Source organism: Vipera ursinii (assembly GCF_947247035.1).
Source record: "Vipera ursinii genome assembly, chromosome: 6".
Taxonomy (NCBI): Eukaryota; Metazoa; Chordata; class Lepidosauria; order Squamata; family Viperidae; genus Vipera; species Vipera ursinii.
Window position 1 is genome coordinate 70,191,940 of NC_139515.1, and position 121,896 is coordinate 70,313,835.

The window sequence follows — 121,896 nt, forward strand, 5'->3', positions numbered from 1 at the left end:
CAGGGGAACCTTTACCTTTACCTTTACATACATACATAAATACATACATACATATATATATATATATATTCACTAATTTCATAGAAAAGTGTACAGTATTATCCAATATGATTTATGTAATGTGTGTTTTGTATGTGAATCTGAAGTTCTGCCCTATGTGGTTACTTTTGCCTGTCTTTCAGTGTGTAGCTGCTAGGAACAGAGCAGAGTTGTAGCACCAGTTTTATGGAAAGCTGATGTTCAACTCAACCATACGATGAGATTAATTACTGGGTGCATAAAATCTACACCTATTCACTGGCTACCAGTTCTTAGCCACATACTTCCCCCGCACATATGACGATAAGAAGCTCTCATTCGGGAGTATAGTAAGTGTTCTGTATACAATTGCACAGCCTCGTGATCAGTGGCGTAGCGTGGGTTGTCAGCACCCGGGGCAAGGCAAGTAATTTGCGCCCCCTAACCCGTGGATTTTAGCACTCGAGTCTGCCGCAGGGAGCCCCGCATCCTGGGCATCCGCCGCACCCCCCACCCACGCCTCCCCCGGGAAAAGGGGGAAGGTCCGGCATCCCCTCCCTCACGTGCAGCAGAAGCGCCGGGACCCGAGGCCGTGCCAGGAGGCGGGCGCCGCAGCGGAGCCTCCGCTTCGGAGCTGGCGGGGGGGCGGCTGGGGGCGCCGCCGTCCCTTTCTTACCTCTGATGCCTGGAAGAGAGCGGGACCCACCAGCGCAGCTGCCCGTCTCGCTCAGGCATGCACCGCGGCTGGCCAGGGCTTCCGCCGGGGGCGCATCCGGGTGCGGGGAGCGAGGGGGCCGGCACAACGCCCCGTGAGCTTGGCAGCCCTTGGCCAGAGCTGCGGCTGAGCCTGGAGCCGCACCAGCCCGCACCTGCTGCCCCAGGAGAGCTCGGCTCGCTCCTCTGACCCCCCTCCTGCCACCGCCGCCCCCTCAGCCACGTGCGCCGGGCCGCCACCGCGGGGGCCGCTCTAGCGCGGAGAGGGGGAGGCCGGTCCCCGTTCGGCCCGCCAGCCCCGGGAGAGCCCCGCGCGAGCGCCTCGCCATCCGCTGAACTCTGGCTTTTGAGCAGGAGCGACCTTGCCCTGCTTGCCCTTGCCGGGCGCCGGGAGCAGCCGCCGCCGACCGCCCCGCTTTTCGCAAGCCCCGCTATGCCGCCGCCACCTGCCGCGGGGTGAGGGAGTCGGGGCCGCACTGGTGGGCGCTTCTCTGGCAGTGGGGCATGCTGGTGCCCTGCACTGCGCTCCATCTGCGGGGGCCGCCCTGGGAAAGGTGGAAGTGCAGCTGTGGTCTGGGATGGCTCCGAGCCCTGTCTGGCCGGCTTTGTGCCTCCGTCCCCCAAGAGTAGCTGGTTGTGAGTTGCTGCTTCCCCGAGTGCGCCTCAGCCCCGGATCCCCCCCGCGGGACTCCAGCCGCGCGAAGGGCGCTTCGGCGCGTCTTCCATCCCTCCCGAGTGCGAGCGCGCCCCCCCAGATGTTGCGCCCGGTGCGGCCGGCCCCCCCTGCACCCCCCACGCTACGCCACTGCTCGTGATTGGCTAATCCAGCCGGCGGGAATTCTTGGACACCGGGCTGGGTGCCTGAGGCAAGGCGGGAGATTCCAGCCAGGAGGTTGGCTAGCGTCCGGCACTTGCTGGACATATAAGCAATACAGGGCCATGCGAGGTCAGTTCGACCACGTGCAGTGAAATAAACAGTCTAAACCCCAATCCGTCTCCGTGTCATCTGTCGCCCGACCGAACACAACAGTAAGATCCTGCTAAACTCCTCTCTACCCATTCATACCTATACCTCTGATCTCTTAAGATGTCGATTAAAGTCAAGAAATCCACCACTCTTCACAGCACTTAAGCTGCTGGCCGAACATCAGAGCACTATACAAAAGTGGATGGAAGCATGGAGTAGCTATACCTCCCAAGATATTTCTGAGCATATTAATCCTAATAGTATACCTCCAGGATTTAATCTACCCCAACACATATGGGTGACATACAATAGAATTAGAACGACTCATGGGGTGTGTGCCGATTCTCTGTATAAATGGGGAAAGACACCTTCAGCACAATGTGATTGCGGGGCTCCCCGACAGACTATCCAACATATAGTGAGGGAATGCACTAATAGAAGATACCCGGGAGATTTTAAGGACTTCCTCTGCGTAACAACGGCAGCTACTGACTGGATCTCCAAACTCGACATTAAACTCTGAAATGTTATTTCTGCTTTCCTCTTAGGTTTTATAATTGCTTCTTTTTTAAAAAAAATTGTTTTAACTGTTCTAACTTGTAAATATGAAGTGCTTTTAATTCTGTGTGTGACCAGCCATATGCTAAATAAATAAATATGGAAAGCTGTTCTTAGGAAGACCCTTTTCACCCCACATCAGAAATCAACTGTTCAGAAAGGTCTTTAGGCCAAGTTTATGTGAGATCTGCTCCCTGTTTTTCTTTATTTATCTGCTTCTGGTTTGGATCTCAGCGTTTCAACTGCCTCTGTTTTTGTGAGATGTGTTTTCTGAGTCACTAAGTTCTAGGCTACTGACAAAGCAAACTTTTTGAACTGTTTACATAAGAAAAGTTGAGCTGAAAAACTGTCTATCTCAGAGAGCAAGAGAGAGCCTTGTTTTTCTATCTAAGAGAAATCATATGCATCTGGCAGGACTGTTACTTAAGCTTAAATTTCCAGACATACTTTCAGGTTGCTTGGTTAACCTGAAAAAACTCTTAATTGTTATAGCTTTATAAATCTCATAATGTACAATTTGATCTCTTCCAATATTGTCCTTATTTCCATATTCCATATTCTCACCATGAACATATGTTGGCTTTACGTTACGGCATCTCTCTCTTCCACCACAGCAGAACTTCAGGTGACAAGAAGTCCTACAATTAAGAATTTTCTCTCATGTTTTTTTTTACTCATTTCAACTATCAGAGCTCACCTTTTGTGGGATTTTAAAGAAACCAAATATTTAAATGTGATATTTATACATCAAAAATCTTATTATACAACATCCATATATCCACATCAAATGGATGACCCCTTTTATAAGAAAAATAGCTCCTTTAACATCAGTTCTGTATTTAGTATATCAGAAATCCCCCCATATCAAAATAACTTACCTTATGTCCGGCCAGAACTTGAAAATAACATTCAACGTAGCACAGTATTTAAACAAAATGATCCGGTTAAGATCTGCATATGTGGGACTGATTGGGGTAGATTGTAAGGGTGACTCCGAAATATAATGTTATCATATTTTATCTATATCTTAAATTTGTATTTTATTACTATTTCAACTTAAATTGTATTTTAATTCCATTTTAAATTGTATTTTATCAAATTCCATTTTGGATTGCTTTTATCAAGTTTTGGTGACGTTTTGTTGCTGGAACTTTGTACTTTGATATGGCCCAAGGGCTAATCAATAAAGTTGTTGTTGTTATATCAGAAATCAGAAAGAAAGAAACATTTATCATTTCAAAAGTGTTGCTTTCCTGTTTCTCCATTGGCCTATATACCAGGCATTTAAAAACATGAAACCTAAGTCTGTTTCTTTTCTACTATTTTAGGGATGGATATTATTGCTTACTTTTCGTAAAGTGAAATATCTCAATAAAGCAAATCGCTTTCGCTTTTAAAGCCGAATTCTTTTATAAAATGGATTAAAATTCAAGAATGTTAATCCTTATGGCTACACTTAATACTGTTCTGTATGTGAATGGTATAAATGCAACATTTATAAAAATCTTTTTTGTTCACACTACTATGGATTTTTGGCTTTTATTCCATCATATTACTGTATATTGTATTTTTACTCAAAGAATCAGGTTTTTAATGGCTGCCCCAGTTCTGTTATGTAAATTGAAATCAATTTAAGCATTTTATAGGCAAAGGGGTACTCATTGCTCCCTCCCCCCTCTCTCTCTCATGTGTGTGAATGTGACAGAAATAGAAAATGAACCAAGTTAAAATATCAGTAAATACATTGACAAAATCTGACCTAAAATATTTGTTCATAGGTGGATATCATAGGTTTAGCTGTTATGTGAAATAAATAGATTTGAAAACAATAATTTGAGCAGAACCCAAAGTTCAAGTGCACACACCAGGGTTTTCTGCTTGAACAAGACCATGTCTTCATCTGATCCTCAATCTGAGGAAACTTTAAATTTAAGTTTAAGCCTTAATCTGAATATGAATGGGTTCCTCTTGTCCAGCAAAGGATATTATCAGTCTTTGATGATAATAAAAGCCATGGTGGTGCAGTGGTTAGAATGCAGTATTGCAGGCTAACTCACTGCTCACTGCTAGGAGTTTGATCCTGACTGGCTCAAGGTTGACTCAGCCTTCCATCCTTCGAAGGTCAGTAAAATGAGGACCCAGAGTGTTGGGGGCAATATTCTGTAAAATCTGTAAACCACTTAGAGAGGGCTGTAAAGCATTATGAAGCGGTATATAAGTCTAAGTGCTATTGCTATTGAGCTGTCAGACTCAAAGGATCAGGACTATAAGTTAAGTTGCCATCCAGAAATATTTATTGTTCAAGCCTACGTGCAAGAATTTAGTCAACTAAAGTTCAAATCTCAATTGGAGCCTGATAGTGGTCAATGGAATTTAAGGGAATCTGGACCACTTATGGCAACACAAAGACTCTAAGCTGATGATACATTTAACTCCACCCCCAGCTCTCCCTGCTCTTCACCTACCGGAACCAGTGACTTGTAGGGATGGGATCCTATTAGCCATCACTCTGGGCTTTGTCCATTGTGTCCCTGGCCAACCTAATATGAGTAGTGGGACAGTCTGAATCTTTTAAATCAGCTGTTCCCACAAAGTCCAGGTCTTCAAGCCAATCCACAACTTAGAGTTATGTACTAGAAAGAGAATTTAGCCCTCTAGTAACTGATAATTGGTTCCAGGGGCTATGTGGTTCAGAAGATCACCCATTTGCCCATGCCTATTCTTTGTTAGTCATTTTAAGCCAATTAAAGACATGGAGAAGAGGTTGCTGATATAGCAAGGGTTCCTGTGCCATGCAACCCACCTTCCTACAGCTGTTAGTTGTTAGCTGGGTTATTTATACATAGACAACAGGTAAAAGTAGGGAAACTCAAAGCTATCAACTCTCCAATCCCACAGATGAAACCTAACTCCTTTCCCAGCCTGGGAATGGAGGCAGGAAAAGGAAATGACCCAACTAGAAGAACAGTGCAGAGGAAGTGATCCTCTCATTTTGGTCTGCAATCCCCCATAAGACCTGTCAGCTGTTAGTGAACTACTTTTTGATCCATATGTGCAAAACCTGGAGTGAGTTTTGATAGATGACCAAGTTGGTTAATCTGCCCATCTGTCAGGGTTCGCTTGTTCTCAAGCTCATTCCCCATCTCATGTTTATTCTTTCCTGCTGGCTGGTGACATTTGGTGGTAGGGGAGAGAAATAGCACCAGGCAATCCACCAATACAGTGACATCCACAGAAGGAGTAAAGAAGTCAGGAAGATGAAAGCAGCATTGCACCTTCCCAATGCAAGCTCTACCATTTTAAAACATGTGTTCTGATGTCATACATTCACCCAAAAGGAGCAAGCTCATGGTGGGAAATTACTTTAATCATTATGATACTTCAAAGATATCAGAGTTGCAACTAGATCTGGATCTAGAAATTTCGCAACAAAGTTGTTTCGATCTCTTCAAAAGTGAAATAACACATTGCCACAAATGTAGTAGATAACAGCAATGGCTCTCTCTCCATCTTAAGTCTCTTCCTGTGCCCCAGAGCTATACAACTTTAGTACCTCTTAGAAAAATTATAACACAGAGATCTGTGACCAGGAATATATGAATCAATCGTCCATGCTGGAGCATTGAAGTTTATGAATATCCACAAGACAGAGAAATAAATTAGAAGCCTATTCATTGAAATAAAGAGTGTGACATTGTCATTTTCTTCCTCTGTATGACAGCTGTTTCTCACATTGATAAGTGATTTTTAAAACAATCAAGTGCAGAATGCCCAGATTTGTAAAAGAAAGCTTCCTTCCTGGTGTACTGAAAAATTACAAGAGCCCAGAATCTTGCTGCCTTAAATTGTCTAAATGTATAACAGAAGCTCGCAACTTGGGCGTCCTCCTGGATTCACGGCTCAGTTTGGAAGATCATTTAGGAGCCGTGACCAGGGGGGCTTTTGCCCAGGTTTGCCTGGTGCACCAGTTGCGGCCCTATTTGGACCGAGATGCCCTATGCATAGTCACCCATGCGTTCGTGACCTCCCAGCTAGACTACTGCAATGCTCTGTACATGGGGCTGCCCTTGAGGACCACACGGAGGCTTCAGCTTCAGCTGGTGCAGAATGCAGCCACGCGAGTTGTGATGGGAGTTTCCCGATACTCCCATGTAACACCTCCGCGAGCTGCATTGGCTTCCAGTTGCCCTCCGGGTGAGATTCAAGGTGCTGGTGATGACCTATAAAGCCCTAAATGGCATGGGCCTGGATTATCTGAGGGAGCACCTGCTGCCAGCGTCAATTTCCCATCGTCCTGTGCACTCCCACAGGAAAGGCCTCCTCAGGGTACCACTGGTCAAGGATTGTCGGCTGGCGATCCCCAGAGGGAGGGCGTTCTCTGTGAGCGCACCTGCCCTATGGAATCAATTGCCAACGGAACTCCGGATTGCCCCTGACCTTCGTTCGTTTCGCCGGGACCTAAAAACCTGGCTCTTTGAGCTATCAGGCCTGGACTGAGGGGTTTTAATGATTTTAAATTGGGATTTTAATTCTTGGGGCCATATTTAATTTAATTTTATTTTAACTTAATTTCATACTGTATTGTTTTAAATTTTGCCCTGTAAACCGCCCTGAGTCCTTCAGGAATAGGGCGGTATACAAATTGAATTAATAAATAAATAAAATAAATATTTCTCACAAGAAAATAAGAGGACAGGTTGGAATTCTTGTCTCACACACTTAACCTTCTTTCTAATAAATAGTATTTATCATTTTCTGAGTTACTTGCTTTTTGGATTAACTTTTTCTATTCCAGGTTTCCACAAGAGAAGCATGACATTTTACTTGTTTATCTTTCTTCTTTACAGTCAGTGAAACTTATGCTCTCCATTTTCCCCAACAAATAAAGAATTGAAGGACACCAAATGTTGTTCAGAGTCTCGCTTGAGGTCTTCCCCTGTTATAAACACAGATATTGAAGTCTGGACTTTCCTCATAGAGATCATAGGCTTCACTTCCAATCTAAGAGTCAATCGTATGAAAGCCTTTACTATATTAACCTGACAAGCACTCATTTTTCATTTAAACTTCACACCATTCCCATAATTTCTTAGTTAGCTACACTATATTTAGCATACATTCATCAACTAACAACAGCTCAGACATAAGAAAAGACACTTACCCAACAATTAAAGGAAACCTATAGAAATGAACTGATGCAGTATTACTTAATCCGCTGAACAATGCTGAAAATGACTTCTCTCATTTAAGTAATCTCTAACAACAAGAATGGGCAAAAACATCAAACTTCAGACTCCCCTAATTTAGCAAAGAGTTAAAAAGAATCTTAACTTCTTTAGAAAAATAAGCAAGGAATGTGAAAGTATTAAGCAGTGTAGATAAGTAGGATCACAGAGCTGTTGAACAATAAGAACTGGTAAACTAAAAGCTAGACACAAGCCCCTTAGCAAAAAAAAACAACCCACAAAAAACAAAACTCCAAAACCACACACTTTTTAAGTGCACGTTGAACTCTGGAACCAGTTGGAATCCTTCAGGAATTTATCACAAGCTTAACATAATTATCAGTTTGAATTATAATTGTTAGAATGACTGTGTGTTCAGCTTTAAAAGATAGTTTTCTTTTTAAAGAGTCATCAAAGGAAAATCCTCTAGTTGAAGTCTATTCTAACTGAACATTACTCTGTCAAAGTTCAGTATAAAGAATCACCAAAAAAGTTAGGATAAAGGTTACTATCAAAAGCTAGCACGTTTTGATCTCAGCTGGCAGACTAAGAAAGGCTTCTGTTTCTATTAAATTTATACTAATGTTTTCTAAGAAATATATCAGTCTGTATAAAGAGTCATAGGGAGATGCTATGGAAATTCCTATATCTTTTTAAGTTCTGCATATCACGTTTTTCCACTGATGGAAAGTGGCCAAACTATCATTAACAGTAGATAAGTGCTTAAAAAAAGTTTTTCAGGAAAGTAACTGGATTTTCTATGAAGAAAAAGTAACAGTACAAATAAAAAAGCTCATTCTTCCATAAATATCCATTAACCTCTGTAAATTCAGAGTACTGTGTTCATAATAAATATAGGCAATAACCTGTTGAGATATTTATGATTTAGTTCAGTGCAACCCTCAAAGCCAAACTTCCCAAACATTGTCTCCTAGATAAATAGTGAATGCAAAGCTGTGCTGGTTCAGAATTCTGGAAACTATATCTGAAATGGACCCCATTGGGGGAGATTTGTTCAAGCTGTTACATTGAATCCTAGAGTCTGTCTATAAAATAGGTGAAACAAAGCCAGTTGCATATAGAAGCTTATAGTCCATTCCTCATCTTGGCTGGCAGAACTTCAACCAAGAGAGCCATCATTCTATAATAGCACAGTTCTCTATCCTAGTGATAAACATATGAAAGAGTCTGCCTTCATCTTGTAGGAAAAATAGTTTTCTAGGAGTAGATGCAATTTCCCAAAGACCTGAATGTAATTTCCATAGCTGCTCCATAATTTTGATTTTTGATGCCAAGAGAAAATAATTGTTCATAAATGCATTGCTATATATTAGTAGTAACGAGGGCTCTTTTGTCATAGAATGCTCAGAACAGAGTTCCGGCACCTTTTTGGATGAAACCTTGTAGGGTAGGCAAGGCGGGTTGTATGACATGTGTGAGTTCCGGCACCTTTTTCTTTTACAAAAAAAGCACTGGTAGTAACTATATAGTAGCTCATGTAACTAGTTGGTCCTAATTTTAATTCAATTAAAATTAATCATAACCTTTTCTCTGTCCCCATCTACTTTTTATGTCTTGGGCCTACCAACTTTTGGGGGTATAATTCATGACATACCATTCAGTGGCATAAATAACCTTACTCCTTACCTTTCCCAAGGCCCCTGAATTGAAGAAAAGAACAAAACACCAAAGGAATTAATAATATCTCTCCCAATATCCAATTATTCTGAGAATAATTGTTTCTACTGTTGAATTATTCATTATTGAGATTTTTTTAAAAAAAATCATGGACACAAAATCTGCCTTCCTGCAAAACAGAAAGTTAGGAATGAAAATGATTACAACTTGAATAATAAAAAGCTGATCTGTCTCTTTCGAAAGAAAACTTTGATGATTCAAAAAAATTTACAACCCCCAAAATTTGCTTGTTTGGTTGATTTCAACATTCAGCCAACCAATCATGTTATTTTGAGGCAGGCAAGAGAAAAAACCCAGCATGCTGATGCCTCTAGGCCAGTTCCTTCTGTGAACAGCAGAATCTGTTCCAGATATTCCCAAAGAGATCTCCCCTTTTCCCATGCGAATCTCATGACTGTCCATTTTGTTGGTAACAAATGAAAAATAAGCAAACCCTTTTCCATGCAAGGACAGGAGAGGTTTCTGTCTCATCCTGCCACTGTTTTTTTAGCTGTGTTGAAGAAAACAAAAATAAAGGCCAGCATTCTGTAGGGGTCCAATATTGTAGCAAACAACTGCTTCCCAGAAATTTTTATTCTGTTAACCATTCCAGCTCCAGTAACCAGCACTATGGCAGTATTTCTCATGTGAACAAGGCACCAAGAGTGATCCTGCAAGCTTCCCTAAGTCGTAGGAACATTTGGCTGAAGCTCTGTTTAAAAGCAAAACACCTGCCTCTTCATTGTCTTAGAATGATTTTCAAAGCTGGTAACACTTTTATTGCAGAGAATGTGTGTATCAATAGCAAACAACAAGAACATTGCAACAGAGCTTCCTTACTCAAAGGCACATTACCAAATGCTAAAAATAGAGTGGAAGAAAAGCAGCTGCTCTATTGCTCTGTTCAGTTTGCTTGAAGAAACCAAGAACTGGTCTCGGATAGTGTGGTGAAGATATTCTTAATTGGTATTTTTCTTAAAAAAAACAACAACAACCCCAGACACTTCAGAGGCTCACAGTAATGAAATACCTAGACAATAAAATGAGACCTCCTAATTAGGCACCTATCCCCCAAACCCCACTCCCAAAATCCGATATATAGTTTGAGCACCACCAAAAAAATAATAATCATCAAATCCTTTGATGCCTAGTGGTTATCTTGTTTTTCACAGCCCGTATTTGCTAGCCCTTTTTTATTTCCTTGCATGTGGGCTTTGTAAAATGACACTGCAAGAGCTCTTACGTTCCTCAAATCTGAAAGGCAAATAAAACAAATATCTACACAGCCAAAAAGAAAAAGGTTATTTTTTTAAAAAAAAATATATCCTTGCAGCTCCCCATATTACTACATCAGCTTTGCAGATGACATTCAAACACAATTCCAATTGCATGGATGTTTATGAAATAGGAGTACGCAGGGTGCTGACAAAATTTCAAACTCTCCCCTCCCCAAAACATATGGACTGTGATTTTCTAGCTAAGGATGCCTGCCTACTGCCCATAAAAGTAGCTTATTTCAGAGCCATTGTATCAGCTTCATCTACAGAATTTCATTGCAGTTTTTCACCACACCAGGACATGCATTATCAAATGGCAATTAAAGGAACATTTCTTAAAAAAAAAAAGACAGCAGTCCTCTCCCTGGTCTTTCTCTAGCCTTCTGACAATTTCTGCTTCTGTGCTACCTGTTCAAGGGGCTTCTGTAGCCTTCCCAGTCTATAATCTCTTAATTAAAACCCCCATCTTCCCCAACCAACATGACGAGCTGAACATTCCTGGAATTGTAATCCAACACATCTGGAGAGCTAATCTGACATTTTTTGTATCTAAAAGTTATTTCTTTCAGAATGTCTAAGTTACTCACTTTTCTTTGCAGATGTCCAGGCACTAGCTTGGCAGAGCACCTTAATTCTCCTCCAGGACCAAAAACAGAGCTCTACTGGATGCTTTCTCTGCTGTTTGGCTTTTAGCTCAGCTGTTATCTATTTATTAAAAAAAATAAACCAAAAGGACAAGTTGCAGTTGAGTAAACATATTTTCTTTTTAACTCTGAAGCTGCTATCATCATCATCCTCTTTTCTAGATTATTAATCCATTAAGGTTCAACTATAAGGGTGGTATATAAATCGAATAAAATAAATAAATAAATAAATATATGTGTGTATAGTAGTTGTTTATTCCCTATATGCCAGAAAATTTAAAACAAATGAGTATATTTCTCCTTATGATTAGATAATTTAGACTGGAATAATCTTTGCTTATCTCTGCTAATCCACCAAAATACTGTTGGGCTTCCTTATTATTTATTCATAATTATCCTATTCTTTCATCATTAATGAAAGATATCCATATAGGATAAGGTCTATTTCTGGGCATAATGTTGTATATTATTCATTTAAGCTACTATTCAAAGACAATACAAATTGTTCCCTGTTATTACTTTTTAAAATTTAAAAAGAAAATCTCCCAGAATAACTATAAAAAGAAAGTAAGACTTTCCTGCCAGACAAAGTGGCAACAGTTAGTAGTTAAAACAAATCAAAACTAAATAAATAGAAACACTGATCAAAGAGGGCTTGATGCCTGTGAATAAATCCCATGTCTATCTCCATCTAACTTTGGCACATTTGGGGAACAGGCATCAAGTCAGACTTGTCTTTCTTGTGTTTGACTTATGATCCTCCCAAAGCTAAAGTGATCAACACTTTTAGAAACAAAATTGTGCTGTCAGGAACATAGAAATAAGCATTACTCTGTATTATATCATAAGTCCATCTAGCTGTGTATTGTTTACACTGACTCATTGCCACATATCAAGGTTTCAGGTATGATTTTTCTGCTGTATCTGGAAAGCCCAGTCATTCCACCTGGGATCTCCTTTGTACAAGGAGAAGAATAGAATAGAATAGAATAGAATAGAATAGAATAGAATAGAATAGAATAGAATAGAATAGAATAGAATAGAATAGAATAGAATAGAATAGAATAGAATAGAATAGAATAGAATAGAATAGAATAGAATAGTTGGAAGAGACCTTGTAGGTCATCTAGTCCAACCCCCTGCCCAAACAGGAGTCGCTACACCATTTCTGACAGATGGCAGTCCAGTCTCTTCTTGAAAGCCTCCAGTGATGAACCACTGATGAAGTACATATGAGCTATAGACTCCTCAAAGAATCTTGTGGTTTCTTGATTGAAGTCATTAGTATAGGCTGTTATTAAGAACCAACTTTCTGCATCACAGTCAGAGCTGAAGAAGCTTCTTGGATGAGAAGTGAAATGTCTTCAAAGATGAACAAGAAAATCCAGTTGCCTTGTGAAAAAGCATCTTTGGTATCTTAACAAAAACAGTAAGAGGAGGCTGTTATTCATTTACTTTTTTCCCATTTTCCCATTTTCATTATAAATATCTTTTTCAAACATAACCTCCTTATGTTTTCAGAACATTTTATGAATATCCATGAATAACATTTTGCAATCAATGAGAATTGATCAGTAATGGTTTGATAGGTGATGGAACTAGGACAAAGAGCCATAAAACACAGCAAGGTATCCTGATTAGCACCAAAGACATGGGAAAGATGAGTGTTTCTCAACATTGGCAACTTGAAGTTGTGTGGACTTCAACTCCCAGAATTCCCCCACCAGTGCTGGCAGGTAAATTCTGGGAGTTGAAGTACACACACATCTTCAAATTGCCTAGATTGAGAAACACTGAGATAGAATATTTCTTTTCTCTGTCTTACAGTGCCTTGATTTTGTTCCTTTGCTTCTCTGTGAAAGAAGCACAGAATGGAGATAAGACTTATCTCCATTTGTTATGTTCATTAATCACCAACCTGGAAAAAGTGTATGAACTAGGGTTCATGGGAGTTGAAATTCAACATTTTGACAAGGCATCTCGACAACAAGAACATACATTAATTAGCCAGTTAAAGTTCAGATGTGAATCTCCTATTGCTCCCAGACAGCTTGCCAGCTTCTAAAGGTGAATGCCCAGACTACAGACACTGTCTAGAGTGGACACAGTAGGTGAGAGTTCATTTCAGCCTCAGGCATCTATTTTCCCTGGCAGACTAGAATAAGCCAATGCTTGGAGTTAATCACAATGCTCAAACTAAAAGCAACAGAAATTAGAGAACCTTCAAGCAAATGAAGTGTCCCTTAGGCAGAGTCCTCCTACTGCAGGGGTCTTCAAACTTGGCCCTTTTATGACTTGTGGACTTCAACTCCCAGAATTTCTCAGCCAGCATGCCTGGTTGAGGAATTCTGGGACTTGAAGTCCACAAGTTATAAAAGGGCCAAGTTTGAAGACCCTGTTCTACTGGCACTCAAGTAATTAGAAGAAACCAGTCACTTACTGCCTTCCATGCAATTGCTACCACACTCACACACACTAAGTAGTCTTGCAATTCATTTGTCACCGAAGTTGCCTGGTGTGTTACATTTCATTACTGTGGCATATGCTAGCGGAGTGCAACATTAATAATATTGTAATGATTATATTGGTAAGAATTGCATTTGGGAGTTGTTGTTTTTTAATCAACTTTATTCCCAGAATGGTAGGTTTTGCACATTCCCAGTAAGGGAGCATTTAGTAAGACAAAGTAGTACAATCTTAGGTTCCAGATTTTCATGTGGGCCCCAATAGCCTTGGGTTCAAGTTACAGAAGCTTCCAAAAGCTGTTACCAAATTGTGATTTTTAATGGAGGGAAAGGGGAAAGTATTACATATGTGGTTAGGAAGCCATAATATTGGTTATATTTAATGTTATTTGTTTTCTTGTTCCACTCATTGCATTTGGTACTTTTTTGAATGTGAATCCTGGCTTATCGCTTAAAGTCCAAGTGCAATTTTCAGCTTGGGGGGGGGGAAATGCACTCCACTATTATAAGGAATGCAATGATTGAATGATTCAGGGGTTCAATTATTCAAACCATGTAATTGCTCAACTGAGAGAGCCTGGAGAAGGAACATATAATTTGTCCATAATCCATCAGTCTTTTAAATAAGCCTATAAATGTTTGTAGCCTGTAATTTAATTTAAATTTATTTATTTATTTACCAGCCTGCTGAGGGCAAAAAGAAGACAATTAGACAGTTCTGAATCTTCTGGCTACTAATGTACTTCCACATTAGTGCAAAAGATACTTCTATTCTTTGACAATATGCTTAGTGTTTATGCTAAATGCAGATGTACCACAGATCAATCACTTCTTCATCAAATTCTGTGATATAAATGAGACATCTGCGTAACTAAAATACTATATTCAGAAGGGCATATTCATATAAACAACAAGGATCCTGTTAGCACCTTTTCCTACAAACCAATTTTATTAAAAGCCATAATCTTTTGTGAACTACAGATTTGGTTTTTGGCTTCTGGGCATTTTTTGCATTTCAAATACAAACCTGTATTTAATGATTTATTTATTTTATTTATTTTATTAAATTTATATACCGCCCTATTCCCGGAGGACTCAGGGCGGTGTACAGGGAGGATTAAAACAAACATACAAAAATTAAAATCAGATTAAGACAATTAATTAAATGAAGTCCCTGAAATTTAAAACTAAAACCCAATAAAAATTAAAACCCCTCAGCCTGGGCCAGACAGCTCAAAGAGCCAAGTTTTCAGGTCCCTGCGGAATGAGCAAAGGTCGGGGGCAGTCCTAAGTTCCATGGGGAGTTGGTTCCATAGGGCCGGCGCGCCCACAGAGAACGCTCTTCCCCTGGGAATAACCCGCCACCATTCCTTAGCCGGCGGTATCCTGAGAAGGCCCTCCCTGTGGGAGCACACGGGACGAAGGGAGCTTGATGCTGGCAGCAGATGTTCCCTCAGATAACCCGGACCCAAGCCATTTAGGGCTTTATAGGTCATCACCAGCACCTTGAATCTCACCCGAAGGGCAACCGGAAGCCAATGCAGCTCGCGGAGTAGAGGTGTTACATGGGAGTATCGGAAAGCCCCCATCACAACTCGCGCGGCCGCATTCTGCACCAGTTGAAGCCTCCGAGTGGTCCTCAAGGGCAGCCCCATGTAGAGAGCGTTGCAGTAGTCTAAACGGGAGGTCACGAGCACATGAGTGACTGTGCGTAGGGCATCTCGGTCCAGATAGGGTCGCAACTGGTGCACCAGGCGAACCTGGGCAAAAGCCCCCCTGGTCACGGCTCCTATGTGGTCTTCAAAATTGAGCCGTGAATCCAGGAGGATGCCCAAGTTGCAAGCCCTATCAATGGGGGGGTAACACCTCACCCCCCATCGTTAAAGATGGAATAGTCTGGGTGACCCGAGATGCCGGTATGCACAGCCACTCAGTCTTGGCAGGATTGAGATGAAGCCTGTTTCTCTCCATCCAGACCCGGACCGCCTCCAGGCAACGGGACATCACATCGAGGGCATCACTGGGGTGGTTCGGGGTGGAGAAAAAAAGTTGGGTATCATCAGCATACTGATGATACCCCACCCCGAAACCATGAATGATCTCGCCCAGCGGCTTCATATAGATGTTGAACAGGAGGGGAGAGAGGACCGACCCCTGAGGGACTCCACAAACGAGAGATCTTGGGGCGGACCTCTGCCCTCCCGTCAACACCGACTGCGAGCGGCCCAGGAGATAGGAGGAGAACCACTGCAAAACAGTGCCTCCCACTCCCAACCCCCTGAGACACTGCAGTAGGATACCATGGTCGATGGTATCAAAAGCTGCTGAGAGTTCTAATAGGACTAGGACAGAGGAACAACCCCTGTCCCGAGCCTGCCAGAGATCATTCACCAGCGCAACCAATGCCGTCTCCGTGCTGTGCCCAGGCCTGAAACCCGATTGGTACTGGTCCAGATAATCAGCTTCATCCAGGAACAGAGGAAGCTGATGCGCCACCACATTCTCAACAACCTTCGCCAAAAAGCGAAGGTTGGAGACCGGACGATAGTTATTTAAAACAGCCCGGTCCAGGGCAGGCTTCTTGAGGAGGGGTCTCACCACCGCCTCCTTCAGGGCAGCGGGGAAGATACCCTCCTTCAAGGAAGCAGTTATTACTGCCTGGAACCAGCCTCGTGTCTCCTCCCGATGTGAGCTGCCACTCTATGCCTTTTATTTAAATTTATTAGTAAGAAAAGGAGTTACTAGCCTCTGATTTTTTTAGCTCTGATTTTGTTAAATCAAATCGCAGGATTTGGGTTGCAAATATCCTGCTAGCCATTGGATCGCAGAAGAGACTTAAGATTTCTTTGCTGGTATCTAGCCAATGACTGGAGTGTTGCGGTCCTGCTTTGGTAGTCCTAGTAGCATTCTTGCATCCCTGCATTCTTGTCACTTTTTTTTATGCACATGTAATTAACATTTCCGAGAATCTAATTTTGCAACCGTTGGAGATTCTTTTCCTTGTTGACTATTGTTATTAGCACATTTGGAGGCTACATTGAAATGTTATTTGGATGATTTATATTAATTTAATATGCTAATTTTAGAGTTCCTTTTCTCTTCATTATTCATCTTTTCTTTCTACGAAAACAGTCAAAGAGCATTCCACCCCTTTGTATACGTAATTATGTAACATGTAGTTTGTTTCTGTATTGTTACCATATTATTATTATGAACAGGAAAAACTGAAATTTTCAAATTAAAAACCTGAAAGGAGTTAAAATTCTTTGCTGTAAAATAAATAACACTTCAGCCATTCAGGTCAGGGTCTAGGGATGAAGGAAAGGAAATCAACACACAACAGATTCAGTATTTCTGGGTCAAAATCAGTGGTGGGATTCAGCCGGTTTGCACCAGTTCGGCAGAACCCAGGCCCAGAATGGACTTCCAGAAGTGGCATCCACACAGAGAACCGGTTGTTCACATATTTGAATCCCACCACTGGTCGAAATGTAAAGGTCTTTTCAGTTAAACTTTGCCTAAGTAATGAAATATGTTGGAAAACATTTCCCTGTAAAACACTTCCTCGTAAAACTTGATGACAGTCAAAAGGTCATCTTCTTAACTTTTCCATTAGATTTCAGATCTGCTCAATCTCAGTTTTCTACCATAGATGGACTCTTTTATTTTAATGACACTGAGTAAAGTGCTCCTGCTTTCCTGAACTTCAGAAATAAGGATAAATTCAAGTCTTTTCAATATGTTCTTCTTGAAGCATTTTTAAATGTCTTTTGTAAAAAGAAAGCAAAAGATCCAGCTTACACAGATATTGAGCTGTATGCCCACTGCAGAAGAGAACTAGCTTAAAGCCCCAGCTCCATGTGAGTGAACAATGTTAGACTAAATGCCACATGTTCTCTATGATTTGTTCCAGTTTTGTGGTCTCTCCAATACATATATATATACAATCCTCTCAGGGTTGGTGATTGAGTTCCCCAAACTTATGGTTTTGGGTGACTTCAATCTACCATCCCTGGGGGGGATCATCTGAGTTAGCTCGGGAGTTCATGGCTTCCATGACGGCCATGGACCTGATGCAGGTTATTCAGGGTCCGACTCATGGGGGGGTCACACGCTCGATTTGGTTTTTCTATCTGGACGGTGGTTAGATGATCTGGGTGGGGGTTCTCCAATTGTTATACCCCTGTCATGGACCGATCATCATCTCCTGCGGCTGGTCTTCTGTTTTGCCACCCCCCGTCATGGGGCTGTTGAACCAACGAGATGGTTCCGCCCTAGGCGCTTAATGGACCCTGAGCGGTTCCAGGCAGTGCTTGGGTTCCCACCTGCCTCCTTTGCCCACAGCTCGGCCGATGCCCTAGTGGAAACCTGGGAAAAGGCAGCCACAGTGGCACTTGACCGAGTTGTACCCATGCGGCCCTTGACCCGGTGCAGATCCCAATGGGCTCCATGGTTCTCTATGGAGCTCCAGGAGATGAAGCGTCAGAGACGGGGCCTAAAGAGCTGTTGGAGGTACAGCCGATCTGAATCCGACCGGTCGCGACTAAGGTCGTTCACAAGATCTTATCTCGCAGCGATGAGGGTGGCAAGGTCTGACCACTTTGCTACCTTCATCGTGTCCGCAGATAATCGCCCGGCCGCCCTGTTTAGGGTAACTCACTTCCTCCTTAATCAGGAGGTGAGGGAGGAGCCCTTGCAGGGTCATGCCGAGGAGTTTAGCCGATATCTGTCGGACAAAATCGCTCGGATTCGGACCGGTTTGGACTCTGACTGGGCAGAGTCTGACGATGAGGACACGGACAGTATTGTCGATGTTATCTGGGAGGAGTTTGACCCTGTGACTCCTGAAGATGTGGACAGGATCATGGGGAAGCTGAGCTCCACCATGTGTTTATTGGACCCGTGACCCTCCTGGCTGGTTTATGCGGCCCAGGATGGGACATGAGGCTGGCTCCAGGCAGTGATAACTGCTTCTTTGAGTGAGGGTAGTTTTCCCGCCGCCTTGAAGGAGGCGGTGGTGAGACCCCTCCTCAAGAAGCCTGCCTTGGAACCAGCAGTATTAAACAACTTTCGTCCGGTCTCCAACCTTCACTTTCTTGCGAAGGTTGTTGAGAGCGTGGTGGCGCATCAGCTCCCTTTGTTCTTGGAGGAAGCTGATTATCTGGACCCATACCAATTGGCTTTCAGGCCCGGGTACAGCATGGAGACGGCATTGGTCGCACTGGTGAATGATCTCTGGTGGGCTCGGGACAGGGGTTGTTCCTCTGTCCTAGTCCTGTTAGACCTCTCAGCGGCTTTCGATACCATTGACCATGGTATCCTGCTGTGGCGTCTCAGAGGGTTGGGAGTGGGAGGCACAGTTTTTCAGTGGTTCTCCTCCTACCTTCTGGGACGTTCGCAGTCGGTGTTGGCAGGGGGGCAGAGGTCAACCTTGAGGCCTCTCATTTGTGGAGTTCCCCAGGGATCAGTCCTCTTGCCTCTCCTGTTCAACATCTATATGAAGCCTCTGGGTGAGATCATTCGTGGTTTTGGAGTTGGTATCATCAGTATGCTGATGATACCCAGCTTTTCATTTCAACCCCAAACCACCCCAGTGATGCCCTCGACGTGATGTCCCATTGCCTGGAGGCGGTCCGGGTCTGGATGGGGAGGAACAGGCTTCGGCTCAACCCTGACAAGACTGAGTGGCTGTTCATGCCGGCATCCCGGGAAATTCAGATTACTCCATCTCTTGCTTTGGGGGGTGAGTTATTGACCCCCGTAGATAGGGCGCGCAACTTGGGGGTCCTCCTAGATTCACAGCTCTCTTTAGAAGATCATATAGGAGCTGTGACTAGGGGGGCCTTTGCCCAGGTTCGCCTGGTGCGCCAGTTGCGGCCCTATCTGAACCGGGATGCCTTGCGTACAGTCACTCATGTGCTCGTGACCTCTCATTTGGACTACTGTAATGCTCTCTACATGGGGCTGCCCTTGAAGACGACTCGGAGGCTTCAACTGGTGCAGAATGCAGCCGCGCAAGTTGTGTTGGGAGTCTCCCGATACTCCCATGTTACACCTTTGCTCCGCGAGCTGCATTGGCTGCCGGTTTCCCTCCGGGTGAGATTCAAGGTGTTAGTAATGACCTACAAAGCCCTACATGGCATGGGTCCGGATTACCTATGGCAGCACCTGCGGCCGGCATCAACTTCCCTCCGTCCAGTGCGCTCCCACAGAGAGGGCCTCTTCAGGGTGCCTCCAATCAGAGAATGTCGAGTGGTGGCCCCCAGGGGGAGGGCGTTCTCTGTGGGCATGCCAGACCTTTGGAACCGCTTGCCAGTTGAGCTCCGGATTGCCCCCGACCTTCGCACCTTCTGGCGGGATCTAAAAACCTATTTATTTGATATATATTCATTGTCCCCTAGTTGTTGACTTTATGGAAGGCCTTGAAGATCCTTTGAAGGTGGCATTTGATATTTAAGTCTGATGGTGACTGCATAGCCTTTGTGGATTAGGTTGAATGTGTTTTTATGCTGGGAGGAATTGATAGGCTGCTTTGGGAAGGAAAAGTTGTTTTAACTTAGTGTTTGATTGGAGGCATTTTAGTTTTACACTGCTCATTTTGAGAGGAAAGTACAGAAATTTCATAAAATAAGTGAGAATATGAAAACAGATTCATTCTACTTACATCAACATTCAGTTGTGGGGGCAGAGAATACACTGAATCTGTGTCAGATAATATAGTGTGTAAATGTCTACGAATGTAATAGTGTTTTCTTTTATATATTTGTGCCTTCAAGTCAATCAGCGAGGGAGGGTTATTGAATTGAATGGTAGCATACATCCTCTTCTAGGGTTTTTTTTTTTTTGCTTTGTTTTGTTGTTTTGTTTTATCCATCTGAGGTCAATTTTCAACTGTCAGGAAAACTGTTCTTAGATAGTGGCAGGAAAACAAAATGAAAAAATAATTAGATTTTCATCTCTGACATCACAATTCTCTCTCTAATCTTAGAGCTAGATAGCCAACTTATCCAACCTAAATGAAGGCAACAACACAAACAAAAAATTTGATGACTGACATTCCCTGCCTTCTTAATTCCCATAATTGAAAAAAAAAATCAATGCAAATGAACAAATAGTAGGCCATCTAGATACTTCTGGTAAAGCTGTGTTCCTCTGTTTTTGGAACAAGTCCTGTACTTTAAACACAAAACAAACTGCACGTGTTTAGAAGAAAATCTAATTTGGAAGATTAAGCTTTTTTCTGAAAAAGCCATGCCATGACCTATTTCTCTAGGCCACTACATTTGAATTCCTAGTAATTTTATCTGTCTCTTTGACTTCTATATTTATTCTGAAACTTCTTTTTCCCCCTCTGGACTTTGAGACTTCTCCAGACTGTTGTTTGTGAACATACTGATATCATTAACGGAAGATACTCAGAGAATAAATAAAACAGAATGTGATGTAAATAGTAGAGCCTGGCAGATAGGCATGAAGCTTGCATGATCCACAGGTGAAAGTATTGATTGCCACAGGAGACCACTAGTTGTGGTTGGGTTTAATAAATATTACACTATTTTCATTACTTTGTTAAGATACAAGCTGTTGCATTTTATGGAAATAATACTATGTTCTCCATACCACCAACAAAGAAATCTGTTCTTCTTTCTTTTGTTACCTGAAATAACAGGATAGGTCAGCTTTGCAAAATCCCAGGAATTTAAGACAAATATTTTTTCTGATATGCTTTTTTATTCCCATGTCCAGTTATGTCTGGAATAATCTTGAACAGGTAAGGATACTTTGCAAACATTTTTATTGTGTCAAAAAAAACTAATCAAGAATTTAATAAACAAATTCATATTATTGGACACTTGCACAGGCTTAATTGTGTTGTTTTATTTTGTGAGTACAAGGCTGACAAATAATTGTGGCATTATTTACTAATTACCCACCTTGTGATGCATGAAAGAATTTCCTAAATAAGTATTTGCATGAGCAGACACTTATTTAGATAGAAAGAATTGCATTTTTTACATTTGCACACAACAGTCCAAACATTCAAGAAAGAGTAGTGTTATTTCTGAAACTAAATTTCAGTGAACATGAGATTTTCTGTATAAACAATTCAGTTTAGTGTGTTGTTTTTATTTTTAAGAATTATTTTGAGATGGAAAATATGTGTATTGATTACATAACAAGTAACATTATATTTTTTCCCCAAAATTGGATTCCAGTTGTATATACAAAAAAGGCAACCACAGGACAAGTTTGGGGAAATGTGTGTATTTGTGTGTGTTTGTTACAAATGATAAAAGCAGCATTGCAGTGATGCAATGAAAGCTCTGCCCAGTTAGTCATGCATCATGTCACTACACCAAGCCTTGAATAGATGAAGTTTGCATCACAACAGTACAACGCCACTTTTGTTCACGGTGACAAAAATAGCTGGATCTGGTGGTGGGTGTCTCTGGCACTATGCTATACAGAATCTGTCACCTTGCAGCTCTTTCTGGAATCTTTGTAATTGATTTCAGAATGCAACAGGTTCTAACTTTACTCCAAGATCTGTTTTGTTCCAATTCATAACCTGGTTTTTGAACTATGTTATAGTTGAAGTATAATCCATCCAGGGTATTATCAGCATCCCCATGTCTAACAGTTGATTGACACTCATATTTTCTCCAATTATTTCTCCAGCTTAATTTAATTAATAATTATGGAAGTACAGATCCTCCTTATGCCTTACACCATCAGCGTAATATTTAAAATATTTGGGAAATACAGTATGTATTTCTCTAAGTAATTCTCATTTAAATACAGGTAGTCCCCGACCTATGATCCCAAATGATCCCAAAATTTCTGTTGCTAACTGAAACATTTGCTAAGTGAGTTTTGCCTCATTTTACGACTTTTTTTGCCACGTTAACTGGATCACTGCAGTTATTAAGATAGTAACACGGTTGCTAAGTGAATATGCCTTCCCCACTGACTTTGCTTGTTAGAAGGTCACAAAAAGTGCTCACATGACCCCAGGACACAGAGGCTGTCATAAATACGAGTCAGTTGGCTAAGCATCTGAATTTTGATCACATGACCATGGGGATGCTGCAATGGTTGTAAGAGTGAAAAACATCATAAGTCACTTTTTTCAGTGCCATTGTAATTCTGAACAGTCACTAAATGAACTGTTGTAAGCCGAGGACTATCTGTATGAGTAAACATTTTTTCCCCTATTCCTAATGTTTATATGGCTTATCTTCAAAATGGTTCACCTTGTTAAAGATCAACCTCTGTGACCATTTTTAAACCTGCCTACCATCCTGTTTAAATTAAGGTATGGAATTATTTTGTAATCTGATTGAAGTTTCTTTGAAATATGCCCATTATCAATAAATTTTGGGTCAATACCCTGTCTGGGAGTTTGGCCTTGCACATACTGTAAACGAAGCCAAGAAGAGTCCATACTACCAAATTCTTTGGGTGCAAAGTTGAGAAGAGGACACGCATGCCCCATTTTATCAGTGACTGAAGCGGAAGTACCAGCATACATTATTCTTTAGGATTTTGGCCCCTACTTGCTATTCCACATGATATTTTTCTTTAAATATTTGTTTACACATGCTCCCATTATTCCACAGGATTCCTGGCCAAACTGTGCTGTTAGCTAAGTAAAGAGAAAAGAAGAGGAAGAGGAATTGGCAGCACAGAACAGAACTGCCACACAATCAGTAACTCAAGCGGTGCCTGACATCGAGACTCCTGTGATTCGGAGGAAACAGAGAGGCGAAAATATGGGACCTTGCAGGAAGAGAAAAGCTTCCGTGGAGCAGAAGGACGCTGTTTTTCTGAGGAGAAAGATCACCCTTACTCGGGCCATTGCATTGGCTGTAGGCACCATGGTGGGCAGTGGGATCTTCATTTCTCCTAAAGGGGTATTGCAAAACTCAGGCAATGTAGGGGTCTCATTACTTGTATGGCTCGCTTGTGGGATTCTGTCTCTGTTTGGTGAGTTGTGCAGTTTTCATTTTAAAAAAATACCTTGTTGATTTTTACATGCTGAGAAACTCAAACTATTAGAAGATAGATAGATGATAGATAGATAGATGATAGATAGATAGATAGATATAGATAGATAGATAGATAGATAGATAGATAGATAGATATAGATGATAATGATAGATAGATAGATGATAGATGTAGTTGATAGATAGATATAGTTGATAGATAATGAGATAGATAGATAGATAGATAGATAGATAGATAGATAGATAGATAGATAGATAGATAGATAGGGATGATAATGATAGATAGATAGATGATAGATGTAGTTGATAGATAGATATAGTTGATAGATAATGATATAGATGATAGATAGATAGATAGATAGATAGATAGATAGATAGATAGATAGATAGATAGATAGATAGATAATCCTTATAGTATATCTGATGATAGCAATATCCAAGCAAGGACTTGGCAGAGTGAATTCCTAAAAAAAAGGGAGGGGCTCTAATGGGAAGAGGAAGAATCTAATATTTGAACTAATGTGGAATCTGTGGCTTTTGCTGGCTTATAATGATCACTTTGTGCCAGTGAAACAGCAGGGAGCCATTATGGACCACAGGGCAGTAAGAAACTACTGCTAGTAGAATGTGGAAATAAAATGCATGCATGTCTACCACAGAAATCTGGGCCTGCTTGTTCCCCTTGGTAATAGCCTTCTGTCGCCCTACGGAATAGCTTCTTTTCTTCTCAATCCATCAATTTCATCTTAAGCATGGGGGTTAAAGAAAAAAGAAAAAACTGAGAAAGGACAGTGTATATGCCAGACATTTCCCCTCTATCCCATGCTAATTCTTCCAAATGAACATTTCCGTCCCTACCACTCACCCTTCTGAGTTTGCCTATCCTGTGTTGGAGACTTAATGTGTTTTGGATGGCACAGATTAAGATGCTCACTCCCTTCAGATGGGTACTGTATGCCTTGTTCCCTGAAGTTCCATTTGCATATGAGGTTTCTCTTTTCTTTGGCTCAAAACAACTCCCTCTTTTTCGCATCTATATGCCTCAGGGGTCTACGCTGTTTATCATTGCCAAAGAAAATGGATGAAAGTGGGCAGCAATTTTTTAAATGTTTGCATTTACTGGTTTATATGTCTGATGTAAATTTAGCAACCTTTTCATCTTTAAATAGAGGTAAAATGCACTTTACTACAGGGAGGAAGAGGCTATGTGTGTTCAGATGCTAGGGTTTGATGAGCCAGGCCCCTGATCCCCTTTTATGTGGTTCTTCATTTTTAAAAATCACACATTGCTAGGTATCCCTTCAAATAAAAGGACATGCTCCAATAGAAGCTTATCCTGTGAAAAGTAAAGCAGATGATCATCCTACACCTGTTGGTAAGTCAGACTGGCAGTCTGGTGTAGCCCTCTAAAATTGCCCATAGTACACCTGGCATAGCATTGCTTCGCAGTACTATAGAACATTTTCACAAGGAGCTCAAAGGAATACAGCAGAGGTCCCCAACCTTTTGGGCACCAGGGACCGGTTTTGTGGAGAAAGGTTTTTCTGTGGACTGGAGAGTGCATGGTTTTGTGTGCTACCTGAATCCCATGGATGGGCTTTGCTTGTTTGTGCAGACCGGTTGCTGGCATGCCGCGGCCCAGTACTGGTCCATGGACTAGTGGATGGGGACCTCTGGAATACAGGTAGTCCTCGACTTACAACCACAGTTGAGCCCAAAATTTCTGTTTCTATGCAAGACAATTGTTAAGTGAGTTTTCCCCCATTTTATGACCTTTCTCAACACAATTATTAAGTGAATCACTGCAGTTATTAAATTAGCAAGACAGCGGTTAAGGGAATCTGGCTTCCCATTGACTTTGCTTGTCAGAAGGGCTCCAAAGGGATCACATGACCCCGGGACACTGCAACTGTCATAAGTATGAGTCATTTGCATCTGAATTTTAACCATGTGACCTTGGGGATGCCGCAACAGTCATAAGTATGGCAAACAGTCATCTTTTTTCAGTGCCATTATAACTTTGACTGGTCACTAAACAAATGGTTGTAAGTCAAGGACTGCCTGCAAAGCATGTGGACTACACCATGCCCTGCTCAAATCTTGTAATTGTGGCAGCTACGAAAATATACTCTGGGATCTACTCACAGCTTTCAAGTGAGGTATTTTCTGCCTTAAAAGGATGCAGAAACATTGATGGAAGAATAGGAGATGGCCTTTTATATTATAACTCATTTATTGAGGTTTGTTTGAATCCTGGTTGCATTTTTAATACCTGTTTTGCCATCATGTTACATATTCTTTTTTATGATGGTTTAAGCTTTTGGGTGGCTAGGGAACAATAGTAAAAGGGACTAAAACACTATTATAAATAAAATGACTGAGCTGGAGAAATCCAGGTAAAAATCCCCCTCTTTCCCCACCAATCTTGTGTCACTCGTTGTGTTTTAATTCCAACTACTTTACAGCTGTGATGCACAGATAAATGTTTGCACCATTTGAAGCGCAGCCAAGTTCTTGGGGAAAAAATATTCTCAGTGATAATAATTACTGCATCTTACTAGAAATGAATTTCATGTCATGGTGTTCAGTTAGCTATGACTTGGGTGAAAATTACTGTCCAACCTTTTCTGGTCCAAGGGTCACTCTTGCTCTTTTAATAGTTTACCGGTGAATCATTTCCAAAACTGGGATGCTGAAATATTCAAACAACCAAATAAATAAAATAAAAACCAAGGGACTATCTCAGAGCCAAAATACCCCCCTGAATTTGATTTCATTTACTTTTAAACATAACAAATTATTAATGATAACACCTCAGTTGTTTTATATCACTCTGTGTTACGTTAAACAGTACATCTAATAATAGTTTTAATACAAAGGTGTCCCTAGTTTAAAATGTGGCAGTGGTGAACAAGATGAGATGTTAGGACCAAATATGCCTCAATATGGCCCCAAATGTCCACATTACATGTGCAGAAAGATCCATTGAGTTTAATGGAGCTTAGTCCCAGGAGAATGGATATGACTTACAACTCAGGTTTTTTATTGATTTCCAGGTGCTCTGTCCTATGCAGATATCGGAACATGTATTGCAAAGTCAGGCGGGCATTATATTTATCTTTTAGAGACACTTGGACCATTGCCGGCTTTCCTCCGATTGTGGGCTGAATTTATTATGATACGGTAAGGGTGGCTTTTCTTTGCCTTCCTTGTCTGAAAAGGAAGGAATGGCAGATGATGGGAAGATTTATTGGGAGCTTTGTCTCTTTAAATCTCTCAATGGGGCATGTTCCAGCTGTGTTTTTAAAGGCAGACAGCTGGTGAATGGAGCACCACTGAGATCTAACAAATGTTTGGAAGAAGGGAGGGGGGAAAGCATCTGAGAATGACAGGGAACAGTGGGGAAGAACGAAGAATGGAAGCAATAATAGAGAAAGCTCTAGGAAGACTCCAGGTCAAAAACAATCCCAAACCAAAGACGTCTTCCTTTCAGTCATAAGATAAATGGTTTTCTTCATTTCTTACGGTGCAGATACCACTGCCTGGCTTGCAATAAGCTAAAGGCCTGCCTCTCTGACTCCATAAAAATCAATTTGGGATTGATTGGATGACATTGTCCTCTTCCACCAAACCAAATCATTCCTCAGTCAACTGAACTGTCTTCCAGGGAACATCTAAGAGCTACAGAGATCCCTGCAACTGATGGATGGCAAATCTTGCATCAATAGAGTAGATCCATTCCTATTGCAGGCCAACACAATGATTCTGAAGGAATCCTACCTCACCGTGGTCAGAAGATCCAGATTTATTTCCTTTCAGCAGAGTCCACAGAGTATGGTAAAAAAAAAACACACACCAAGATGGCAGTTGTGATGTGGCATCAAAACTTTAGCTTCTTTTATATGTGATGTATACGTAGCTATAATCACAAAGTCATCTTGATTCTTTTGACCACATCCTATTGACAATCCTGCTCCTTTTCTTTTTATTATTATATTATCATGAAGGTCATAAGCCAGAAGAATGAGAAGAGGATAGCACAAAATAATAGTTTTGTAAAAAAAAACTATTATTAATACGTTATGCTTTGTAACATTGTACTGATGATTTAGGACTTCGACTTTGTATTTAGTTAGTTATGTGATTTATTTACTGACTGAAACCTGCTAGGCTCTAGGTAGCTTATAGAATTCACGATATTTAAACATTAAATGATATAGTATATTTAATTTATATATTAAGAACAATAAAAATAATTAAAATCAGAAGTGGCTTATTCCACAAACTATAACTGAACTAAACCATGACTTTTTTTTTTAATCCCATTTATATCCCGCCCTTCTCCGAAGACTCAGGGCGGCTTACAATTTAAAGCACAAATCAATGTGCTTAGCAGTAGCCTTCATTCTATGTATATGCCTGCTTATTAGGGCTTTCACACACACCCCAAGCGGCATTATTACAAAGTCAGCTTATTGCCCCCAACAATCTGGGTCCTCATTTTACCAACCTCGGAAGGATGGAAGGCTGAGTCAACCTTGAGCTTGGTGGGATGCGAACCTGCACTAATTGCAGGCAGCTGGTGTTACTTAAGGAGGCATTAGCCCACTGCTCCACCAAGGCTCTATGCAAGGTGTGGACTAAATCCACCATTTTGATTAAATGATAAACTTGGGTCTGCCAAACATTAAAAGTAGACATTTCTCAGACTTGAGTTCTCCTCATGTTCTATCCAATCTTCCAGATGAATATTTCTGAAAGCAATCACTATTTTCACTTTTAATTTCATTTCGCTTGTGGATTTTTTTCACAATGGAAAACCCACAAGCCTTCAACAAAAGCAAAGATGAGAGAAAGCAACAAAAAAGTGAAAGATTTGTATCTGATATTCTGGCTTTTATATTCCAGCCCTGCAAATATAGCTGTGGTGTCTTTGGCATTTGGTCGATACCTCATTGAGCCTTTCTTTGATTCTTGTGACGTCCCTTCTCTGGCTGTGAAACTGATCACTATGACAGGAATTAGTGAGTATCAGTGAATGCATGATCAAAGTATTTATAGTTTATTATCAATAAACAGGTATTTACTACAGTCTTTAGTATCAATTTTTTTTAAGTATCTTTGCTCTGAAGTAAGATAAACGACTGGAAGATTTAATAGTCACTTATTGCACAACGAATCTGATAAAATCTATGAAGCTACCTGTACAGGTAGGGATAGTTGATGAACACAGAATCCAAAACTTGCTAAGCTGATGTCTCACTTTCTGCTTCTAACATTTAATCAGGCCAGAGCAGAGTCAAAATCCTGTGGCAATGATTAGTACATTCTTAGCTCATTTATTTTGACTGTGGGTTAACACACATGATAAACAATGATGTGGTTTGTTTGGTTTTAGTTTAGTATATAGTGTGAACAAAGGCTTTGGCGATTTGTAAACCAGGTCTTCTATTTGTTTTATCTGTATTCAGCCAATAGTGGTTTGTTCAACCAACTATTGTTTAGCATGATTTGTGAACTCAGGATTTTTCTCAGTTCTCAGTGTGGAAGGGAGAATTGTGTTTTTTCCAGATATACATAATCTTTTTATTATTATTATTATTTTCTTCTCTTTTAAAGTACAAGCTGCCTATTATCACTTTGGAATCAGGAGGCCTCTAAATATAATAAATAAAAAGAAATATAAATCCCTTTGTTAACAGAAATATCTATTATCTTCCCAGATATCAATAAGCTCATGCAGATGCTTTAAACTGTGCAGTCTGTCAAATACCCAAAATTGTCTTATGATTTTCTTTTTTTATTAGTTTATAGTATAAAATACAAAAAGAAATAGGAAAAAGGGAATGGAAAAGTTCAGAAAAGGGGGGGGAGAAAAGGTGTTGACTTCCATTTCCCTTTGGTGCAGTAAACTAAGATAGTAACATCAAACCACAACTTTTTATATAGTGGTACAAACTAGTCATTTCTATATCAACAAATCTATCTCAAAAATCAAAGTTTCATTTTTTTCCACCTCAAGCACAAAGTCCAGATGTGGTTTCCAAGTAGTAAAAAATGTACTTATTTTTTATTTTATTTTATCAAAACAGTCAATTTAGCCATCTCTGCTAACTCCAGCAACTTTTGCAGCCATTGTGGGAATCAAAGTGTCCTTTCATTTTTTTGCATAAAGTAATCTGGTTGCCGTCAACATATATAACATCAAAGTTCCAATTTTTTCCCCAAGTCTTTTTTCCATTAAACCCAAAAGAAAAGTTTCTGGTTTTATCTTAATATTCACTTTAAGAATCTTCTGTATTAGAATATGAATCCTACTCCAATATTTCTTTGCAATTGTCTTATGATTTTCTTAAACTTGTTCCATCTGCACGCATAGCTGGGTACATTTAAATCACACACTACAACCAAATTCACCCAGCTATTACATTTGTTTAGCCCCAGTGTTGGAACCCTATTTAAATTATAAGCATTTTTATGATTATATGAGCCCTGGTGGTGCAGTTGTTGGAATGCAGTATTGCAGGCTAACTGGGCCCACAGCTTGGAGTTCAATCCTAACAGGGCTTGAGATTGACTCAACCTTCCAACCTTCCGAGGTCGGTAACATGAGACCCCAGATTGTTGGGGGTAATATGCTGACTTTGCAAACTGCCCAGAGAGTGCTGTAAAGCACTATGGGGTGGTAAATAAATCTAAATGCTATTGCTATTATTACTTGTGAAATCTTCAACATCATTTTTACTATCTTTTTTTTCTTGCTTCCCCAAAGCCCTTTCCAAACTCTCCCTCAGTTCCTTTCTCCATTTATCCCCCACTTCTCACCCTCCCAACCCAATTAGATCCATATGAACAGAAGCTCACAGAGAGTTAATTAAATCCTCTAATTGTTCTAGGGCAGGGGTCTTCAAACTTGGCACTTTTATGACGTGTGGACTTCAAGTCCCAGAATTCCTCAGCCAGCATGGCTGAGGAATTCTGGGAGTTGAAGTCCACACGTCATAAAAGGGCCAACTTTGAAGACTCCTGTTCTAGGGTACAGGAGAGCTATTCTGAGCTCTAATTTCTCCTGCTTCCTATTAACTTCTATATAATTCTTTTCCATTCTTTGTATTTTATCTTATTTATTTCCTTCCTATTTCCAGTCTTATGAAACAATACTGAACATTTTATAACTACCAGCCATCCTGTAAGTCCCTAATGCCAGAAATTCCTTTTATCCTATTTTCTTCTTTAAAAGATATATCAGTTCTTTAAGCATCAGCTCTGTTAATTCTTCACACATTCTTTATAAAATAGTCTTGTTAAAATTCTATTCATCTCTGGAAGCATAGAAACAGTCACTCTTTCTTGTGGTTGAAGTAAAACTATCTTGAAAGGAACCTCCATTTACACCTTATTCCATTTTTTTATAATTCTTCTGTTAAAGATTTGAAGGCTTTTCTTCTTTGTAACATGGCCAGATTATAATATTTGGAGATAAAATATTCAGTTAATCAGTCTTTTCTGCATGTTCTCTAATTTCAAAATCATTTCTTTTGATCCTGGGTATCAGTTTAATGTCTGTAATTATCTTTTTGAACTCTTTCAATATCAAACACACTTTTTTTAAAAGGCAACAGAAGTCTGGGCAACTTCTGAAACTTGAAAAGAAAATTATTTTCACTGAATTCATTAGTAACATATTTACTGACATCTGTTGGATCATATTAGCTGACTTCCCACATTCCACCTTAATATTTGTTGAATTGCTTAATTAGTTTTCCTATCAAATCAGTTCAAAGTTTCATCCTGAACAGTGATTAATTTTTGTGCACTCCATCAGAACGTCCTTCCCCATGAAATCTTCATTACTAGAGTGGAGTGCCAGTACAGCTACATTTGAATCATTCGTGTAAGCTTCTGCCTTTTGCAAATTGTTTTTGTTAGTTATCTTTGTTATTACTAATATTGCCAGGAATTCTAATAGTTGCATTTAAGCTGCAAAAACATGTAAAAACTCTTGGGCTATAAATACCCTATATTATAAGGTGGTATCTTTGCCCATAAGAGGTACACTGTTGGGAAAGTCCCCTCAAATTGGTATAGAATTTGTGGAACAGACAGCATATGTATAAGCACCTTGATGGATCAGTATATTCAGTGAGTGGGTGATGTGAAGAAAGTCATGTTAACTCTCTGGAATGTAGCTGCTTATTCAAAGCAGATTAAAGCCACCTCTTTGCATAAATCTATCAAAAAACATTGGAAGCAGCAGCATATTTTTGTTATATATAGCTAGCTATTATTTTCATTAGTGTTTTTTTCCCCAAAACTAAATAAAAAAGTGTTTCAAGCAATCTGATTAATGTTTAGTTATTTCTTTAATTATGTAGGCCATTCTCTGTTATTTTGCATTTCTTATTCTATCATGTTAACTCAGTGTGCATTTTTCCTATTAATTAGCTTAATATAATAGTTTAAAAGATTTTACCTGCATAATTTTTAAGATAAATTACTTGCAGCGAGGGAATCTGTCTTGCTTTCAGGATTACGGAGTGTTCCTATCCAAACTGATTGTTATCACTTTATTTAGTTTTGCAATAGGAAAGCCCTAACTGAAAGCATAATTAAATCAGCTTATGCAGCTCTCTCTCTCTCTCTCTCTCTCTCTCTCTCTCTCTCTCTCTCTCTCTCTCTCTCTCTCTCTCTCCCAATTCAGCCTTAGCCATAGTCCTGAACTGTTGGAGTGTGAGTTGGGCTGCCAAAGTACAGACAGTGCTCACTGTCCTGAAGATGATCACTGTGGGTCTAATTATTGTTCCTGGGATGTTGGCACTTGGAAATGGTAAGACATGGAGCACCAGAAGAAGTGGAGGATGCCAAAATTAACAAAAGAAAAAGCAAGGGGATATTGGCACTGGAAAGATAAAGAGAGGTAGAAGACACCCACTCTCAGACACACTTGAATGTTTGCTCTTTGGTTCTTTATTTGAAGGGTTATCTTATCCAAGTCAGACTTAATTTGTTAGTCTAAAGCAGTGGCCCCCAACCTTTTGGGCGCCAGGGACAGATTCCATGAAGAGAGGTTTTTTTCCATGGACCGTAGGGGGAAGTGGTTTTGTGTGCTGCCTGCATGCCGCAGATGGAGATTTACTTGTTTGCGTGGACTGGTTTCTGGCATCTGTGGACTGGTACCAATCTAGGGACCGGGGTTGGGGACCTCTGGTCTAAGTTGACAGGAGCCTTTCTGTTATTCTTAAAGATTCATGCATACATTGAAATTATGTAGTTTCAGCTAGCTCAGCATTCCCCACCTGTTCTTTTCCAGAGATATACCTCTATAGCCCCCAGAATTCCACAAAACTATATTATTAGATTCCAGATTTTAGTCTCTACTAACATGGTCACTGTTAAGAGAAGTGGAATTGTGCAACAACTCAACTAAATTGGCTACATTTAGTCTCAATGAAGCTGTCAAAGCAGAACCCATGGGCCAAGGATCCTTCACACGTACTTCTGAAATTCCACCAGCAATTCTTTCTCCCTTTTCCTGTTTCCTATTCTGGGCATTTTCCACTCAGAGTCATCTGAAACTGCAAGATGAGCAGCAAATAAATGTGATGATAGTTGTAATAATAACAGAAAGTTTTCATATTAACTTCCTTGCCAGACACTGATGTTGGTACTTCTTCTCTCTCTCTCTCTCTCTCTCTCTCACAACACAAGGCTGCAAACCTTCAGTGCAACACAATAATAATAATAAATGTGTAGGATTTTGCATCATCACAGCTGCCATCTGTTTGTTTTTTTTAATTACATCTTGTGGATACCCCGATATCTTCAGAAGGCCTATGGGATAAGGAGAAGGCAAACACTAGTACAGAATAAGAATATTTCTTTGGTTTTTTTTAAAAGAGTGCTATTGATTTATGTAGCCCTTAAACTCCAGGAATCTTAGATCTTAGATTTTTACCTGGTTTTCTTGTTCAGGTGATACAAAAGCCTACATTAGAAAGATGCTAATTATGAGGTAGTCCTCAACCTGCCTTATAATTTAATGACCATCCAAAGTTACAACTCTGAAAAAAACGACTTATGACCATTTTTCTCACTTATGACCATTGCAGCATCCCCATGGTGACATGATCAAAATTCAGATGCTTGGCAACTGACTCATACTTATGACAGTTGTAGCGTCCCAGGGTCATGTGATCCCTGTGTGCAACCATCTGACAAGCAAACCCAATGGGGAAGCCAGATTCACTTAACAACAGTGTTACTAATTTAACAACTGCAGCGATTCACCTAATAACTATGGGAAGAAATGTCATTAAATGGGGCAAAGTTCACTTAACAAATGTCTCACTTAGCAACAGAAATGCTAGCCTCAGTTGTGGGCATAGGTCAAGGACTATCTTTATTGTTTGTTACAAGAAAGAGGAAAAGTATGTCTTTTTTTTACTAGGTCATAATGAAAATTTCCAGGATAGTTTTGACACAAGTTCCTTAACACTTGAAAAGCTGCCTCTTGCTTTTTATTCCGGGATGTTTGCTTATGGAGGATGGTAAGTTTCTAAATTATGAGCTTTTTAACTTTTTTCCTTTTCTAAATGGTAGAAGGGACACTGATGCACCCTCAAAGTTGTAACTAATTTTTTTAAAAAAAATATCTATTTGGAAATCATTACATTTATTCAACTTTCAATCAAATTTATAGCAGTGTAAATATATTAAGCCGTATGATTGGTTTGCTTTTATTTATTTTTAAATTATGTATGTTGATATTCCAAAGAGAATTTTTCTGGGATTTGAGTTTAACATATTGTATGAGCAAACATGCAACTTATCAGCTCAAGCAATAGTTGGCAATGGATTAGTAACCTTAATGCTCTCAATTGCAGTATGTCTGCTAATTTTCCCTAAATGTATTAGGTAAAGGTAAAGGTTTCCCCGCACATGCGTGCTAGTCGTTTCCAACTCTAGGGGCCGGTGCTCATCTCCATTTCAAAGCCGAAGAGTCAGCGCTTGTCCGAGGACGTCTCCGTGGTCATGTGGCTGGCATGACTAGATGCCAAAGGCGCACAGAACGCTGTTACCTTCCCACCGTAGTGGTCCCTATTTTTCTACTTGCATTTTTACGTGCTTTCGAACTGCTAAGTTGGCAGAAGCTGGGACGAGTAACAGGCGCTCACTCTGCTATGTGGCACTCGGGATTTGACCCGCCAAACTGCCGATCTTCTGATCGACAAGCTCAGCGTCCTAACCCACTGACATTTAACCCACTGAAATTTTTTAAACATTTAAAAAACCCTGATAAGATGCCTTTTTAAGGTTGATAAAGCCTGTCTGAATGAACTGTGAATTCCATTTCTGAAGACAGAAACCTTACTTTAAATTATAAAGGAGTTTTGTAATTGGCTTGCTGCTATTTATGTGGTTAGGCGTTAGACAAAAATTATGGCTCTCCTTTAAGATGAAATGCAAACTCTCGACTAGAATAACCTATATGGCATGAAGTGGATCAGAGCATATTTTGACTCTTTTATTTGTTTGCTTATTTCAGGTTCTATATCAACTTTGTAACTGAAGAAATTGTAGATCCTAAAAAGTAAGTGTGCAGGAATAATCACCCATTTTGCATTTATTGTTGTTATAATATGTGACGTCTAGAGGGTGTTCTTGCCAAAGAAATTCAGAAGCTATGGATGATAAAAACTACAGTCTCAACCAAGGAGACAACTAAACAATTAAAGAGGGGAGAGGAAGACTAGACGACTCAGAAGTTTGCCGGACAACTGAGAAATCCGAGGAGGAAGTTGAAATGTTGTAGATGAGTAAAACTGAATAATTAGTACTTGTTCGAGTCCAGGAATATGTTATATCTTTATATAATATATTGGATTTATATATATAATATGGAGTGGATTTATATGTCATGCTAATCCAAAAATGCTTGTATTACACATTCGTGATGCGGGGCTTGCTACAATTCCAATCCCAAGGCTTTTTCGAAAAACTTTGCTATTCTGAGGTCAGGAAGAAGAGTGCTGCAGACAGGACAAACTCCCAGGACAAAATTTGAACTCAAAACAGGGAGCTGGATGGCAAAGAACTGTCAAGTCAGTTCAACTCTGGCATGTCCATCTGGTTTTCTTGTCCTTTTTACCAAAGGACTAGGATGAACCCAAAGGAGTTGTTATTAAGGCTTAATTGAAATAGTCCTGACAAAGCCCATGCCTAATAGCTCCTAAGTCTTGATTGGGCTCAGTTCAAATCTGCAACCAATCTATCAAGTTTACCTGCTAACTTTGTTCAGTCCTACAACCAAGATCCAGTGCTATCTAGAACTATCTTAAAGTGTCATCCATTAACTTCTTCCATCAAAGATCTCCTCCTTCTTGCCAGAGGTCTCATTGTGAAGACTCCATTATTCTTTATCACTTCAGCAGCTCCTCTGAGTAAATGCCTATTTTCAGGTTTTATTTATCACCTCACTATAACAAAATTATTATTTGGATCCTGGATTGTCTTTATGTCAGATTCACAGAGAGATGTGGCCTCCTATAATTGAACTTGACCCTTGTTTAATCTGATGTAATTTTTCTTTTTTTTAACTTAACAGCCTTTCCTGTCTGCTTAGCACAATGAGTTCATTGGATTAGAAAGGAAATCTACTGGCATCACCAAAATTGCCATAATTAAAGGGCTGTTTCAGTGGAGGCAGTCAGAAAAATAAAAGCACTTATTTGGGGGGCATGAGGAAGAAAAGGCAAAAATAATAGATTATGTTAACTGGTTTGCTTGCCTTTTACTTCTGTACAGCTAAGGCTGTAGTTTAGTGTAGCCTACAGTTTATGCTGTTACAGTAAACGTAATACGCATGAAACTATGCTGCCAAAAAAGTTGAACATTTTTGATGATTCCAAATCTCCTGTTTACATAACATGCTTCACAGTTTATCATCCACGTGAGGCCACTGGGTAAGGTCATCTGTTGGAATCCAGAATAACAATAACAGAGTCGGAAGGGACCTTGGAGGTCTTCTAGTCCAACCCCCTGCTCAACTGGGAAACCCTACAGTATACCATTCCAGACAAATGGTTCTTAATCTATTAAAATCTCTTCTTAAAAACCTCCAGTGTTGGAGCACCCACAACTTCTGGCTCCAAGTCTTTCCACTGATTCTGTCAGGAAATTTCTCCTTAGTTCTAGGTTGGTTCTCTCCTTGATTAGTTTCCATCCATTGCTTCTTATCTTGCCTTCAGGTGCTTTGGAGAATAGCTTGACTCCCTCTTCTTTCTGACAGCCCCTTGAATATTGGAACACTGCTATAACGTCACCCCTCATCCTTCTTTTCATTCAACTAGATATACCCAATTCTTGCAACCATTCTTCATATGTTTTAGCCTCCAGTCCCCTAATCATCTTTGTTGCTCTTCTCTGTACTCTTTCCAGAATGACATCATAAATATCCAGTATCAATAGCATACCCAACTATAAATCTAACCCCAGTGCCAGCCAGGAAATTCTATCAAGGTTTTACCCCAATGCATGGAGGCTTTATGGCTTTGGATGGGGAGGAACACTTAAGCTCAAGTCTGAGTGGCTGTTGATGTTTGGACCTCCTGTATCTGGAGTGGTTCCATTTTTACTCCTAAATGGGATTGCACTTCCCTTTTCAGGACTAGTGTGCAATTTCAGTTGTGTGTGTGTTTCTTAGTCACAGATCCTGCACAAACACCAGATAGGAGCTCTACCTTTGTGGGCTTTTACACAAATTCATGCAGTGCACCAATTGTTCCCATACCAAAACTGTCACAATTCATAAGTGGTCATCTTCTGGTTGGACTGTTGCAACCCACTTTATATGGGATATCCTTGAAGACTACTAGGAAGCTGTAGCAAGTCCAGATTGCAGAGGCACAATTGTAAGCATGCCTCAACCTGCCCATGTAACAACCTCTGTTCTGTGCTTTGCACCTCTTGGCAGTAGATTTGTAGGAGCAATGCTGGTTATATGCAGCTTAAATAATGGTTACCATATATAAAGCCTGCCATGGCATATGAGTTGGTTAATCTGACACTAGTCATAGCCAAAAGATAATGTACAATTATTGCTGGACCGTATTAAAATTAAACTTTTTTTTTCCAGGAACATCCCTCGGGCAATAATCGTTTCCTTAATTGTTGTTACAGTCAGTTATATCCTTACTAATGTATCTTACTATGCTGTCTTGACACCGCAAGAAATTCTCAGTTCAGATGCAGTAGCTGTGGTGAGTATACTTTGCTCATTATTTGCAATTCTTTAAGTGCTGTTAGTAAGATCAGGAGTAAGAAGACTTATTGGGGGAAAAAATCAGGTTTAATCCAAAAAATAACAAATTGAATGCCCAAAGTAAACACCTGTCTCATGGACCGTGAAACAAGCACATAAAGGAGTCAGTAAAAGCTGCTTTGTGTGCCCAAAAATAATAAAAATCAAATGGTTTCCATAATATTAGTGAATATATTGCTTCTTGTGGAATCAAACTCAGGATCCAAAACATCAACCCAAAAAAATCAAAGCTCACTGCAGCGTAGATTAGATGGCACATCCTGGAGGGATTTCCTCCAAATCATGGAAGACACATTCTGCAGACAAAGAAATACACTCGTAAGGAGGGGAAAGGAGGGGGAAATGATATAAGCATATGCATGTATAAGTAATACATATTCATAAGTAATAATGAAAAGATTTAAGGCTACTTTCTGCCCTCCTGCAGTTTACAGAGAACAATAGTCTGAAGAAATTTGCATCTTGAGGTTCAGGGGTTCTAATGGGAATGTTTTTACAAAAACTTACAATAGACAGCTGTGCGCTAGAAGTTGCAAGGTCGCATTCTTTATGTCTGTTTGTCTATTATATAGTCCATTCATCTGAAAATTGATTTCCCCAATACTCTTCAAAGCAAAGTAATAATGTAGCTGTATCTTTAGTTGTCAAAATGATGGGCATGTATATCTTTGATATTTTAACTGTAAGCCTTCAAAAATGTCTTAAATTTCTACCACCTTACTACTCTGGAAAACATCTAGATCAGGGGTGTCAAACTCAATTTCATTGAGGGCCACATCAGCACTGCGGCTGCCCTCAAGGGGCTGGGTGGGTATGGCCAGGGTGGGTGTGGCCTACTGGGTGGGCGTGGCCAGCTCTACATCGTTCACATCAAGGGTGGCTATGGGGGCCTGGGCAGGAGTGGGACAGATCTGAGGGTCTCTGGCAGAAGGAGGGTCTCTGGGCCAGGGCCAAGGCAGTGGGGGCCGTTCCCTCACTGTTTCCAGGATGGCTTCGCAGGCCACATGAAACCACTTCGCGGGCCGCATTCGGCCCCCGGGCCTTGCGTTTGACATGTCTGATCTAGATATTGCTCCAAAACAAAAGTACAGGTATTCTGTAAGAAATACTTTAAGGCTCCATTAAATGAACAGTTAACAGCAAACTCATCAAGCAGGTAAAACTCTTTAAATATCTAGGTCTCTATTTTCAATGTTCTCTTGCTGATCTACTCAAACAATAGAGCTTCTAGTAAAAGTTTCCAAAGTGTCTCTTGTGATTAAAATATACAGCTCAATTTTGTAACAATTATTTCTCAGTAGCTATTAAACGATTTAAAGCTAAAGTTCTGGGTTTGATGCTATATAATATTCAGTTGTGTATTTACAAGAAAGTTCCTAATTTAGAAGCAATCCAATCAAAATTCTTGAAAAGCTTACAAGTTTATTCCATTTCCCATCTCCTGACACAATTAGAATTAGGCTGCATTTCCCTTGGAGCTTGATTAAGATTTTTTCTTAAATTTTGGTTGAAGCAAATCTACTGGGGAACTTCCTTAGTTTATTTCATCTTGCCTGATAAATTATCTTCCAATATAAAAAGGCAAATTAATGACAATTTGGCATGTTGTGGTCTTAACTTGTCTACACACCTGCTTTGGGACTTGATAAAATCTGGCTGAATTAAAGTAGAGGAATTGGGATCTAGACATCCAAAATGCCAGAGCCAAAGTCACCCATCCCTTTCATAGCACAAATATTTCTCCTCTCCAGTCTATCCATACATATTTGTATCACATTTTATAGTAATATCAAGGTAGTTCCTTTTAGGGCAACAACTGGTAGATATATAAATGTCCCATATGAAAGTTGAATTTGTTTCTGTTCAGACTGACATAATTGTCTCACATATACATGAAAATATCCATTGTGCACCCAAAGGTAATCACGTTAATACTTCCAATTGGTAATGACTCTCAATTGCCCATTGTAATCAGGAGGCACTTATCCTTCTGGATGACCACTCTTCAGAAATCTCTAAGGCCCTGCAAAATTCTTGTCAATATATATAGCTATTTAAAACTGTCTGGTGCTTCCCTCATGCTATCTTGCAATTTTAAATTTTACTTTTACAGTTAATTGTACTGTGTTCTGGTCTTTTGATTGTATTTGATCTTGGACCATAAATAATGGATGTATACTTCATTTATGATTTGTTATTGTTTTCCATTATACTGAATTAATTTCATGATTATTATGTGAATAACTGTAAACAAGACTTACAGTTACTAGAATTGAGGCAGTGGATAAATTATACCACTTTTTTAAAAAAAGTCAATAAAATAAATAAAAATACATTTGGGGAGGTCCATTAACCGATTTTTTAAAAAGTTAATAAAATGAACACTATATTTGTCTTGCCTTTTATTACTGTGCTAGTTCTCTTGAAAGGTAACTACAGAAAGAAAAAAATATGTAAAATAAAAGAGTGATAATTCCTTCTTCTAAATGATATACAAATATGTAAAGGGAAGGGAAAAATAAAGATTCCTTATTTTTTTCCTAGAGTTTCACTGATAAAGTTTTCAAGAACATTTCCTCTGCAATTCTAATCCTTGTAGCTCTCTCATGTTTTGGTGCTTTAAATGGAGGAATCTTTGCTGCATCCAGGTAAAGTCCTGAAAGCATTTTGAATAAATTGGATTCTGACTCTGTTTCCTGAACTATCAAAATAATAAAAAGATATAAAAATAAATAAATAAAAAGGGAAAGTGTCACTGATATATGCAAGAGGTATAACATTAGAAATATACATTTTTGTTCCTTTTTTCAAATAGCAATTTAATAGGGAAACCTCTAAAACCTAATAAATTATAGGAAAAACAAGCCAACACAATAAATCCTTAATATAAATAAAACACACATGTGTGTGTATATCCATATTCTTTAAAGAGATGAGATGGCTATAAAAAAGAAAGACATGAATTTATGTAAAGTTCTGATACAGTTTAAAGAAAAAAATGATATAGCATTGAACACACTATAGTTCTTGTACTATAAGTTTTTAAAAACACAGTAAACAGATACATATCATAAGTTTACATGTGCCACAAGCCAGAGATGGTTCGATTCCAACAATATATGATTTTCTGGGGAATAAAAAAAACAAACACTAACATTGCAAAGGGCATTTTAACAATCTTGCATTATTCTAACTTTCAAGAAGCAAAATATAATGCAATCATTGGACTTATGTAGGATACTATGGGGTTTTTTAAATGAACAAGTAATAGTTAGCATATAACTAAGACCATAATAAGCTATGGTTTAAAAACAACAATGACCAAATTAATTTTCGTGACTTCACTGTAACCAATACTACAAAACATTGGCTCTACTTAAAAGCTATCTTTATTATGCAGGATGTTGTTTGCAGCTGCACGAGAAGGACAGTGGCCAGTCCTCTTTTCAATGATACACCTGGAAAGACACACTCCTGTCCCAGCTTTAATATTAATGGTATGAGCTTAAATTTCGGAATTCTACCTCCCTGTTCTTAAATGAAGGAACTAAGAATTTGAGAATGAAATCTATACGTATCCCCTTTTTTATCAGAATCCTATGTTATAATCACAGATGTTTCATTTTTCTAAATAATTCCTAAGAAAAAAACCCTTCGGCTAACATTTGGTACAGGTTTTCATAACTGATATTCCTATCACTTAGATAATTCAATTTAAAATTTGTGCTTAGCAAGTAATCCAAACTATATTGGTTTCTCTGACCTGACCTATAATCAGCTCTAAATATCTGTATTGAAAGAAAATTGTTGCTAATGTTTAATTTTGTTGAATAAAAGGAACAAAAAGAAATATTTATATGTTCTGTTGGCTTTCTTTATTGACCCAGTTACCTTTGGTCTACTTGATGGTGTCCATTGGTGACCTTTATGGACTTTTAAACTTCTACAGCTTCTCCCGCTGGTTCTTCCTAGGACTTACCACACTGGGGTACATGATACATTGCTTCCAACATCCAACAATAGTGAGACCTTTTAAGGTAGGATCAATATCAAATTGGAAACCAGAATATTGCTTCTACTTTTCTGGAAGAAAGATATTGACATAAGAACATAGGAAGATATAGGGGGGGTGAATAAAACACTGATTACGTTAAGACATAATGCAAACAAATTCTTTCTTGTCCAATACTATTTCTAGTAAATCAATGTTGTATCTTTATTCATGACCATCCACATTCATTCATAATTATTTATTCTTTCCTTTCTTTCTGGAGTGAAGCACAAAAGGAAAGATCCCTAAATCTTGACTGTAGTTTGCTAATGAAATATTTAAAACATAAAGTTCCATCATTCTAGTTTACAATTGATTTTTAACTGTAGAATATGCATTCATGTTTAATATTTAATCAGGATTAAATATAACAGTCATAATTACATACACTGTAATTGTGCATTGTCAACAGAAACATCAATTTATGTTCTCATTTCTATTCCCATGTTCTCTGGAAATCAAACCAAAAGCAAACCAAGGATTCATAAAACCACACAAAAAAGAAAATCCTGCATAGCACATGAATAATTTATTGGCCCTTTGATTGGCAAAATTATATAAATATATTTTGATTGTTCTTCCATGTGTTGTAAACATTATAGTTGCTTGCATGTCCTTCCATGTGTTGTAAACATTACAGTTGCTTGCAGGTTTAAAGATGGCCTGTTGATTACCTTCTGACTCATTCCTTTAGGTGCCTCTGTTCTTCCCACTGGTATTCACAGTAGCCTGTTTCTTCATTGTGGGGACATCACTATATTCAGATCCTGTGAACACCAGTATTGGATGCGCTTTAACTTTATCTGGCTTACCTGTCTACTATCTGGTGGTTCAGAAAACTAGAATACCAGGCTGCTGTACATCAAAGTTCAGTAAGTTTAGCCAGGAGTACTACTATATTGGGGAGGTACCAGGTCATATGCTCACTACTCTGGCTACTTCATTGTCTAACTTTTACCTCCCTACTCCATACCATTCTTTCCATGTGCTTCTTTGCACTCTATTTCACCACTGCTTGGGCAGTGTAGGGAAAGAAACATAGGGTCAGATTACTTATAGAACAGGCTTCACCCTATCTCATCAGCCAGCCTCAATCGATCAGGCTACAGACCCCATCAGTCAAATAATTTTGACTGGCAGGGTTTAGGAAGAAAGCTTTCTCTGCTGCTGCCCCCACTGTGCAACCTCCTGCCCTCAGAGGTGAGGAAAACCCCCAATCTCTTACAAAAGGGGTCAAATCTTGGTTCTGAATACTTGTGGGGGGTCGCAGAGGACCATTCAACTGTGTGCCTGACTAGTCCCATGAGAGCCCCTCCTTGTAATAACCAATGTTAAATCTTAGGATTTTTACCTTTTGATGTTTATCATTAATATATAATTTTAAATTTTTTAATCCTAATTAAATTGTACCGTTAATTTTTATATGTTGTTTTTATCAATTATATTCATTTTAATAGAGCACAGAGCCCACTTTAAGGGAAATGGGCATTTTAAATATGAACTATAAATAAACATGTGGAACAGCAAAAGCCAGCAGAAATAGATATGCTAACACTATACTGTTCGGCATATTTTAAAAACTTTGGGGAAATGGGACCCTCTTTGCCCCTTCTCTGACCTTTTACTGAATGTTTATCTTATTTGCTGGTCACTCCACTAGTAGCAAAATGAGCAATAGATGTAGCAATAACCCACCCACCCCAGGATAGACCACATAACCTGTGAAGCCAAGCAAAATTTCACCAGTCTTCATAAGCTAAGATTGTGTAGACCAGGGTGGGGAATGATGGCCCCTTTATGACTTGTGGTACCGAAATTCAAATAAGCCATAAGCAGTTAACTGCATTAAAATTTAATTGCAAAAAGACAGTATCAAGCAAAATAGGAATGTATTCACAGGGCAATATATGGTTCAAAATAGCTGTGTAGCTCATAAAAACATATGTCTTTTAGTAAAATGTGCTAACATGAGAAGATTCTACCAAGCCAATATTTGAAGCAATCTAATTATTATTTTTTAACTGAAAAACATCAGATGATTGCTCTCTGAAAGAATTTATTTTTATTGTTTCCTCTTTGGAACTATTTAGACTCCATGACAGTGAAGCTACAGATCCTGATGAAGGTGACTCTTCAGGAAGTCCAGATGTATTGAAGGAGTTGTGTATTTGGAGTAAGGAAAACAATATTTAGACTGCAAGGAACCTGCAAACTCCTGACGCTACTACTGTAAGAAACATACCTCCAAGCCATTTTAAAGCAAGGAGCAAGAGATACAGTATGTGAGAATCTCTTTCCATGAGTTACCTCATGTTTCATTTTGTCTTTCAAAGGTATAAGACTGATCTTCTCCTGCCCAGAAGCTTGAACAAGCAGTTTATAAGGAATAAAAAATAAATCAAAACTCTTTATGAAAAACCCATCAGCAATATCTGCAGAACCTTAAGCAAGTCTTAGTTCAGTATACAGTATATAGTAACCATAATATTGTTGTCTACAGCACTTCCTTCTTATGACAATAAGCAATCTATTGTCATAGGAAATGTGGGTCTTGCTCGCCCTAGAAATGTTCAAGCTTGCACAAAAGTATAGTAATAATTAGTTAAAAATGAAAATTCAGTTCACAAAATGACTGATAAATAGAGGTTGAAAATGTTTTAAGGTTAAAATCTCCACATCCAAAATATTCCAACCTCAAAACCATTCCCAACCTTATCAGAAATGGTCTGCCATTGGAACAGCCCGCTCTGACTCTACTAAAAAAGAAAAAAAACAGTATAAACTGTTCTGCCTTCCATTTTCAAAGCCAGAACATGTTGCTAAGATTGGAATGCTTCTGGTGAGACTGATGTTTCTGAAATCTGGCAATTTAAATCTTGAAATGATCTGCACACTGCTGATACAGAGACATATCCCAAGTAAATATTCTACATGTACGGTATGGCCCTAAAGATTTAGGACAAGTGTTGCAATGATTTGTATTTGTAAGTAATTTTTGTAATGGAGGTAATCAGATTTTTTAATTCCTTGGCAATAATAAATTATGAATAACTGTCTGTCCATTCTACTGTAAATAATTGCTTTTAAGCCTTAAAGGGGGGTTTCAAACTGGCAGCCCAAGGGCCAGATGCATCACACACAGGCCACGCCCACCCCAGCTCCGCAAAGGCAAAATATATCGCAATACATCATGTGACACAATTGAGTTTGACACCCATGCCTTAAAGAGAGCTGAAGCACTCACCAAAGTCACGTTTAAAACAAAACACAAAGCAAACAAGGTGCCTGTATGTAAAATCTGTATCTTAAGAAATATGGTTGGGAGTATGTTATCATGGTCTAACAAAAAGAGAAACTGCACAAGTTTTAGCACACTAGAGCATATAGTCATATTACCAGTTATGTATGGGAGTTCCCTAAAATCTAAACTTTCACCTTTTTGCTAGTAAATGCTTGGAGGCCTAAATAGCTACCTCCCACAGTATGAACAGTAACTGAATTTAACAAGCTGAGAAAAGAAAACAGAGTTTTAGAATTTTTATTGATACAATTGTTCAATATTTTGCTACATTTGTGGCAAATCAGCTTTCAGATGTTATGACTTTCAAGCCCTCCTTGTACTGTATGTTCAAGCAAATTATTGATAGTTTGTGTGCTAATGAATTAAGCTAATGAAGGTGAAGCTACTTATCCGCTATTTTTGAAATAATTATTATTTGGGGGATAAAATCTGATTTCAAGGTTTGCTCAAAATGAGAAATGGTAAAATCACCAAAGCAAAAGTTGCAGAAATAGAAGAGATGGAATTAAGCAATACTTAAGAAAATCTGCACCATATTTTATCTTAATCTGAGTAAGCAAACAAAAAGAAATTAAACACTTCAATGCAACGATCAGAAACATAAGTAATACAGATTTTAATTTCCATATTATAAAGTACAGAAAGTGAAATCTATGGTCAAATACAAATTTAAACAAGCCACTTGTCCTTCCAAACAGTAAATCAGTAAACTACCTATAGAAACAAATTTTAAAGTAAAATTGAAACAAAATAAATACTGTACATAGACTTTCCCTGCCAGCAGGCAAAAATGGAATGGGAAACTTGAGTAAATGGGGAGGGGGGGAGCTCTTAAAGCTGCAGCCTCCCATTTTCCAACCAAAAACTCCACATAGGAGTGTGTTTGTATAAAAAGGAGCAAAGAACACACAAATCTCTATTCAGAAAGACAGCTATTTCACCACACTGAAAAAATTGAGAATTTAGATTGACAGTAGAAAAAGGTGTTGGGAAACAGACACATCAGCAAAACACTACTACAAAACTAGCAAATATAGCCAAGACTTATCCCCTTTTTGCAAATGTAATGAATATCTTAAAAATGCCAAAGCACTGGCAAAGTTAAACTTTTCCCAGCAGAAGTGATAATTCATATTAATATAATCTCTTAAAGTGAATTATTTCATTCCCTTCTTACAGCAAGAAACTACTATGGCTTAAAATTTATATTCAAAGTTTTCTTCCAGGCAAAAATGCAGCTTTATCAGCAGCTGCATTTTTAATCAGTGCTAATCTTATTACCATCCTGCTCTGCACAATACAGTCATTTTATTGTATACAGAACGTTGCTCTTTTGGAAAAAAAATGGAGTTGCAGCTCTTAATCCAGTTTAAACTACAAAGTGTAAGGCCTTTAAATTCAATTTACATTTCTTTCACAAAATAAAATTGCCCTGGGTTTACCTGCTTAAGCTAATGAACAGATTTTTATGGTCTGGAAGTATGGATGCATGTTAGTATAAAAAAGTGAAAGGGAAGAGGTGTTAGTGGTGTTTTTGTTTATTTATTGCAGCACAGAAATTGTGATCAAAGAGGCACTATGCAAGGAACTGTGTAGAAAGTAATGCCTCTCAATTTCCTTCCAGTTACCAGCTATAAAATTGGAAAAATCTGGAAGAAAGACTGGAGTTGCTTTCCATCCTAATATTCCTAAGTTTAATAATGGACATTCTGATAAATCAAAGTAATCTGAAGTATATAAAAAACTTCAGTAAAATAATGTATCTTTAATTTGATTATGACATATGTTGCTACACTGAAGAACATTAATGTATTTTAACTTTGTGTTATTCAATCCTATCAAAATTATTTGAAAATCATACAACAAATACAATGATTGCATAGGTAAATCTACCACAGAGATCATTTGAAGCTACAGCCTGAATTGAGGCAGCCTGAATTCAGTAAGCAAAGACTATGGAATAATGAGAAATGTGGTTTAAAATGCTGCTGCTAAAATTGCTGCTTTGAAATTCTGTTTTTCTTCCATCTTCAACATAATCCAAAATACTTTATTTCATCCTATTGGTTTAGGGAGGAAGAGGTCTAAAATAATTCTAGCATACAGCTGAAATACTTGGTCTAGTTATATAAAAGAATCTTTCTCTGAATACAGATTCTACTGAAGATAGAACAACTTTTACCAAATTTGGCTTAAATATCCTTTTTTGCTCTCAAGAAAATAAAACAATTAGTGGGCTATATAATTAAATTCAGATATCTGCTACAAATGTAAAATCTGGTGCAATACAGTAATGATTTGTATAAATGAAGCAACTAGCATACAGACAAGACTGCCCATTGTAACTTCTTCATTATATTACTAAAATAATTTATTTGCTTCTTCAAAACCATTAATTTTGATAGCTATATTTGCCTTCCTCAATACATTTAAAGTCTAAGAAATAGCCTCACTGAAGTGGTAACAGAAGATTTGCTTCAAATTGTGTTTGAAACATGGAAAGCCAGAATTTTATAATCAGCATTTTTATTTTAATAATCTAAGAAGATATATTTCTATGCTGATAACAATGAAGAACAATTTGATGAGGATAGGCCTCTGTGAAGAGAATGAGAAAAATGGAATAGGTATTAAAATATAATGTATCCAAAACCTACTCCTTCTCTTCATTACTACCTCTCTTCTGCAGGTATGCATTTTAATGATTATGGTTCTCAGAGAAATCAGACCAGTTGTGACACTTATCAGTTATTCTGATCAATAAAGAACATATAATTTTAATGTATTTATCATTCAGTTAATTGTAGCCTCAATGTTTTCTGCATTACAGATGATGCTAGGATATCACAAGAAATAAAACTGCTTGAAAAATATGGCTTATGAAAATTAGAACTAAATCAAAACCAGATTCTAACAGTTTTTCTGCCTAAAAGACAGAATAATTTTAAAATACATTGAAAATACACAGTACAAGTACTTATTTTAATGTACCATAGCCCAGTTAGAAGATATGACTCTTGAAACTAATAAGTAAATGTCTTCTTTTTAAAAAAAAATGTTGACTTTTCACCCTGTAATCAATTATCTTGGCGAAGCCAGCAGTGAAGAGGTTCTTCCAGTCTTGTTTTTTTTCTACATTTGAGATTTGTATGCTAAGAAAACTGAAGAAGGAAGGAAGTTCAAGAAAAACAGACTTATTTTCAAAACCTCAGATATACCACAGGCTGATATCCGTTTGATTTTTGTTCCTTTATTCTTCAGTTTCATTCAATGTATTCTTAAATCTTTTCTATTTATTGCAACAGAGCCTACTTCCTAATGAAAGGTGAAATCCATTATCACACAAATGCAGTGCACTCGTGCAATTGAACTTCCTTCACCAGTCTTTCTGTAATTTTCTGATCTGTTTTAGAAATTACCTCAGCCCTCCAAAATGATTTGAAAGGGACTTGCTACATGTGGGATAGAGAATCAGCCTACTTTTCCTTAATGAATACTAGCTTAAATTTTTGGCTACCATTCCCTCACAATTAAAGAAACAATCTATTCATTTAAATGGGACAGTGGCAACCTCACTGAGGACTACAACCTTGAAATTTAGCTAAGTCCTAGTACCTGCAGTGACTAGTTTGATATGCAACAAGAACATAGTTTAATTCAGATATGTTGCACACAAATGCAGAAAATACTGAATATAAAACTGTAGCGCACAGAAAGGTCCTGTTTTGAGACTTCTAGATATGTTATTTTAGATATGACCTAAAGGCTGGGAAGTTTATTTAAGAAAGTCAAGCAGCTGAGTAGCTTTGGCCATGCTTTAACCCTTGATCAATAAGAAAACCAAACTACTAAAGCAGTATCCCTAATATTCCTGCTCTGGTATTGAATAGCCCTCTTAGTAAAGCGGTAGTCAGATGCTTTCCCATTTTTCCCCGAAAGAGCTTAAATATTCAGCTTTATCTTACAAAAATATGATTTTTCATCTAGGTTATATACATGCATTTTAGAATCAGCATTTACTACCAGATCTTTGCCAAGCATGACATAAAATATGTCATACTGAAATTCAAAAGCTATCAAACATATTTACATATTTACAAAAATGACTTAAGACCTTTAATCAGCTGGCATGTGTAGACAATCAAAACAATACTCTGCCACTATAACAGTCTTTCTCCAGCAAATGTATTTATATTTCTATACTTAAATCAATATCTGTAGTTCTACATGGGTGATTGCTATGCATTATTCTCCAGACCAGGGAAATAAAATAAGAGAAAGACTAAAGCAAATGCTGCTCACATTATGCTAATAAATGGTGAAAATGAAGAGGAAATGAAAGTAATGAAGGAAGACATTTTAATGAACTAAACTACCAGAGAATCTGTACTTTAGGAGTTCAGGAAAAAAGCCATCCATGATGTTGTACAGAAGAACAGAACCTAAGATGTGATTTCATATCCTTAACTTAATAAATCATATATCACATCCATGTTTTAAATCTATTATCTCTATATCAAATGCTTGAATTCAGAACAAAAAACGCAGCTCTCTCCACTTTCAGACAGACATTAAAGACAAATAAAACCTTCACATTTTGACAGTTTAAAATTAAAATAATTCCCCCAAAAGTTTTCAAAATAAATAGTTTAAACATGAATTCAATCCTTGACAATATCTGACAAATAAATTATTGTTTACCACTTTCATCACACACTTCTGTTCATGAATTAGCTCAGACACTACTAAAAGCATCAAAATGAGCCCTGAAAAACAGATCATTTTTCCAATTCATAGTCTTTTAAATATTTTCATTTCCCAAAAGTTATTGCTCAGCAGATGTGGCACAGTGAAAATGCAGCATTGGGTTTTTGTTCATCAGGCAGTGTTCAAATAAGAGGCATGCATTCTGCTTCAAGCAGAGGAATAAAACAGAAGCTCCAGGCACTGTTACCCTCAATACTGGTCTATGAACGAAGAAAAGCAGAAGCAGCCACTACATCAAACTAAGTATCGTACATGGCCATTTCGGTTCAGTTTTAGAATTTTCCCAAGCCGTTGTTTGGCAGTTGCCATTCCTTTCTTTGGACGCTTGCCTGAAAGAGGAAAGAAACACATATATTTATTAACATTATATTATAGTCCTTACATATAATTTCAAAACTCAAGAAAACAGTCTTGTGGAATCATAAGAGTTTAAATGTAGAGATCACCTAGTCAACCTTGCTCTATCTACAATAGTATCTCTAATAGATGAGCATCCAGACTGTTTGAAGAGCTCTAGAAAAAAAACAACTCACAACTTTATATTTATATAGCAGACTGTTCCACTGGCTGACAGCTCAAACTGCTAGGAGTTTCTTCATGTTAACTCATGGGCCTCCCTGTTCTGTGTGAAAACTATTCATACCGGAAGACTACTATTGTATTTCCCATCATCTTTTTGTAGACTAAACATATCCAGGACATTTAATTATTCCTCATAAGGCCTTTCCAGATCCCTCACAACCTCTGACAAAGATGACAGTCATTTCTGTACATTTAGTCTGCTTTAATTTCAACATGTACCACAAGACTGTTTCTTGGATCCTATGGTACTTTATACTGTTGTTCCAATCTGTCATTGTCACTGTCCTTTTTGTATTCTAGTGCCACGACCTGGACCCATACATCAATGGGATCTGACCAAACCAGAGTAGAGTGAGGCAATTCCCTCCAATGATCTTGATTCTATGCTCCTGTGCCACAAAAGAGCATTTACCTTTTTAGTAGCTGCTTTACACTGATGTGGATCTTTTTGTCTAGATTTCTCTCTTTCATCTAAGCATTTGAATGCTTTATAAGTGTTTCCCTCAACCCCCTCATCCAGTAACTGCTAAAAATGCACAGTATAAAAACACCATAGGAACAGTCTTGTGGCACATGTTGAAATTAAAACAAAATAAATGAACAGAGATGACACAGACTGTCCATCATCTAGTTGCATTCAGTTCTGACATCATGTAGCAAAGATACCACATATTCCTGTAGAAGTACTGGCCAGCTGTTTATTTAATGGATTTATATACTATCAGCCAAGCCGGCCCATGGAAATTTGCACTGACTGTATTACACGTAGTAAAATGATAAAATATATCATTCTGTTTTTACTGGTTATTCTTGTGAACCATCTAGAATCATTGTGTCTAGGACACAATCTAAGTGTTATAAATAAATAACACTTATTTATTGGGTGGGTGGGTGGGTGGAAGGAATGAAGGAAGGATGCTTCTAATGAACCAAAATGTTTTCATAGGAGGTTGTATTATGTTTTTTAATGGAAAATAAATACCAGTTTCCAGCTTCAGAAAAGAGGCTCTATTCTGAAGACAGTAAATTATCTCAGAACTTGGACAAAGAGGATGGATGCATAGATGAGGCCTAGGGCTAGGAATTTTTTTCTAATTTATTTAGGAAATTTTCATCGAGGCCGGATCTGAACTGATGGTTTTCCAACTTGTTCATTATGATCACTTTGAAGTTTGAGATTGATAAAAACTTTGTGTGAAATAATCCTGAATGAAAAAAACTGAAGTTGAAAATTTCAAATCACATTTGAATGGACAGAACTGTTTACAGGGATGCACACTGAACCCATTTTCTCAATATTCACATTTTAAGGTAAGCATATGGTACAAATGGCAATAGCAAGTTAATTGGATGATTAGACTACCTTTTGTTGCCTGGTTGCTTATGGGGGGTGGATTTGATGCTGGCCGCTTGGTTGGATGAAGAGGTACAGTGGATGCTTCACCATATGGTCGGTCGGAGCTGAGACTGCTGTCACTTAATCTGCACTCCCCATCAATTAAGTTGCAGTCCTGCATACATTTGTTATGCTGAAAGTTTATTCCATTATTTTGCACATGGTTCCTGTTTTCTTGAATTCTGTAACAGGTTTCAGATGCAACTTCTTTCTTAGCATGTTTCTGAGTTTTACTTGTCTCCTATAGAAGGAGAAAAGCATTTAAATCCATGATGTTTTCAATAAAATGTTGAATGTATTTTTGTAGATTTATGCGAACAACACCAACATTTATTATAAAAAACTTAACTTGATTGCTTGTAACTTGATTTATCTACAAAGTTATATGGTAGATGGGTTTTACAAACTAAATATTTATTACATGAAGTGATGCAAAAGACATGAAATTAGGAATACTAAATTTTTTACATCTTTCAACAGATATTAAAACTAGAAAATTTATTTTCATATATTTTGATACTGAACATTATTACAGTATATTTTCAGAGATTTGCAAGCTATAATCAGAACAAATTGTTTATAACTATCTGAACTTATTTATTTCATTACTTTCTATTAACACAACAGATTTCTAAAAATGTTAAATCTCCTACTTCATACCTACATTTGCATCTACAGTTTAGTTTATACAACAACACAATACTGAACCCTGTGCCCTATTATAATCCCATTTGTTAATCTCTTCTATTATTGGAATGTTCTACAACTTTAAAACATTGCAGAAACACCTCACTCTTTCAGTTAATGTAGCAAGATTCACAATGTGTACGTTCATATTAAACAGAAATGGATAATCTTGTGGTTTTCAATTATACTCAGTCTCAGCTTTGTTAATCTCAGTGGATTATGAGAATTTTAAATCAAAACATCTATAGACCAGAACCTTGGCTGGTATAGAGGACCACATATTTTATCAGGAAAGAACTAAAGAGTTATAATTAATGAATATGTAAAATGTGGCATACAATTATTTTAAAAAGTCAAATTTTTGAACATTCAATATACTGTATCTCACCTGAGGACTGATTTTAGAAACTGCATGTAATGGTGTAAGAAATACTGAAGCTCCCATTTCTTTTTCATCTTTTATGTGCTTGCCTGTATGGAAATTTAAAATATTCAGAAACATTTCAAGAATTCTGATTTTGAAAAAGATAAGAATTATTTCTTGTTTTCCCTATACTCTATTTCTTATCCACAGTTCATGTACAATTGTCCTCAACTCACAATAGTTCATTTAGTGACCATTCAAAGTTACAATGACACTGAAAAAATGACTTATGACCATTTTTCATACTTATGATCTTTGTAGCATCTCCATGATCATGTGATGCTTGGCAACTGACCCATATGTATGACCGCTGCTGTGTCCCAAAGTCATATGATAACCTTTTGCAACCTTTTGACAAGCAAAATCAATGACCGTTGCAGGACCCCCATGGTGACATGATCAAAATTCAGACACTTGGCAACTGACTCATACTTATGATGGTTGCAACGTCCCAGGGTCATGTGATCCCCGTGTGCAACCATCTGACAAGCAAAGCCAATGGGGAAGCCAGATTCACTTAACAACCAAATTATTAACTTATCAACTGTGGTGATTCACTCAACAACTGAGGCAAGGCTGTAAAATGGGACAAAACTCACTTAATAAATGTCTTATTCAACAACAGAAATTTTGGTCTCAATGGTGGTCACAATTTAGTGGGGACTACCTGTACTGTTATATACAGTACTGCTTAAACATTAAGAAATCCTTTGGAATTGTCAATATTTCTGCATAAATATGATCTAAAACACAAACTATTCTCTATGTAAGTTCTAAAACTGGATAAAGAGAAAATATAGAACTAGTGTTTAGAATAAAACAAGGATCTGATTTTAAGAATATCCTAAGTGGTAAATACATCAGTCTCACTTGAGCAGCAGGCTAAGACTCCCCAAGTCAAATGATATATGTAAACCATATTTGATATCTGCTGTCATTGCAGGAAGTCCTTAAGATTTGGTTTTCTTTTATGTTCCACACATTGATATAAAGCTATTCTAGATCTAGATGCTAAATCTCACCCTGGTTCAAAGTGCCTAAACACACTGAAAGGTGTTCCTCAAAGCTCATCTCAAGCCCTCTGAGCCAAAAGGGAATGATCCCTATCACTTGCACACTGAGCTTGCATACTTGGTGCATTCCCTATGCTAAAATTGGAATTGGCAGGAATTCGTGCATGGAAGAAAGCATTGAATTGTCCTTGCATACAATCAAAACCAAGGTACAGATTCCTGAAGTACAGTAATCATATTCTGCAAGTTTCTCTGGGCAAGTGATTGCTACATATCAACACTTCCTGAATCACAATCTGAATCATTGGTCTGCACTCTTGAGACAGGAAAGCCTTTTTCCATTATTCTTACTATGATTCCCAGAGAATTTTTCTCCCTACTTACTACAAATCCATAGTCACATACACTGAAAAGTCTGATCAATGGTCCACGAAGAAAGTTTTGTCGGTCTGTGTATTCCCTGAGTTCTTAAGTACTATACCCAAGCAAAGATGATGTCTTTGAAGTCTCTTAAAGAGTCAAGCAATGGTTGTATAGAAGAATTCTGAATTGAAAGTCCTCCTTCCTGTAAATAAAACTGAAACACTTGGAGGGTATATATAGGCTGGTTTGATATGGAGAGATCTATTGATGCTAGGAAATTGTTCAGAAGGATCATTTTTGTCATAGAGACCACAGACTCTATTCTGAATATTCAGTGCCTGATGAATATTCCTCTTGGCCACAGTTGCTACCTGCTTTTTCAACAGAAGCTGTGACTCCAACAGCACCATCAAATTGTGACAAATGAGGAAAGAGAAAATGCAATCTTCACTGAAGACTACCAGCAGAATATGCCAGAACCACAAGGCCAAAATAAAAAATGCCATTTGGTCTTATAAGGAAACAGCCCTCTTCTGCCTCCTCCAAAGTCATAGAACTTCCTAATACTGAGGTAGGACTTTAAGGACATCACTTAGTTGGTCTAAAGTTGCATAATAGGATATTAATGATACTGTTGAAGACCAACTTTGGAATAGATATATGACCCCAAATTAGACAGATTATTGGCTTTCAGAATGTGCTGAATTGTTTCCTTTTCACTTAGAAGTACTGGAGCCAGGTAAAAAAAACAGACTTAGTATAAATGTTGAACTCAGGCTTTGAGAATCAGGATGGAATTCTTCTACATATAAAATCCACAACTAATTACCTCAAACCTTTGTAGCTGGAGCAATCTCATTTTATAAATGGAAACTGTTTTGTTTCTGTTACTGTCAAACAAATGGGACTTAGAAAAACCTTACTGATCCATTGCAAATCACCAGATTACAATTTATCCTCTAGCCACCCTGAAATATCTAGCAACAGGACAACTTACCATATTCCGGTTTATAAATCTGAGAAGACATTTTATCTTTATGTCTATTTTTGGAATAGCTTCTGTGATCTGGAACAAAACTTCTTCGGTCAGTGCAGTCTGTGCTCCGAGTATAAGTAGGTAAACAAGTGGTATAGTGCAATCCTGCCATTGACAGCATGCCCTGAATAGCTTCTTCCTCCATACTTGTCGAGGTAGGACATTCCCTAAAAAAGGAAAGAACAGAACGTACAGGTACATACCTACATACATGCATACATGTGTGTGTGTATTCCTGTTCAATATTATTTTGCTCAAATTATCTCCAATAATTTTTATACTATAGATCTCCTATGCAATTACTCACGTTTTATTTGCATTTTCATTTCTAAATGGCTTCTCTGTGATTTGAAACAAGTCCTTTGTTACTTTATTTTCCTCTTTAAAATTTGAAGTTACTTCTTGTTTTTCATCATCTCCTGAGCTTTCTGATTCCTCCAGTGAGGAGTCCTTTTGCTGAGGGAGAGAAAATTATTTAAGCATTCCACTGATTAAATATAATCAGTGATTTAAACTATAGTTAAGAATCACAGAAAGATAGGCAGTTTTTTCACTCAAATAATACTGTAATAAATGTGAATAGATTGCCTTAGTGTGAAATCCTAGCCTTAACAGTTATTTGGAACAACCCATTCAAGAGTAGTCCGCAATTTAAGAATTTTCTTGAACTCACAGTTCTTGATCAAATAGGTGACAGCTGTGGTCTAGAGCAATGGTCCCCAACCTTTTGGGCACCAGGGACCGGTTCCCGTGAAGAGGGTTTTTGCCATGGAGCAGAGGGGACATGGTTTCATGTGCTCCCTACATCCTGCAGATGGGGTTTTGCTTGTTTGCATAGCCCAGTTCCTGTCATGCTGCAGACCAGTGCCAGTCCACAGACTGGGGATTGGGGATCCCTGGCCTAGAGGGCTTTTTCCCAGTTTTATTTGGTGTACCAGTTCTGCTCTTTCTTTCATCAGAAAACCCTTGGGACAATTGTTCATGCTGTAGTCATCTCGTGACTTGACTACTACAATACACTCCATATGAAGCTGCCCTTGAAAGCAACTGAAAAGTTCCAATAGATCCAGAATTCAATAGCACAGACAGCAATAGTATTCCCATGTGACACACCTTTTTAAATTGCACTGGCTGCCTCTATGAGTCCAGGTGCGATTACAGGTACCACTCTTACAGACAGGACATATAAAACCCTACATGACAAAGAACTATCTCCTATAGTTTCTGCCTGGTCTGTTGATGCTGACAGACTAGACATGCTCCAGACCTCTTCAGTTAAATAGTGCTGTTTATCAAGCCCTACGAAGCATGCCTTCTCTGTCACAGCATTTACCCTCTGCAATGTGATCTCCCCTTAAATCCATACGGCTTGCTAGCATTTCATAAGGTCTTGAAAAACTTCTCCCAAGTCTTGAGTTAAGATGGATAGATTCCTTTGTTAGATGTATTTTTGCCTACGTTTTTGCAGTGAGAGATTGAATAGCTTGTTATTCTTTTTTATTTGTATTGCTTAATATATTGTGAACTGTTTAGTCAATTTAGCTGCTATCCTAAATTTAAATAAATAAATATAAAGGTCAAGTATGATGGAAAAGAAAATGAAAATATCCCCATATACATGACTAAGCCATATTGAATAAAAATTGGGGGTGGAGTAACTTGCATTTGGTTTGAATGGACTTAATTAAAGAGAATATCCATCCACTACTGTACAGACCCTCAACTGTTATTCACTATGGATTTTGTTGTTGTTAGCTGCGAAGTCGTGTCCGACTCATCGCGACCCTATGGATGACGTTACTCATATTTTAAATCATGGTCATATGTTATGATCAATCAAGAATCAAGAACATTGAACAGGAAGGAAACCATTTACAGGAAAGGAAAGCAGAAGCTTAGACTCAGGGGGAAAAACAAGGATTATTTTGTAAAACTCCTAATATTGTATATATTGTATTCAGTCTAACTCACTGATCTTTTAGCTAATCTCTATTTTTTTACTCATACATAGAAGTATTCTTCACTATTTTTCCATACTTCATTTGAAACTAAATGTTCTTTGGATATTAAAAATATAATTCTTCATTGATTACTATTCTGAAACATGTTATTTACCTGGTTAGTGCAATCAGGTTCAGATTCTTCTGAATCAGAAATATCAGAATATTCTGAGCTGCCATTCCTGAGTTCTGATTTCACACTTTCAAAAAACACTAGAAAGAAAGAGGGACATTAGATTTTTCATTATATACATTCATTATCTTATATTTTCTTTTTCTGCCAATCTTTTAATCCCATAACAGTTCAATGCTTAGAAGCAAATAGAATTTGGGATCACCTTGTAAAGCCAAGAATACTAATAAACTGCAGTACTTAAATTTCTTTTAGAATTTTCTCTCTTGCTTCATTCTTATAAGTTCAAACTCAGATCCATTTCCCCATATATGAATGAATTCACACATCTAGATGAGTTAGTATTTAGAAATACCATCTCTGTCTAGGTTTAGGTAGAATGTAAAAATCTAATGTTGCTAAAGTTCTAATGGATTTTAAACTCTACTGATTTGTGTTTAGAATTCTTCTGACTTAGTTTTCACTGGTGGTACCCATTTTAGTACTAGAATGAGAATAAATATTATTGTTTTAAAATCCTAAATAATCTTAATATAAAAATCTTTAAAATCTTTGCAGCATTTAGTACAGTATATTTCTAATAAATATATGGACACAGTCTTGCTCAGCATATGTAAAAAGAATTATATGTCAGATATAACAAAATCAGTGTTTCTCTGTTTGATATATGAAAGAATTAATGTTCCCATTTAACATGTGAAAAAATTATCCCTCTTTCTTTTGTGGCATTGTCAATGGCAGTGATGCTAGCCAGATGATGAAGTCACAACCAGCAATAATATATACAGTATAGCAACTGGATATATAAAAATAGAGGAAGAAAAAGTATGAATTACTAATTCAAGAAAAAAATAGACATACTGTTCAGTGGTTTCTGTGTATCCACATGGCCATCTGCCTCCTGGGACTTCGGCTCTTCTATCATAATAGTTCTTTTCTTCTCATCCTCATCTTCACTGTCTGCTGTGTATAGATTTGGATCTCTGAAGGGTTGCCGTTCATCTCTGTCACAAAATAATCTGTTATAAAGGATATCCATTGGAGTTTTCCCTTTGTTATTTTCTCATCTTTTAAAAGAGTATTTATTTCACTATAAATACTAAAAACTCTAAACTAAAAATCAATTTAAATATTTTTCTCCTGTATGTGGTCATACTGTGTTTTTATTGATGAATTTCTGAGGAGAATGCAGAATTGTTAGGGATTTTTTTCCTTTATAAAAGGTTGATTTAAGTCCTTTTAAATCACTTTAATTTAATTTAATTTAATTTAATTTAATTTAATAATATTTCTATACCGCCCTTCTCCCTGAGGACTCAGGGCGGTTCACAGGGCAAGAATAAAATACAAAGTTACAAATATTATAAGGAAATTAAATAATTGCCCAATTTTAAAACAATTAATATGTTACAATTATAAAACCCCAAAGATACAATATTAAGAATACAAGAATAAAAAACCCCGCCAATCCCCCATCAGGCTAGGCCGGCTTGTACAAACAAAAACGTCTTGAGATCGCGACGAAAGGAGCGAAGATTGGGCGCCATCCGGAGCTCTACCGGTAACTGATTCCATAGTTCCGGAGCGCCCACAGAGAAGGATCTCCCCCTGGGGGCCACCAATCGACATTCTCTGATCGGTGGCACCCTGAGGAGACCCTCTCTGTGAGAACGCACAGGGCGCAGGGAGATTGATGCCGGCAGCAGGTGTTCCCTGAGGTACTCCGGCCCCCTGCCATGTAGGGCTTTGAACACCATTACTTTAAAGCACTACCGTATCAGTAACATTACTATTAACACTTGGTATACTGAGTAGCTATCAGAGCCTTTATGTGTTCTTTGAGCCAATATTTTTTCAAAACACAGCACTCCATACAGCATAAACTAGCTGGATTCAGCTTTCCTTTTATAACCAAACCTGCACAGTACTTCCTGGAGTGTTATTGGTAGCCCAGTGGTTAGAATGCAGTACTGCAGGCTACTTATCTGACTTGGCTGCCAGCAGTTTGGCAGTTCGAGTCTCACCGGCTTAAGGTTGACTCAGCCTTCCATTCTTCTGAAGTCAGTAAAATGAGGACCCAGATTGTTGGGGGAAATTTGCTGACTCTGTAAACTGCTTAGAGAGGGCTGTATTGCTATTCCATGCCAAAGTTCATTAATAGAGAAGCAGGAGCCTGCACAAACCTGAATCTGGCCTTACAAGTTAACAACACATTTCCTGGCCTAAATTTTTACCTTTTAAAAACTTACATACAATTATATCATTTCTCAGCCTCAATCAATCAAGTGAAAAGTGAACAGAATTAGCAAAATTCAATAAAGCAAAAGTCACGTAACATTTGTTTGGTACCTAATTATTCTTCCATTTGACAACAAAAGCCGTAAATCATTGTCTTTTGTTCTCCATTCTGGAACAGTGGAAGATGGTTGAAGTGGCTTGTTAAACCTCCCATTCAATTTATAATTTGCTGTGTCCTAAAGCAAGAGACAAAAAAAGATTCCATTTTAAAAAGCTCTGTGTAATTCACATTAGTGGTGATGCAAACTTTATAAGCAAAAGAAGAAAAAATGCATTATTAATAACTATAACACAGGTTTATATATACAAATTATTATGCACAAATAGGAAATTACTAAATTCTGTACTTTATAATACTTGAACCTACTTCCATTCTCTGGACTAATGAGGCTTAGCACACCTAATTATACATATTGCATCAATATGTCAAGAAGGATTTTGAATAGGTTGAAGTAAGACCTAAGTGTAAGACCAATATGCTCAAGTGGAGGATGCTGGCAGATAGCAACATGCTGTGCGAATGTGGAGAGACAAGAGTCCAGCCCATTTGTTGGTCTGTCGATTACTACCAGTAGAATGCACCAAAAGTGATTTGTTTCTGGCCAATGATAATGCCAAAAAGGTGACCTCATTTTGGAAGTTTAAGGTTTAATATGGACATGAAATAAAGAAATAAAACATGTCAAGAAGTTAGCTGAGACAAGTAAAGCTAGAATTGATGACCTCTAGCATTGCACAATGTGGGACTATAAAAACAACTTTTAGAACTCACATACAGAATATATTACCATAGGAAAAATTGATCTAGACATCAGAGTCTTTCATAATTTTCTTAGCATCTTAATGGTAAGCAATAATATGAAACGGTGATGGTATACTGAGGTATCAGATTGACAGAGTTGAAGCTGGAAACGTATAACATAATCTTTAATACTAAACTCTTATATTTCTTTTAATCTACATTTGCTAAATTATTTGAGCTGATTTATTATGTAAGCACACAATATTTTAGCAAAAGTAAATCACAAACATATCACGGTATTTTGTACCCAGGCTTTTTGTACTTTATTTCATTCTAACTTGTAATACTTGCCTCTTCCCATGGGGACATTTCTAATCTCTTAAGAACTGCCCTTGTGTGGAGCTCCAGAATGTCCAGATTAGAAGGTGTCTTGATAGACTGATCTCGTAGCTTCCTTGCTTTCCTTCTGGAATGATGAATGGAGGCCAACTCACTTGATGACCGTGAAACTTGACACACACCAGTTCCCTGAGTTTTTGTTGGTTTGTTGTTCTCTTCCTTTAAGTAAAATAAAGCCATTTAGAATGGATTATTTTATAATTTTGCATTCAGATAATCATGTACCAAGATAAGAAGGAAAAGATATTGGAAAGGGCTATTCCTTCCTTTTCTTTCGCTGTAAGACTGGACAATCATTACAGCAGCAGGAAGGGCAAGATACAATTGTGGAGCCCTTGAAAATCCAGAGGAAAATATCCTGGCACATCTTGTATCATATTTTTCCCAGTATAACTCTTGTCTCAACCCAAATGCAGCCTTTGAATGCCAAAAGGATATCCCTATTGTAATGTGTCTTCTTGTAAAACAGCATTTTCAGACGGTATGCAGTGTGAAATAATAGAAAATTTAACAATCCAGCTCATCAAACTAATTTCTATTTGATTCAAACCATTATCCAGTCCCACCCTAATTGTTTCCCTATAAAATGATGTAAATTTCCACCACCACAATTAAATGTCTTTTATTCATACCTCTACAGATCGAATTACTTTAGAGAGTTGCTTAATTAGCTGTCCAGGCCTAATATTGTCTGGAATTTCAAAGGCATGTTCTGTTACAAGCTGTAAGCAAAATAAAAGAAAATCAGCTAAATTCTAAATATAAATGAAAAATGATACAGTCATACATTTCTACAAAATGCTACTGCATTATGAAAAATAAAAATGCTACTGCATTTTTAAAAGTAAAACTTACATCTTTTTTCATCCATAGTTTTAAAGCAGTAAGTAAAGCTTTCACTCCTTGTATTAAGAATGCTTGGGGCTGAAAACCATCTTCTTTCAGCTCTAGAAATGAGAATTTAAGTTTAGATTAATATTGTTTCAGTAATGATCCATCAAGCAGTATCTACTGTATCTCAGTCATTGGTAAAATCTGACCCAAATATTTAAAATTATTATGAAAATAAAATGGAACCTTTCTATACCAGTGCAGGATAATCACAACATGGAGTAAAACCAGAAATGTACTGCAATTAAAGCATAAAGTATCCTTCAAACTACAGAGGAAGGACAGAGCTCTTGTTGCAAACAGATGAAGATTATTTAAATATAATGTCTCAAAGGTTATCTTAAAAACTGAACAGCAATTCCTTTTCTTCTCAATTGCTTTAAACAGGTTATTCCAGAACTGCATGCTTTAGAAGTGAGGTACCTCTGAAATTTTCAGACTATATATAGCCATTAAATTTTATTTCCACTTTCCATGTAATGATAAAATGATGCAGTGCTTGTATTGTATACACAGTGTTAAATGACTATTTTGTTACAATTATACCTGCTATTTATTATTATACCCCAAACAGAATTCCTGACTTCTTGTTTTCTTATCAACACAGATTAAAAATAAAGAATAACAAATCAGCACATTTGCAAGTCAACATTAGAAGAATTAGGCACTGAAACATTCTAAAAAAACTACATGATAGCTTAGTATCAATATATAAATGATCTAATTTGCCTTATTATCCAATGATTCAAGACTGTCATAAGGAGAAAAGTTGATAACTGTTTTACTTTGATAACTCAAACAATACTGAAGGGTTATTTGTGGCACCTTAAAAGAAAAATCAATTAAACCATAACTGCATTCGTAGTTCTGCTTCTCATACAGTATATAGTCCATAAAAGCTTATGCAAATTGGTTTATATACCATAAAATTCTGTTGTTTTTTATGCAACTAATAGTTAGCTCTCCAGAAATTACAGCAATGAGTAAATACAGATGTTCCATTTCATTACTTAGATAATACTACTGATGTGAATGAGCCCCTACTCTCAGACGATTCCAGTTCTTTGACACAGACTGACAGAAAGGACATAGGGCCAATTTGTTTCACCTGCAAATGAAAATGCTTCTCAATTTGGTTTTTAAATTGCACTTAAATTGGGCATGTCTGTCTTGTTCAGTTCTGAAGAACAGATGGTAGCCAGATTCATTGTTTAGAAATTTGCATGCTCACAAGAGTATCTCTTCCATATCATAGTAATGAACAATTTTGGTTTATAAGTAAATTTGATACAAAACTTCCTATTAATCTTCCTTTGTGATGATCAATTTATTTTGCATTTATCCACACTGCGGCTATATTGTTATTTATCATCATGAAACAAACCAGATATTTGAAGTTTTCCTTACTTTTTCTCAGCAACTTGAATTTGTGATACATACATTTACAATTTGAACTATATTTTTATTGTTGTTGATTTTATTTACAGACCCTACTAGATAATTCTGAATGTACTTTTAACTATCAGAACCTTCCCAAGGATCTAGGACAGTTAAGATACCATTTGAAGATACTGGTATGCTTTGTAGTGATCATCTTCATTCAGATCTTGACATTTCCACAGGGCATCTTGATTCCTTTAGTTTTTACTATTTTTTTTCCATTTGGTAGTGTGCCTGGCACATATGTCCAGTTGAAACTCCACTATAATATCTTGGCTATTTATATGGACAGTGTTGAGCAGCAATTTTATTTCAGACAATGTTTTACCATACATTTTCAGATTCTCCATGTAAAAAAGATGGGCTAACCTGCAGATATTTTTGATGTCTGATAGCCATGGCCTAAGTCAGTGATGGTGAACCTTTTAGAGACCAAGTGCCCAAACTGCAACCTAAAACCCATTTATTTATTGCCGGGTGTTGGGTGGGCACGGCCGACTGGGTGGGCGTGGTCACCTCGATGTCGCTTGTGTGGAGGGATGCCTGTGGGGGCCGGCAGCTCATCCTGCGGGGTGAGGCGAGGTGAGGCAGGGGCCAGAGCAGCTGCTGCCTGACACCGTCGGCCCCAACACAGAGGCCAGCAAGTGTATGGGGGCCGACGGTGTCTGTCAGCAGCCACAGCCTGCTGGTTATCCTGCATCATGGGCAGCCCCATCGGCGTGGGTGGAGAAAGCCCCGGGATGGCTGGAAAGGAGCCCTCACCTGGTCCGCCGAGGCGTCCCAGCCCTCCCAATCCCCCCCCAGCCAGCCCCCTCACCTTCCCGTAGCCAGGACCTGATGACCCCCACCCTCCTGCCCCCACCCCAGCCGACCCCAAGCACTCTAGCCCAAGACAGAAGGAAGGTGAGGCAGAGAAACGGTTGTTAAATGATTTGAAACCCAGCAATGGTTGCTTCCAAAGGCCGCTCACTCACTCTCCCGCCAAAACTGCTCCTTTTATAGGTTCTGTCACCCCACTCTCACAGTTGATCCTGGACTCCACATGCATGGAGGAGGAGGGGAGGAGCCCAGCCCTAGGTCCCTCTGTCCGTGGTAATGACACGCGTGCCCACAGGGACGGCTCTGTGGGCTGCCTGTGGCACACATGCCATAGGTTTGCCACCAGGGGCCTAAGTTATTCAGTATTGTTGACAGTGTAATCAGTGCAATGACAAACAGTAGTAGTGATAGTGAGTCTCCTTGAAAGATTCCTGTCTTGATATTAACCCTTCCCAGTCTATCACTATTGACCAGGAACCATGTTTTCCATTGTACCATCAATCTTTGTACAAATCTTATAATGTTTCTACTGACTCCTGTTATTTTGAAACACTTGATTACCCAGTCATGTGGCAGGGAGTTGAATGCCTGCTTAAATCAATCTATGCCACATTCAAGTTGGTTTTCTTTCTCTTGCAGTTTTCCAGGATCATCTTGTCAATTAGGAATTAATTTTTTGTTCCTCCGCTGTTGAACAGTTTCAATTTTTCTACTTCTTTAATCAGAAGGCTCTGTTCTTTCTGAGGCAGAGGAGAGGAGTTGGAATGAAAACAATTAAACTGCTGTGCTGGCTTCCTCTACAGTCAACTTCCCCTGGTGTGCCTCTACAGCCTGAGCTGTTTGTTGCAAGGCTTTGGTTTCTTTATCCTCCGGAGTCCTTTGCAATTCTTCCATTTCTGCTTCCGTGAATATTTTATTTTATATTATAAATCAATGCTGATCTGCTAGCCTGTTTTATTACTTCTGTTTCTGGATATTGCTCTTTCCAGAACTGGTGCATTCATTTCAAGTATTTTCATCTTGGTGGATTTGATCTATAATAACAGATCATTATTTCCTTGTTTTCTATCTTTGTATGTTTGTGACAGGTAAATGTCTTTTCTTCTAATACTTCTGCAACTGCTGGCCCTAGTTGCTCAGCCAACAGTCTTGAGTCCTGCAACCTATCCAAATGTCCAGGAACATTAAAACCAAGCGCAGTCCTTGTTGGCCTAAGTGACAACTGAGCTGGTATGAGTTTCTGTAAATTATATCTTATGATATTATTTATGGGAAAGACACTCTTTGTCTGACTCTCAAGAGACCTGTCCAGAATAGTTGAACTTCTGGCATAGCTCTCATCTTCCTCAGTGCACACAAGCCTACGGCCATGCCAAGGTTTATTATTATTACTATCATCAACATGGAAAAGCCAAAGAGACTGGCTAGAACTCTAAATCATGCATGGGCAATCCTGCAGCTATGGGAAGCCATCTGTGCAGCCATCTGTGCCAGCACTATGGGTGTACAAATCACTAAAATTGTGCATGGTAGGATAATCAGCGGGGATAGGTATTCCACAGAGTATCTTCACTGTGAATCATTGTGCTAACCAAACTGTTACCTGGCATGCTTGGGGATCAGGATTTACAACATAATAATAGCATATTCAATCCTTCCAGAAAAAGAATGGTGTAGATGAGGTGAAAATGAGTAGGTACTTAAGAAAAAATAGTGGAAGTTAAACAGCAGTCCTTTTAGAGTGGGAAAATACTTATTTTCATATCCATAAAACTGTACTTGGCATCATTATTTGAAGACCTATCCCACAGGGGGAAAATGCATTTACTTCCTTTGTCAAAGCCTTTGAATTCAACTGCAAAGGATGATATGTGAAGGATTGCTACTAATGTTCAAGTGCAAATATTTAAATTAATATAGCTTGCATAATATTTTAAGACTGTATAAACTGGTTACCATGATTTTTCTTAATTGTAAAGTATAAATAACTTGCTTCTCTGACTATGATGTGCTTATAAACCCACCAAATCCTCATAAAAAAGCCTATTCTCAAATCCTTCTTAAAATATTAAATTAGTTACCTTTCAAAGTTTCCATTAAGTTTTTGGCCACAAACCAACAGATGGCTTCAAAGAAAGGGAATTTGAAAAGATCTGGAGTTTTTAGTCTTTTCTCCATTTCATAACACCTAAATAAATGATTCAGAAGGATTATTTTATATGAATATGCAATCACTGCTCAATTTGTTCATGATATGTAGCAAAATAAAATATACCCTAACAACCAAAATTTATTAAAATTCCTGGTGAATTGTAGTAAAGCCCACTTGACAATTTTTTCCATGTTCTAAGATTAAGAGTTCCAACCACTGCATTCAGATATATGAAGTATGTTTTTATAAATTCCATGAATTCAATTGTTAAGAGACAGATATTAGCTATTAGAAGTAGTCCTTGCCTATTGACCAATGTTTTAATGACAGCATTAAAGTGACAGCCCCAGAAGTGCTTTAATGTCCATAAAGCATTTCTAGGCAAAATAATCATGTGATTGGGGGAGGTGGGGGTGCCACTCCGCCTCCCCCAATCACATGATTATTTTGGGTGGTTGGGAACCTGTTCACATTTATGACTTAATGACTAAGTGCCTTGAAATCATATGATTGCCATATGCTATCTACTCTGCCAGCTTCCCCAGAAAGTCAATGGGGAAGTTTATTTATTTATTTATTTATTTTATTACATTTCTATACCGCCCTTTCCCAAAGGACTCAGGGAGGTTTACAGGGTAATTAAAAAACAGAAATACAAAAGTTAAAACAGATTTAAAAAGAAAAAATTATGTGCCCCTGTCAAATAAAACACCAGTTAAAATAAGATTGATCCTCAGCCTGGGCCAGAGAGCTCGAAGAACCAGGTCTTCAGGCCCCGGCGGAATGAACGGAGGTCGGGGGCAGTCCTCAGCTCCACTGGCAGCTGGTTCCAAAGGGCAGGTGCCCCCACTGAGAAGGCTCTATCCCTGGGTGTTACCCGCCGGCAATCTCTTACCGGTGGGACCCTGAGAAGACCCTCCCTGTGGGAGCGCACTGGACGAAGGGAACTTGATGCCGGCAGCAGGTGTTCCCTCAGATATCCCAGACCCAAGCCATTTAGGGCTTTATAGGTCATCACCAGCACCTTAAATCTCACCCGGAGGGCAACTGGAAGCCAATGCAGCTCGCGGAGTAGAGGTGTTAAATGGGAGTATCGGGAAACCCCCATCACAACTCGCGCGGCCGCATTCTGCACCACCTGAAGCCTCCGAGTGGTCTTCAAGGGCAGCCCCATGTAGAGAGCGTTGCAGTAGTCTAAACGGGAGGTCACGAGCGCATGAGTGACTGGGCATAGGGCATCTCGGTCCAGATAGGGTCGCAACTGGCGCACCAGGCGAACCTGGGCAAAAGTTGGTAGGGAAGGCTGCAAGGAGAATGGACATTCCACTTGAGGTCCATTTTCCCAGTACACTAGCGGATGTCCCCTCTCCTCCATGTAGGGAGGGAAATTGTCCCACATGGAGGAATGGATCAGAATGCTGATATTTACTAGTATTTCCCGACCCCTCTGGAAATCTTCTGAAAGGCTTTGTGGAAGAGGAGAAAACACTAGCAAATACCCGTGTTCTCGTGATCATTGCCCCTGGAGGGAAGGGGCAAAAAGAGGGCCCAAGTCTCCCTGGTATGCTTGGAAGTCCAAGTCCTCTCCCTGCCCCACAAAGCCCATGAAGTCCAGGCCTCTTTCCCCAACAGCCAGTTTAACAACCGCAACTGGGAGAATTTGGATTGTGATTGTTGAGTGAAGTGATCATGTGGCAACCAAGATTCTAGGCCCAATTTTAGTCATAAGTGAAGGATTATCCTTAGTCATAAGTGTAGGACTACCAATAACTTAAAATAATATTTTCAGTAACTCTATTATTTATTATTTTAGTGTATGATGAGAACATGACAGAAGAGAAGTAACATATATTCATAGTTCACATAATTATATATAAAACTTTTATAGGGGTAGGGCAGTGGCCTCATAACTGGATGTCCAATTCAGCTACGCAGGTGATTACCTCTAGCGTTGCTTCATGCAGGTTTTCTAGGGAACTATAGAACACATGTTGTGGGCAATCTTGCCCAATATGTTAAATAGTTTACATATCAGCACCACAATTGCAACAAGAAGAATCCTTCCATCTCCACTGATACAGGACAGAGGCACTTTTTCCAGTATCCCAGTAATTCTGTTCAATTTCGACCAGACAGAACAAGGCAGGTCAAAACCAGGTGGCTGGATAGAGGGATCACTAATGATCAGGCCACAAGAAGATACCTTGGACCATTCCTCTCACCAAGCATTCTCAGGGTTAAGCTGTGTAGAAGTTAAACGAATAGCTGCTTTCCAGGTTGGCCTATGGGATTTCAAGATTGTGATGGGCTGTGCATTGTCATGGTGAATAAGGAGGGCCTTGTTGTTCAGCATTCTTGACCATAGCCAAATGAGAGGGGGGGCGTTTCTTCTAAAGTGGGGAAGTATTACATTGCTAAGTATTGGTAACCACTGTATAGGAATGAGATGCAATGTGCCAGAGATAATATGTATTATCTGTTGGAGTTGGACATCGACCATTTGGGTGTAGGCGCTGTTAAGCCACATGCTGGCACAATATTCAGCTGTGGAATAAACCAAAACCAAGGCTGTTGTTCATAGAGTGTTAGCATCAGCACCCCAGGACATTCATACCTGTTTAGCCAATTTCTGTTTTTAATGTAATTTTGTTAGAAAAGGCAAGCAATTCAGAACAATCTATTCATTTTATCTGGAGATCATCAGATTATGATAATTCCTGTATTCTTTGCAAAATATCAGCATATTGTCTTCGTAACACCAGAAAATGATTTAAGACCAATTTTAAAAGACGTGTTTACATTTGTAGAAGAAAATAGTTGGGTAAAAGAGGGAATTCCAAGTCTAACCTGAGCTGCATGCCAATATTGAGGTTGTGCAAGAAGTTTCCTCCAAAAGCCATACAGTCCTGAGAAGTGAGTACAGCATGAATCCATCCTGAAATAAAAAGTTAAGCTTATATATCCACAATATTTTGTTCCCAAAAGCACTAGAGAGGCAAGTTATTTTAACAACCCACATATTGTTCAAATCAAAGTTTTATCATCATATTACTGTTATCTTATTGGACTATCAACATATCAATAACTTTCAGTTGTGCAGTACAGGTCTGCTTGCTCAAAAGCGTAACCAAAAATCTCAAAAAAAAAATCAACAGCCAGTTTGGTCTAGTGGTTAAGGCACTATGCTAGAAAGTGGTTGATTGTGAATTTGAGTCATGCCTTAGTCCTGAAAACCAGCTGGGTGACTTTGGGCCAGTCATTCTCTCTCAGCCCAAACCACCTCATGGGGTGGTTGTTGTAGGAAAAATAGGAAGTGGAAGGAGTGTTCAGTACATTTGCCACCTTGAGTAACTTGTAAAGTAATAAAGGTGGGATAAACATCTAATGTACATAAATAATAAACAACTCTTCCTGTCATAACTGAAGTATCAGATTGAAAGCCAACTTTCATTTTTTTATCCAGTTTTATCTCAAAACTTAAAAGGCTGTTAGACTACTGAATATAACAGAAATATTTCATCAATTTGTATTCTGTCATAAATCTCCTTGCTTACACAGTTAAAAATCTTTTATCCTGTATGACAGTGATCTCCAACTTTGGCAATTTCAAGTCTTGTGGACTTCATATCCTAGGATTGGAGTTGCCAAGATTGGAGACAGGGGTCAGCTCACTTAATAACCACCTTGCTTAGGAATGGAAATTCTGGTCCCAATTGTGGTCATAAATTGAGGACTACCTGTATTTTGTTTCATTAACCTCAAAAGTTGCTTTTTTCCCTTTGTTCCACATAAGTTATCTTCTAACTTTCAAGTTCTTTACCTGTCTCAACTTCTATCTCCATAAATGCATAGTAATATCTGAGTCTATCCCCTAAATTTAAACTTAATTGCTAAACTAAATTAAAAATTCTCTGAACATTAGTCACCAAGCTCCAATACATTGATATGTTAATGGACAGGGAAAGAACTTTTTACCTGTTGGAACAAATAAGGTATGTCCTTGCTTCACAACACATTTATAACATTTGTCAACTTTATCGCCAAAATACACTTCACTCTGGGTAACAGATGAACTCCAGGATTCATAAATTGCCAGATTATCATTAGTAGGTTTGATCAAGTAGAAGATCTTTTCACCCTATGCACAGAATACATTTCATTACATGTTGTACATCTTCGACAATTTTGTACTGTATTACAACCATTAATATCACTACAACATAATGAAAGCATAGAATTTTATTGCTATTTAAAAGGAAATTACTATTATCAAATCTAACCAGTTGGCTAGACAAAATCAGAAATCTATGCAATTTTCTCCGTGGATAGCAAAACAAGCAATTCAATAAGTTAAGTGAGAAACATGTATTATTTTCTCCAACCATTATTCTCTTACACAGAGAGACAGAGAGAGACAGAGACAGACAGAGAGAGACAGAGAGAAAGAGAGACAGAGAGACAGAGACAGAGAGTGCATTCAGAAAATATTCAGACCCTCTTTACTTTAATCAGTTTGTTTTGCTGCAGTCTGATTCTACAGTTGTTGAAATTCATTTTTTTCTCATTAATATACACTCAGTTCCCCATAATGACAAAGAGAAAACAAAATTTTAGAAATGCCTGTTGCAATAGGAATTTTTTAGAAATTGCAACATTAACACCAAGAATATGACAAATCTTTTTTTCCCTTTACTGAAAAAGTGGTTTCAATGTGATATGTAAAAGAACACATTCAAAATGAGAATATGTTACATTTGTGCATTAAGGAAATTAACAGTTTTCTTACCCAAAGAACATGATACCAAACAGAAGTGCCCCCAAAATCAATATGAAAATCTGTGTAGCTATCTTGAACTCCCATTAAGCAGTACTTCTGAACAAAAGGCTTAGGGAAGACCGAGTCATCTGGCCAGTAATTTTCAACCCATGAAAGTTTTCTGGCAATTTCAGGAACTTCCACTAACTCAGACATCCTTTAAAATTCAAAACAGAAAATGCAATTTGAATAGGAATACGATTAAGGATTTCTTAATATGTGCAGATATGAAAAAAATTTCCCCTCTAGTAATATTTTGATTCATATTGCTATCTAATTGAACAGTTAACAGCAAAGCTAGATAATTAGTCCATTATATAGCATATTTAATTATGTTACATATTCTCTGAAGTGGAACTTGTACGGACTATAATGAGATTTGAATGAAGAAAAAAATAGAATGAAAGTTAAATTATTGTATATCAACACAATATAATGGTTATATACCAAAGTTAGTGGTATTTTATTTCAAATTAAAACTGTTTTTCTAAGTGGTTAAAATGTTCAAGAAGAGATTAGTGGTTAATTCAATCAACTATTTTTGTATATTTTAAATTATTGCTCATAGGAATATGGTTATTATGTTTTTGTATATGTAGTTTCAAATTGGGAAGATCAGTACCTTTCTGTATGACAAAAAATATTTTTTCATGATGCTTGGATTGTAAAAAAAATTATATCAGAAGCCTTAATTAATAAATTAAATAATTAGAAGTCATGCAATATTATTAAATAAATTAAAGTAATTAAATAAATTAAATAATTAGTAATCATGCAATTATCATGCAACAGTACGAAATTTCTAATAGAAAATATCCCACAAAAGTTGATCTCTATGCAGAGCTACAAAGTTAAATACAATGTGTTTACCTCTTAGCATCTGCAAATAGATTTGATTTAAAGACATAAACCCAGATATTATTTTCATTTTTTTATTAAAAAATAAAGGGTACTTTTTAAAGTAACATAACCTCTAACACACATTTTAAAAATATTTTTGTTTGTTTTGCCTATATTTGTCAGCCCTCTCAGATAAACCAGATAGGAAACACTACTAGATGAACTGAATCTACTTTATTCTGAGGCTACATTAACAAATTTTACAAGTTTGAAAGTACAAAACTTCCTGCCACCTCTTTTAACTGTTTCATCCATTAGGAAATATCCTTTCTAAGTTTCTTTCTCTGACCTTTAAGTTACTGGGAGCTCCTGCCTCTCTTGTCTAATTATTTCCTAGGTTGTACCTCTTCCCTTCTTTCCCAAAGGTCATTCCCACAGTCCATTAAACATAAGAAAAATATATAGATAAGCCCTTTCTGAAGAAAAAGCAATTGCATTCATTCATCCTTTTAACCTTAGTTATTTAGGGTAACCCTAAGCTTTAAATATACATCATAATCAATTATTTTCATTTATCTCCAAACTGTCATATTCCACCTTTCAACTTCATATTTCATTATTGCAACTATGCAGAAAATCTGCAATTATTGCTATATGCTACAGTTTAAAATAAAAGCCTTTTTCATTCCAGATACATATATGAAAATTGTATACTCACTTTGTGTCTGAGAATTCAAGGCTTATCACATTTAATACTTTTGGTCTCTCAGGGTTTGTAAAATACTTAATGTAATTATGGAGCTTCATTTTGCTATCTGCTTGTCTTGCCACATCAATAACATCAATCACTTTATCACCACCTGTAAAAATGAAACATTTAAATCACTGCATAAAGCAGTCTAATAAAGGTCTGTAGAAATTACATCTCAGGATTATGGGAATATAATAATTTATGCTTAAGTAACTATATTAATTTTTCTGAAAATCCTGAAACTGTTAAAGAAAAAAATATAGATAAGTGAACCATTAATGTTTTAAGTATTCCATTCATTCAGATTAGATTAATCTCAAAACATGATATTTAAAGCTTACAAGTGAAACCAAAGCTATACTCTTTGGAGAATTCATCTTCAAGTGTTCTCAGAAAGTGTCACAACCATAAAATATTTCAGGAAAAATATTATTAAAACCCATTTACTTTTCCTCGCCCTTTCGTGTTCAAACCAAAAGTGCATACCTACATAATGTTCCACATCTAGAACAGAAAACGTAGAAGGTGGGAGTCTGAGACCTAAGCCATCTAATTTAGGTACCATAATGGGAACATCAAAACCATGCTTTTCCAGGTATCTTTGCGTCAATTGGCTTCCATGCATTTTCAAAATTATTTCATCAGCACTAGAAAGGAAGTACATATATATATGTATATTATTTTAAAAATAGAAACAGAATTTAAAAAAACTGCTGTATCATTCCCCTTTCAAACAAACTGAGTGAATGTTCCAGCAGTAGAATTTTTTCTGAAGTGAAATATAAAGTTTCTGTCCTTCCCAACATTTATTATATCTGATCATTTTCAGCAGCTTGCTTTAATTGATCATAATGTCACTGAAACAATTCTTCCAGAATGTCTTTAGTATTATTAGATATCTGGTTTTAATTTCCTCAAATAAACACTGAAATCCTGATGAGATTCATATCCTCTAGAGCAGGGGTGTCAAACTGCCGGCCCGCAGGCTGGATGCGTCATGCAGAAGCCGCACCCACCCCATTGCCGGCAATGGCAAAACCTTCCCAATACGTTGTGCGACATCACGTGATGTCGCGAGTTTGACATGTCTGCTCTAAAGTAATATAGTTAAAAGGATCAGAATCATTATTTGAAGCAACTACATATAATTTTGAATTTTCCTACCTTACATAGTTTGTAACGCAACTGATCTTACCTTGGGAATGAACACGCACGTAGCTGTTTAACAAATGTTCGGGTTCCAGCTTGAACTGGCTTTGAACCATCATCATGTTCTGTATAGTCATGTCTGTGCCAGTTCCTCCTCTTCTTCACTACATGGTGAAAAATGTAAGCATCAATTTATGATAGGAGAGAATCAAATCCCATTTAGCTATGACATTCTCTGGGGCCTTAGTCAAAACTATTTCTCTATTAGTAATGAATTATTCAGGATTTTTGCTAGGATCTCATTGGAAGGGGGAAAGAATGAGGAAAGAAAAAAATGTATAGTACATCACACTGAACTTTTTGGAGAATAAGCGCAATACCATGGAACATAATAAAAATGTCCAATCTACCCTTTCTTCAATATACTGTAGTCAGATCAGTCAATCTGGTTTTTTTTCTAACTATCCCCAAGATGTTCATTTTAGCATATATAATTGCCTCAAGATCACTGAGAGAATATTTCTTGTTGAATAGGGATTTGAATTAAGGCTCTCTATTTTCTCCCAAAGGGATGCGGTGGCTCAGTGGGTTAGGACGCTGAGCTTGTCGATCAGAAGGTCGGCAGTTTGGCGGGTCGAATCCCGAGTGCCGCGTAGCAGAGTGAGCGCCTGTTACTCGTCCCAGCTTCTGCCAACCTAGCAGTTCGAAAGCACGTAAAAATGCAAGTAGAAAAATAGGGACCGCTACGGTGGAAAGGTAACAGCGTTCCGTGTGCCTTTGGCGTCTAGTCATGCCGGCCACATGACCACTGAGACGTCCTCGGACAAGCGCTGGCTCTTCGGCTTTGAAACGGAGATGAGCACCGGCCCCTAGAGTTGGAAACGACTAGCACGCATGTGCGGGGGAACCTTTACCTTTTACCTTTATTTTCTCCCAGTAAATGTAAATAAATTTCAGATCAGGTCCTGCCACCAGTAAATTATTATTAAAATCTTTCTTTTCCTTCATCCAAAATTAAAGGAAATATTTTTAAAGATAAAAGAAAAACTGAGTATGGCTTCATTCAAATGACTGTAGTTATATCAACATCCTAAACAAAAACTTTATAATATATTAAAAAAAGTTAAATGATAAGATTCCATACCATGCCAACCAGAATGTATTCCAAAAATACACTTTTAATCATTTGCAGTCTTCAATATTCATGCAAACCATTCAGTGTAGGCTATGACTATCCCACCTAGATGTTTCTTGTTCACTAAAGCATCCATTATTTCAGAACTGATAAATTCTATCACTACAATTATGTCAATGAACAGAATTGTATTATAAAGTTAAAACTTGCCTTTCAAATGTACTGGTTAAATTTTGCTATAAAAAGTAACTTTGAAATCTTAATTTTAAAATCCATACTGAGCAAATTCTGTTTACCAGTGTTGTGAACACAACTTCAGAGTAAAGATTTACATTTGTCTGGATAAGTCTATAAAAAACCAATATTACAAGATAGTCTGAGCTGAAAACTGTTTTCAGTGTTTTCAAATTAAAGTTGTCCTCAGTGTAAACTGATTTATTTAACAGCTTGTCATGGGAACTGCAGTATTTTCTGCATATCACAGCAGATGGGGATGAATGCCACACCTTCAAGAGCTCAAACAGTTTATATTCAATAGCAGCTGCAAAAGAAATATTTAGCCATAGCCCTGTCATATCCATGTTGTATTTATCAAACTTCGGTGTGCATATTTATATGTAAACTGTACATATCATTTTATCCAAATGTGTACAACTGTTTCTTCAAACTCAACCAACACTTTAGAAAATAGCCAATGGCATCTGACAGTTTTTTAGACAGGCAGCAAAACTACAGAAAATGTAAAACAAAGCCTCTGAGGTAACTGATCCCAGCTAAAAATATCTATTAACAGCCAGCATATAAATTATATATTAAAAGATAAATCATTACTTCATACAAGGTGCTCAATATTTACACTAAAAAGATTTGAGTGGATTTAATAACAAGTACCATTTCAACAATGCTGCACTAATAAACTAAATTACTATTGCTGCAGATCCTAGTAGGTTTGAATACATCTGTTGCACAGATAAACATAACATACATTAATCAGCATTATATCATTTCGGCATTTGAATAGTGACTCAATTTGAGATTTAGATGGCAATATTAGCATAGATGAATTATGCACATAAAATTATATTGGCTTTATCTCCATAGTAAACTTGTTCAGGCAAACATAGATAGCATACTAAAAACATCAACTTGCCGACAAAGGTCCATATAATCAAAGCTATATTTTTCCCCAAATACTAATGTAGGGCTGTGAGAGTTGGATAATTTGGAAGGCTAAGCACCAAAGAATTGATGTTTTCAAATTGATGTTTTCAAAGACTCTTGAGAGTTCCTTGGACTGCAAATAGATCAAACCAGCCAATCATAAAATCCTGACTATTCTTTTGAAGGAAAAATACTGAAGCTGAAGCTCAAACACTTTGGCCACCTAATGAGAAGAATTGATTCATTGGAAAATGCCTAATGTCAGGAAAGATTGAAGGCAAAAGGAGAAGAGGACGGCAGAAGGTGAGATGGTCAAATAGTATCATCAACACAATGAACATGAATTTGGGCAAATTCTGGGAGAGAGTGGAGAACAGGGAAACCTGGCATATTATGGTCCATGGGGTTGCAATGAGTTTGAATGACTTAGCAACTGAACCACAACGAAACGACTTGTTTAGGGATTCATAGATTCTTTCTAAAAGGTATTTTCATCAATACCCACTATCTGATAACCAGAATTGTTGGATTATCTCAATGTCCCTTTCCCAGCACATGAAGCAGAGCTAAATTTCAATTTTGCACAAGACTATGGAAATGGTAATTTAAAAATAGAAGGAAGTAGTCATTACTTCATTTGTCACTCTCAGACCACTTTTAGTAAATTTTGGACTGATGGCCATTTTATCTACTTGCAGATATAGGAAACCCACTAAGGTGATCTGCCCTAAAGATTTATGAAAAGCTCTGGGACATGACAGAACCATTGAAATATGGAATGGTAAACTGAGATGGGCCACTGTCACTACTGCTGTGAACCCTAGACAGTCTCCTGAGGATTTAGAAGAAATGAAGTAGATTAGGTATAAGTGGCAGATACTGTATCTTGTGAAGATCATCAACTAAGGATCAAAGTACATTATTGTGCTTTTCATATGACAATAAAAAGTGGTAAAAATGTTCTTCATTGTTATCACTGCACGTTCATATAGCTGTCCAGTGTAGCTGTTTTATGTGGTTCAGGGACTTGAAATATCCATCCTAGCAAATAAGGTGTTGGAGGTCAAAATATTTGCTGTAATATATTTACAAGACATCCTAATTTGATGCATTCTCAAACAAAGTACTTTATACTTCATCTGATCCAGTTTTGGGGGATCAAGTTTGAGTTCTTGAGGACCAAAGAAATGGGTAAGATACCTGAAGCTGTGCAATTCACTACATGTTTTCAAAAGTTGTGGTTGCTCCAACACTGGAGGTTTTTAAGAAGAGGATGGGCAACTATCTGCCAGAAATAGCATTGGGTTTTCTGCTTGAGCAGGAGGTTAGACTAGAAGACCTCCAAGATCCCTTTCAACTCTGTTATTTTGTTATTTTGGTCTTTCTTGTAGGCCAGCTTGGTCTTTCCAGTACTCAGTAAGCCTTCATGGTGTACTACTTTCATTAAATCTTCTTCACTGTCCTTCAGATATTCTTCCAATGCCCTTTTTTGTTCTTCAGTTCCCTGGTGTATTTGCAACATTCCACACTCACCCCATTTTACATGGTAAGTACAATGTGGCATGCCTCTCTATCCATGTTTTTACAGTTGACTCAGTCTGATCAGTGAGATGGAATGAATGGGTCAAGAAATAAGTGTCAGACTACCTAGAAATGACAAAATGTCCACCTCGAGAAACCCACTCTGGATGTTACAATTCTTAACAGTTACTGAATAACTGCTGGTTAGTTACAATTTCTCCTTCTTACGAAATTCGTCTGAGAAAATAACTGTACAATTTCAGATACTCATCAAAAACAGTTCATTTGGATTCAGGACTGGTGCAATTTTGATATAACTGAATCAGCTCAATGTATTAGAAGTGGGAAACACCTAACTTCAAGGCCAAATATAAAACATTTTTAGGGAGTAGGGGCACCTTACCTCAATCTTATCATAACGAAGTTATAAGAATCCATTCTGTCCCAAGCATTGTTTAGCATATATGTGAAAGTGCTAGAAATGTTTATTTCATTAGTTTGCTAACAATATCAAACTGTATTTCCCTGAATCTCCCAAGCAGAAACTGTGTAGCATGGGCTGGATGGAAATCAGTAAAATGAAACTGGATTTTGAAAATTATGTTACACTGAATAGAGTTTCCTTGAATTTGGAAGAGTGCCTATTCTGGATAAAGTTGTAAGAGAAAAGGTGCATAGTTTAGAGGTGCACTTACGAGTAAATATTATTTATGGGGACACAAGCCATTTCCACACCAAGGACTATATTAAACATTCAATGCTATCATGTCAAGCATTTCCCATAAATTCAAAAAATGGCTGAGTGATTCCCAAATTAAAGCTACCTTTGTGGAGAGTATAATGGCAAATTTACTTTATACAACATATGAAAATAATTTATATGGTTTGCAGAAAAAAGAGTTATTTGATTTTGCTGTATTTAGCAGTCTTATATGTATTCCTTCATATTCCATACGAAGGTATTATCAAGATAAAGCAGTAGGTAAGCTGTAATATTTTTATGGCCAGAGCCATAAGTAGGTTGAAATTGAGGAGGAGGAAGAGACGGATTATTGCTATTATAATTATTTTTAAAAATCAGCTTCTCAAGTGTCATATCTTCAGATGGACAATCATGAAAACTAGGGCATTTTGGGGGAGGGTTGGAGAAATTATAAAATGTGTTGTTGTTATATCTGACAAAACTCAAACAGTGCTTTTTTTAAAAAAAATCTGCTTCTGAATTTTAGTTTTGCATTTGAAGTAGGGGTGGTAAAGGAAAAAAATTAATTATCTTTGATTTTATCTTTCCAGGCTCTTTGCATTTAAGAGAAAGATGAACAAAGAAAAAGGAACAAAAGACAGTTCACTTGGCTTGAATCCCAGAAGATAACCAGCTATCTGACCAGACAAGTCACTTAAGAAATAAGAAGAAAAATTCTAATTTTCATTACTTAAATAGATAGATATTTACTATTCAGTCTGCAAAATAACCCCTTGGCTATCATTATTGTTCTGAAGTATAAACAATGACAAACAGCTGTTGGGTTACAGGAATACAACAAAGAAGGACAGCAAAATAGTTGTAAGCTTATCTGAAACAAGCTTACAACTATTTGGAAGATCATGTGTTTTTTTAAAAAAGAAACTTTTTTTATTTATCTGATGTGATGCATTTCTGACTGTTTTGAACATTATAAGTGGGTTGTAACAAGAGCAGAAGCAACTTATGACCTTAACTGCCAGCTTCCCCATTGACTGCCTGTAGGAAGCCAGCAGGCAAGTCGCAAACCATCATAAGCACAAGCAGGCTGCCATGCATGCAAATCACATGATCATGGTGTTGCAGCAATGGCCATATTTTACATAATTAAAGTTACATACTTTAATTATGTATTCTGCCAAGCAAATGTTGTAGATAAGTCATATTCCACATAATCTCTCAAGTCTTAAAAAAACATTAGAAATCAAGTGATCTGAAGTACTGATCTCTTGTTTAGCTCAAGCATTCTGGTAAAATATCTTCCATAGTATTTTCAGAGATTGGGATTAACACTAGGTTTTATCTACTGAAACTGCATCTATACATTTAGACATATCTGACCAAAGGTATTTTGGTATGTTTCAAGAAAGATATAAACCAAGCATATTACTGTTGTGGTGACACAGTGGTTAGAATGAATCATGGCAGGCTAATTCTGCTAATTGCCAGCAGTTCGATCCTGACCATCTCAAGGTTGACTCAGCCTTCCATCCTTCTGAGGTTGGTAAAATGAGGACCCAGAGTGTTTGGGGCAATATGCTGACTCTGTAAACCACTTAGAGAGGGCTGTAAAGCACTATGAACCAGTATTTAAGTCTAAGTGCTATTGCTATTGCTATTATACATTATACAGCTGAATCTCTTGCAGTAATCAATAAATAGTAATTCCAAAGGGACCAAATCAGTGGTGGTATTCAAATATGTGAACAACCAGTTCTCTGTGTGGATGCTGCTTCCGGAAGTCAATTCTGGGCCTGGGCAACAAAAAATTAGCTACCAGTTCTGCCGAAGTGGTGCAAACTGGCTGAATCCCACCACTGGAAGAAATGTATACTTCTTTGTTCCAGTTAATGATGTAACAGAGTATAAACCACAATGAGATATAACTTCAAAATGACATTACATAATTATCAAGGATAGCCATAATGTCATCAGCTATAAACATAATTTATATTCAGTATTGAGTCCACCATAACCTAAATTGTGCAAAATGCTTTAAAATTTATCACTTACTTAAGGAGGGTCCATGAAGAACTGCACAATTGGGACAGTGGTAAAGGTCAATATCAACAGCATGGTGTTCCTCTACTCTGACACAACTAAAAAAAAGAGAAGAAACAAAATTCAGGAACTTTATTTTAGTATCAACCTTACATACGTTATACCAGCAATTTCTTATTTAGTTTTTCCATATCCAGGATGACAAAGAGAGAAACACTTTCGAGGCAACTAAGACCATCTAGAAAATAAAATATGATTTACTCATATTCTACTGAATTGAATGTACTGCAAAATAGCTGTGCTTTTGTACTATTGAAATTAGTTCAAATGTTTTTAACTAATTAAAGCACAATTTTCTTAAACTAGAGCTAATTCCCTAAAATAAACCAGAATGACTTAGATTCAAATATAATTCCACTAATTAGCTCAAATGATCATTTCAGGAAAATCACTACCTCACAGTCTAGCCTTGTAGAGTGGGATTTTTACAATGGATTTTAAGGTGGTTTAATTTTTTTAAAAAAAATCTGATCAGACATGTGGAAGTAATGCAGGAACACTACCCAAACTCCTGTAGTACTCAAGTTGTTTATCTGTGGGGTTTGTTCCCTGTTTATATACAGTAGCTTGCCCTGTCAGTGTTAGAGCAGGTGTGGTTTTGTCCTTTTGTTTCTTTTTTAACTTGAAACTTTACTTAGCTTCACTTAACTAAATATCTTAAATAAACCAAAAGAACCAGTAGATCCAAGAATAAAAAATAGGAGTATTACAGAGTCATATATCAACAGAACATACAGTGTAAAGACTATTAACAGCCACAATGTAGGACAACCCCTTCATAGATTACTGCCTTGTCGTGGTGAAGGGGCTTGCGTAATTCAATGAAGCTATGAGCTATGCCGTGCAGGGCCACCCAAGACGGAAAGGTCATAGCAGAGAGTTATGACAAAATGTGATCCACTGGAGAAGGAAATGGCAGCCCACTCCAGTATCTTTGCCATGAAAACCCTATGGACAATACCAAAAGGCAAAACGATATGACGCTGGAAGATGAGCCCCTCAGGTCGGAAGGCATCCAATATGCTACTGGGGAAGAGCAGAGGGCTAGTACTAGTAGCGCCAGAAAAAATGAAGCGACTGGGCCAAAGCCGAAAGGATGCTCAGCTGTGGATGTGTCTGGTAGTGAAAGGAAAGTCCGATGCTGTAAAGATTTTTTCTCCATAGGAACCTGGAATGTAAGATCCATGAATCAAGGCAAGCTGGATGTGGTCAAACAAGAGATGACAAGACTGAACATCGACATCTTAGGTATCAGCGAACTAGAATGGACAGGAATGGGTGAATTTAATTCAAATGACCATCAGGTATACTACTGCGGGCAAGAATCCCTCAGAAGAAATGGAGTAGCTTTCATAGTCAATAAAAGAGTAGGAAAGGCAATACTGGGATACAATCCTCAAAATGACAGAATGATCTCAGTTCGAATCCAAGGCAAACCATTCAATATCACAGTAGTCCAAGTCTATGCCCCAACCACCGGTGCTGAAGAGGATGAAATTGACCGGTTCTATGAAGCCCTACAGCACCTTATAGAACTAACACCAAAAAATGATGTCCTTATTATAATGGGTGATTGGAATGCTAAAGTAGGAAGCCAAAAGATAACCAGAATAACAGGCAAGTTTGGCCTTGGAGTACAAAATGAAGCAGGGCACAGGTTGATAGAATTTTGTGAAGAGAATGCGATGGTCATAGCAAACACTCTTTTCCAACAACCCAACACATGGACATCACCAGACGGTCAACACAGAAATCAGATTGACTATATGCTCTGCAGCCAAAGATGGAGAAGCTCTATACAGTCAGTAAAAACAAGACCAGGAGCTGACTGTGGCTCAGACCATGAGCTTCTCATTGCAAAGTTTAGGCTTAAACTGAAGAAAGTAGGGAAAAGCACTAGACCACTCAGGTATGAATTAAATCATATCCCTGTTGAATATACAGTAGAGGTGACAAATAGATTTAAGGAATTAGATCTGATAGACAGAGTGCCTGAAGAACTATGGACAGAGGTTCGCAACATTGTACAAGAGGTAGCAACTAAAACCATCCCAAAGAAAAAGAAATGCAAGAAAGCAAAATGGCTGTCTGAGGAAGCTTTGCAAATAGCTGAGGGAAGCGAAAGGCAAGGGAGAAAAAGAAAGATACGCCCAATTGAATGCAGAATTCCAGAGAATAGCTAGAAGAGATAAGAATGCCTTCTTAAATGAACAGTGCAAAGAAATAGAAGAAAACAATAGAATAGGGAGGACCAGAGATCTTTTCAAGAAAATTGGAGAGATGAAGGGAACGTTTCATGCAAAAATGGGCATGATAAAGGACCAAAATGGCAGGGACCTAACAGAGGCAGAAGAGATTAAGAAGAGGTGGCAAAATTACACAGAAGAACTGTACAAGAATGAGCTTAACGTCCCTGATAATCACAATGAGGTGGTCAATGACCTCGAGCCAGACATCCTAGAATGTGAAGTGAAGTGGGCCTTAGAAAAGCTGAGCAACAACAAAGTTAGTGGAGGTGACAGTATTCCAGCTGAGCTATTCAAAATCTTAAAAGACGATGCACTAAAAGTGTTACACTCAATTTGCCAGCAAATTTGGAAAACTCAACAGTGGCCACAGGATTGGAAAAGATCAGTTTACATTCCAATTCCAAAGAAAGGCAGTGCCAAAGAATGTTCAAACTATCGCACCATTGCACTCATTTCTGATGCTAGTAAAGTTATGCTTAAAATTCTACAAGCTAGACTCCAGCAGTATGTGGATCGAGAACTACCAGAAGTACAGGCAGGATTTCGAAGAGGCACAGGAACTAGAGATCAAATTGCTAAGATACGCTGGATCATGGAGAAAGCTAGAGAGTTCCAGAAAAACATCTACTTCTGCTTCATTGACTATGCTAAAGCCTTTGATTGTGTGGATCATAACAAACTGTGGCAAGTTCTTAAAGAGATGGGCGTACCAGACCATCTTATTTGTCTGTTGAGAAACCTATATGTGGGCCAAGAAGCAACAGTGAGAACTGGACATGGAACCACTGATTGGTTCAAAATTGGGAAAGGAGTCTGGCAAGGCTGTATACTGTCGCCCTGCCTATTTAACTTATATGCAGAGCACATCATGAGAAAGGCAGGGCTAGATGAATCAAAAGTTGGAATTAAGATTGCCGGGAGAAATATTAACAACCTAAGATATGCAGATGATACCACTCTAATGGCAGAAAGTAAAGAAGAACTAAAGAGCCTCTTGTTGCGGGTGAAGGAGAGTGCAAAACTTGGGTTGAAACTTAACATTAAGAAAACCAAGATCATGGCATCTGGCCCTCTCAATTCCTGGCAAATAGATGGGGAAGAAATGGAGGTAGTGACAGATTTAATTTTCCTGGGCTCCAAGATCACTGCAGTTGGGGACTGTAGTCGAGAAATTAAAAGACGCTTGCTCCTCGGGAGGAAAGCCATGGCAAATCTAGACAGCACACTGAAAAGCAGAAACATCACCCTGTCAACAAAAGTGTGTATAGTCAAAGCTATGGTCTTCCCAGTTGCAATGTATGGCAGTGAAAGTTGGACCATAAAAAAGGCTGAGAGCCAAAGAATTGGGGCCTTTAAACTATGGTGCTGGAGAAGACTCCTGCGAGTCCCTTCGACTGCAAGGCGATCAAACCGGTCAGTTCTAGAGGAGATCAACCCTGACTGCTCTTTAGAAGGCCAGATCCTGAAGCTAAAACTCAAATACTTTGGCCACCTAATGAGAAGGAAGGACTCACTGGAGAAGAGCCTAATGCTGGGAAAGATTGAGGGCAATAGAAGAAGGGGACGACAGAGAATGAGGTGGCTGAAGGGAGTCACTGAAGAAGTAGGCGTGAGCTTAAATGGACTCCAGAAGATGGTAGAGGACAGGAAGGCCTGGAGGAACAATGTCCATAGGGTCACGATGGGTCAGACATGACTTCGCAGCTAACAACAACAACAAATGTAGGACAGAGAGGCAGAGCACTAGCAGAGCACATCCATGAACACCAACTAGCAGTCAAAAGACATATGAAAAGTCTTTATCTTGCAACACATGACAGACTCATCCACTGTTTCAACTGGGAAACAGTGAGCATCCTAGACCAAGCTAAATCCAAGAACACTAAGGAATTCCTGGAAGTTTGACATTCAGACAAATCAGCCATCAATAGACACATAGAGTTAAACCATGTTTACCTACTAGAAATAAACAATAAAAAAACAAAGAAGGAAACAAAAAGACTAGAACACATTATCTGCAGCAGCCTATACCCAGATAAGCAGGGATTAACACCAGACATCAACATCAAACAATATCCTAATCAAGGAACTACCAAGGAGCAAACCACTGGCAGGGCAAACTACTGTATGTAAACAGGAAGCAAACCCACTTACTAGCACTGATGTTATCTAGTTGAGTAATGAAATGTCTGCAAAGAACCAAACTTAGAGAGCATCAAGGAGTCTTCCAGTAATCTCCCAGAGGGCAGAGGAAAGCAAAGGCTAGAGCAAATTTTGAAAAATGGATAAATCCATAATCTAAACATGTATCAAAACTATCCACCAATCACAGCAGTAACTATTAGAGAAATTCAATACCATTTTGATAAATATTCTTTAAATTTAAAGGCCAGAAATTTAAATTTCTAGTCTTCAAAACCAGAAGGTTTTTCCTTAGGTGGTAAGATAAATGTGAAAGATGTCTCCCTCCCTGTTTTCATTCTTTCTTTCCTTCCTTCCTTGCATAAGATAACTATGTTTAATTTCAGTGGGAAGAATGTTCATGAGCCAGGCCCATGACAGAGAAGGCACATCTCCTGGGACCCACCAAACATAGGTCCCTAGCTGACAGTCTCCACCCAGAGTCACGTTGTGGTTGAGATGGGTGACAAATAAATTTAATAAATGAATTTAATAAATACCTTTTCTGGTAGACCCAAGTTAGGCGCCAGACTTGTCTGGAGCACTATAACCCCATCCAGTAGTAAAGAACAAAACTTGTAGCCATCATGAAACCTGGTAAAGAGGGGAAATCTGAGGAAGATTTTAAACCTATAGTGCTCTTAAGCATTTCTTACAAATTACTGGAGAGACTCATCTTAAACAAAATAACCCCCCTGGCAGAGGAACATATACTTATAAAACAGGCTGGATCAAAAAGAAACTGCTGCGATCAGATATTATTACTAACTGCTCATATAGAAAATAGATTTCAGCAAAGAAAAAATACAGTGAGGGAAAAAATTATTTGATCTCCTGCTGATTTTGTATGTTTGCCTACTGACAAAGAAATGATCAGTCTATAAGTGTAAAGGCAGAGATAGTTTAACAGTGACAGAATAACAACAACAAAAATCCAGAAAAAATGCATTTCAAAAAAGTTATAAATTGATTTGCATTTTAATGAGTGAACAAAACATCTTAGTACTTGGTGGCAAAACCCTTGTTGGCAATCAAATAGGTCAGACATTTTTTGTAGTTGGCCACCAGGTTTGTACACATCTCGAGAGATTTTGTCCCACTCCTCTTTGCATATCCTCTCCAAGTCATTAAGGTTTCTTTTTTTTTATTGAAAAGTTTTACAATACATTTTTTTTTAAAAAAAACATACTCCTTCCCTCCCCCCCAACCCTCCCCTCCCCCCTCCCCGACTTCCCAGAGCTGAATACAGGGTATTAACTTACAAACTTAAGCTAAAATATGCTAACAACAAAAATAAAACATTAAATTCTATCGCACTTTAACTCTCTGTAAACATAACTATATTACTAACAAATAACTAATAACTAATAATACATCGTATAAAACCACTACTTATTCAAATGCTAAATGAAACTTTTTAGTCCCATATTTATTCTGAATATATTCGATCCATCTTCTCCATTCCACAATATATCTCTGTTGCGATTGTTCTTTCAAGTGTGCTGAAATCTTTGCCATTTCCGCCAAGTTGGAAACTTTCAAAGTCCACTCTTCTATAGTAGGCAGTTCCTCCTTCTTCCAATATTGTGCTACTAAAAGTCTTGCTGCCGTAATTAAATTCAACATCAATTTAGTATCTGTAACAGTAAAATCTGTAATAATACCCAACAAAAACAACTGCAGAGAAAACCTTATCTTTTTCTTAAATATCTTGTGCATATTCCACCAAATTTTAATCCAAAAAGCTTTGACTTTTTTACAAGTCCACCATATGTGATAATACGTTGCATCCCCACAACCACACCTCCAACATTTGGGCTGGCAATTCGGATACATACCGTACTTGCTAGTTTTTTAGGGTCTAAATGCCACCTATAAAACATTTTATAAAAATTCTCTCTTAAATTTTGGGCCTGTGTAAATTTTACATTTCTAACCCAAATTTTTTCCCAAGTATCCATTGTTATAACCTCCTGAAAATTCTGGGCCCACTTTGTCATACAATCTTTAACAAGTTCCGTTTCTGAGTCAATTTCTATCAATGCATTATATATTCTTCTTATATGTGCTTGACCTTGATCTCTAATTTGTTTTACCAAATTTTCATCAAATATCAAAATGCCAACTTTCTGATCTTCTTTCCATCTTGCTTGTAACTGCCCATACTGAAACCAAGTTTGCACAATCTTTTCTTCTTTTAAAATATTATTTATTAATTATTATTTATTAATTTAATTTGTATACCGCCCTTCTCCCGAAGGACTCAGGGCGGTGAACAGGGCAACACATATTAAAAAACAAGATACAAAAATTAAAAACGATTAAACAACAATGCCCATGAATAAATTAATACACATTAAAAGTTAAAACCGATTTATAAAACCCAACCCCATCCCATCAGGCCAGGCTAGCTTGTTCAAAAAGGTAGGTTTTGAGATCGCGCCGGAAGGAGCGGAGGTCAGGCGCCATCCGGAGCTCGGCCGGAAGATGGTTCCATAAATCCGGCGCGCCCACAGAGAACGCCCTCCCCCTGGGGGCCACCAGTCAGCATTCTTTGACCGGTGGCACCCTGAGGAGGCCCTCTCTGTGGGAGCGCACTGGGCGGAGGGAAGTTGACGCCGGCCGCAGGTGCTCCCCAAGGTATTCCGGACCCATGCCATGTAGGGCTTTGTAGGTCATTACTAACACCTTGAATCTCACCGGGAAGACAACTGGAAGCCAATGCAGCTCGCGGAGCAGAGGTGTAACATGGGAGTGTCGGGAAACTCCCAACACAACTCTCGCGGCTGCATTCTGTACCAGTTGGAGCCTCCGAGTGGTCTTCAAGGGTAGCCCCATGTAGAGAGCGTTGCAGTAGTCCAGACGAGAGGTCACGAGTGCGTGAGTGACCGTACATAAGGCATCCTGGTCTAGATAGGGCCGCAACTGGCGCACCAGGCGGACCTGGGCAAAGGCCCCCCTAGTCACAGCTACTATATGGTCTTCTAAGGAAAGCTGTGAATCTAGGAGGACTCCCAAGTTGCGAGCCCTATCTACGGGGGGGTAATAACTCACCCCCCATAGAGAGGGATGGGATATCCTGAATATCCCGAGATGCCGGTACACACAGCCACTCAGTCTTGTCAGGGTTGAGTCGAAGCCTGTTCCTCCCCATCCAGACCCGAACCGCCTCCAGGTAGCGGGACATCACGTCAAGGGCATCACTGGGGTGGTTTGGGGTTGAAATGAAAAGCTGGGTATCATCAGCATATTGATGATACCCAACTCCAAAACTATGAATGATCTCACCCAGCGGTTTCATGTAGATGTTGAACAGGAGAGGCGAGAGGACCAACCCCTGAGGGACTCCACAAACGAGAGGCCTCGCGGTCGACCTCTGCCCCCCTGCCAACACTGACTGCAAGCGTCCCAGGAGATAGGAGGAGAACCACTGAAGGACCGTGCCTCCCACTCCCAATCCCCTGAGACGCCGCACCAGGATACCATGGTCGATGGTATCGAAAGCCGCTGAGAGGTCTAATAGGACTAGGACAGAGGAATATCCCCTGTCCCGAGCCCTCCAGAGATCATTCACCAGCACGACCAATGCCGTCTCCGTGCTGTACCCGGGCCTGAAGCCCGATTGGTACGGGTCTAGATAATCCGCTTCATCCAGAACCAGAGGGAGCTGATGCGCCACCACACTCTCAACAACCTTTGCAAGAAAGCGAAGGTTGGAGACCGGACGAAAGTTTAATTGCCATACATTCGTTTCTATCCTTAAAATTTCTTTATATGTAGTCTCATCATGTTTAAATCCCACATTTATATTTTCTATTGCATGTTTAGGTATTGCCCAAATTGGTATCTTGTAATTTAACTTATGTCTATATTTTTTCCATACTCACAACAGAGCATACCTTAATATATGTATCTTCAGTACATTATCCACCTTCCTATCATACAATAAATATGCATGCCAACCAAATAACAAATCATAACCCTCAAGATTTAATAATCTCCCTTGTGTTAAATTAAACCAATCACTTATTGATGATAAAGCAGCAGCCTCATAATATAGTTTAAGATTAGGCATTTTAAGACCACCTCTTTCACGTGTATCTTGCATTATCTTAAATTTGACTCGTGGCTTTTTCCCTGCCCAAACAAATTTATTAATACCTTTCTGCCATTCCTCCAAATTTAAATCCTTTTTAAGTATAGGTATCATTTGAAACAAAAATAAAATTTTTGGCAAAACATTCATTTTTACTGCTGCAATTCTTCCCAGTAAAGATAGTTGTATTTTTTTCCAACCATCTAGCTCTTTTTGTATTTTTAACCATAACAATCCATAATTATTTTTATATAATTTCACATTTGAGGCTGAGAGATAAAACCCAAATATTTAGTCTTTTTAACTATTTCAAATCCTGTTAACTCTTCTAAAACAACCTTTTGTTCTACAGTCATACTTTTAGACAATATTTTAGTTTTTTGTGTATTTATCTTGAATCCAGAAACTTTCCCATATGACGTTATTATCTCCATCAACTCTACTACTGAGTAAGTCGGTTGACTTACTGTAAGGTTTCAAGGCTGACGTTTGGCAGCTCAAACTTTAGCTTCGTCCACAAGTTTTCTATGGGATTAAGGTCTGGAGACTGGCTAGGCCACTCCAGGACCTTAATGTGCTTCTTCTTGAGCTACTCCTTTGTTGCCTTGGCCATGTGTTTTGGGTCATTGTCATGCTGGAATACCCATCCACGACCCATTTTCAATGCCCTGGCTGAGGGAAGGAGGTTCTCACCTAACATTGATGGTACATAGCCCCATCCATTGTCCCTTTGATGCAGTGAAATTGTCCTGTCCCCTTAGCAAAAAACACCCCACAGCATAATGTTTCCACCTCCATGTTTGATGGTGGGGATGGTGTTCTTGGGGTCATAGGCAGCATTTCTCCTCCTCCAAACACAGTGAGTTGAGTGCATGCCAAAGAACTTGATTTTGGTCTCGTCTGACCACAACACTTTCACCCAGTTCTCCTCTAAATCATTCAGCTATTCATTGGGAAACTTCAGATGAGCCTGTACATGTGCTTTCTTGAGTAGGGAACCTTGTGGGTGCTGCACAGTTTCCGTTCTTCACGGCGTCGTGTGTTACCAATTATTTTCTTGGTGACTATGGTCCCAGCTGGCTTGAGATCATTGACAAGATCCTCCTGTATAGTTCTGGGCTGATTCCTCACCGTTCTCATGATCACTGAAACTCCACGATGTGAGATCTTGCGCGGAGCCCCAGACCAAGGGAGATTGACAGTTATTTTGTGTTTCTTCCATTTGCAAATAATCGCACCAACTGTTGTCATCGTCTCACCAAGCTCCTTGGCAATAGTCTTTTAGCCCATTCCAGCCTTGTATAAGTCTACAATCCCGTACCTGACATTTTTGGACAACTCTTTGGACTTGGCCATGGTGAAGAGTTTGGAATCTGACTGATCGACTGCTTCTGTATTTTATACACCCTTTAAGAGAGTGCTCTTATTCTCTATTCTCCTAATCTCAATTTGTTACCTGTATAAAAGACACCTGGGAACCAGAAATCTTGCTGACTGATACAGGATCAAATACTTATTTCACTCATTAAAATGCAAATCAATTTTGTAACTTTTTTGAAATGCATTTTTCTGGATTTTTTTGTTGTTATTCTGTCTCTCACTGTTAAAATAAACCTACCATTACAACTATAGACTGATCAATTCTTTGTCAATGGGCAAGCGTACAAAATCAGCAGGGAACCAAATAATTTTTTCCCTCACTGTATCTGTCACCGTGTTCATCAACCTATCATTGGCCTACCATACAGTGTGGAGAGGAGGGCTGATTCTAAAATTCTTACGCGTTGTGCCTTGTAAGAAAACAGCTCTTCTACTCAACAGTATGCTTTCAAACAGATACACTGAAGTACATCTTAGTCGGAAATATAGGTTAAATGATGGCTTGCCACAGTTTTCTATGCTGACTCCACTATTTTTAATTTTTAATATATACACATCAATCTACCAGGTATTGCTGCAAGAAAGTTTATATATGTTGATGACATCATTCTGATAAAACAATATGAAGACTTTAATATTTCGGAAAAAACCCTCAAAAATTATTTAAAAGAAATGTATAATTTTTTTGAAATCCATAGGCTGAAACCCAACATTAACAAAACCAAAGTCACCTGTTTTCACTTGAACAACAGACAAGCTAACTATATACCACAAGTGGAATTTAGGGAGCAGGTGCTGAAATTTAATCGTAATCCAAAGAATTTAAGAGTGACCCTTGACTGGTCCTTAATCTATAGGGAACACTTAAGAAAAAAGATGGATAAAATAAAAACTAGGAACAATACCCTACATAAATTTTCTGGCACCAGCAAGTGTAACAGCTTTCAGGATATCAGCTCTTGCTTTGGTATATTTGGTGGTTGAATACTCCAGCCCTGTATAGTTAAATAGTGTTCACACAAAGGCAGTGGACACCCAGCTTAATCATACTATGAGAGAAATATCAGGATCTATTAAACTGAGACCTTCTGAATGGCTACCATTACTATCTAATACACCAATCCTACACCTTAGAAGAAAATCAGCCTTAAAAGGGGAGTGGCAGAAATGCAAGGCAAACCAATTATTACCTAGACACAAGGACTGTCACAATCAAATACTCAGACTCCAAATACTGCAAATCTTGGAACCAGCAGTGGAAACGTGGACAGCAATTAGACAGAGAAGGCTTTGATATTGAGATAGTATGGCACCAGGAATGGGCAACTTCTAACCCAGATCTGTTTAATTTAGTGTCTGATACAGTAAATATCCCTCCAGCTTTGATCCTAGATAGCACTCAAACAAATTACAACTAACCATGGCAGGTGACAATACTGGAAATACAAATGGGGGCTGTGACTGTAGGAACATTGTACAAATTTTACATTATATTGTGACAGAATGCCCCCTCAGAAGGTTTCCTAGATCCCTGCAAAAATTACATCATCTTGAGGGCACTACTGTCCAATGATTAAATGATCTAGATATCTGGCCATAAGCTTAGCCACTCTAGTAACTGCTCATACATAATTTAATTTTATTCGTCACTTTTGTGCATTTTTAAAATAATTTACTCTATTAATTTTATATTTTGATGCACATTTTATATGCTGTTTTGTGAATTTTATGCATTAACGCTATATTTTATTACGACACATGAAATAAACAAAGATGGTATAGTCCTGGAACCAGTGGGCCTCAAAATTCAGAGTCACCCAGCCTTGTCAAGGTTCAGCTGAAGCCTTCTGTTTCTGATCCAGAATCTCACAGCCTCTAGATACCATGATAAGATGAAAAAATTACCTGACTACTGATAAAAGTAAACCTTAGCCAGGAAAGTATAATGTGAAAGAATATTTAATAAATAATTTCTTGCCCAACACTTCTCTCCATAAAATCATTAGTTTTATTGAGGAGGGGGATGTTTGCATATATTTATCTGATATATGGCTTTTGCAAAGACTAAAAACCTCTGGCTGAGCTTCCTGAAGAACATAAGTAGATAAACCCAATAAATCATAATAATGTGAATTACCCTAGGAATTAAAAACTACAAATCTGCAATACATGTACAGAATCACATTACAGGCATAGGAAACTGTTTTAAATGAAGTAGATATACTAATTTGTGCTGGACAATTGAAGTAGTACAATGGAGTTTGAAGGTGATATCTCACCAATACCAACATCACCAATTTCAGCTGGAGGAGAGTTCAAGCTACTAAGTAGAAAGAAAGTCAGTCAATTCAATGCTACCAGTACTAAATCTAGAAAACATATACTAATTATACCTATTATCTATATCTATTATTGAGTTGTTATGATTCCCATACTGCACTGTAACTTGCCTAGAGTTTTAAGATTGTTCAGTGTCAATCAATCAATATAACCTCTTTCAGGACCTAATCTAGGAAAATAATTGCTATGAACCCAAATTCATTGTCTGAGGCTTTTATGATACATTCAAAAGTGCCCGACAATGAAACATGATGTGGGCAAAGTGATTTTTTTCCTTAAAAGGATAATAAATCACAAAAAGATCACCATTCCACAAATCAACACTATACAGAGTTACACATAATACTGCTAAGACTATTTATAACTATAGATTTTCTGCATCTCTTGGTTTATTTTGCATACCCTTCTGTAAGGTTTATGTGCAAGAGAATGAATTCATGAGAAATGAAAAAAGAATTTGCTATAAGGTCTTTCATTGGTCACAGATGTCTAAGGAGATTCTCAGTCATTCAGGTCATAGTTATCCCAAAGGTGCTTTTCCAGGAGACAACTGGACTTTGTTTTTCTTTGAAGACATTTCACTTCTCATCCAAGAAGCTTCTTCAGCTCTGACCTGATGGTGGGGAATGGAAGGATTTATATTTAATATTTTGCATTGAGTCACATTATCAGAAAGCTTTTCATGTATCAGATATTTGAAGAATATACTAAATTGAGTGATGAAATAAACACTGTGCTTGGTATTTTTAATTATATTAGCCTGCTATGGATTTGAACATAAGTTCTGTCTGCAAGGAATATTCCCCACCATCCGGTCAGCACTAAAGAAGCTTCTTGGATGAGAAGCGAAATGTCTTCAAAGAAAAATAAGTAAGTCCAGTTGCCTCCTGAAAAAGCACCTTTGGGACATTGGTCACAGAATTCATTATCTGAGCGAGGTGCCTGGACATCAAAGAGCAATAGTGTGGAAAGCATCAGACAGAATGCTCCTCCTGTTACTTCTGAAACAATCTAGGACAGTTTGATTCGTCCTTTTGACTTTCCTGTGAAAAATCTAGTCTGCACATGAACTGTATCAGAAGCATTATTAACTATCCCCACACTAAAATAATGTCACAAATATCTTTTGTTGGAGAAAGAATTTGCACATCCCTGCTGTATTTGGGGAAAATGGCATGACTAAGTCTTGGCTTCCAGAATTTTTTACATCTTATCTATTGCCACCAGCAAGATGAGCTTATTACAAAAACATTCTACAAAAAAATATTACATATATTGAATGTTATTCTACATAATTTATGAAACCTATGGATGGTCAGCAATTTCTTTAAGTTTCAAAAGTTTCTGTACATCTTTGATATTACATCACAAGTTATACATTAACAAGATATTGTATTGTTCTTTTCAAATCCATAGCAGGCTAATATAATTATCAAAAAAATACCAAGCACAGTGTTTATATCATCACTCAATCTAGTATATTCTTCAAATATCTGATATATGAGGCTTCCCGATAACTTGACCCAATGCAATGGCGCCCAGCTGTGTGGCAACAGCCCTGCCCGAGCTGCTCGACACCCTCTCAGGGTTGGCGGTGGAGTTCTCCAGGCTTATAGTTCTGGGTTGCCCAGTCTCTTCTTAAAAAGTTCCAGTGTTGAGGCAACCACAACTTTTGGAGACATGTAGTGAATTGCACAGCTTCAAGTATCTTATCCATTTCTTTGGTCCTCAAGAACTCAAATTTGATCCCCCAAAACTGGATCAGATGAAGTATACTTTGTTTGAGAATGCATCAAGTTAAGATGTCTTGTAAATATATTATATCAAATATCTTTAAGCTCCAACACCTTATTTGCTAGGATGGATATTTCAAGTCCTGAGCATTCACAACTTCTGGAGGCAGGTTGTTCCACTGATTAATTGTTCTAGCTGTCAGGAAATTTCTCCTTAGTTCTAGGTTGCTTCTCTCTTTGATTAGTTTCCATCCATTGCTTCTTGTCCTTCCCTCAGGTACTTTGGAGAATAGCTTGACTCCCTCTTCTTTGTGGCAGCCCCTGAGATATTGGAACACTATCATGTCACCCATCGTCCTTCTCTTCATTAAAGTAGACATACCCAATTCCAGCAACCGTTCCTTATATGTTTTAGTCTCCAGTCCCCTGATCATCTTTGTTGCTCTTCTCTGTACTCTTTCTAGAGCAGGGGTCTCCAATCTTTCTGGGTTGGAGGCCCAATGGGGAAAAAAGGGGCAGGCACCTTTATGTGCACATGAGGCTGAGTGAATGTGTGTGTGAACAGGGCCACAACCATATGCAAATGGGGCTGCTAGCGCCAGCATGCAGCTTGCAGCTCATGGCTCGACTACTGCTGGCATGCGGCTTGTGACTCGGCTAGCACCAGTGCAAGGCTAGCAGGTCACAGCTATGCGAGAACTGGCGTGTGGCTTGTGGCTCGGCTAGCGCCAGTGTGAGGCTCACGGCTCATAGCTTGGCTACCACCAGTACGCAGCTCAGCTAGTGCCAGTGCAAGGCTTGCAGCTTACAGCTTGGCTAGTGCCAGCACATGGCTCAGGGTTCGTGGCTCGGCTAGCGCTGGTGCAAGACACGCAGCTCACGGGTCAGCTAGTGCTGGCGTGTGGATCAGGGCTCAGCTAGTACCGGTGCGTAGGTCAGGGCTTGCAGCTCACCTGGTGCCGGCACATGGGAGGTGAGCGCATGCACACATGCACATGCACTGGCCAGCCACTCACACAGCCCAGTGGCCGAGAGGCCATAGTTCGGTAGTGGGCCGTGGCCCATAGGTTGGGGACTTCTGTTCTAGAGTCTCAACATCTTTTTACATCGTGGTGACCAAAACTGGATGCAGTTATAAAGTGGTATTAATACTTCACGTGATCTTGATTCTATCCCTCTAGCACTGTGTTGGTTTTTTTGGCAGCTGCAGCACACTGCTGGGTCATATTTAAGTGATTGTCCACTAGAACTGTGAGATCCCTCTCACAGTTACTACTATTGAGCAAGATACCACCTATACCAGGGGTCAGCAACCTGAAACAGTGAAAGAGCCACTCGGAACCAGTTCCCTCACAAAAGGAAAAACTGGGAGCCGCAAAAAATCTGTGCGCATGCACGTGCATACGCGCATGCGCAAAACAGGGTTTGACTGAAGAGTGGAGCCAAGGCAAGATATGCACCTACCCTGCATATTTGAATTGATTGGTTGAACTTTTTTAGTCCCACTTTTTTTGGGGGGGACTGCACATGGCAGAGGACTGGGAGCCGCAGGAGACGGCTGAAAGAGCCACATGCGGCTCTGGAGCCGCGGTTTGCAGACCTGTGACCTATACTGTACCTGTGCATTTGGTTTTTCTTGCCTAAATGTAGAACCTTACTTTTTTCACCACTGAATTTCATTTTGTTAGATAGCGCCCAATGTTCAAATCTTTCAAGAACCTTCTGTATCTTAAGCCTATCTTCTGGAGTGTTGGCTATTCCTGTCAGCTCGGTGCCATCTGCAAATTTGATGAGTTCCCCTTCTATCCCCTCATCCAAATCATTGATGAAGATGTTGAAGAGCACTGGGCCCAGAACAGAGCCCTTATCAAGTAGTAGGTTATGGTCTACTTTATCAAATGCCTTACTGAAATCCAAGTAAATTATATCCACAACAATTATATCATCTAATTTTGTCCCTGGTCAAAGAATGCAATAAGATTTGTCTGGCATGATCTGTTTTTGGCTTTTGGTTATGACTTTGTTTGCCTCTAGGTGTTTGCTGATTCGTTGCTTAATTATCTTTTCCAGAACCTTCCCAACATATTGAGGTCAGGCTGATAGATATGTTGTTTCCTAGATCCATTTTTTTCATTTTTTGAAGATGGGAACTACATCAGTTCTCTGGTAGTTCCCCAGTGTTCCAGGATCTTTGAAAGAAATTGTTCAGTGGTTCTGAGATCTACCAGTTCCTTCAGAACCTTGGAGTATAGTCCATCTGGCATTGGTGATTTGAACTTGTCTAGGGTGCATAGGTACTTCACCCATCAAAGAAATGTTTTCACTATTACATATTTTATAACACAACTTCACACTTCCATTTCAATGTACAGAATTAGTACAATGTAGCCGTCTAAACCTGTATTAGCACAAGTGGCTATTGAGAATCTCTCAAACAAGATCAAACTGAGACAATCTGCTATACTGACAATATACCTCAGTGATCATCTTTCTGAATGTTGTTTACTAAAAAGTAGCTGAGATAATGCCCAGAACTTTGAAAGTAAATTCAGTTTGCCTGTAATTAAAGCTTGAAATAAAGAATACTGAACCATTTTCGGAATAGTATTGTATAATATATATAGGGAACGGAAATAATGCTTAAGTGGAAACATATTTACTACAGCACCACCAAGTGACTACATTTAAAGCATCACATGCAGATGTTGGGAATAAACCAGAAAGGGCAAAACTGCTCAGCTGAATATAAATTTAAAAGACAGGATTGAACCCAAGTGAACTGTCAAGCTTTGGTGAACTATCTTCCATATAAAATAAACCAGACGCTGTATTAAACTATTTTATTTAAACACAAAAAATATTTTCCTTATAGCGAGCTAAGACTTTTCTTGATAACTAAGCAAGGGAACAATGTCTTGGTAAGAAGGAAATCGATGGAATATATCTTTCCAAACTTGAGAATTTACAAAAACTTATTTGCTTTTACTTCTCCTGCAGATTTTGGAAAGGCTGTTAATGTAATCTATATTATAATCTAGTATGACTCTATCTGCATATCTTAAGGTTATTTGTTACTTCATCAGTGTGATCTAATACAGGTATGATTCTAATATATTTGTATTCCTTTTTCTTTCTCATTTTTTTCTAAGCTACTTTGTCTGAAACTTTTGAAACGTATTTTGCCATAACTATAACTTCAGTTATAATATTGCTTCTATGGATTAAGATGTGCTTTCCTTTTAGTTTTCAGAGCTACTATTGCTTGTTATATGAATGTTAAAGTATTGCAAGCACAAAATGCAAGTTTCGTTGTCTCAAAGGTGCTTTTTCAAAAGGCAATCAGACTGCTTTTCCCTTGAGGAAGAAAAACAAAACATTTTGCTTCTCATCCAAAAAGCTTCATCAATTATGATGGCAGGGGGCCCGGAAGGATAGGTACTGACTGTTGAGAGTGGATGTTGGGGGGCTGGAAGGATATGTTCTGACTGGATGGTGGGGGGAGGGATGGAAGGAATGTATTTCTTTGCAGTCATCTGATCATTAGCACTCTCCCTGAGAGTCTTGAAGCCACTTGGGGGAAGGGGTTATCTTTGCACTGCTTGGTAGTTATTTCTACTTGATAGTTCCTTGATTACAATATTATTTCCTGCATGATTGTTTGTCTGGTATTGATCCCTGCTTGTCCAGGTGTAGCCTGCTGGAGAGGAAGTGTTCTGGTTATTTCCGATCAAAATTACAGACTCCGAACAAACCCAAAAAGCAGATTTCAGAGAGTTACCCACTGAAGTAAGATCAGTGTTAATTAAATGTATTAAATAAACTAAAAGAACCCAAGAAGAAAAAAAAGGAATATTAAAAAGTCATACAGGCAACAGGAACATACAGTGTAAGGACTGTAACAGCCACTATGTGGGACAGATAACTAGAAGAGCACATCCATGAACACGAACTGGTAATAAGACATAATAAGATACTATAATCTCATAACACACAACAACTCAAACATTATTTCAAATGGGAAGCTATGAGCATCCTAGACCAAGCTAAATCCAAAAATGCTAGGGAATTCCTGGAAGCCTGGCATTCAGACAAATCAGTCATCAGTTGATCCACAGATAAACCACATTTACAAAGCATTCAGAAGAGACAATAAAAAGCTAAAAAAGAAATAAAAGACCAGAGCACATACAACAAACATATTGAAAATTATCGAAAAATATTCTAATGCTTCACCTTGCTCATTCAATATGAACTCAAGGAAATTGTCAGTTTAGGAAGTAGATGAGCAGAGATTAACACCAAGGTTAACATTAGACTAATGATCAAGAAGCAAACAATACTCCAGTCTAAGAATTACCAACTTGGACAAACAAGCTAACAGTAAACAACAGCCCAATCAAGGAACTTCCAAGACTACTCCCACCAACACTGAGAAGACAAGTTAGTAGTATATAAAATGACAGCAAACCTCACATCCTACTAGCACTGATGATGTTATCGAGTTTGGCAATGAAATGTCTGCAAGGAAATAACCAAGCTCAGAGAGCATCAGGGACCCCACAAATCTTCCAACAGATTACCTTGTTTGAAATACAAATAGCAATTTTAAGATTTTTTTCTGAACCATTTTCCTCTTCCACCCATTTCTTCTCTCCTTGAATGTAATAAACAAAAACTGTTTTATTATCAATTACAATAAAACAATGATTTAACAGAGCAATTGAAAGTAGTGCCTATTATTCCTGATTATCCATTCAACACTGAGGGACTTTATTTAATGTAATTTATAGTAGTTTTCATAAAGACCCCATTACAAAATTTTATTAATTTTGAAACCATCTCAATCATTTTCAGTGAGGTACAACAGAAGTCCCCAAAACCCAGGCCGTGGACCGGTAGCATACAAGGGAACCAGTCTATGCAAGTGCACGAAGATTTTTTGCGCATGTGGGGGATTAGGTTGCACTCACAAAACCATATCCTCCACCCCACCCCCGCCACTTCTGCTGTTCCTCAAGAGCCAAAAAGGTTGGGGACCGATGGTGTAGAAGGCAATAAAATATCATAGATGTTAACAAGTTTAACTGCCTTGCCTGCTACTTAGGGTACAATAGCCCTTGTATGTCAGTACAAAAGTCTGGTCCTTCTGAATCCTGCTAAATGGGAAATAAAAGCATCTAATCAAAATTTTATTGTAAACTGAGAAAAATATGATAAAATATTTTCAATTAAAGTAACATGATTCTATTACACAAGTGAGCCAAACCTAGTGTTTAATTTATAAATACAATATACAAACATGAGATTTTTAATGGTGTGACATTTTTAACATCTCCAGTATTTATGTTACTCTCAATTAACATATTTCCTGCAACCTTAAGTAGAATAAGAGATGACATTAAGGCAATGTAGAAATACTTTGAGAAGGATACAAGAAGAATAATAATGAGACAGGAATGCAGATAATATGTATGTCAACTCCAATTCCAAAAAAGCTGGGGAGACAATAATATTAAGAGCTTATTGTTTAACAGCCTGATATAATTTTAAAAATGAGCTGTCATCTATCAAAGACATATAGGCCTCACAGAATAAGTCATAATATATATGTACAGCTGTTAAATAATCACCCCAGATTACTGACTAGCATTTCATCCTTAGGTTGAAGGTTCCCCTGCACATGCGTGCTAGTCGTTTCCAACTCTAGGGGCTGGTGCTCATCTCCGTTTCAAAGCCAAAGAGCCAGCACTTGTCCGAGGACGTCTCCGTGGTCATGTGGCCGGCATGACTAGACGCCAAAGATGCACGGAACACTGTTACCTTCCCACCGTAGTGGTCCCTATTTTTCTGCTTGCATCTTTACGTGCTTTCAAACTGCTAGGTTGGCAGAAGCTGGGGCGAGTAACAGGCACTCACTCTGTTACGCGGCACTCGGGATTTGACCCGCCAAACTGCCGACCTTCTGATCAACAAGCTCAGCATCCTAACCCACTGAGCCACCGCATCCCTTACACTGCGTCATCCTTAAAGCTCTGTAATAGAACATAAACTTTTATTTTAAATTTCCAGGCTCAATTTCTGGCATCTCCATATATAATGAAGAAAGGCACCTGCCTGAAACATTTGAAAATAAGATCTAGTCAATCTACACAACACTATATGAGATGAACCACTGTTATTATTGTGTAAGAAAGCTTTTATGTCTCACTAAATCTATCTTACAGTCTCTTTAAGGAGTCAATAATTTGCAGGGCATATGATTAGGATTTTCAACAAGCTTTCTCTAAAATTTTAGACAGCAAAATAGTAAAATATAGAGTAGATCATATTTTTGTGGCTGAGCTGATAGAGTGAAACAATGTTCATCAATGGTGTCTAAACTGAAAGACTGAAGATGCATAAAATATGATAGGAAAATGACCTTCAAGTATAAAAATGCTATCATATATAATTATATTAGCAAGTTTATTTTAAACCAGGGGTGTCAAACTCAATTTCATTGAGGGCCGCATCAGCATTGCGGTTACCCTTGAGGGGCCGGGTGGGTGTGGCCAGGGTGGGCATGGCCTACTGGGTGGGCGTGGCTGGAGTGGGTGTGGCCTACTGGGTGGGCGTGGCCAGCTCTACATCATTCTCATCAAGGGTGCCTATGGGGGCCTGGGCAGGAGTGGGACAGATCTGAGGGTCTCTGGCAGAAGGAGATGGGACTGGGGCAAGTGCCAAGGCATGGTCCACTGGAGGAGCCTTACTGTTCATCTCAGGCCATGCAGGGAGGGAGGCTGGACAGTGGTGCGGAGGACAAATGCCCAGCCTAGCCCTCAAGCACCCACAGCACTAAGCTCACCCCCACGTCCCCAAGGGGGTGCCCAGCTGCTGTGCTTGCTCTCCTTAGCCAGGTGGCTCATGATGGGTATGAGGGCAACATCAAGAGGGAGGCCCACTCCCTCTCCATGCGAGGAGACCTGGCTTTGTATCCAAAGCTTCCTTAGCAATAGGATGGGAGACCCCCACCCAGGATAGGCCAGGAGGAGGGGGCAAGGGGATGGTGAAAGGGCAGCAGGGAAGAACTAAGGCAGGACTTCCCTCAGACCCTCCCTCTCCTTCCTTCCTTCCTTCCTTCCTTCCTTCCTTCCTTCCTAAGAACAGAGTGATGGGAAAATATTTGAGATGAGGGAGGGAGAAAAACAGGCAAGAAACGCAGCTGGGCAAGTGTCATCCTTCATGAGGAATGAAGAAATGCACCATCGCCTGAAAGTGGCCAGCAAGTGGCCCTCTCCTCACAGCGCCGAGAGGCTGAGCTGGTGGCACAAATCTGGAGAAAAGCACAATGCTGCCCAGCCCCTAGCCTGCCCGAAGTAGGCAGGGCCATGTGCTGGCCACTTCCAGGCAATGGTGCATTTCTTCGTTCCTCACAAAGGGTGATACCCAGGGGGTGGGGCCGATGCGGCAGGGGCTGGTCCCTCACTGCTTCCAGATGGCCTTGTGGAGCTAAGACTGAATGTATTTCAGCATAGATGACCACCACAAAATTGTACATTGGCTCCTGGCTGGCCTAGGCCAGAGCCAAGGCAGCGGGGGCCGTTCCCTCACTGTTTCCAAGATGGCTTCGCGGGCCACATGAAACCACTTCGCGCACTGGATCCAGCCCCCGGGCCTTGTGTTTGACATGTCTGTTTTAAACTGTCCATATGACATTATTTTTCAAATTGTCTTCAGGAAGAACTTACTGATAACACAAGCTGATAATTGTAGAAAGAACCAACAAACTTAGTGATACAGATTCACCTTGCCTTATGACTGGTCACTAAACAACTGGTCACAGTCACAATGGCGCTGGAAGAGGTGCTTTATGACTCATAATCACTTCATAAAACATTGTACTGTGAGCCCCCTTGTCACATTTCAGGCACTTAGCAACCTGTTCATGTTTATGACTGGTTGTCAAGTGCCATGCAACTTTCTTTGCCAGTTTCCCCAAAAAATCAATGAGAAAACCCGTTGGGCAGGTTTCAAGAGGAGGGGATGTTGGATTTGAGGATCATTCATCCAGTGTGCTGAGGGTATCTCCTTCCTTCCATTCAGGGAGAAATCCTTCCATTAGGCAGGAGGAATAGATATGAAATCTTACGAAAACACTAAACACCAGTGTTCTTGCAATCATACTCCTTGGTGGGGCAGGGAAAGCCTGGGCCTTCTCCTTGGCACTCCATTTGACAACCCACCTAATGACCACAACTGTGAGAGCTCAGATTGTGGTTGTTGCAGTCCCGTGGTGTCTTGCTTAACAACTGCCTCACTCAATGAATGAGATTTTGGGCCCAATCATGGCAGCAAATGAAGGACTACCTGTAATACCTTCTTGACTGAGTTTATTACCAGGCTAGAGGGCCACATGACTAGACAGTAGAAATACTGAATTTTCCACACTAGAAGATTAAATGAATTTCAGAGTCATTCCCAAATTCTATAGATTTCAAAGTACATTTATGAGTTACTCATATTTTTTGAATGTGGTATTCCCAAAACTGTTCAATTAAATCTATCATCATACCTATGTTGACCACAGTAATGGAAACTGTCACCTCAAAAATGCCAAGTTGGAGAATCAGTGTTAATACAGTGTTCTCTGTTACCGTAGTATGTGTGTTATAAATCAAGCAGTAAATCTGCCAATCAAACTTTAAAAAGGAAATAGATATTCACATTTAAATATTGTATTCCTTTTTATTATTTAAGTTGTTGTATAGTACTGTCTACTTTCAGTCTAGTCTACCAAAGAACTAGAGAACACATAACACATTCTGTTATGAAATTGATTTAACAACTATCTACACCAAGCCATTCAGAGTCTTATAAGCATTAGGTACAGATTAAACAAATTGAGTGTCATAGATCTCTGGCCTTGTAACCTGATTATTAACCAAGTTTTATAGCCACTAAAAATGCCATCTGTTTTCAAAGGAAATAACCATTATAACTGTAGTTACTCAGACATATTACTAAAGCAGGATCACTGACATCAGGTATCTGTAGAAGATGACCAGGCTGATCCTGAGGGTGGGGTCAAATGCATAATCAGTTTGGAATCACTGTACACCTACAAGAGACTTAACACACACCCCTTAAATGCCATTGACTCTTATCTAGTCCCAACTGACCTTGTTAGATGATCTGATTATTGTGTATAGGTAGCATGTAATAAGCTTGAAGCACTTTGAACTAAACTCTTCCTGGTTACTTGCACCTGACAATAAAGGTTATCTAATCTAATATCCCAAATGAGGAAAAGCACATTGCTAGCAAACTAGAAATAAGTATCTTAGCACTGTGGCCAACAACGAAGATATATCTAGGTACACCCTAGAATTACAAATGTGACCGTTCATAGGGCAGGTTATCTGTTCACATTCTGGAATAAGTCTAATAAAGCCCTTCTATTTAGTCAGAATCCATTCTCGGTTGCATGGTCAAGTGTGTGCTAATATACCTAGGCTGCAACAACTGCCACTTAAGTAGGCATATACAGTAGACTATGTATCCTATGTAAGACATTTTGTTCCTCTACCCCAAAATGCAAGTTCTTACTGAAATGTTTATGTTGTCATTTTCTGTATATTTAATGTGGAATAAACTTCAACAAATTAAACAGAACCAATAAATATATATTATTTGATTGTAAGATGACATGGCATTAAGAAGTTGTAGAGCCTAACAAATTTAAAAAGTTCCAGTTTAATTCTACTAGGAAAAAAAATCTAGACTGCCTGCTAATTGCACAAAAAGTAATTGCACATAAAAAGGCTAAGACAAAAAAGGACCCCGTGATTATTTCACAAAAGAAATTTTAGAACAAGAACTATTTAAGAAAACATTTTTCATAATTTTTCATTCATATATATATGAATGGCAATATGAATTCTTCCCAACTGATACTAGATTTTCCATGAATAATGTTAAGATAAATGATTGTTCAATGCAAACAATAGACTTCATTAATAATGACAGAAATAGATAAATAAATGGAGAGGCAATTTAGTGTAGGTATTGGCCTAAAAATCAGGAGACTGCAAGTTCTACTCCCATTTTAGGTATGAAAACCGGCTGATGTTGGGACCCTCACTCTTTCTAAGCCCAATCCATCTCACAAGGTTTCTATTGTGGAGAAAAGAGGAGGAAGAAATATTAGGTAAATTTGCTGTCTTGAGTTAAAGTAATAAAGGTAGGATAAAAATCTAATAAATATATAAATACTGTGAGACAATTCAATTTAAACTTCTACCTGTACATACATAAATTTATCTTATGTACCAAGTAACATTCATGCTTGAAGCCCAGTTCACGTTGGAGGTTTTCTTTTTAAAAAAATAGCAAGGTGGTATGTAACAATGGGTCATGGAGATCATATGGATAAAATTATTACTTAAAGTGAGACTCTCAGTTTTGCAGATTTGATTAATTACTCTGTCAGTATTGCATTATGGACTAAATATTTGATACTAATAATTTATTTATTCATCTTATTTAAAATATTTATACAGCTGCCCATTTTGAACCAAACTCTGGGTAGTTGACAAATCAAATTATGCACAAATGTCTTGCAGGAATAGCAAAACTCATTTACATTTTAAACCTGATACTAACATGTATCTGGAAATTCAACAGACTTTTGGATTAAAGAAGCAGTCACAACAATTGTGTGGCATATTATACAGAGACATATAACACAGTAGTCAAAGAAAAATACACTAAATAAATAAATGACCATGGGATCCACCTGCAAACATATGCCAATTAATGTAATTTAAATAAAACAATAGATTTGTAAATTGCTACATGTGTAAATATTCTATATACATTGTGGGGTTTTTTAAAGTAAGCATGTGTCTTCCTCTGTCTTGCATACAGGCTAGATGCAACTATCTCTACTGCAGATAACACAGGAGTGGGATAAAATATCTTAGTCAAGGAATAAAGGTACAATTCCTGGCCTAATCTAACAATTTGCATGTTGAAGTCCTAAGTAAAATGTTAAAATTTAGAGCAGTTTAAGACATTGTGGATAAACCTATGAAATGATTAAATGAACATAAAATGCAAATATTTACAATAAGTACAAGACATATATTAAGCATGGAAAGGTCATAAGCTCTTTTGGAAAACTTAATCACATTAACTTGAAAATGATTGTTTACAATTACACTCGTTTCCAGATAATATGAATGGAAGTATATTGCAGTGAAAGAAATCATCAAGAAATGTAATAGGCATCTAACAAATGTTTATAACTTTGGAAATACAAATTTAGCAGACAGCAATATTATTAGTCCTTGTTACATAAACTTAAACATGGCATGGAAATAACAGCAATTTTCTTCTTGGCCAGCTATTCTAAGTTCAGGAGGCTAATTGTATGTGAAAGCACATAATAAAATATATACAAGCTACTTAGAACACATTCTTATATATGTTTATGCAGAATTAAACTCCAGTGATTTCACCAAAACTTGCAGGTAATATTTTAGTTTAACTGCACACAACTAAATGTAGCTGTCCTTACATTCACATGCATATTGGATGTATGCCAATTACATATAATTAACTGTTTCACATTATTCATGCCCATCCATAATGAGTATGCCGAAAAACACTAAAGAATGATTTTTTTTTTACCCAAGAACTAACCACTTTTCAAAATAAATGTTGCTGTACGTATTTCCTCAATACAGCAACTACTAATATACAGCACCATCTCACGCATACCTGTTAAGAAGCCTGAACGCTACATTCAAGTAAATTGTAGAGTTGCATGCACCTTTCTACCCTCGCAGACAAACACATAACCCAGCGGTGAAGCTGCATCTGCAGCAGCAGCAGCAGCCAGGTGCATTCTGAAAGAAGGCTCGTCAGAGCGGTAGCAAGCATGAACAATGCAACCGCAATAAAGACTGGAGCCAAGGCACCGCTACAGACCTGGTTCAGTGCTGGCTTTATTTATTTATTTTTAAGGTGTTCCAGCACCTCCTCTCCCACTCTCTGAAATCTGAATTCCGGGGTCTGCCCCTTTAAAATTAATTTCCCACCGAAAGCCAGCAGAGGGAGATGAGACCGTCTCGCCAGTTCCATCGTGACTCTTGTTTTTGTTAAATGGGGGGTATTTAAATGTCGTGCTGTCAATCAAAGAGCACTTCCCCTGAAAGCCGCGACAGCAGCGAGGGGTTTCCTTGGATAAATACTCTCCGAAAGCTGCCTCTTCTTCCGAAACTTCAACGCCGCCTCCACCCGCCAGCGACGGGTTTCCAGCCCGGTAGTTGGAAGATCAAAGCCGAAAAGAGACAAGAGTGTCCCCTGCGCCACCAGCGAGGCAGCTCTGAAACTTGTTCCTTTGTTTCAAGGTCCGTGGATACCACCACTACCCCGCGCTCTCTCTCTCTCCGGGCAGAAGCAAAGCCAGCCTTTTGAAACGCCACAAGGCTCGCACTTGGCAGGGCTCTTCTCCCTCCCGCGCCCACGCATAAAAGACACGCGCCTCCGCGGAGGACGGGTACCACGTCAGAAAGAGCCCGAAGCCCACGAAACTCGGGCACTCGGACTCAGAAAGGCAGGAGAAGTCTCCTCGAAGTCCCTCTACCTAGACAGAGGACAGAGGCACAGGCACTAACCCTAACCTCGTTACTGGTACTCACGCACAAAAGACACGAGAACACAGCTCAGCCTCCTCCCTCTCTCCCTAGCGTTACGAGAAACTGAATTACGGCACCTAACTTTTCCGTACCCTCTAAAGCCCACCGAAAACCTCCGAGAGCTCTTCGCTAACCTCAGTTCCGGAGTCCTTATATAACTCCACACCGAAGAGGGGGGGGTGGAAGAGACAGAGAACAGGAGGGCGACCGCCGCTTAAACGCTGCTGCTTCCTGGTTAGCCGAAAGCCCTGAGCCGCCTCTTCCTCATTGTCCTCCGTTGTTCGTTTTTTTTCCCCTCAGCGCCCACCGAAGGTCTCCCCCCCCCTCAGAAAGTGGGACAATGTTTTTGTTTTTTGTTTTTGGTCGTCTCCCCCGAAAAAGGACGCGTGGCTGCCAGCCAGCCCTTTTACCTGCCATGGAACCAGTCCTTGCATATGTCGCACTCGATCATGAAGCGGTTCACATCGTAGGGTTCCCGGCACACGCAATACACAGGGGTCGCGCTCGCCGCCGCCGCCGCCGTTCCGGCCATCTTTAAAGAACTCGCTCACTCTCTTGAGTGACTGCCTGAGCCACCCTGCTCTCCCTTCTCGCGCTCCCCCCTCCGCCTTCTCCTCCCCCTCCCCACCACCACGAGCCCCAACCAACAGCCGCCGCCGGCCCAGCCAGTCAAGTCGGCAGCACCAATAACAACAGCGCGCGTGCGGAGCGCCGGCGCGCGCGCACGCGCGCGCCCGCGCCCCAGTCTCACACATTGAACGCGCGCGGCCGCCCCTTCTTCCTGGCCGGCGAACAAACGGCGAGGGCACGCGCGATAAAAAAGGAACCGTCACGTAAGGTACATCTTGGAGCATGCGCTCTAAAGACCCCGTAATAAGCTTGTGGGGAATGACACTGACGGCGACGGGTGCGGGGGAGCCGAAGAGGGCGAGATGCCGGGAAACACCTCTGAAACGTAGAAGGTTTCGCGCGTCTCTTTCGGCTCAGAGAGACGCGCGCGAAGAAAAGAAGAGCGCGCGGGGCAGGGGGGGGGTTTGCGTGAAAGAAGGGGCGCGTGCGCCGTTGCCGGAAGTGTGTACAAGTAACTCTTTTTCGGACTTGAAACAGACAGCAGGGAAGAGCACGTGTCACCACACAACCCTCTCCCCCCCCCTCCCTTCTGGTGTATTTTTTTTTTTTGCTTTTTTTTGGTGGGCGGGGCTCTAGCTGGCTGGAACAAACGGATAATGATGTCTCGGGCACATGCTGACTCCGCCCCATTCCGCCTCGTCCTGCTTGAAAGTCGTCACGTGAGGCGGGAAGGAAGGTGCCGCGAGGACACAGAGAAAATGATTACAAAAAAAAAACAAAAAAGCAGGCGCTGTCAAGCGTCGGTCGCTCCCTCCCTCTTACGCAACTGAGCCGAGGACGGGCAGAAGAGAGCGCCGTGCGGAAATTGCGCTCTTGACTTTGTTTCTTCGGTCTGGGGGAGGCTGAGAGATCTCTTGACAGCGTAGCTCAGGGGTCGGCAACCTCGGCTCTTTTATGACTCGTGGACTTCAACTCCCAGAATTCCTGAGCCAGCATAGCTGGCTCAGGAATTCTGGGAGTTGAAGTCCACGAGTCATAAAAGAGCCGAGGTTGCCGACCCCTGGCGTAGCTGATTGAGCATAAACGTATTTCCCCCGTTGGTTACTTTTTCACTCAGAACTGAGCCGAAAGACAATCCCTAACAACTGGGTTGTAAATAGGTCCCGCTAGGGCAGGGGTAGGCAACCTTGGCTCTTTTATGACTCGTGGACTTCAACTCCCAGAATTCCTGAGCCAGCATAGCTGGCTCAGGAATTCTGGAAGTTGAAGTCCACGAGTCATAAAAGAGCCAAGGTTGCCTACCCCTGCGGCTAGGGTTGCGGGCTGCCTTCCAGCCAAACGTTTGGTTGTTTTTTTAACAGTATTTTATCTGCCCTTTCACTTTTCACTGCCCGTAAGGTAGGTTGTTACACAATTGGGATGGGGGTTTCCCCGTCTCGTCAATATTTTTAAGGAATTCTGGAGATGCCGCTTTAACGTCGAGCGCCTCGATGTTACATTTGCCATTGTAGCTTTATGCGGCGCTCTCTTAGCTGCAGGTGAGGGGATTTGAAGCATTAGAATAAAGAGTGACGGTGAAATTTAGAATTTCCAGTCAATCCTGTACTACAGATTTAAAGGGACACCTTGTCTGACCTTTTTAGAAATATATTCTGAAGAAAAACAAATGGAGGAACCAATCCATTTGCATAGTTTGAAATGATATTTCAGTTATAAATACCAATGCTTCAAAATAAAGGACAATTGATATTAGGAACAATATGATAATTTTGGACTGCAAGGTGATCAAACCGGTCAGTCCTAGAGGAGATCAACCCTGACTGCTCTTTAGAAAGCCAGATCCTGAAGCTAAAACTCAAATACTTTGGCCACCTAATGAGAAGGAAGGACTCACTGGAGAAGAGCCTAATGCTGGGAAAGATTGAGGGCAATAGAAGAAGAGGACGACAGAGAATGAGGTGGCTGGATGGAGTCACTGAAGCAGTAGGCGTGAGCTTAAATGGACTCCAGAAGATGGTAGAGGACAGGAAGGCCTGGAGGAACATTGTCCATGGGGTCGCTGGGTCGGACACAACTTCGCAACTAACAACAACAACAACATGATAATTTTAAAGTAACATAGGATTGATTGGTAGAGGACAGGAAGGCCTGGAGGAACATCGTCCATGGGGTCGCTGGGTCGGACACCACTTCACAACTAACAACAACAAAGGATTAACACTTAGGCCTATCGATTTCAGTGAGATTTACTTCTAAGTAAATATCTTTGCAAATAAAGCCTCTTTATTTTAAATATTTTACAATGAATGACCATATTGTGAACATGAATAAAAGGAGATATTCCTTTAAATTAAAGCAAAGACCTTTCATAAAAAGTTTAAAAAAATAATGCTTTGGGAAACTTTGAATGTCCTAAATGAGCTACTATCCTGCTTGGTGAACTTTACCAGCATTGAAATAGTAAAAGCATAGAAAGTTGAGCTAAAGGCTTTTAATATGATAACTGTTCAGAATGTAAATCCTACCTTGCTATGCCTGTCAGAACAAAATTATGAAGAACTTACATTAGTGCTATCATAGCAATGCTGCAAAAATCCAGATGACTAATAGATAGTAATCAAAAGTTTTCTGCATATCTTTGCTACTATGTAGTGATTGGATTTTTTGCAGCACAAATATGGAAACCCTAAAGTCACAATGAAATTCTTTATAAGCTTTATATCCAGCCATAGAGTATGAATATTCAGTGGGCAAAGTTAGGTGATTCTGGCTAATACATCTTTCTGGCTTATTTTGTTGGATATACTTTGTTCTAGAAATGACTACTATGCCTGCAAATATTATTATAGGTTTCATAGATAGCCTCAAATTTCCTACAGCTCTCAAGTTATCACTTTGTCTTATTTTCAAAGGAAAAGTTATTGATTTTCCCACTCAGGATTCAGGAGCAGAAAAAGAAAACTCTGGAATTCTCATAGATATCAACATATTAATCTGTGAGCTGTTAAGAAGGATGGCACTGTTGAGACCAGAACTTGCAGGGTACTTGATTTCTAAAGTTCATTTAAACCAGCTTCTTGTTCAGTGAAATGGTGGTTCTTGCACTTGTTGTATTGTTCAGTTAAGAAAAAATCTCTAAGAGTATTCTGCCATTTTAGATGGTGACTGACAGCCTGATCCTGCCTCTGAGACCAGTCCTCTTTGCAGTGTGACAAGTCCCAGCTGCAAGAAACTCACCATCTCATAAACCAAAACCTGCTATTCAATAAGGCCAGCTGCAATCTGCTCTATTTTATGGTAATTAAAAATAGCATTTGTGCACCTGGTAGGCTGCCAGTGCAGCTGCTACAGATATGTACTAAATTTGAATGCCTAGATGCCATACATATCATCTCACCCTTTGGTTCATCTGGAATATGCAATAGAGCAAATGTCTCTGGCTACCATTTACAAATTTTTTGACAAATTTCTGTGTCAAGCTCTGTAATAAGGGATTTTGTAGTAGAAATTTTAGTGGAAATTCAAAATGGTTGTATTTTTATTCTGAGAATTTAATTTTTATGTAAATGTTGAATCCCACCATCTTTTACAAGAGTTGTGTTTCAGATTTTGGAAATAATTTCAGAAATAAATTTCATTGAATTCAGTTGGGTTGAACTCCCTGGGACAAGAGTATAGCCTTTGTGGATCCTTTCTTCAGCCCTAGTTATTAGAAGAAACTACTTTTCCAGACAAATATGTTTCTTTACCCACTTTTGACTCTTACTAGTAGCTCTTCCTTGCCTAATTTTTTATGATCAGGTGGCTTGCCTCATTTCTAATTAAGCAGGTGTTGCATGTTTCATAATACTACAAAAACTTGTAAAACCTGTGAACAGTGATGATACATGGATGAATATTGTACCCAGAGGCAGGATTGACTGTATTGTATCAGCACATCTAAATAAGCTGTTGCTCACATTTACATGTCTACTATTATAATAAGATGGCTAAGGAATGAAACATATTGTAGTTCCACCTATGTTTTATAACTCTTAAGCATGTCATCTGAACACAACAAATTCTATTTCTGGCCTGGCTTATCAATGATCAGTTAAGGTTCCATAAACCAAAAGTAGCATGCATCCTGTGTCTGAATTAAGTTTAATCTTTAGGAATCATTAAGAGAACAAGGAAGGAAGTCATGCTATTGATGGGAAATTCAGTATGCCTAGAAGAAGCGATCAGACTAGCAATGCAAGCAGATGCCCCATATGAACATGTTCTCTATCATTCTTTACAGCTACTAGAGCTCTTCCATGAAAGGTGGTTTTTTTGTCTTAGATGTTGAACTAGTTTTTCAGTATGTCATTCTGGTGCTTTGCATAGCAATTGGCTACTAAGTCATATTCAAAATGCTTTTGCTGTATAAGCTTCTAGATGCCTTGGGATCATGATATCTATCATCTTAGTTGCAAAGCTAGAGCATCAGTTGATTTTTAAAATAATAAGGTTGTATTGTGCTTGTGTGTCCAATTGACAATATCATCTTGTGAACAAGTTATAGGTGGACCTTGTGATCACTGGTAGATGAGACCTCAGCTGGCATTGTCATTCTTTGGCACCTATCCTTTGGAATTCTATCTGTTCTGAAGTCCATACAGCACCTTTATTTTACAAACCTGTTGACAATTTACCTTTACTCAGAACTTTCCTGACTGAATTATAGATAGTTCAGGCTTCATTAGGGTTTTTCCTTTCCTTCAGACACATTAACACACACATACACCTTCCCCTTTAATGTTACATTCTCAAATAATAGTTTTGTGTACTCCTGCAGACTGCACAACAACTTATTCTTTCAGACTAAATGTCTCCAAAAGTATGTGGTAGATATTTTAATATATGACTGTGAAGTTCTAATGTGCTTTGTATATGTTTTGATTAATATATCAATTGAAAATTCTTTATAACTAGAAATGACATAACCTGGATTTGAATAATGTTGCCAAATTAAATAGAAATGAATGTAGTTGAAGGTGGAAAAAGTAAATTTGGTTGTGCAGGTTAAGTTCTTGATGCTTGAAGATCCAGAAACAGCTTAAGAACAAGAAACCTTTGCCAACATCGTCACATTATTGTTTTTCCTGTTATTAAATTTGTGGGTGATGATCTATGTAATGTAATAGAAAAATATATAATGTAATAAACAATAAACCAAATATTAGGACATGACAAACAGAATAAATAAAACACCACAGATTACCAACAGAGAAAACTATATCAGCTATCAAAAGTACATCACTTTGGTGAGGTTTAAGATCAGATTATTAATACTGTTGTGTAAACAAATGTAATAAAGGTCTACCATTAGGATCACATTTAAATAACAAAACATGAATAAAAATCTATGATTGCTACAAAAAAGTAAAATAGGATAATTAAAAGTTTATAAGTAGGCCTGCACAATTCATAGAGGGAGAAAGACAGGATTGGTGCCCAAAGTAATTGTGGGTCACAAAGGAATCCTGGTGAACCAAGTGTTTAGTGATATGACGGAAACATTGAAGCTAGCAAGGTCCATAAGGCCTAGAGACAGTGTATCTTTCAGAACAGAAGTAGTTGTGAAAATGACAGCAGTGCCTCTTTCCTGGTGGCTGTGAAGTTTAGCAGCAATTGATTGTTGTTTTTTTTAAAGTGCCATCACCTTGCACAAGACTGCTTGGTGGTCCACATATTGGGCAAACCTGATCTACGAGGTATAGATCCTGTGTGCCAGAAAGTAGATTTCATGAATACTGGAAAAAAATGTAGGTACTGAGTGTGTGACACTGGCTCAGAGATCTGACAAAAGTGAGCTGTATATTTCATCTTTTCCATATGATAGATCTTTTTAGAGATAAAAATTAGGGTGCATCAACATATCTGATCATTCAGAAAGAGCACAACACTTTCCAAAATCCCTGAGTCAGATTTTGCAGTGATTAAAAGCAAGTGCATTTCATCTGGATTTAACCTTTTTTTAAATCATCTTAAACAATATAAAACCGTCCACTATAGCTCTCTGGTTTTTCTACTACATGCCAATTATAAGACTCATGTAATGATCTTATGAGAACTGCAGTTTTATCCAATTGCATATTGTTAAATGAAATTTATGGTTTACTGTGTCATGCAGACCAAAAGGTTTAATATAATATTTCTATTTTGAGATTGCCCAAGGCCCCAATGACTCTGAGTGGTTTCCCATGAAAAAAGCATTTAAAGGAAAGCAATGTGTATCAAAGAAGAAGAAATATAACAACAGAAACCTGATCCTATAACACAGAAAGTCCAAATGACACCAAAATCCCAAGAGGGCTCAGTGACCATCCTAACCCAAGGCCTGGGAAAGTATCCAAGATTTTAACAATTTGTGAAAAATCAGTAATGTGGTAGGAGTAGAGGTCTCTAGGGAGACACTATTCCAGAGACTGCTACAAGAAAACACTTCAAAGTTGCAACAGTTTCCTACCCCAGTTTATAGATATCCAAGATGACAGGTTTTTTTTTTATTTTGCGCATGTTAAGGCACAAACCTCAGTCAAAAATCCATTGGACTTTCTCCTCAGTCCCACTGCTACCACCACTACCACCACCACCACCCCACTGAAAAAAGCATACAGGAAGTCAGTATGACTGCATAACAGAGATGGGACAGAAAGGAGACCAAGGAACAACAACAAAAAGATGCATATAGATTGACTAGAATTGTAGAGTTGGTTCTGGGCTTATTTAGATATGTTCCAAATGAAAATAATCGGTAAAGCAAGATGCTAACTGATAACAAAATACAGAGCTGTTTTGGTTTAATCTTTTTCCACAAAAAGTGAAGTTATACCAGGGATGTTAATGGCAGGATGAAAGAACAAGATTGAACCTTGGGATGATTGTTGTATTTTAGAGTATTGGAGGAATTAGCTGGTGGTTGCACTGATACTTTATGTATCACTGTTTATAAATTATAGTACTAGTGACATGCCAGGTGTTTGGAGGAAAGGGGAAAACTAACAAGCTACAGACCAATTAGTCTGCCATTGATATTTTGGAAAATTCTGGAACTTAAAGAGGTTGATCTATAAACACTTTGGAAACAATGTGGGAATTGGTAGAAGTCTAATTTTTTCAAGAACAAATCTTGTCAGATTTACATAGTGTAGTTCATTGAAAATATAATAAATCTTGGCTTGCGACAAAACATTTGACAAAGTACTTCATGACATGCTGATTAGATGTGAGATAGCTAAAATAGCAAATTGATACACAAATGGCTCAAAAATTATAAGCAAAGACTGTTTATTAATGTTTTTCCATCAAATCAGAGGACAATATCAAATGAGATATAAGAATCAGCCTTGGATCCTGTACTCTTCAATATTTTCATTAATAAATTAGTGATGAGAAATAAAAAAAATTGCTTATCAAATTTGCAAATGATACAAAATTGGGGATACATTACACACATAACAGAAATAGATTTCAAAATTATCTTGATACACTCAAGAACACATAATGAAATTTAACTGAGGTAATTAGCAAAGTTCTTCAGAATGAATGAACAAAATAAACAAATAAATGGTTGGTTATGGGATGGGAGATACTTGGCTTGGTAATAGTACATGGGAAAAAGATCTTGAAATACAGCTTATTGTAAACTGAATGTGAGCCAATAATTCATAATACATTGATCAGACTCCATCTGGAGTCCTGTGTCCAATTCTGGAGACCATACATTGCATTTTTAAAAAAAATTGGAAAGATTTAGAAATGGGCAATGAGAATGATGAATGGACTAGAATTTAAGAGAAGAGAGGTTAAAAGTGCTAGGCATGTCTAGCCTTAAAAAAGACAGCTGAGGGACCCTGCAATAATAATCTTCAAATAACTGAAAGGATGTCTTAAAACAGGGGTAGGCAACCTTGGCTCTTTTTTGCCTGCCCCTGTCCTAGAAGAAGTTCTACTCCCATCCTAGAGCATATTATATGAAATAATAAAATGTAAGTAACATAATGAAATAGTGCTCATCTCCGTTTCTTAGTTGAGGGAGCCTGAGTTGTCCAAAGACATTTCTGTGCTCATGTGGCCAGCATAACTATACACTGAGGCACACTGAACATTGTTACCTTCCCACTAAATGGTACCTATTTATCTACTCACATTTGCATGCTTTCAGACTGCTAGGTGGGCATGAGCTGGGCCACGTAGTGGGAGCTCACCAGTATATTTAATTGCTGAGCCATTTTTATGAGCATTTTATGAGGTGAGGATATTACCTCATAAAGATCAGTTGAGGGGCTTAATTCATGGGACAGGTTAGCAACAGAACCTTCTCATTGACAGCATCCTATTTTATTTACTTATTTAAACAATTTATAAGCAATTTACAGCCTGATTTTAGGGAACATTGTCTCCCAAAGAGTTCAGCTGCCCCATGCTTTCTTCTTATAGAAAACAGTTGACATATCTGTTCAATCTGACATTTACAGAACAAGTACTTTGGACCCAACCCATATTTTGATTGTCATTTTTGTTTTTGTTTTTTACAAAGAACATAGTATTTTCATATGTTTACGGTTGTTTTGAACCACTTTTATTTTATTGTTTTATTATGGCTTCCATTATTCTTTTGTTAACTGCTCTCAACTCTTCTTTGAGGAAGATGATATGGAAATTGAAATAGGTGTGTTAGTTAATCAAGGGTAATAATAATTAATATGTCATGAAAACAAATCTTCAAGTAAGCAAACTTCATACATATGCCCCCTTGTTGCATTAACAATGGATTGCTTAGACCCTCTGAAATCAGGTTTTAAGTATGGGAAAAGTTTGGATTGAGTTTTGGATTATTTTTCCTTCTCACAAGCTGAAGCCAAGGAAGTAAAACAATTTGGGACAAGGCTAATATTATTTTTTAAATGATGTGTTACTGAGGGGAGAGATATGAGCCAATAATGTCAACAAAGTCCTCTGATGGCAATTTCCCCTTACTTGTAATTTAGTTTCAAAGCTAACCTTTCAGTTTTCAAAGGTTATATGGCAGAGAAATTAGCCCAAACCATTGTTGCATATACTGGTTATATATAGCTGTGTTATTCAAGGACTGGTTGGGATAAAATTTAAATGAATAACATGAATACAAGTGGCTTTAAACTTTAGAAAGAGAAGTGAAGGTATCAAAGTATCTTTAATAAATAAAAGATTCATATCTTAGTTAAATTGTAAATGACATAAGCTTTCCTTTATTAAAAAGACAAGTTTAGAAATAAAGGAATTACGGTATCTAAAGATCAGCTAAAAACCTTCAAAACTCAGCTATGATGTCTTTATCCATGAAGCAAAATACTGAGTCATATTCTTCCACCCACACATTCCTCACAAAAATAAAAAAGCTGAAAATTTTCAAGATTCACCCACATGTTGGTGAAGAAAAAAAATGTCTCACAGTTTTGTTCCCATGCTGCAGATTGCTCTTAGCAAATACTAAATTATAATGAAAGAAATTCTCTCCCACACATGGCCTACACATAGATGTTATTGAAAATAACTGTTCATAGTCTAATTCAACAGCACGTCTTGATTGCGCATTAGTAGAGGAGGCAAGGAAAGGGCAAGAAATAACCACTTCTGTTTAACAACAACATCAAAAAAGACTGCACTGGTCTCAGAAATACAAATCACATAATAAAACTTTAAAATGGGAGCAAGAACTGAAACTGCCAGTTTTAAAAAGAAGCAGCATCAAAGGGCAACACTCAATTACAATATCAGGAAGCAAAAGTAGAAAGAAAGAAAATACATAGATTCTTGCTTAAACAGTATGTTTTCGTTTTATTTGTATCATTCACCTATTCAACAGATCTCTTCAGACATTGAGACACTGTTTGTTCCATAAATAGCTGGAAAAGAAATTAAAACAATTATGCACAGATTTGCATATCCTTATTACCTAGTGATGATCTTTTATGAACAAGATCTTCTGTAATATTTAATAATGTGTACATCCCATGCAATTAATGTTATTTTCAGGAGGACTAATAAACTTGTGGCATCTTAAAGACTAATAAATTTATTAGACATTCATTTTAGTGGATATCAATCCATTTGTTTAGTTGCTTGGAATGTATCTTGAATTACACATATCTTTCCCACAACCATAATGGTGGCGGCAGTGGTAGAAGTGTCCATAACAAGATCAGAGAGAAATGAAAATACAAAGAGTTATATTATTGACAAAGATTGTTTACAACATGATTTACTTAGCACATGCAGAAACATTTTATCCTAGAAATAGTAATTTTCTTTCAGTACCATTTTTCTTTCAAAGTATGGAAGTGAATCTCCCAATGAATAACAATCCAGTGGCTGTATCTTGCATCCTCTCGTTGAAATTCCTTTGTTTCATAATAGTTGCTCTAAATTTAGTTGCATAGAAGCCTAGATCTTTGAAATGTCATGCTAACAAATATTAAGATAAAGTAATTATTAATCATAATTACAATGAGAGAAGAAAGATACCTAAAACTCTTATCCATAATATGAGAATTGAGGTTTCCTTTTTGTGAAATGGTAGTAGATATGTAGTACAAAATTGGAAATTTAGAACTTACTAGACAACCCATGACCCCTTGGGTCATCGTTTCAGAGATGCCAAATTCCTCAGTGCCTTCAGTAATGGCAGAACTTGGAAGATACTGGAAAAGTTCTTAAAAATTCAGAGAGATATTCAGAGATGTAGCTGCCTTGAAAGTAGTCCATGTTGAACTGCATAGCATAGTCAAACTTCAGGAGTTGACTTTAGGAAATGTTTTATGACATTTTGTATTATTTCATAAAATGTTTTATGATAGTTATGTCATAAGATGTTTAAATTTCAATTCCACGGGAGCCATGGGTCCCAGATTTTGGACACACACTGTAAATTGGCCTATTTGAGGTAAGGTAAAAAGTAAAGGTAAAGGTTCCCCCGCACATGCGTGCTAGTCGTTTCCGACTCTAGGGGCCGGTGCTCATCTCCGTTTCAAAGCCGAAGAGCCAGCGCTTGTCCGAGGACGTCTCCGTGGTCATGTGGCCGGCATGACTAGACGCCAAAGGCGCACAGAACACTGTTACCTTCCCACCGTAGTGGTCCCTATTTTTGTACTTGTATTTTTTATGTGCTTTCGAACTGCTAGGTTGGCAGAAGCTGGGACGGGTAACAGGCGATCAGTTCAAAACATTTTGCCCTACGATACACCAGTTAAGGTTTACAGCCATGTGAGTTTTAGTAGTATATAGATCGCTTGGGCCATTATTATGATATTCATGGGCACCATTGTGGCCACAGACATATGGTTTGGTGCCTACCCAATGTATACTGGAACTTTCAGAAATACATAAATGGGAAGCTGACATGATCTAAGCAAAACTTCATATCCATCATTATCTTTATTTCCAAGAATGTCCCTAGACTTCACATGATCCTTATAGTCTTTCTATGGCTATTTTTTGGCAAATACTTTGCTTGGTAGAGTCAGCCCAGAAACAAACAGTAGGCAGCAGTGGACAGGAAAGTTTCTTCAGGTGATAGAATGGACTAGACAACCTATGACCTGTTGGGTCATTATTTCAAACATATTTCCTTACCTAAATAGAGAAACAGAATGACTATGGATGGGCAAAAAAAGCAGTAGGGGCAGGAGTGACTTCTGATTTCCCGCCAGCTTCCCAATTGACTTTCCTTATGGGAAGTTGTCAGGAAATATTGGAAACAATCATGTAATCATGACTGAGGGCAGCAGCATGGTGACACTGAAGCAGTCACAACTTTGCCAAATTTCTGCCAGGAACCTATATTTGGTGGGTCCTAGATAGAAGGCCTTCTTTGCTGTGGCACCAGCCATATGGAACATTTTAAGTTATCTCCATCACTTTGGATGTTCTGGAAGTCCCTCAAGTCCTGATTATGCCGTCAGACCTAGGTGTCTGATGGCATAATCAGAGGGAACCAGAGATTCATTTAGATGGCTCCACTACTGAGATAGTGTGCTTGAAGTTTGTACCTATTTTAGTTTTAATTATCTCTACTTCTAATGCCGATTCTTCTATTTAAAAATATCTATTTTTATATGTGTATTGTTTTTATTGACTGTTGTAGGCCACCCAGAGTCACTTCTTGTGAAATGGGTGGCTATATAAATTTAATTAATTAATAAATTTCAATTCCAAGGGAATAATAGATATCCAGATTTTGGATGTATTATTTAAGTTAACCCAATTGAAGTATGCTGATTCAAAAACTGTAGCTTTATAATGCACCATTAGCCCAAATGAATTTGACAAACAGACAGACAGGAGAGTTTTAGTAAATTAAATACCAGGAAACATCTTCATCAGTTTGCCTACTGTCTTTGGACCAGACTTATCCCTCAAGGCAGCCATTTTGTGAGGATGCCAGTAGCATGCTCTCAAAATCCCAGATGTGCTATTCAGACCCAGCAGGTTAGAGACTTCTGTCTTGCAGCTTAACTTAAATACTTTTATTTCATAGTCCTATTAAATGATACATTTATGAAAACAACAAGATTTGTCTGCTACATCAGAAAGAAAGTGGAGGCTTCCGGTTTGTGCGCGCGGCGCTTCCGGATGTGCAGGAACAGCCTGCTTCCTGCCCTCCGTTTCTTTCTTGTTTGGAGGACCCTGAAAAGGGTCAAAACCCGCCCTGGAGGGGCAATTACCGAGAGGAGGACTTTCCTGCGATCACGGAAGGGTGGCAGCCCTCTGCTGGAATCCGGAATCATCATCTTTGGCCCGAAGAAGAGACCGGGCATAAAGATGGCTGATCATTAAGCCACTCCCTGCCGAAAGCCAAAGCACTACCTAGCACTAAGAAGCAATCTGAAGGACCTGGGTGAGCTTTTACCTTTCTTCTTCCCTAACCATCTTCCTGTGGGACTTTCCTGAAAATCTCTTTCCCCATTTTTTTAGAAAATGGCGAATATTTACTTTGGGAACAAATCTTAAAGCCTCAAATCTACAAAAGAACTTTAATTCAGCAAAGAAATTAAGTTATTTCATCTGTATTTACTAAAAAGCTTCTATTTGTTGCTGGGAATCCACTACCCTATCTTCTCTCTAAGCTGTGAATTAAGGAAAAAATTGGACTAATCCTACAAAAGTTCTATATTAATTTGGAAAAAGAAAAGAAAAGAAAATTCTTACATTGCATGTTATATGTTACTGATGACATCTTGTGGCAAAACCTGGTACAACAAGTAAATTTCCTTTTTGTTGTTGTGAGAGCTCACTGAATAACAGAGCTGTCCTTGATACTAAGATAAGGGTGGGAACACCTGGCACTGAATACAACTCTTCAGGAGGTGGAAAATCTTAGACTATTATTAAAACAGCCTCCATGGAAGATTTAACTACAAACAACAATGAAATGGATGAATACATCCCACCACTTGATTATAAGATGATACTGGACACAATTTTGGCAATGACAGAGCAAATTAAAGCCAATTGCAAGAAAAATCTTGCAATTAAACTTAAAGCCACCAAATCAAATTTTGACTTTAAATGAGGAAAAGATAACCCAAAATCAAATAGAAGAAGTGGAAACTAACACTAAAATAGGAGATTTCAAAGAACAACAAAAGCAACCTACAGAAGACCTTAAAGTCCAAACTTTAATGGCAACTACAAAACTTGCAACCCTAAAAGCAGCAGCACCTGAAGAAAACAACACCAAGACTGAAGACACTAAAGGCCTTCAAATACAATATATTGAAAATTTAATTAATCAAAGGACAATCATAATACCAGCTACTACTTTCTACCTAACCCAGATAGAATTGGAAGAACAAAAAGATCTGACTGATTTAATGACAACTATATTATATCACCCCTTCATGGATTACTGCCTTGTCGTGGCGAAGGGGCTTGCGTAATTCAATGAAGCTATGAGCTATGCCGTGCAGGGCCACCCAAGACGGACAGGTCATAGCAGAGAGTTCTGACAAAACGTGATCCACTGGAGAAGGAAATGGCAACCCACTCCAGTATCTTTGCCATGAAAACCCTATGGACAGTACCAAAAGGCAAAACGATATGACGCTGGAAGATGAGC

General features: G+C 38.5%; 2 protein-coding genes and 1 long non-coding RNA gene across 3 annotated transcripts; 2 read left to right on the top strand and 1 right to left on the bottom strand.

The window, feature by feature from the left end:
- Positions 1 to 23,318: 23,318 nt before the first annotated feature.
- LOC310642383 (cystine/glutamate transporter-like) lies at positions 23,319 to 44,376 on the top strand (the record flags this gene model as incomplete). The annotated part of the gene is made up of 12 exons (XM_083366048.1): positions 23,319 to 23,532; positions 26,609 to 26,735; positions 28,461 to 28,576; positions 32,254 to 32,379; positions 34,000 to 34,099; positions 35,098 to 35,142; positions 37,687 to 37,810; positions 40,417 to 40,520; positions 41,273 to 41,369; positions 41,760 to 41,909; positions 42,618 to 42,795; positions 44,014 to 44,376. 12 exons carry the CDS (start codon positions 23,319 to 23,321, stop codon positions 44,076 to 44,078), a joined length of 1,446 nt encoding a protein of 481 aa, XP_083222174.1. The 3' UTR covers positions 44,079 to 44,376.
- Positions 44,377 to 45,816: 1,440 nt separating this feature from the next.
- Positions 45,817 to 107,816, bottom strand: KDM7A (lysine demethylase 7A). Its single transcript, XM_083366043.1, has 20 exons — positions 107,612 to 107,816; positions 80,495 to 80,580; positions 73,969 to 74,086; positions 73,260 to 73,420; positions 72,741 to 72,882; positions 71,153 to 71,339; positions 70,342 to 70,504; positions 69,214 to 69,301; positions 66,296 to 66,402; positions 61,920 to 62,011; positions 61,697 to 61,786; positions 61,017 to 61,223; positions 59,975 to 60,099; positions 58,487 to 58,629; positions 57,608 to 57,705; positions 55,800 to 55,948; positions 55,454 to 55,659; positions 53,045 to 53,127; positions 51,937 to 52,210; positions 45,817 to 50,320 (listed from the first exon to the last, which is right to left on the bottom strand). The coding sequence occupies exons 1-20, from the start codon at positions 107,731 to 107,733 to the stop codon at positions 50,226 to 50,228; spliced, it is 2,736 nt and encodes a 911-aa protein (XP_083222169.1). The 5' UTR covers positions 107,734 to 107,816; the 3' UTR covers positions 45,817 to 50,225.
- A 148-nt stretch (positions 107,817 to 107,964) lies between these two features.
- Positions 107,965 to 113,077, top strand: LOC310642386. Its single transcript, XR_014492898.1, has 3 exons — positions 107,965 to 108,039; positions 110,930 to 111,068; positions 112,312 to 113,077. It is a non-coding gene; the product is annotated as an uncharacterized lncRNA (long non-coding RNA).
- Positions 113,078 to 121,896: the final 8,819 nt, after the last annotated feature.

Coding starts and splice junctions, on each gene's coding strand:
- KDM7A (XM_083366043.1), bottom strand. CDS start 107,733: ATGGCCGGAACGGCGGCGGCGGCGGCGAGCGCGACCCCTGTGTATTGC. Junction 72,883..73,259: donor AGATGTGGAACATTATGTAG/GTATGCACTTTT, acceptor TCATTTTTACAG/GTGGTGATAAAGTGATTGAT. Junction 60,100..61,016: donor AAATGTCCCCATGGGAAGAG/GCAAGTATTACA, acceptor CTCTTGCTTTAG/GACACAGCAAATTATAAATT.